Genomic DNA, 144,179 nt, shown 5'->3' with positions numbered 1-144,179 from the left:
GGAACTAGGACTTGTAGACCTGGTTGCCTTGAACTCAAAGAGATCTGCCTGCCTCTGCCTCCCAAGTGCTGGGATTAAAGGCGTGCGCCACCACCGCCCAGCTGACTACCTAGGTCTAAACAGTCCTTCAAACTCATCACACAGAGCAACTCTTCTAAGCCTCAGTTTTTATGAAGTAAAACAGATAAAGAACTTAATATTAGAGAAATTTATCATCTGGGTTATTACTATTCTCATGCCCAGGGTTACCATAAGAACGGCCGTAGGAACAGTGTGGCTCCCATACATACATCAAGCTGTTAGGCCTGTTCACTATTGGGGGCAGAAAGTAATCATGTGGGTATGTGACTTGTCCATATAATCTAGAAATATGAGCAGTCTGAACTGACTCTAACAGCCCCCTAGATGTCTAGAGATATGTTTCAATACTACAGGGGATGTCCAAGACTTTAGAGCTATCTCCAAACTCCGTATGTATAAGCTATATAAATACATGCTTTTATCCCACATAGGCTAAGGTTTTATTTATACATTAGGCCCAGTAAGAGATTAAGAGTATTAACCAAAAAAAATAAATAAATAAAGCATAACAATATAGCGTATGTAATAAGCAGCATTATATTATACTGTAACCTGCGGGGAATGTGTTTTCCCTCTTTCAGCTTATCACACTGTGCTATATTTTACCTCTCTTCATGTGTGAGATGCTCTGACGCAATGAGACGAAGCGCGAAGTGTCCCAAGTTCTAGGTGGAGGACAGTGGTATGATAACAGCTCTTTGTACTAGTGTCAATGGTATTTATTTGAAACTTAAGATATGTCTATCTCTGGAATTTTCCTTTGAATATTTTTTTGGATCATAGTTAATGGTGGGTGACTACACCCTCAGAAATGAAACTGTGGCCAAGGCGGGGGACCGCTACCTATCTGTACAGTTCTTAGAGTGTTCAGGCACCGACCAATCCCAGGTGTTCCTTCTGTGCCTGTTGTATGAACCCACGCTAGTCTTTTTATATTTTCAAAGTTCCCTATCAAGTTTGGATGCCTGCCTCAACAGTTCTACAGGAGTTGCCAGTCTGATGCCTCCAGCTGCCCCCGGGAAGCAGCAACACCAGTGATTGCTAGCCAGGTGTGAGTCGGTTCTAACCCCAGGGACATCAGACTTCAGATAGACTACATTGGGGAAGCAACTCTACTGAGTAATTCTGCGTCTCAATCTCTCCTTCACAGAGCGGGACTGGAGGGGATAATATTGCACATAGACACGATTAATTCTCCACAGTCCCATTCATGGAATGTCCGGTTATTTATTTTGCCAGATCTAGCATGCTTTGAGGAGCCAGGTAGATGCTTATTCATTTGGTCTAAGCGTTTGCTGAAGACCAGAGCTGTTTGACTTACGTTCTGTCCTTAGCCCCCAGCAAGCAGAAAACATACAACATGAGCCAGAGAGAGCCCCAGCTCTATAGGAATACAGTGTCAGAATGGCAGGCAGAAAGATGGGGCCAAATTGAGTGTTGCTCGTTGGAGAATGGTAGCGATTTGGGGTCTGGCGCAGGCAGGAGCAGCATCTTGCAGAGGGTGGGCTTTGAACCAAGCGTTGTACCTGGTAGTTACTGACAGCGGTTATGTCACACGCATAACACAGTTTCTAAGGTGGAAGCACAGTACAATATGGACTGTACATGCAAGTTGTGTTCTGTGCTGTTTCTCACTGGACAGGCATTGTGTTTGAGCCATCGTTCATGGCCATTTGCCTGGCGCGACCTAGCGTGGAGATGTCAGTGCATTTGAAATGGATAATTTCCATAGTGAGACTATTATTTTCTTTTTGAAGCTTGGTAATATTAAGATAGTCGGTGACAATCATATTCACAGTCGCTTACAAATGCTAGACGAGTAACGGACATTACATAAAATACGAAAGCTTATCCCAGTTACTCACTCTGTGGGAGGTAGGCCGGCTACTTGGCATGAAAACTTAGCACGTAACCCTCATCGGTTCCCAGAAAAGGAAAAAGATGGTTCTTGAAGCCAGGCAGTTTGGGATCTTCTGTTCCCATTTCTGCCACCATTTTTTTTGGTGTGGCCCTGCATACAGCTGGCCTCCCCTGAGTGCAGACAGAAGTATGAACTCCGTGCTCCCTCGGCTTTCCTGATGTTATGGTATTCTCTGAATTGAGTCTGTTCACACTGCAGTGACAGGCTTCATTGTATTTTAGAGCCAGGAAGGAGCTTGATAGAAGCTCTTCATGTAGAAGACAAGCGAGGGCTTAATTCCATTTTCCAAATTACACCACATACACCAGGAGAGGGTGGGACGTTTACTCTAAAGGAGAAGAGTCATGGCCCACCCTCTGTCTGCAGCACACTCTCCACTTGGGTTGTTGGGCCCCATCTAAACTGAATGAATTTTCCGCATTAGAACACACAATAGAAAAAGAAAAAGGAAAAAAAAGAAAGCAGCTGGTATCATGTGCCCAAAGCTAGGCAGTCCAATTTTAGAGGTACCACACTGTTTTCATCTTTAGTTTTCTTCAAACTGAGCAAAGAATGATTTGTGGAGACAGGCCAGACCAGAGTGAGTCTGGGCCAGCATTGCTTCTCATCAGAGGGAAAAAGTGCCTGTTAAGAACACGGAAGCCAGGCCACTTTCTCATTCTAATAATATGCTTTTGGGGGTCAACATTGTTAGAGACTAGGGTCAGAGGCAGTATAGCCAAGATACTGAGCTGCTCGCAATGACGGTATGACTAGAAAAATCAAACCAACCTCAATCGAGAGTCTCTAGTATACCAAGAGACCTTTGTTTGCTTTGTGGGAGGCAGGCTCTCATGAATCTTAGGCTGTCTTTGAGTTTAATGTGTAGTTGAGCAGGACCTTGAACTTCTAATTCCCCTACCTCCACTTTCTCCTGAGTACTGGGATTGCCAAGTGTGGGCAACCACTCAGTTCATGTTGTGTTGAAGGATCAACCTCAGGGCCTCAAAAATGCTAGGCAAGCCTGCTAGCCATTGAGCTGCATTCCCTGCCCACATGAAGCAAAGATTTAACGGGCATTTCTTTATTTAGAAAATGAATTTGGCCTGGGCATGGTGGCACACTCCTTTAATCTCAGCACTGGGAAGCAGAGGCAAATAAATCTCTGAGTTTGGGGCCAGACTGGTGTACAGAGAGAGTTCCAGGACAGTTAGGGCTACACAGAAAGATCTTGTCTCAAAATAAAACAAAACAAAAACAATAAAATAAAATGAAATTTGTAAAAAGAAGGAAAAGCTCAAGAAATTGTGACTTGCAAAAGAAGCTGTGGAAGGGGGAAAATCTGGAAAGTTTAAAAGAGAAATGGTTTTATAATCTGACTCTGGTGGTGGCCACCTGGGCCACCTTGTGTCCTTAAATCACACACAGGCCACCTGCCTGCGTCTCTTACAATAGATTGTCATAAGAGAAATGATAATTTCTTTTTTTAAAATAATGGGTGTTGGGAGTTTTAGAGGGATTTGCCACTTTCTATTGAGGGTGCCACTTCCCACTGGGGATTGTCACCAAGTCTCTTAAGCGCTGGGAACCTCAGCCTACTCATGCGTACAATGCTGGAATTTTTCAATCTGAAGGTTAGTTATAACACATGAGAAGTTCTTGGAAAAATTCCACTGCACTCTGGGCAGAGTGGAAGGGAGAGAGAGGGAGTGAGAAATAAAAGGAATAAAATAATACATTTACTGTATTTCATTAACGCTGTCACCCAGGACCTTGGCTTGGTGTCCTTCAGCAAATGGTAAAGCTAAGCGTATTTTCCCCCAGATTACATGCTTCGGATGTTTATTTCCTGAGCCTTGCTAATTAAAAAATACCACAAGTGCTCTAATTAGGTCCTTGACATTTCTTTCTAACAATTGCAAAGGGCTGAAGTAACCATGCTAAAGGACAAGTCCTTGTGAAACTAAAGGGTGCTGCTGACTCTGACACCGATATTCTCTTGAACAATGAGTTGCAGAGAGAATAAGCTTCGTGCCTGGGACAAATGGGGGAGTCTGGAGCTCCTTTTCCAAAGTGAGCGTCTATGAGAGCATATAGGAAATGAAGCTAACTAGCAAGGCCATCCAACTTAACACATTTGGTGGCATTTGGAGAGGTGGAGGGGGAAAATGACTCTCTTGTTAATTTCACACTTCCTCTATACATTTCAAAAAAAAAAAAACCAGGTGTGACCAGGCAGCTGGATTTTTTTTTTTAAAAAAGCCCTTCATCACCTTCATCAGGCTAAGTGCCAGCCAGGTACCCCTGCAAATTCCTGACATTAAGGAGTGTTCTGTCATCTGATGGATGTCTGCTTGCTACAGGGATTCCAGTGTGACCATTTAAAGCAAGGATTTTTTTCACTTTGTTTTGTTTGTTTGTTTGTTTGCTTGCTTTTTTCTTCCTTATGCTTCTAGAAGAATATTTCCTGCTCATTAAGACTCCCAGCTTACTAAATGTGCTGGTTTGTCCTTCTATGGATAGGTATTTTTTTTTTAAAATGCGGGGCAGTTAACCTAGAGTGGAGAAAGAAGTGAGCATCAGAATCTTCTGCGTGCTAGCCCGTGGCAGCCCCAGGAAATAGGAGCCATTATTATTGCCTGCATTTGACACAGGAGGGAATCAAAGCTCAGAGGACTTGCTTTGTCCCAGCCCCATACTTCTCCAACAATCACCCCATCTACTCTAAAATATCCCTGAGGTGTATGTGTGTGTGTGTGTGTGTGTGTGTGTGTGTATGGGGGTGCTCCTGGACCAAAGTCCCCCCAGGAGCCCCTCCTTGCTACAGATGCCCAGGTTTGTTTTCTTTGGCTCCCCATTAATGAGTTCCACAGGACGATGCTAAACCTGGTTATGCAGACTTAATTGGTTTAGTTACAACAAGATAATTCCTTTTTTCTTCTCTCAGAGGCCGGTCTGTTTAAAGACATTTTAGCTGGAAGATGCTAATTATCAATGAGAAGAAAGTGACACCTGAGGAGTTCATTTTCCATCTTGGTCCTTGGTTCCTCCTTTGAACTCCCTCTACCAGGGGCCCCTTTGCCACCTTGTTCCTGATCCCCTACCATCATAAAAGAGAGCTGGTCTCTGGCCAGGGCAGCAAAACTTTCCTTCACATTTGCCAAGAAGTCCTTCCCTGCTGCCTCGGGGGTATGGACAACCTGGGAGAGACTTTCCTCAACCTGGAAGATGGCCTGGATTCTTCTGACACCGTCGGCCTGTTGGCTTCCTGGGACTGGAAAAGCGGAGCCAGGCCCTTGGAGCTGCGTCAGGCATCCCCCACTCAGAGCCTCTCCCCAGTTCCTTCTCTGGAGTCCTACTCTGGGGTGGCCCTGCCCTGTGGGCACGGTGGGGCCAGCACTGGAGGCAGCGATGGTTACAGCAGCCACGGGGCTGGTGGCCTGGTAGAGCTGGATTACAGCTTGTTAGCTTTCCAACCTGCCTACCTACAAGCCGCTGGTGGCCACAAAGGCCAGAAAGGCAGCAAAGTCAAGATGTCTGTCCAGCGGAGACGCAAGGCCAGCGAGAGAGAGAAACTCAGGATGCGGACCTTGGCAGATGCCCTCCACACACTCCGGAATTACCTGCCCCCTGTCTACAGCCAGAGAGGCCAGCCGCTCACCAAGATACAGACTCTCAAGTACACCATCAAGTACATCGCAGAACTCACAGACCTCCTCAATGGCGGTGGGAGAGAGCCCAGGCCCCAGAGCGTGTGAGTTCTGCCCATTGGGTAATCCTGCTCATTCTCGATCTATGAACAGTCATAGAGGAATTTTGAAGACTCTGAACTTGTCTTCCAGGACAATAACATAGAGTTATCTCTGGACACTTAGTGTGGCAATCTGGTGATCTAAGTCAAAAGGTACTTCCATCTGACCTGCTGCAGTGGACAGTTAGTCGCCTGCTGGCAAGCAAGACACTTCCAGATAATCTCATTGTGTCTCCAGTGACTTGGCTTTTTACAAAGAGACAGATTATTTTGTCCTGTGTCTTTTAAAGGTATTTTAAAAGGTCAATATAGTTTAAATATACTCCTTTTGATATTGTTAAATACCTACAACTATATTCTCTTACCATTTTGGTGTTGGGAGTTTTCTTTCTTTTGGAACAAAACTTGTATTTTGTACAGGATCTACTGTGACACTTGGATTCTTATTTAGAAGATTGTGCCAAGTAAGAAGCTAGTGCTCTCTCAGTTCTCCCCCCCCCCCCCCCCCGCTGTGTGTGAGTTTAAATGCTTGAAAGCAAAGCATGTTTTTGTTTTTTGTTTTTTGGCTAGGAGTGAAATCATTTCAATGCAGAAGGAATTCATATCACAATAAATAGGAAATTACAAGCAGGCAGGCTGGACTAAGTTAAGATATTGAAGGTCCTAGGACCAGAGTTTCCGCTCTAAGGCCTGGGAAGGAAGGAGGATGGGGCACAGACTGCTGGGGAATGGGAGAAAGGAAAAGAGAGGAAGGGTCCCAGCACCACAAGATGGCCAGAAGCTGTTCTTAGAGAGCAAGAGCCCTTAGTCCTGGGCCTGATGTGCACATGATCTCATTGCTTCAACGAAGAAATATTCATTTCTTCAATGAAGAGATTGGTTTAAAACAAAGTCAATTTGAACTCCCTAGAAAATAAGTGAGAAGTCAGTATTATAACCCAAGCTTTCTCTGATCTCTCTAAAGGAATTTCCTCTATAAGGTCTAGCTGCCCTACCCTAAACTCCCTCCATTCTGTACCCTCCCCTTACCCCATGTCCCTCACTACCCGATATGTCTCCGCACACAGTCACGACCCTCTTCCAGGTGCCTGTCCTGCTGGGTGTCTGTAGCAGCCCGCTTGGTTATTCTGAATACAGAAGGCATCGTATCAAAGGAGCTTCAATTGAAGGAAGTTCTTTCCTGACACTGCCTTTTCCTTGTTGTGGCGATAGCCATGAGCGTTTGTCGTTAGTGACTCAATATTCTGTTCCTGTTTCCTGTTGAATTTCCCCCCTTTGGTCTTTTTCTTGTTTTTAATTGCAAAAATTAAAAAAGTGGTGATTGTGTTTGCAATGTCATGTTTAACTTCTTATTTTTTTCTTCGACGATACAAATAAACTCTGAGGATCATCTTTATTTCTGTACTTCTGATTTTGAGCAAGTGTTGTAAATTTGCATAAGTATATATGTGTCATTAAGTACCCCTATTATTTTGATTTTATAGATGAGAAAATCAAAGCAAGGCTTTCCCAGTCCAACAATACTCTCCAGCATAGGTTATACATAATTTCTTTAACGAAGCACCTTCTGAATGATATTCAGTTGTTTTGGGTTATTTCATCACCAAAAAAAAAAAAGGCCTTGTTAAATAGAGATGAAAGCTCTAATTTTTTGACTGATAATTTTTAACTTCTTTTGAGAAGTCCTCAGAAACAAGTATTTCTAGGTCAGAACGTGTGCATATTTTACATTTTAATAAAACTTGATCACTTTCATTAAAGTTTGTGGTTATTTCTGTTTCCACAAATATCATGGGGTAGACCCACATGATCACTGGCTAGTCACATCCTCTGGAACTGGTATGGGCAGATGCAGTGGCAGCCTGGTGCTAGCTTTAATTTATCCATTTGTTAGTTGAGATGGAACGTTTTTCTTTGATCTTATGAGACTATTATTCATTTGGGTGTCTCTTCTATATGTGGCAGTTTTCATTCTTTGCAAAGTTTCAGTTGGAATATCGTCTTCTTTGAGAAAGTACATTAGAAGGCTTAAAATATTTCCTAATAATTTGGTGGGGTTAGGGTCCTTTTTACATTTGTCTTATGTTGCCTTATATTTATAATTTGGATTAAGTTCTATCTTGCTCTTTAAAGGTTTTCATTTTTATATGATCAAACCCTTTTGTTGTTGTTTTATGCCTTATGTGACTTTTTCCCCTTTGTTTAAACTTTCTTTTTCAATAACTTTTATTGCTGCATTTTATTATTATTTTTTATTTTATTTATTTATTTATTTTTTATTGCTGCATTTTAAACTCATGGATCTTTAAGACAACTGAAATTAATTTTGCTACAAATTGTGTCTAGGTAAATTTAACTTTGCTTGTGACTAGTGGTTTTATAACCTGAGAATGGTATGTTTTATTTTGAAAGGGTAGTGTAGTGTTGGGAGTGGGTCATTAAAATGCCGTCCTCCTTATATGAATCAGCAACAGTTTCTTATGCATTAATTTTTTTGGTGTTTGAAGAAGAAACATAAAAAGTTCGACCTTTATCAAAATTTTTCTCTAGGGACTTTGCCCTCTGCACATGTTCATATGAGATGGCATGTGCATGCATATGTTTGTGTGTGCTTGTATACAAGTGCAAACATGCTGCGCCCTATGTTAGAGAAAAGCAGGTTTTGGAGAGAACCTTTCCCTTTTGATTTAAACAAGTGGGAACCATGTGTCCCTGACTTTCGAGTTTATGACTTCAATATTAAGAATGATTCAATAATTTGGGAAATTTTTCTTGTCCTGGGGATCAAGTAACGCAAATGAATTACAAGGTTCCTGCTTTTACTTTCAAATGTGCCCTGGAGGGGCTGCGGGCACGGCCTAGTCAGTGAAGTGCAAACTTGACGACCTGCATTTAGAACCCCAGTATTCACACAGAAACAAAAGACAAACAAACAAACAAAAACCTGTGTGATTGTTCGAGTCTGTAATCCCAGTGTTGGAGAGGTGAAGACAGAAAGAACTTGCTCTCCATTAGCAAGACAACATGACTGGACGGGTGAGCTCCAGATCTGGACAGGTGAGCTCTGGGCTTTTGTGATAGACTCTAACTTAAAAATAAAAGGGAGAAACAACTGAGGAAGACACTTGACATTCACCTCTTACATCCACACATGTGCATACATCTATGTGCGCATGTTGTGTACACACACACACACACACACACACACACACTAACACACAATCTACACCCTCAGAGAGAGAGACAGAGAGACCCTCAAAGTCCCACTGTCACCTGTTAGCTGGGCTTAAGATCAAGAACTTCTAAGGAAGAGGCATCTGAAAAGCCAGGAGAAGTCGGACTTTCTGGAAGGTTGCCTGTGGCCTTTAGCTTTGCCTTCGATCACCCCACACTGCTGGCTTGCAACACAACTCCATTCCGAAGAGGCAAAGGTCTGGTGGCATTTGATCCTGCTGCAGACCTTCCCAGAGAAGGGGCCTCCCTTGTAGGGAACAGAACTGGAGGAGGTTCCTGATCCCTGTGGGGAGTGGCTCAATACACTTGGCTCAGGCCGAGCTTTAGAAGAGCGCTAAGCTATTTCTGGTGCTCGGGGAAGGAAAGGACTATGGAAACACTATCCATGTGTCTGGCTAGGGTCCATATTTCCGTACTGGCTCTTTGACACGATTCTCCCTAACAGCCCTGGAGGTGGATACTGAGTTTCCTACTTTGAGAGCACGGAAACTGAGGTTTAGGATGGATAAGTGACACAAAGGCCTGTGGTTAGCCAGTAGCACGCTTCATGCTGAGCTCATGGCTCAACTCTGCAGAGTTCAGAGCTCTTGGCCTACCACCCTCCTTCCCAGCTTGCTGGGTGAGCTTGGCTAGGCTCTGGGAGCATTCTCAGCAAAGGCTGAAGTCTCTTGCTTCCTGCCTCTGGCCCCCGCCCCCATCTCTCTCACCATGTGAAGCGTTTCCTCCCCGGCTCTGAATTATTTCTCTTTGAACTTCTGCCCCCTCTCCTTTCATGCTCCCACAGAATCTCCTTTTATTTCCTTTGCTGGAGCTTAGAGTCTTAATCGAAAGCTGAAATCTGCCATCTGCTCACTTGTGCTCAATAAAGTGTTCCACAATCCACAAGAGGCTGAGGTCTTTTGTTCTGCTTGCACTTCTGCTGCCTGAGATGATGAACAGCAGCCCAGAAGCCAAAGCCGGGTGTCAGTGTGTGGGTGGGTGGGTTGGGTGGGGGTGGAATGTGATGGGGGGCGAAGTGTGCAAATCGACAAGTTGGTAGAATTATGCCTGTGTGTGTTATAAAATACCTTAAAAAACAGCGAGAGCTGTATAGATAACTTCACAATCAGATGCTTGCTGGGTTTGATCCTGTGTACTGCAGCAAACACCAGTAAGATTGCAAAAGACACATGCAAAAATGTGTGCCCTTGAGATCCTACTGCAAGGGCTTTGTATACAATCTCCCAGTCCCTGGAGGTGGGAATGGGGGTTCTCTGCTGGTCTTGGGCCTTGACCCCTTTGGGCTCAACCCTTTATGACTTGAAAGGAACAAAAGTCTGGCTAGCTCTTCTCCTTCCTCATCCTTTCTCCTCCTCTCCCCTCTCTTTCTTCCCTCTGTACCCTCCCGCTTCTCTTCCCCCTCCCGCACTGCTGCTGGGAACCCGAGAAGATGTCTGATGGGCCAATGAGATGCAGACACTAGGAACACCTTTCTGTGCCCTTACTAGGAAGGACTTGATCTTGATATTTTGGTGTCACGGCCACCCTCGTCCCGCAAGGATGACGCGACCACCGGAGCTCTTCTCACTGCAGTTTTATTCCAGGACTTTTTACACTTCTCTCTCTCTCTTCCCCTCTCTCTCTTCCTCTCTCTCTCCATTGACCTCTCTCCTCTCTCTTTTTTTCCTCTCTCTTTGGGCAAACCTCTCCCAGCCCTTAAGTAGGCATGGGCTGCCAATCCTGGATTGCCAGGTGGGCACTGCCCATAGGTTCACGCATATGCAGGCAGCTGATAATCATTGCGTGATCATAGCATAGGTCAGGCCTTAGCCATCTCAGGAGTTGATTATACATCTCCATCAGGTGTGACACCACGCAGCTCGCGACATTTTGGTCCCAGACAAAACCTTGAACTCCAAGGAAGAAGAAAGCACAAGGACTTTTGAGATGGATAGGGCAAGAGCAGGGGCATATGGAGAATTATCTTTCTCCTGATATAGAAGTAGAGAGAGAGGCTAGAAGCCCTTCCCTATCGGATTATTGGAGGATGCTATTTAAATGAATTTTATAGGACTTTATGGCCCAAGGCTTTGGGGGGGTCCCATTCTTAGGGGTGTTCTCCCTCTTTTTGTTTGTTTGTTTGTTTGTGTTTTTTTCCTGGAACTCCCTCTGTAGACAAAGCTGTCCTTGAACTCACAAAGATCCACCTGCTTCCACCTTCCTGAGTGCTGGGATTAAAGATGTGCACCACCACTGCCCAGTTATTTTACCATTTTTAATGACGTGTCTCCCTATTTGTAACCAGGCGTCCCTGGTCTAATTCTTTGCTGTGGAACACAAGAGCCTGTGCTGCAGCAGGCTCCCTAGAACTCAGATCTGTGCCTCAGACCCTGGGTATGAAGGCTGCTGACCTTCCCCTCTGCCTGTCATTGTCTTCACGTAAACTCTGCTGACTTCTGTTTCCTTTCATTAAAATGACTGGACTGGACAGACCCAGTAGGGGCGGGGCCAGGGACTTTGCACAAGTGCTTTTGAAAGAACTAAATGGGCTATTATATTCTAGTTCTCAGAGCCGTGTAGATCCATTATCTGAGGTGTCAGGTTGACTGTCCACAAGACTCTATTGATCCTTCCTTTCATCTCCATGGCCAGCGTTAGGAAGCAGTTACCCACAACCCAAGCAAGCTTGCTAAAAGCCACATCGCAGGTGCAGAGCCAAGTTCCACCCAGGTCTGTGTAACCCGTTTTCTCATGAGTACTAGGTATATATGGTCAAACTAGGTAGCAGTGGACAAAACCAGCATAGAAAGATCTCAGCATTTATCCTTCCCAGGTTGTGCCTTCACTTGGTGAAACATTTGAGTTGGTACCCAAAGTTATTAGAGAACATTTTATTTTATTATTATTATTATTTGTGTGTGTCCTATCTTATCTTCCCACAGGCATGTGTCCTGTGTCCCGGTTGGTGTTAGGTCAACTTGATACAAGCTAAAGTTAACTGAAACTCAATCTAGAAGAAGGCATTATCTCAATTAGTGATCTATGAGGGAGGGCTCAGCCCATTGTGGTTGGGGCCATTCCTAGGTGGGTGGTTCTGGGTTCCATAAGAAAGCAAACCATGAGGAGCAAACCAGTAAGCAGCACCCCTCCATGGCCTCTGCATCAGCTCCTGCCTCCAGGTTCTTGCCCTCATTGCTTTGGATGATGAGCTGTTATATGAAGCTGTGAGTGAAATAAACCCTTTCCTTCTCAAGTTGCGTCTGATCATGGTATTTCATCACAGCAATAGTAACCCCAACTAAAACAGTATGCATACAACAACTCTCGACTTTTTACATGGGTGTTGGGACCCAAACTTATGTCTTCATGCTTCAGGAACAAGTGTTCTTACCTACTAAGCTATGTTTCTAGTTTCCAAGGGCACATTTTAATTGTTATCCTTTATTCTCTCTGTCCAAACATTGTGGAAGGGGAGTATTCTTTCACTTGTTCTAGTTATCTCTTTATACCTGGTGTGCTTCTATTGCCTTACCTGTCACGAAGTGCTTGACACACACAATCCAGTTTCATTCTTACCTAAACCTTTCTTTGCTTGAGGTTGAGTGGGGAGTGTTCTGTTCATTCTCATGGCTTAGGGTGAGAAATGTCACGCCTATTCCTAGTGACAGAGCTGGCTCCAGCGTGTAAGTTTTTAAACTCTGAATCATATCATATCCACCCTCCCAGATAAACTAGATAATCTCTTGAGAAAATCCAGCCTACTGGCTAGTTTGATGTCAAGTTGACACAAGCTAGAGGATCTCAATTAAGAAAATGCCTCCATCAATCCAAGCTAGAGGCAAGCCTGTAGGGAATTCTCTCATTTTGTGGTTGATGGGGTAGGGCCCAGTTCATTGTGGTTGGGGCCATCCCTGGGCAGTGGACCTGGCTTCTATCAGAAAGCAGACTGAGCAAGCCATGGGGAGCGTGTCAGGAAATAACACCCCTCCATGGCCTCTTCATTAGTTCCTTCCTCCAGGTTCCTGTCCTGTTTGAATTCCTGTCCTGACTTTCTTTGAGGGTGAGCAGTGTGATGTAGAAGTGTAAGCCAAATAAACCCTTTTCTTCCCAACTTGCCTTTTGGGTATGGTGTTTCATCACAGCCATAGAAACCCTATAGACAGTCAATGTGGCCTAAACTGTCCCCAAGGGCATGCTCAGAATGTGTGTCATTGTAGTATGCTTAATAAAAACCCAGAGGCAGATATTGGGGTTCAACCTGAAGGTCAGAAAAGCCAAACAGTCAGCCACTGGCTCTTACCTCTCTGCCAGAAATGACAGTACTGTCTCCAGGATCCTCAGAAGGAGACTGTGTCTGAGAGCTGTTTCCTCTCATTTTATATTCCTCTCTAGGGCTGGGATTAAAGGTGTGCACCACTATTTTTTGGTTTCTATGGCAAACTAGTGTGGCTACTGGGATTAAAGGTGTATGTCACTACTGCCTGGTCTCCAAGGCTGATAAGTAGGGCTATTTTATTCTCTGATCTTCAGGCAAACTTTATTTATTAAAATAAAAATGAAATATCACAACACTCCATGGTGCATTTGTTCAAGGTGGACTTTGTATTTATCCATTCTGAATTTTCAGGTTATTCAATACACACGGACAGGTAGGTCAATCAGCTACTTCTTGTAAGGGATCAATTTTAAATTCTTGAACAGAATTTAATCTTTTCCACAATTTAAGAATGTATACTCCCCAAAGGCTGCTACCTCTCCTTTTACTGTATGTCTTAATTGCTTTCTCGTGGGGAAAGCAAACATGAGAGTAGATGAAGTTCCAAGGATACTGGCAGATACCAAGAGGCCTGTGTTTGGGGAGGGAGTCGAGGATCAGTCGCTGGGTCAGGAAGTGTGGATGCTAATGATGGTAAGAGCCGTGGACTAGGAAAGAGGAAATCAGATGCTGGCTTCCGTTCTGCCACCATGCCCGGATTTGTGCTTCATAAATTGCACTTCATTGTGCATGCAGGGATAGATGCTTACAACTGCCAAAGAGAGAGAGAGAGGGAGGGAGGGAGGGAGGGAGGGAGGGAGGGAGAGAGAGAGAGAGAGAGAGAGAGAGAGAGAGAGAGAGAGAGACTTGACAAGATGCTACCAGGCCAATGTTCCTTGCAGGACACCCAAAAGACTTCACTGTATAGTAGGAAGCTCTTGAGGTTGTGTCTGGACACACAATGGAGCCAAGGGCATCCTCCTCTGGGTAAACTGTGTCTCAAATGCTTAAAGATCTGGAAACATTCCAGCCCTTAGGAATCCCCTGGACCGGTTCAGCTGAGGCACAGAGATTGGAGGAGCAGAGAACAGAGAATGCACACGCGAGCAAGAATGGACTGGGTAAGGCTTGAGCAACCGCAACTGTCAAGCTCTGGGGCAGCTGACCTTTGGCCTGAGAGAAGCCCCACCCACTGGCTAACTCAGGCAGTTACTGATTGATTTCGGTATGGGAACATTTGGCCTAGGATACAACAGTCTGTGTCCACATGGCGCAACCACCAAGTGCTGTTTTTCTAGTTTCACTTTTTGCATCCTTTACGCCTGTCCCTCCTCTTCTTCATCACACCTGGGGTCATAGGCTACTTCTGCTGCTGTGGCAAAATAATGGAGACTGGGGACTGAGTGAATAACAGAAGCTTACTTCTCACCTTTGTGAAGGCTGAGAAGGCCAAGATCGTGACACCGGCATTCGAGAGTCTGCTGAGGGCCTTGCTCCTTCACGTGGTGGAAAGGAGCAAAAGAGAGATGGCTCAGTGGTTAAGAGCATTGCCTGCTCTTTGAAAGGTCCTGAGTTCAATTCCCAGCAACGAGCAAGAGGTCTGGTGCCCTCTTCTGGCTTGCAGGAATACATGTAGATAAAATATTCTATACATAATAAATAAATAAATAAAATAAATAAATAAATAAGTGCTTTTTTTTAAAAAAATAAAGGAGCAAAAGATGTATCTCTTCTGTCTGTCAAGGCCTCACTGCATAGTTCTGCTGTCCTGAACCTCACTGTGTAGACTGTACTGGCTTTGAACTTGCAGAGATCATCCTGCCTCTGCTTCCCAACTGTGAGATTAAAGACACGCGGCAACAAACCCATCTTGAGGATGCAGTTTTCAAAGCATCCTCTTGAAGCAGAGACAGTCCTTCACCATACCCTGATGTGCTGTGCTGTGATCTTGGACATCCCGGCCTTCACAGTTGTGAGCGATCAATTTATGATGCTTCCAGATTGCTCAGTCTGTGGCATTTCTGTAACAGCTGGAACAGATTAAGACAGAGGGAGACAGTTTTGTTTGACAGGCTGTTTGTTGGGTCACAGGCTTCTTGAATGAAATGCCCTTAAACCTAGAAGGGAGTGTGGCCTTCCAGCTGGGGAAGAGTGTTCAGGCCAGATAATAAGGACGAAGGTGCAGTTTCGGGAAACAGCAGGAGGCCTGTTGTGGTGTAGATAAGAGCTGAGGAAGAAGGCCAAGGGTGAGTTCTAATGCAGATGAAAAGGGCTGAGATTCAAGCTGAGAGAGCCATTGTCACTTTGAGGGTCTGTGAAGATGACATATTTATTAACTGAACAAAAATTCATAAACTGATACTTGTCTCAGCCTGCTTAAGTTTGCAGGGGAGAGACAGAGTCCCCGATCCCGGGACATTGCTGCCTTAGCCATGAGGACCTGGATCTATAAGCGAACAGGGTTTTTCTGAGGATGAGTGTGCTCCGGAGGAACATCCTTGGGCTCAGAGCATTGACGGCTCTTCCAGAGGACTGGGGTTCAACCCCCAGCACCTACCTGGCGGCTCACAACTGTCTGTAACTCCAGGATCCAACAGCCTCGTACACACATATGTGCAAAACACCAGTAAAATAATAAAATGTGGCCTTGTAATTAAAAATGAAAAAAGGATAGATTATCTGTACTATCTCTTTATCATGGTTTAAGGTAAACCCACCTTCCTAGAGGTGGTCTCTTAGCTAAAGTGATTGATGTAGCCTGACTGGAATGTGAGCTCTTCCCCAGGCCAGAGTCTATTCTCTTGACCTGGAGTTTTTTCTGCTCTAACAATAGCAGAGAGCAGAGTGACTGAGAGCCAGAGAAGTCGTCAGCAAGGAAGGAGAGATACACCCAGTTTTGAGTGTTCTGGGAAAGCCAGTACAAAAGATATTATGTTACTGTGCTCTGTGATGTTCCCGAAGTTCACTTCGGGGCAAATGGCCACATCCTGACCTTCCACCAAGGCTGGCAGGTGGACACCCTTACCTCCACTGACATACGACTACCCTTTGCCTGGCTGAACTCGTGACCCCATGATGTATGATTGCCTACTGCTGTGTCTAAGGTAGCTGAAGCAAAACAGGGGCCAGACGAACGGCTTTCAGCATTCCTAGAGCGCCTCCTGGAGGCTTCTCTTCTATACACACCTACAGATGTGGAAGACAAGGCAAATCTCAAAACGATTAAGTTGGCCTTTGTAACCCAGTCGGCGCCAGACATATGTAAAGGCTAGACGAATTCTCAGGAAAGAATAGGTCAGAGCTGTTAGAAATAGCCCAGAAGGTATTTGACAACAGAGACAGTAAAGGAGACCAAAGGGCAAAAATGTGAGACAAGCCACAGTGGCAGCACTGTATAATCCAGTCCATCTCAACAGAAATCCTGCTACAAAAAAACCCAGTGTGCCTATTGTAGAGGGTTGGGGCGCTGGAAGGATGAAGCCCTGCAGCAGAAACAAGTGAATTCTGAGGAGCACCGGAGGGGTCGATGCCCGCGGTGGAGGCAGGTAGGGATTTTAGAGAGCAGCCTGACACTGGTTTTTTGAGGTCCCTCTGATGGGGCAAGATTAATGGGAAACAGCTGTAAGCGTGTTTACAGGCGTGAGATAATTGGCTGCTAGAAGAAAAATGTAACGAAAGGGAAGGGTAAAAGCCAGGAGATACATCAAGTGGAAAGGGAGTCATACATTAGCGGCCGGGTAGGGCGGTCCAGATCAAGGTATCCTGAAAACATATTTCGCAAGGCAAGGGGCAATCAGTCATACATCACGAGGTCACGAGTTCAGCAAGGCAAGGGGTAGTCATACATCATGGGGTCACAAGTTCAGTGCGGGTTGCAAACATGCTTTGCAGCTTACGTCAGGTTTAGGAAACAGAAACTTATTCTTAACTAAAAGCGACACCTATTTTTGTGGGGTATGGAGAGTTAACAACAGTGTGACTCCTATTCTAGTTTTACACTTTGACCAAGGCTGAGAGGTAGCCAAGTTACCTCCTCCCCCACTTTACAGATGAGCAAAACCTGTCCCAGCGAGGAGAAGAAAGCTTTCTGGGCTGCCCTTGGCTAGTTAAGAGTCTTACATAAGATCAAGTCAGTCAGAGTTTCAGCAACAACAGCTGAATCTATGAAGCTACTGGCAGTTGATGACTTTGGGGTTGTGGCCATTGGTCTCCCATTCTCCAATGGGTGGCTGTGTGTGTGTGTGTGTGTGTGAGAGAGAGAGAGAGAGAGAGAGAGAGAGAGAGGGGGGGGGGAGTAAGAGGGAGATGGGGTAAGGGGTAAGGAGCTGGAGGGAAATGGCAGTGAATAGCTATGATTAAAATATATCTTATGAACGTATGACGTTTTCAAAGTTTAAGTAAAAAGTATTCTTTTTAAAAAGTAGGACACACATTTTCCTTTAAAAAGCTAAGCAAAGCTGGGCAATGGGGACACAGGCCTTTAATCCCAGCACTGGGTGGGGGGGGGGCGGCAGAGGCAGGAGGATCTTTATGAGTTGGAGGCCAAGAGCTAGTTCCAGGACAGGCTCCAAAGCCACAGAGAAACCCTGTCTCAAAAAAGCAAAAAAAAAAAAAACAAAAAAAACAAAAAAAAAAAAAAAAAAAAAAAAAAAAAACCAAACAACAACAAAAACCCCCAAAATAAAACCCCCAACAAACAAACAAAAAGGCAAAGCAAAAACTAGTTACACAGCTTCTTTATCAGAAGCCCCTAAATTAGATGAAGTCCTCCGAACTTAACGGGGACTCATGAGTAGGCGGGCTGGTAAGCTCAGGTATCTACTGTTGTTAGCCCTGCAATGGGGGAGGAACCCGTGTCTGTGTCCAGCCCTCAGAAGACAGTGTCCACACCTCCCGCATCTCCATGCGTGACCCTTTCCACAGGTTTAAGTATGGATGCCTCAGCAGTTTGCGCCATCTAATAACGCCAGACTTCCCGATTCTCCGCTCTCACAAAGTAGGGCCTTGAAGTCCGTCCTACTGTGCCCACCTTTCTCTGTCATAAGGTCCGAGGTCCCCAGGGTCAGTTTTTCTCCCTATTAAAAAGGCTGGAGGAGCCAAAGGGCGCCTTTGGGGGACCAGAGGGACTGGGGTGGACTCTCTTAAGAAACACAAAGTGCTAGGGAATCCAGCTTAGAGCTGTGTTTTTGTTCATTTGTTTTGTGTTTTAAAAGAGGGAAGGAATAACTGAGGCCCCCACTTCTCAGTCCCAGGTTGATTTGACAAAACCAAGGACCCCTTGCCAGTGAGAGTGTGAGGCATCTGCTCTTTCCTTGGTGCCCTTACCCCGTGTGTTCTTCTTTGGCTGCAGAGCTCCTGGAGGCAGAAGCCTTGACCCCACTTTTTGAAACCTCAGTTCATCGCCTTCGCAGCTGCAGGCATCTAGGCTCACGCGGCTTGCGCGCCCCCTCCTGCACGTCATTGGAACTGCAGTTTAAGCGGCAGAGCGTGAGCTGCCACCACGGTGGTCTGAGTGGGTAGCAAAGCTCAAAGAACCTGTTCAGCAGTTGATTTCTTTCTGGAGGTGGTTGGGTGGGGTGATTAGAATGCATTATTCAAATCTGGTCCAGGAGTATAGCCAGCAACGAGCAGAGTGTGAAGTGCAGCCAGCTTGAGCCTGGCGCTCCTGGGCTCAGATGCGGTGTTAGAGGGACGGGTGGGCTGTATCCTGCCTGTCACTGGGTAAAACGATGTGTATCAGATTAGAGTACCAGCTTTAAGGCCCTCACTGAGAAGCAGAGACCATGGTAACTCGCGTGGTTCAGGGAAGAGTGCAGAGGTGAAGCTACTTAGCGAGTCTCCACAACCCACACGGTTTATAAAACCTAGATACCTTTCTGCAAAAACAGAGAAGCAGAGCTTGCTTTCCCAGTGGCAAGCTCCTTGCTCAGGGATTGCTGGAGTAGGTGAAATTTTCTTCGGTTCAAATTAGGGGCTCTCACAAATGAACATACTTTAGCTTTTCCTCTGAAAGTGTGGTCAGCACTCTTATGGGAGGTTAGTGGGTGGCATATGTTTTCTTGCCCAATGGGATGTGTAGGGAAATGGCTAGATGTCAGAGATGGTTCACTGTAAGATTCACAGCCGAGGCAGAGAAACCCAGGATCAATGCCGATAAGGAGCTGTTGTCCTTTCTCCAATATAGAGATTCTGCAATCATTAAAAATGTAACCGAGAAGTTTCAAACTGTATGGAAAAACAGAAAACAAAACCAAACTTTCCACGGTACACTAATCTCGACAGCAACCATACTTGACTTCTAGAGGCTACTACCTTGGGAGATGGCAGGGGTCTAGGAGTCCAGTTACTTAACAAACCGGTGAATTCTTCACTAAGAGGAAAAGGCGAGAGTTGAGAGTTTATTAGGCTCACTGTGGTACAGCGCCTGTGGGCAAGACGGTGGGAGGAGGGCACACAGTCAGTGCAGAGGCATCCCGGAAGCAGCTTTAATGGGTGTTTTCTTCAGGGCTGTGAGTTCCAGTGTCACTGTGCCCTGGAGCAATTGCAGCTGGGACTTGTCAGGGTTAACTTCCATTCCAAGCAATGGTTCTGATGTGAGGTAACAGTCGCCCTGCTGAGCCCAGCCTGTCATAAGGCAAGAACAGTGTTGTTTGTGAGGCAGAAATAGCTCCAGACATCCCATGAGCTCTAGGCCAGAACTCTTGCAGTCACTGGTGAGTTTTAAATGATGTGGAACAGAAATTTGCATGTATCCCTTTATAAACATTCTGTCTGACCCCCTAGATAATTTCTATCTTCTTAAAAAGTTAAAGAAATAATTAAAAACACATGGCCTTGCATGGGCTAATCTCAAGCTTGCAACACTCCCAATCCCCCAGCCTCCCCATATTGAGACCACAGGTATGTGCTACAATGTCGTATTTTGTTTATAATTATTCTGTTTCCCATCGATTGTTTCTATGGCGTCAAATAGAGGCCACTGTGTTTATTTACTTATTTGCTTATTTTTATTTACTGAGTGTTACCCAGAGCCTGCCACATGCTAAGCAGAGGTTTTGCCGCTGGGGTATTTCCTCAGCCCATGTTGTTGTTGTCTTAACATGCTTGCTCACTTAGGCACCCTCCTTGTATACTACTGGCTGAGCAACACCAGGGTGAGTTACCAGACTGAAATGAGAACGTTTAAGATTAAAGGTGCAGCTTAAAAGGTCCAGGGGTTCTAAATCTTTGGGAGATGGTAACTGCTTAGAAGATGCTACATAGTTTGGTGTGTGTGTGTATGTATATATACGTACACACACACACACATGGTTGTAAAGAAAGGACTTTATATGCTAGGTATACACTACTATAAATTCTTTGAAGGAAAAAGATAATAAATGCAGCTGGAGACCTCTCTCAAGACCTCAGAGGCTAAAAGCACTTGCTGGTCTTCCAGAGGACCCAGAGTTCAGTTCCTAGCACCCCTGTTTAGGGGTGGGGCGGAGGCCCTCTCAGCTGCCACAGAAGACTCTAAACGGGACTGATAAATAGGGTGGCAGATACAAGCTGCTGGGAATAACAAGACCTGCGTTTCAAAGCAAGCCACATTGCTTTCTGGTTGTTACGGTTCTGAATGAGCCGGGCAGCAATGCAGCGCCTCCAAGCCTGAGCTTCCTTGTGACAATAAACTAGTGATGGCTTGAAGAGGGACCGTGAGCTCCACATTTCACTTCATCGCTCTCAGAGCACCGACCGAGCTTCTTCCTAAATGGCAGGATGGACGAGCACTAGAGAAGAGGGCCGGATTGAATGATGTGTCGCTCAGAGGCATGGAGCTGAAGAATTTGTTCCTTGGTGTCACAAGATTAGCTCGGGTAGCCACGACTGTTCCGATACATGCCTTGGAAAGCATTACTTGCGAACCGTACCACATGAGTTTGGAAAAATGAGGGGATGATGCTTGGCTGTGAATCTCATTTCCGGACTTGTAATATGCTTTAGGTTTCCTCCAATAGAGCAGGAAGTCCATACAATAAGAGAAGATGCAAATCAGAAGGTTGGTTCTTCAGGGTCACGTAAGCTGGCTGGAAAAGACTGTGTGCTTTTGTAAGCTTGTGCTCAGGTACCAGACTGAATGGGAGACCTGAGCTAAGCTATTTATTGCGAGACCGGCAGTTGTACTTTGGGTAGGATGATCAATTTCCAAACTGACAGATGGCGGTCATTGTCTGGGATGGTTAATATTGATCATCAACTTAGCAGGATTTCAAATTACTGAAGAGGTGAGCCCCTGGGTTTATCTATAAGGGACCGTGCCGGTTTGATTGGCAGAGGTGGGTGGCACCATTCATGGAACAGGGCCCTAGACAATAAGAGGAGAAAGCCCGTGAAGCACCAGCATCCATCACTTTGTTCTTGACTGCAGATATGATGTGACCGGCCACTTCAAGTCCTTGTCACTCTGACTCCCTGCCTTGATGGGCGGTACCATCAAACTGGGAAGCGAGGTGAACCCTTCCTTATTTATTTATTTATTTATTTATTTAAGATTTCTGTCTCCTCCCCGTCACTGCCTCCCATTTCCCCTCCTCCCCCAATCAACTCCCCCTCTCTCATCAGCCCAAAGAGCAGTCAGGGTTCCCTGCCCTGTGGGGAGTCCAAGGACCTCCCATGACCCTTCCTTCTTTAAGCTGCCTTTGTCAGGTCATTTTTACCGTGACAAGAGGAGAGGGATCCAAGGCAGCATCTAGTATTGAAACGCCATGTGTTATGCCCCACGTATGGATACGCAGAAGACCAATCGTGTGACTAAAATAGGATTTGTCAGTCTGCAGGGAGTGTCTAGGAAACCGGGCCATACATCGTGCCACCTAGAGAAACGCTTGCATGATTCTAGACAGAAAACATAGTCAGCAACCACAGTAGGGCCCAAATTCTGGAAATAGCAGGAGTCATGGCTGAAGACTCAGTTGAGTTCTAGTAGGACACAAAGAGACAACCGTGATCCTCCAAGGAGCAGGGCAGTCATGCCAAGGAATAAGGCACTGCAAGTCTTGCCTTCCCCTCCACCCTCCTCCGGCTCTACCAGGTGTCTGCTGCCTCCCGAGACAGGGTTTCGCTTTGAAACAGCCCTGGTTGTCCCAGAACTCACTCTGTAGACCAGCCTGGCCTCGAACTCACAGAGATCCGCCTGCCTCTACCTCCCGCCTGCTGGGATTAAAGGCGTGCGCCACCACCACCCAGCTGCACATGATTTTTAAAATAGTAAAGTTTTGAGGCTAAAGAGATGGTTCAGTAGTTAGAAGCCCTTGTTGCTCTCGCAGAGGATTCGGTTTGGTTCCTAGCACCCCTTTGGTAGTTCATAACCATCTATAACTCCAGTTCCAGAGGACGTGACTCCCTCTTTTGGCCTCCACGGACACTATGCACACTATGGTGCATGTACATGTGTGCAGGCAAGACACTCGTACACATAAAGGAAAACAAACCTTAAAGGTAATAAACTCTTGGAGAATAATTTCACTATGTAAAAAAAAAATGAGTCTATTGGGACTGGCCTCAAGAAATAACACTTCAACATTTCTTGTGAGTTGCTGCTTTGTAAATCAGAGAAAGAAACCAAATATTTCATAATCTTTAGTGCTGGAGCTGGTACGGGCCAACGTGGTGTCTCAGTATTGTGTCTTGGTCTGTAACTGCCTTTGATCCCAGCACTTGCCATGCAAGGGCAGGCTGGTCTACAGAGTGAATTTTAGGACAGCCAGGGCTACACAGAGAAACCCTGTCTCGAAACAGCAAAAAAAAAAGCTGGTGTTTTCTGCATACTGACTGAGCCGATGCTTACAGAAAGCCTCCTGGAAGCAAACAGGACAGAGCGACAGTGTGACCACTGGTAGCATCAAGAATCAGTTAACAAAATACCGCAATCCCGCGCAGATACCAATGGCAGACTCTGGCCACCAGGTGGAGCGTGTGGCTCTCTAATGGCGTTTAGCAGGCACCTCGCAGAGACTGGAGCACAACTGGTCTGCTCAGGCTACCCGAGTGTGTAAACTTCTGAACAGAAAAGGCCTCAAGGTCAAGTCTATCTTTATAATATGATACGTCTCCTTTAGGATTGCATGTGAATTTTCTCCACCTGTGGTGTGGCCCCAGTGGCAAGCCACCAGGTTTTGGCTTTGAGTGACCTTTTCCTGTGCTGTATGCACTGTAAGAAAGTGAGGGGGCTGGAGAGAGGGCTGAGCAGTTGAGAGCACGGACTGTAATTCCCAGCACCCACATGGCAGCTCATAGCTCATAGTCTGTAAGTCCAGTTCCAGGGAATTCATCAGGCTGACAGACATACATGTAAGTAAAATACCAATGCACCTAAAATAAGAATAAATTATAAAAACAAAATACAGCTGGGTGATGATGATACGTACCTTTAATCCCATGCTTGGGAGGGATCTCTGTGAGTTGGAGACCAGCCTGGTCTATAGAGTGAATTCCAGGACAGCCAGGGCTACGCAGTGAAATCCTGTTTCAAAAAAACCCAAAACCAAAAGCATTATAAAAGAAAAAAGAGAGAGAGAGAGAAAAGAAAAAAATGAAAAGAAAAAAGAAAAAAAAGAATGAAAAGAGTGCATTGAAAAATCTTTAAAAAAGGAAAAAGGAAAAGAAAAGAGAGTGAGAGCAGAAGAAAAATACCTTAGGGCTAATGGAGGAGGTGAGAGGAAGGCGAGCTCGGCATCTGGTGGCGAAAATATGCTGCTGCCAGTTGGTGACTTTGCAGAGCAGTAATCAGAACCCAGTTACTGGAGAAAGTACCAAGAGGTTTGGCGGGGTCTGTCAAAGGGGACGAGGCAGGGGAAGATGCTCCATGTAGACCTTTGGGGTGAGAAGAATGTTGACTTTTCCCGGACATGCTGGCAACGACAGGGGACCCTTGTAGGTAGGTTTTCCCCCAAGGGGACTTGGAGTTTGGGTGTCATGGGGAGGCAGGAAGATACTTAAACAGGCAGGGAGAGATGAAGAGGAGAGAGTAGAGAATCTAGACCTGAAGCTCCCACCACAGTCAAAAGAGAAAAGTAGGGGCAGTTCCTTCCCTGAAGTTTGCAACAGCTAGGAGCCAGTGACTCTCCTACTTCTTCTACCCTTTGTCTCTGTAGAGAAGACACTTGTCACACACCACCTGCTAGTGGTGCCCAGGGACGAGTGACCAATTCAGAACAAAACAACACAATAACAACAACCCCCCCAAACGAACAAAAACAAAAAAAAACAAAGAGAAGTTACCAAGTAAAATACCTCCCACAGTCGCCATAAATGCTTGTGTTTTCTTTCCCTCCTCCCTACAACAGCGAGCTGGAGGCCTGGGTCCTAGAGGGAAAGAACTTGAGGACGGGAAAGCACAAGTCACTTTATTTACCCAGTTACAAAGGTGGTCCATAGGCCAACACCGCACCGGTCTCTCAGCCAGAGAAGCTGCGAGCAGCCATACGTGAAACATGAAACTGTTTACCCGAGAGGTTGCAAAGTTTTCCCAGGGCTCCCCAAAGGACAAAAGGGAATCATTTGACAGGGCAAAGTCAAAGCTGGGGATAGTGACCGTGAGACTCAGTGAGGGCAAAAGTGGTGTCCTGAGGGGACCCACTGTGACATTCACACAGGTTTCACTCGGTTGAGTGAGAAGAATTCATCTGTACGAGTCACCTTGCCACAGAGTAAGACAGTGTGTGTGTGTGCACGCACGTGTGTGTGTGTGTATGTGTGTGTGTGTATGTGTGTGTGAGATCCACACAGGCTTCATGCTGTGGAGTGAGAAGAACTCATCTGAACCAATCACCTTGCTACAGAGTACGATGGTGTGTGTGTGTGTGTGTGTGTGTGTGTGTGCGCGCGCGCGCGCGCGCACATATGCGCGTGTGACTCTGCCTGTGTGTGTGTGTGTGGGGGGGTGTAAGGCAATCATTAGCCAAGACAATGCAAAGGCCCAGGAGGAGCCAGGCAAGGACTACGGTTGGAATGGTGGAATCAAATGTGCTTTCATGAGCCCCTGGCTTAGCTTCCTGCCAGGTCCTGCTGGGGAGACAGGACACAGCCCAAGGCTCCTACTCACCTTGTGGAACAGGGATGCTCTTTATAGCAGTCGACCTTAGCTGGAACACAGTCAGTTCCTGCTCTGTAGCCATGCAGATCTCGTTCATTTATTCAAATCAGCTCAACTAGGCTGTGTATAATGCCAACCTCATATGTGATCCAGAACTGATCTTAGTCACCCACACTCCAAGCGCTTAGAGAGCGGACTCTGCACCCCGTCTCTGTCTCCTCCTCTGCTTGCTTTCCTGAGTACAGCTTTTCCTCTGACAGAGTCGGGTACAGGTATACTGGTAAATAGTCAACAACACAAGTGTACCTGGGTCAGCTAAAGGGTTTGTGTCTTCCCCAAACTCGTTGGTTGAAATCCTTACCAATGGGACATTAGTGAGCGAAGCCGTGGAGAGTAGCCAAGTTATGAATGTTATTAGTGACTTAGGAAAGGGCTGGGCGAGCTGCTTTGCTCTTTCTGCCCCAAATGAAAAGTGAGACAGAGTCCTCTATGAAAGAAGAAGTGGGTCTTCACCCAACACTGAATCTTCCAGGACCTTAATTTCGGACTTCCCGGCCTCTGGAGCCACGAGAAATGAGTTTCTCTTGTTTATGAACTGTTCAGTTCATGGTAGTTTGTCATAGCAGCCATTGGACTGTAAGACACGCCTTCTCCTCATTCCTGTATTCTTCAGCCTCTCTAGATAAGCCCAGGAATACGTCAATAAATCTGGCATGTCAGTGGAAGCCAAGCCAGGGAATAAGCTACGGTTCTGTTTCTTGGAGGTGCTCCTGAGTAAGGGAAGAGTGGGTGAGGATGGGGGGTGAAGGGGTGCTGGTGGAGGTGGAGCTTATTGAGAATAGTGTCTGCCTAGCACATAGGAAGCCCTGGGTTCTAGCCCCAGTATTAGGAATGGTGGCATGAGTCTGTAATCCCAGCTCTTGGAAGATGGAGGCAGAGGTCCATGGCCATCCTTTCCTACACTTCGAATTCAAGGTCAGTCTAGGCTGGATACCTAGAATTCCAAAAGGGGAGTGGTGGTTGGACAACCAGAGTTACCCGTGGAGAAACTGCTTGCTTGGTTTTTTCATCCTAGGAGCAGCCCTGAGCCCTTCTTTGTTCTCTGTGTTGCCTGAGGCCATGATGGTGCCTAATATCTATCAGACACTGGAAAAAAAATCTTAGCTTAGTAAACACTCCATAAGGTTAGTTACTATTAGTATTCCAACACCCGCTTTGGGTTATCCCAAGTCTAAGTGTGTGTGGCCTTTCCCCAGGAGGAATTGTTCCAATAGCCCATCTCAAGAAGAGTGCCTGGGAAGAGAGAAGTCACTCATCTTGCATATTGAAAAGATATTTGTTTTCCTGTAACAACCAGGAGCACAACAAGGGTAGAAACTGTCTTACCCATCTTTGTATTCTTGCTTCTTCTTGCTTTTCTCAGTAGCCTGCCTCCTTGATTTATTGGCGGTATTTTTCTCTTTATGCTGAACTGTAAAAGGCCTTTCAAAAGCTAAATGCCCACATTACAGGAGCTTAAGGGCAACTGCTGAAAGCCTGGCAGTGTCCCCAAATCTCTGATTCCGAGGGTACTGTACAAAGGGAGTATGGAGTGTCTCACAGAGGCAGCCTCTAGCAAGGTGATGCCCAGAAGGCTGAAAAGCGAGACTCTCACCCCGAGAAAGGCTCACATAGCAGCACCAGAGCCTTGTTGAGAATGGATGTTTCAATTAGGATCCTGGACTTTGGGTTTTCCTGCGTGAATTATCTGGCAGCTACCTGCACACAATCTCCTATGGGGGCAGTGACTCACACAGATGCTTTTAGAAGTGGGCACCCTTCCATATGGAATCTTTAGAGAAAGTGAGATTTGTTGAGGAGAGATGAGAGATCTTTGGCAACGTGGCAGAATTGGTGGAAGGATGTGTATGAGCTGCCCTGAGATTCACTAATGTAGTCATCTAAGACTATGTATTTGTATGCATATGGTGATGATGTATCCATATTATGTGCATATAAATATATGCACAGACAGGAGATAAATTGTCATATATACACACACATAAATATATGTGCATAAAATGTAGAATGTGTGTATGTGTATACTTATTTGCCTGTATATACGATGCACAGTTAAAATTTTTAGTGTAAGGATATCCAATGAAATGTTTGGAGAACACTTTTGAAAGAATCATTCTGTCAGAGCAATGATTAAAGGGGAAACAGTGGAGCTGGATATATGGCTCAGCACAGTCTGCTTTTCCAGAGATCCTAGTTCAGTTCCCAGTACCTATGTCAGGTGGTTCACAATGTCTTGTAACTCTAGTTCTGGGGGATCTGAACCTCTGGTCTCCATGGGTGACTGCAGGCTTATGCAGAGACGCACAATACAGATACACACATGTAAAAATGATTAAGAAAATTCTTGTAAGGATAGTAATAACAAATAACTATATATGTGAACAAATATATTTATGAAATTTACTTCCCCACATAAACTTGGATGCAAAAGATATGAAAAATTAAAATACTTGTCAATTAGCAAATGAACACTAGATGGACACAAACTGATCCGCTCAGCACTGACTCATTGGTTCTCAGGTGACTTCTAGACACCTTACTAGATGACTCTGTGGCCGAAGAAGAAAGGAGACTCTGTAACTTCTTGTGGGCAGCGTTATTTTGGTCTCCTATGGAGCGCCAGCTTTGGTCAAGCTTCTGGCGGAGGGGAATCTTGAGAACAGGAAATGTTTGTGTATTTTATTTTATGGAGAAGAAGTTAGAGGGCTATTTGAAATCGTTTTCTGCATGCTAGTCCTCTCAGGAGGACAGACTGGCGCTCTCTGACAAGTGACAATTCCACAGTCTCCCAGGAAATCAGTGGCAGACACCTTTAGGCTACGAGGGAGTCTCGATCTGAAAGGTTTTCTCCCTTAGCAGTGAACAGGAATCACGTCCCGGTGAATATTGAAATAAACTTGCATTTATAGATTCATCTCTAGTTCACGCAGGTCGGATGTTGAGAGGTAAGGTGGGCGGGTGGCTGGGTTGGGTGAGTGGAAGCATGAACCTTTGGACTCACTTTGGAGAGAGACTAACTCAGACAGACCTGCAAGAAGTAGCCGGGACTTTACTTATTTTGAGAAAGAGTCTCACTGCACAGTCCTGGCTGACCTGGCACTCACTATGTAGACCAGGCTCAAACTCACAGAAATTTTCCTGCCTTTGCTTCTCTATTGTTATTAAAAATAACCTACCAACCATGCTCAGTTATTTTTATCTTTTAAAATCAGTTTTTATTTTATGTGTATACGTGCATGCTTGCATGCACTCGCGTGCACTATGTGTGTACCTACTGCTCATAGAAGCCAGGATAGGGCATTGCATCCCCTGGACCTGGAGTTACAGATGGTTGTGAGGGTCTGTGAAGGTGCTGGGCACAGAATCTAGTTCCTCTGCAGGAGCAGCGAGGGTTTGTATCAGCAGAGCCCTCTCTCTAGACCCAGCAATATGAACCTTGACAGAATGACCAGGAAAGGAGTCTACCTTAGTATTAGGTGGCTTTAAAAGCCTTTCATATGATATGATACACTAGTACCGATTTCAGAGGCCTGGGCCTGGCATTCTGTCCAGAGAAAGACATGGGAAAGTATTTGGGGGACAGTGGTCTGCTGACTAGTTTTTGTTGACTTGGCACAAACCCGAGCCACCTGGGTAGAGGGAACCTCAATTGAGAAATATTCTCCATCACATTGGTCTGTGGGGCATTTTCTTTTTTTTTAATTTATTTTTTTAAATAACCGTCTCTCATTTTATATACCTATCCAAGTTCCCACTCCCTGCCCTCCTCCCACACCCCTCACTTTCCTCACACCCCACATCTACTCACTCCTCAGAGAGGATAAGGTTTCCCATGGAGAGTCAACAAAGTCTAGTACTTCACTTTGAGGCACGGCCAAAGCTCTTCTACCTGTATCTAGGCTGAGCAAGGTATCCCTTCAAAAAGGATGGGCTCCAAAATGCCAGTTCAAGTACTAGGGAAAAATCCTGGTCCCACTGCCAGCGGCCCCACAGATGGTGCAAGCCACACAATTGTCACCCATATTCAGAGGCCTGGTTTGGTCTATGCAGATTCCCTCACTATTAGCTTAGAGTCAGTGAGCTATCACTAGCTCAGGTCAGCTGTTTCTGTGGGTAACCCATCATGGTCTTGACCCTTTCGCTCATCTATCGCTCCTCCCTCTTTTCTACCGGTCTCCCAAAGCTGGCTCAGTGCATAGCTGTGGACCTCTGCATCTTCTTCCATCCGTTGCTGGATAAAGTTTCTATGATGACAATTAAGGTAGTCACCAATCTGATTACAGGGAAGGTCAGTTCAGGCACCCTCTCCACTATTGCTTAGAATCTTAGCTGGGGTCATCCTTGTAGATTCCCAGGAATTTCCCTGGTGTCAGGTTTCACGTTAGTTTTTTTTAATTTTCAAAATTAATTAGTTAATTAATTTATAGACAAGGTATCTCTGTGTAGTCCTGTTGGTCTAGAATTCACTGTATAGACCAGGCTGGCCTCTAACTCACAGAGATCTGCCTGCCTCTGCCTCCCATCTGCTGGGATAAAAGGCATGCACAACCACTTTGTGGGGCATTTTTTTTTCGAGACAGGGTTTCTCTGTGGCTTTGGAGCCTGTCCTGGAACTAGCTCTGTAGACCAGGCTGGTCTCGAACTCACAGAGATCCGCCTGCCTCTGCCTCCCGAGTGCTGGGATTAAAGGCGTGCGCCACCATCGCCTGGCTTTTGTGGGGCATTTTTTAAATTGCTAATCGATACAGCAAAGCTCAACCCACTGTGGGTAGTGCCATCCCTAGGCATTTGGGTCAAGATTACATATAAGAAAAAGTAGCTGAGTGAATTAGAGAAGGGAGCTCGTAAGTATTCCTCTGTGGTTCCTGCTTGGTTTCTGCTTCCAGGTTCCTGGTTAAGTTCTTGCCAAGACTTCCCTTTATGATGGACTCTCTATAACCTGTAAAATGCCCTTTCCTCCCTGAATTGATTTCCCATGGTGATTATCACAGCAATAGAAAACAAATCAGTATAGAAGTGGGGTGGGGGGAAAACTCATTTGGGAAAGTGCTTTTCTCAAAGATGTGAGGACTGGGGGGCTGGAGAGATGGCTCAGTGGTTAAGAGCACCACCTGCTCATCTAAAGGTTCTGAGTTCAATTCCCAGCAACCACATGGTGGCTCACAACCATCTGTAAGGAGATCTGGTGCCCTCTTCTGGCCTGCAGGCATGCATGCAGGTAGAATACTGTATATACAATAAATAATAAATAAATAAATGTTTAAAAAAATGTGAGGACCTGATTTTAATCCTCAAACCTGTACGAAAATAATCCAGGCATGGTAGTATGCACTCGGAATCTCATTACTGGGAAAGGAGAGGCAGAGGCAGATGCTGGGGGCTTATGGGCCAGCTAGCCTAGCCTACTTGGTGAGTTCCAGACCAGTGGGAGATACTGTCTCAAGAAACAAAGAGGATGGAATCTGAGGGATGACAGCCAATAGGTTAGGTTTATAATCCTCACATTTGTTCCAGCCTGCGAAGACAGGGAGGATGCAAAGCTTGCCAGAGAGACTGCTAGATGTGGGTAGCTGTACAGAGGAAGAAATGGGTCTCTCTGGTGTCCATTTGATCAATCTTCTGGTCTACAGAGCTAGTTCCAGGACAGGCTCCAAAGCCACAGAGAAACCCTGTCTTGAAACCCCCCCCCCCCCCAAAAAAAAAAGACTGGCTAATTTAATCAAAGGGTAATTTCTTGGGAGCTGACGAAGTTCATGAGAATCAAGGTCGGTCTGGATGGTCACAAAAGACAGATCACAAAGAGCAACTGTGTAGAATCTGTCCCCAGATGTCCACACTGGCCTCCGGAACAGCAGTGACCACCGGGTGCCCGTGTTTGCATCTCATTAGTAACACAAAGGGCTAGGAGAAAACAGAAATGGCTGACAGTCCTAATCTGAGCTTCCATCCTTAGGGGGTAAATGGCTCCCTTTTCATTCTCCAGACTCCACTTTTTTTTTCTTTTTGCTCTGGCCAACGTTATAGACTCAGTGACTATGGAAGTAATTACCGCTTCTCCTCGCTCCCATTTATTTACTGAAGTATGTGAGGGTATGCCATGCCACGCACGTGCATGACAGGGTAGCTTAGAGGAGGTAGGTGGTTCTCTCCTTTCACTGTGCTGATCCCAGGGATGGAACTCAAGTCATCAGACTTGGAGGCAAGTGCAGTCATCTTCACTGGCCCAATTACCATTGCTATTGAAAGTTTGGATAGAGAGAAAAAGAGCTGACGAAACAAGGCAAACACTAGTCCTGCTACTTTATTTCATAAGAGGCATTTAGAAGCTGCTTTTGCTGCGTGGTTCTGACTTCTCCTTTGGGGTCTGTCTGTAGCTAAAAGCAGGATAAAAGGCTGGCATCTCTGCCTTCATTTTCAATCCATATCATTTACTCTGGGTCAGCCACCTGCTTTATTGTGCTTGCAACTATACTAACCATTCGAGGAGCATCTATCTAAAACAAGTATGAGGGATTCCTAGCCCATCTCACTTCCCTTCAAGGCAGAGGGCCACAAACAGAGATGTCCCAACTGCCAGCTTTTCCACAGTTTTCTTGCAGACTACCTCCAAAGGCACAGGATAGCCCAGTCACTATGTTTAACCTCCAGGAACTGCAGGGCTCCATAGACAGATCACCCCACCATGGGATCAGCCCCCAGAAGAAACAATCACCTCCTGGGAGCTAGACTGTCTTCTCAAACAGTCGGGGCTTCTTGAATCACTTCGCAGCGCTGAGACTGAGGTAATAATCAATCAGAGTACAATTTGACCAAGGCTGATGAATGCTGCAAGCTTCTCACTCTCTGAACCAAGTCTTTTCCTTTTTTCCTTTCATTTTTTCTTTTTGGTTTTTCAAGACAGGTTTCTCTGTAGCTTTGGAACTTGTCCTGGAACTAGCTCTTATAGACCAGGCTGGCCTTGAACTCACAGAGATCCACTTGCCTTTACTGCCTGGCTAGAAGGTTTTTATTTTTTTTTTAATGCAATCATTCATTTCTTTAGTCAGAGGTCTACCGTGGCCTTAGAGAGGACTGGGGTTGTTTTTAAAGGAAAATAAGGGGGAAGAAAAGTTCAAGTTTCAGTTTTGACTTGTAAAATAAACTCTTAATATAACCTATGCCCATAAAAAGACTCTAACAGAAAGGATCAGACACAAATGACAATGGGAGAAAGAGTAACCGGGAGTGGCTTTCCCATACAGAGCTCATCAAGCTCAATGCAAAGAAGAGTAGAATTCAGCCCCGAGAAAACTGGTCAGAAGGGGAGGAAGATGGAAATCACAGGTTACGTTGGGAAGACTCCATCGTTATAATCATGTGGAGGTGTCTGCATCTAGCACATTTGAGCTGAAGGGTGGCTGAGTGGTTTTTCTAGAATGAGAGACTGAGGGTATGAGCTAGTTAGATAGCCACAGGCTTGGAGGTTTTTGGGGGTGGACTCCTCTGTCTCTATCGACAAAGTTAAAACCAGAAACTGCGGACTGAAGAGAGGGCACAATGGTGAAGAGCCCCACACCAGAGGACCCAGGTTCAGATCCCAGCACTCACAGGATGGTTCACAATTGTGTTACTCCAGTTCTAGGGGAACTCACTGACATCCTCTTCTGGCCTCTGGAAGCACCAGGCAAGCCAGGGGCACACAGGTCTCAATACCCATACATATAAAAATTAAAAATATTAAAAAATTAAAACAACCATGAACTGAAACCTTCAAGCCTCTGACTCATGCTTAAAAGAATTGGTACCTAAGCCATGAAATGGCAGAGAGGACGGACTGGAGAAAACATATCAATATTAGCATACAGGGCAGTGTATGGAGGTGCATACCTCTCTGAGTTTGAGACCAGCCTGGTCTATAGAGTGAGTTCCAGAACAACTGGGCTGTCTAGAGAAACCCTGTCTCGAAAACCAAACACAAACAAAGGAAATTAACATAAAAAAGAAGTCAGTTGATGGAGACAGACTAGAACCTGTTCTTCACTTGAACTTTGTATAACAAACAGGGCGAGCTTGCAAAAAGCCTGGGACACCCAAATATGGAAAAGGTAGGTGATCCATAAATGCCACATAAGCCATTGCTTGGGGGGGCTTGGTGTTCCTCAGCTCACGAGTCTACAGCCATTCTGCGTTCTTTCCTTTCCTTAATTCACTGCCTCCTTTTTAGTCACTGCGCACATCTCGGTATAGTCCATTAAGAGACACGAGAACCAGGAAAACATCCGCAGGTGTCTGAGGCTCAGAGCTACACCATTAATGACCTCTGTCTCTGGTATTCGGAATTGTTTGGAAGGTCACGAGATGGAAGCCCTGCTGGAGGCTGGTAAAGAACTGGAAGCTACCGTTGTCTTTTTCCTGTGCGAATCAGTTTACATGGGCCTGTCAATCACGGGGAGAAGAAAACAGCAAAGCTGTCTGTTCCAAAGGCTTTAGAAATAATACAAAATAAATCTGAAATGTAGATGTAACTGTCTCTTGGGCTGTTGTTTGCGCTTACCCCTTGAGATTGTGCACGCCTGGTCTGTGGAATAGACTTAGCACTATGCTCCATGTGCCTCGTCTGAATTCTTTTCAAGGAGATCACACGGACTGCAAAGTGGAGGGGAGTCCAGCACTAGACCTGGTGATGAATGTATTTCCCTCATGGCTCACCCTCAAGGCGTGCTTTGCACCCCACACAGTGGCAAGGAAGGAGCTGAGAGTTTCTGAATTCTGTAGTGGCACTCTGGCGCTGTCTGTGAGTTGATAGACCAAGAGCAGAGAAGTCAGAGTTGTAAAGGACCAGAAAATTCCTTCTGCGGGTCCAGAGGGCTTGCGGATATCAGTCTTCAACCATGGTGCAGGAGGACAGTCAAGCCGTGGGAGGTCCATCCCAACAGGCCATAGTGGACACAGAGAGGCCCACTGTGGCCCTTTTACTCCATTCTCCTCTATGCCAGAGTGACAAACATGCTTCTTGGGTCATGCATAGTTCAAAGGAGAAGCAACAGAACGCGGGGAAAGAGAGGAAGGTTATAAGTTCACAGAATTTAACTCTATAATATAATCTTTAGATTTGCCTGGAGTTGTCAAGTTTGCTTTCTGTTGCTCTAAGGCCATTGATGGGTGGGGGGAAGCAATCACAAATTTGTACCTTGAAATTCCCATTCAACAGTCTCAGGCTTTTGCACTGAGCCAGATGTTATGCTAATATCAGAAAGCATTTGTTGACAGGGAGGAAAACTTTAATCAATGTGTAGCGCCTCTGTCTGGGTGGGAAGCCTGTTTGGGCATCTCACAGCTGGTCCTCTTGCCTAGAGGGTTCCTCTCTGTCATCATACGACAGTGCTTGCCAAGTATGCTCCGGAATGGTTTATACACAATGAAAATATAGTTGAGCAAGGCCGCTCAGATCTCAGGACTTCATTACACCAGTGGAAGGGTATGCCTTGAAGTTTATTTCGGATTTATATTGATGATTTTCATTTTCCAAGTCGGAATCTGTTTTGTTTATGAGGAATTACTCTTTATACACAAAGAAAGGAGTTTGGTTACGAAGGGCTCAGAAGGAAAATGGAGGGTAATGCATGTTTATTACTCCCTGTTGTGCTTTGCTGGACACTGAAGCCTCAAGAAAACTTCGTAGGTTAGAATTACCCTTACTCTGTTTTGTCACGACAAAATTGTGGCTTTAATTAGTTTTCTCACTACTCAATAGACCTTCTGATATTGGTTGAATGAATTAATGAATGAAAGCTGAATCATGCAAGCTCCTCAGCTTGTATATGAGAGCTGGGAAATGATCCTGAAATCAATGGATTTCTGCTACTTATGAAGAACAAGCTATAATTGTAAATTAGTTCCTTAATGACTGTTTCAGATTGTTTCTTTCTTTGGATACAACAAAATATACAACTATGATCAATTTATAAACAATACACATTTGCTTTTATAGTTCTAGAAGTCGGAAAGACCAAGGTCCCAATGGGTCCTGTTTCTGTGTCCAAAATGGTGTGTTCCATATAGCATGTTCACGGTAGAAGAGCAGAAGAGAATGAGCCCACCCTTTTAAGCTCTTTTTTAAGGGGTTTGATTCTATTCATGATACAAATTCTTACTAAGTATATCCTTAATATTCCCTTAATGCTACCAAAATAGTACTAGGAATTATCTGCTCATAAGTTCTGAGGATAGAAAGTATTATTTCCAAAGAGTGGGTGAGAAAACTGAGATTTCCCCCATAGTTCTTTTTTGTTTGTTTGCTTGCTTTTTTGTTTTGTTTTTCGAGACAGGGTTTCTCTGTAGCTTTGGAGCTTGTCCTTTAACTCACTCTGTAGACCAGGCTGGCCTCCGAACTCACAGAGATTTGCCTGCCTCTGCCTCCTGAGTGCTGGGATTAAAGGTGTGCACCACCACTGCCCGGCTCCCCCACAGTTCTAACAGGTATCAAGTGGCGTTTTAGATTTGCATCAGCTCTGGTAGTCACCCTTAGCACTTCTTTTGAAAGTTAGCTCTCAATATTTATTCCTCAATAAGTTATTTGCTAGAATGCATGTTTCTCCAAGTTTTTTAGCACACTGTTTAGCTCGAATGCGTTCCCAAAAGGCTGAATTAAAGAGTTAGATGCTGAGCCCAAGGAGGTATCAAAATATAGGAATAGTAACTCAAACCACCCATGAGCTCTCTGAAGGAGAAGACCTGGATAGAGGACAGACTCAAGTAGGAGCTAAATTTACTCTTAAGGAAGTATTCACCATAAAGATGGGTCCTCCACGAGGACCAAACCTTCCCAGGATTCTTCCTTTGATTTTGGAATCTGTGTGTGGGAGGGCAGCATCTTCTTCATGCTTTTCTGCCAGTCCTTCTCTACACATTCACTTCTACAGTCAAAACAGCAACCAAGCTTTCTTTCCAGCTCTCGCTTTTAATGATCGCAGACTTATATACAAAGTTATTGGAAATAATAACTCAGTAGAGCCTAGTGTTCTGATGAAAGAAAAACCTGGGGCCTTTGCCATTATGGGAAATGCCCCAGAACCTTCTCCTGGGTATGGATACTAAGATGTGGCAGTGTGTATGTGTAACCACCTAGGAACACTCTAGGAAAATGACTTTCTTTTTAACTTTATGATAATGCAGAATGCATTTATAGGAACCTGTTTTTCCACCCATTTCTACTGTAGTCCATTACAAGAGCTATTCAAAACTGCCTCATGACTTAGCCAATGTGTTAGACCAGTGCTTTTCAACTTTCCTAATACTGTAGCACTTTACTACAGTTCTTCATGTTGTGGTGACCCACAACAATAAAATTGTTTTCATTGCTACTTCATAACTGCAATTTTTGATATTGTTATGAATCCTAATGTAAATATCTGTGTTTTCCAATGGTCTTAGGCAATCCTTGTAAAAGAAGTCTCAACCCACGGGCTGAGAACCACTGTGTTGGAAGATTTTTGCCCAACTGTAGGCAGTGTAACTGCTCTGACTATGCCTAAATTAAGCTGGGTGAAGCTTTCACATTTGTTAGGCTAGGGGCATTGAATGCATTTTAAAATTTTTATTATTATCATTATCATGTGTGTAGGTACATGCATTCCAATCACCCGTGTGAAAGCCAGACAAGAACTTTCAGGGGCTGGTTTGCTCCTTCATATTGTTTCTGGAACCTGTCAAGACTCCTTGAGACTCATTGGTCTAACACATAACCTAAGTCAGAATGCAGTGTTGAACAGCTCTTGTAACTGATTGATCAGGTCATTAGACTTCTGCAATAAGTGCTTTTCTTCATGGAACCACCTCACTGGCTTGTAAGTGCAGTTTTGACTTATGATATTTTCAATGCACAATGTCTTTATTAGGATTATGGCCCATTATAAGTTGGGGAGCACATGATAGTGTATCCACAAAACTACATATGGACCTAAGTACTATGCAGCTGATTTGCTGTTCTAGAAATTTACCTGCTATTTCAGAGGAAGGTAGAATTTTCCAGATTTCTCTGTCATAAAGCTACTTGAAGCTATTCAATGGATTTGGCTCCCCCAAAGGCTGTTTTGAAAATACCTTCATTGCTTGGCATCCTCACAGCCCTGGACATCTTAGAAGTTCAAAACATTCTTGGAGTCTTAGCTTTAAAAAACAGCCTTTGCACCAGAGAACTTGCTTAGCTGTTAAGAATGTGTACTGGTCTTGAAGAGGACTCTGGTTCAGTTCCTATGTTCCTAACCCCCATGTTTGGGCACTCATAGCAGCCTGTAACTCCACCTTCAGAGGATCTAAAGGATATGCCCACACATACATGCATACACAGACACATAATTAAAAATAAAGTAAATCCTAAAAGTGTCTTTCATTTAAAATTCTTAACATTAGAAGTGAAAAAGGGTGGCTATTTGTAATGCTAATGTTAAATATTATCTGTATTAATTGAGATTGGGATCAATGGCATTTATGCACACACACGCATACACAGACATGCACGGGCACACACATACACACACACACACACAGAGTCACAACTACATCATCAGTTTCTCCTCTATTTAAAGAAGCGTGCATCATGAATGTAATAGTCTTGTAATTGGGGAAGTCTCCAGATTCTGCTAGTTCATACTGTGTCATCTTCGGAGTGTGCCGTTTGTTCTCATTGTCCCCCAGCGGCTGTTAAATGTTAGCTGTCTCACCATATTCTATGCAGGCAGTTTGAGGAAAGTTTATACCTTCTCCTTCAAAAGAGGCTCCTTGGAAGACTTACAAAGCGTAAGCGATTACATCTGACTGTAGGCGCTGATGTGGCTATACCGGTGGCAGGAGAGGTTAGGGGATGTAAGGTATTTACATGTGTCTACCCATAAGCACTGGTGTTCTCTTACTAAGACAGCTGAGAAGAATGGACATTAAGTGGCGTGTGTAGTCCCTGTCACATCACACAATGCCCATATCTCTCAACACTGCAGCCCTGAAGGCCATCTGAGCTCTGTGACTCAGGGTGGTTGCACACAATATCAGCCTATTGAATCCTGAGCTCTTATAGGACTTACAGGAAGGAGTCTGCTATCCGAATCTTCCTTCCTGAGTCTTGAGCTTCCATCTTCAGCTTCGTGTCTGCTATGTTAGTAAGTTCAACACTCACATTTTATAAGTCAAGTGTAGCAAAGAGAGATGAGGTGACTTGCTGTAAAGATTAGGCAGTCACTTCATAATCACGACCCAGCCCCTGACGATTTATCTTCTGAAGCTACCATGGTTTCCTGAGACACTTAGCATCTTCTTCAGGTTGTGGGGGCTGTAAGAGTAGAGAGCAGTCATTTTATTATACTGAGATCTTTCAGGTTCTAGGAATGCAGTAACGTAGTCTGTCTGAGTTGTTACCATTTCAGTTATGAACAACATTTCTCATTGTGCCAAGAAAAAGAAAAATCATTTCCTTTTTTAACATGACAAGAAAGTTATTCAGCTATTTTGTTTGTTTGAGGCAGGATCTCATCTAATCCAGGCTGGCCTCCTGCTGGCTGTACAACCAAGGATGACCTTGAACTCCTGATCTTCCCTTCTCCACATTCTGAGTGCAGATATTAATAGATATGCACCAACACTGGAGGTAGTTTTTTTTTTTCCCTATTAAGAAAGCTCCTGGAAGATTCCCAGCCAGGGTTCAGCACTCCTTCACCCTCTGGCTAACACCCACATTCTGCCTGTGATCCAGTTATTTGTGTTCCCTTTAGTTTGCATGAGCTTCGGTAATGGCTCAGCTCTCTATCTATATTACCCACCTTAACTTTAAAATGCATTGGAGAAAAGCATCTGTATTAGAGATCCCAAGGGCAACAGGGCGATTGTTGGGCATCTACACCACAGGAGGCTGGGTAGTCAGTAGTAACCACCCACCTGCCAGAGAGTCAGAGAGCATGTAGATGCTCCAATCCAAGAAACTGGTCACCCCCAAAGTCCCAGTCTAATGGTGAAGACCTAGAAGTTCTCTGGGGCACGACTAGTGTTGAGTTCACTCTGTGCTGGGTTCTCCAGCAGATAGGGCTGAGGCAGAGCCGATCCCGCCAGTCTCTCCCTGAGGCTGAGCGAGATGGTGAGTGTTGATGACCCAGTCCTCCCTGCTGGCCAACCAGGGAGAAACACACTGATTCAGGAGTCTGTCAAAGCAGGATCTCATTTAATTGTATTAGGCAGGAACTTATATAGGGTTGTGATAGGGGGGTTGGGAGTCTTGGGATGGGGTAAGGTGGAGTAAGGAATAAGGGCCAATACTATTCTGCCACGTTAGCGGTGGTTGGGCAGAGGCGGGTTTAGGTCGGGCTGTGCTGAGTCACTCATAAGCGGAAGTCATGGCCAAAGATAGGTCTCCAAACTGGAGCTAGGCTCAGGAAGTTACACATGGCCTCACGAGGCCCAACAACTCTAAAAAAAGAAGCTAAAGAAGCTGGTGTCTGATAGTTGATGTCTGAGGAAGATGTCGGCAGTGACATCTTCACACTTTTAGGAAGTAAATGGAGGTTGCCATGTGCATGCCAGCTTCTTCCTCCTCTTCCAACTTCCTTCCATTTGGGCCCCCAACCCATTGGAAGGTGTTTCTCTGTTCCTTCTCCTTTAGTCCCTCTCTCACATGCCAATCCATTCTGGAAACACCTGATAGATACATGCAGGTGCACCTCGGCCATACTAAACATCTCTTAATTCAGTCAAATTGACAGCTAAGGCCAACTACGGAAGCATGTGTTCTGATCACTTCCCACCCACTCTACCAGTTATGGCTCCTCTGCCGTCATAGCATGAGATGGATGAGCACAGAACACTGGACTTGGACATATGATATTGACAGCAGTCGGCGAGTCATTTATGCTCACAGTCCTGGAAAGAAGGATGCCACACGTTGCACAGGTCTGCACAGGGTGGTACTCAGGAGCAGACTGGACCCAACAAGGACTTGGGAATCAGGCTTTACAGTGGTAAGGAAGTAAACTACTTTAACTCATCTTTGGCCAAGAGGTGATGGACTTGTTAAGTAGTTCTGTTGTCTGGAAGGGAGGTAAAATCCTTTAGATTTAGGACACGAGGGGGGGGGGTACAGTGCCCCAATTGTCAGAACTAGTCAGGGAGATGGCTTTTCCCACTGGGTGGGAGGCATACATGAGGCAAAGGACCTACAGTTAAGCCTCTGGGTCCCTGTTGGAGCTCAAAGAGGTCCATGTGGCATGTAGAAGTTTAGATGTTAAGTATAACACCATTGTCTCCATTTTACATCAAATGAAAGAAGACAATGAGAGCTCAAGGCCACACTGACGTGATGGGAAGGTTGACATCAAGAGACATTTCTATGGCTCTAAATTTTTCTGCAACACGGTTGTCTTAACTTGAATCTTCATGGAAGAATGTCTGCAGATGAGGAGAGAGTGATGGTCAGGGAGAGAGAGAGAGAGATAGAGAGAGCTAGCAGGGACAGAACTACACTGAACCTCAAGGTGCTTTTCTCCGCATCCTTCACATGCTGGGACATCTGTGTCTAGTGTTGACACAACCAGAAGATCATCAGCCTGCTGACTCCACAGCTGGTGTAGGATGGAACAGAATGCAACTTAATAATATAGACAGACATACCAGTGGAGCTCTATGTTTCTGGGAATTTCTTAAATATAAGACAGCAACCAGACTGAAGTCTTCATGGAGGTTTTCACATCGGGTTGTTGTATGCCAAATTGAAGTCCACAAGGGTCACACTAAGAATATGAATACCCATGGGCGAAGATCAAGATATTAAGCTCAGTACCTTCAGCCTTAGCTGGTGCAGATATTAGCCTTGTGGTTTCTGCATGGTAGAAAATTCAGGAGGATCCTTGAGAGGTGGAAGGACATGGTTATTGATCAATCAATATAGAAATGGTTTACTGTACACATCAACCACACTCTTACCCTATGACTACCAGTCTCCTTTCTGGATATAGATTTCCCTTAAATTCTCACAGGTATACAAGGTAATGTGTTCAGGGCTGTTCCAGGGTTGCTTGTGAAGAAGAATTTAGGGAATTTTCTATATATCTATCACTAGAGAATAGATGCCATGTATGGATAAGGCACATGATAATAATGAGACTGAACGTGTCCCTGGTGGTCTAGTGGCTAGGATTCGGCGCTTTCACCGCCGCGGCCCGGGTTCGATTCCCGGTCAGGGAAAGTCATTTGAGACAGAAATCTTTAATAAATAAATAAATTAAAAAAAAATAATGAGACTGAGTAATTACACATAGAGCACTAGGGATAGAGTTAAAACATCCCAGCGTGTTTAATGGAACCCAAGAGAAGAGTCAGATGAAAGACAGTTTGCTACTTAGATGAATTAAAAGTACACTGTGGAACAATCCTCTTTTACACTATCCATATGTATTACTTTCATTGGTTAATTACAAAGCTGATAGGCTGGTAGCTGGGCAGGAAGTTGGGAGGGAAAGCCAAACTTGAGAATGATGGGAAGAAGGAGGATGGAGTCAGGAAAGATGCCAGCCAACTGCCCAGCAAGCAGGACATGTGAAAAAATGAGGTAACAAATCATGAGCCATGTGGCAAAGCAAAAATAGAAATATGGCTTAATTTAACTGTAAGAGTTAGCAAGTAACAAGTCTGAGCTATTGGCCGAGTATTTATAATTCATATTCAGTCTCTGCATTGGCTATTTGAGACAGGAGAACTCTGTATATAAAAGTGTATGCATTCTTTGGCAGGGGAAAGATAGCTCAGTCTGTACAGTGCTTGTCATATAAGCCTAAGGACCTGAGTTCAAATGCTAACATTTATGTATGACAACCCAGAGACAGCAGGATCCCTGCGGCTCACAGGCCAGCTAGTCTAGCTGAATCAGTGAGCTTGAGGCTTAGTGATAGCATGTCTCAAAAAAAATGAGGTAGTGAGCAATATAGGAAGACACATGATGTTGACCTCTGACCTCCACATAAATGTGAGCACACATGCACATACACCTGTACACACACAAACATGTACACACACTTACAGGAGCACATGGAATTCATCCACGAGTAACATAAAACTCCAAAGAGCAATAATTTAAATATGGTATAAGTTTATTCCCCTTGGTTAAATGAAGGAAGTTCAGGGCTCAGATGACCCAGTTCTTGCCTGTGTTCTTGCACTGCCTTCCTTTCTTACATGGCTTTTACTTGTAGATACAGATAGCAAGTTTATGTCCAGCTGTCTTTTTTGCATTTCAAAGAGACTGAAGTCTGAAGGGAGTAGGGACTTTCCCTACTTCCTCTGAGGATATGTTCAAGAAACTGAACTCACCATTTCCACCAATGTCCCACTGCGAAGACTTCAGTTATATGCCTTCCTGCAGCTCATGGAATGCCAGGATACGAAAATTTTATCTTCCACAGAAATATACCTAGGAAGATGGCCAACTGTCCCGGTTTGCCCTGGACTGATGGTGCCGTTCCTGGGATGTTGGACTTTCAGTTTAAAACTGGAATCTTTCCAGATGAGAGGGGAGAATCAGTCACTCAGGCAGTGACTGTAGATAGTGCTACTGAGAAAGCAGAAAGCCCGCTTGGATGTGTTCCGCAGTCTCTGTCCTAGAGATACCCTTCACTTTTGTAGTTAGAGTAAGAGCTAGACCCTAAGTCCCAGCCCACAAATGAAGGCTATTAAAGGTGCAGAACTCCCTTGGGGGGTAAAATTAGGAAGTTAACATTGGTGGCCTTTGATGCCTTTGGCTTGATTTTTTGCATAATTTTATTTTCTTTTTAAGATTTAGTCTTTTCTTATACAATACATCCTGACCACAGTTTCTTTTCCCTCTACTCCTCTGAGTCCCCCTCTCCTCTCCTCCAGAACCACCCTTCCTCCACTTGCCTCCAGAAAAGAGACAGCTACACAGGGATATCAACTGAACATGGCAGAACAAGATACAATAAGATGGGACTGAGAGATGGCTCAACTGTTAAGAGCACCGACTGTTCTTCCAGAAGACCTGGGTTCAATTCCCAGCACCCACATGACAGTTAACAACTGTCCGTAACTCCAAGATCAGACAAACATACATGCAAAACACCAATGCACCTAAAATAAAAATAAATAAATTATTTTTAAAAAGATACAATAAGATGAGTCACCATCCCTCATATTAAGTCTGTGTGAGACAACCCAGTAGGAGGAAAAGGATCCCAAGAGCAGGTGAAAGAGTCAGAGACACCCCTGCTCCCACTCTCAGGAGTCCCACAAAAACACCAAGCTAACAACCATAACATATGCAATTTTCTGAGTCTTTCTATGCAGTCTCAGAAAGGTCCATGTATCCAACTAGCCATCATCTGCTTCATTCTTAGTGCACTGAGCATCCTTAATGGATTCTGAAGATACTGACATAAATGGCATCACATAGTTCCTGCCCTTAAGGAGCTCACAAGAGACTCCGTCCAAATGAAAAAAAAATGCACAGTAGTACAAGAGGGTAACTTGAATGAGTTTTGCATAAAGTATAATGGGGAGGAGCAGAGAAAACAATTACATTTTTCCCATGAGGACATCAGTTAGTTTTCTCATTGATGGGGCAAAATACTGATACAAATGACACAAGAGGGGAAAGATTTATCTTTAAAAATGTCGTTATTTGTGTGTGTGTGCTTGTGCTTGTATTAGTTTATGTGTATCACATGGGTACAAGTGCCGTTGGAAGTAGAGAGTATTGAATTTTCTGGAACTCGCTCTGTGTCACGTAACCAAGGTGCTGGAAAAAGCAAACAAACCTGGGTCCTCTGCAAGAGCAGTAAGTGCTCTCTTTTGCTGAGTCACTTATTCAGTCCTGGAAAGATTTAGTTTAGCTCATTGTGATGGTTTAAAAAAATAATGGCCCCCAAAGGGAGTGGCACTATGGGAGGTATGGCTTTACTGGAGGAAATATGTCACTGTGGGGGACGTCTTTGAAGTCTCATATATGTTCAAGCCATGCCCAGTGTCGGAGACCACTTCTTGTTGCCTGCAAGTCAAGATGCAGGACGCTCAGCTACTTCTTCAGTACCATGTCTGTCTGCACACCACCATGTCTCACCATGATGATAATGGGGTAAACCTCTGAAAAGGTAAGCCACCCCCATTGAATGTTTTCCTTTATAAAAGTTGTTGTGGTCATGGTGTCTCTTCACAGCAATAGAACACTCACCAAGACACTCATGGTTTCAAAGACTTCAGTCCATAGCCGTTAGCATCTTTGATTCTGAGGCCGTAGTGAGGAGGAATATCATGGTGGCTGGAGCACGTAAAGGAGTAGGTGGTTCATCTCATAGCGAATAGGATGCACAGGGCAAAGAAGGTACCAGGGATCAGACGTAACCGTCAATGCAATACCCACAGTGACTTTCCTTATCTGTCTTAAACATCTTTGATGTTTCCATCGCTTACCAAAATAGCACCATTAGCTGGAGAGCACGTGCTGAAAACATGACCCTCAGGAGGCATTTTGTTCCACCACTGGCCCCCAAAGAATGGTTGCTTTTCATCATGCAAGATGTATTTAGTCCACTTTCTAGAGTCCCCGGAGTCTTAAAAGTTCCAACATTACTCAAAAGGCCAAGTCCAAAGTGTTTGCTGAGACCCAAGGAACCTCTTTAGCTGTGATTCCCTGTAAAGTGAAGGAGAAAGGTTTTATTCCAAGACACACAAACACAGAGTAGTCATGCTCATTTCAAAATGGAGGAATAAGAAAATACCAAAGGGTGAGACCCAACTAAGAACAAAAGCCAATATGGCAAACACTAAATCCTGCAGCTCCATGTCTAGCATCCAGGGTATAAGGAGTCATGACGGGAGCTCCTGAGTATTGTTTTAAAAAGCCCCCTCTATGGCCTTGGTGGCTATAGCCCACATGGTCTTTTTCTAAGCTGACTCCACTTCTTGCCTATGACTTGGCTAGGTGGTTGTTGCATGTACTTGGCATCTCCAATATTCTGGCATTTCTATTGCAGTTTATATATTGTCTTCTCTGTGGGGACTCTGATGCTATCATATAGTGTTTGATCCCTAACTGACCCTTGAAATCTGTGGGGAAACCTCTATGACCTGATGACTGGCATTGCGTGTGTTTACAAAAGCAGCCCCATGTGAGCCCAATCCTTCCACCCACCTTTTATCAGAGTCCTGAAACTCTCAAACCTCCACAAAAGGTCACATTCAAGCTACATTTACAACAGTCTTGAATATTTTTAAGGCTCTGTGTCCAAGTTCTACCAGATTATCCCCTCCCCAAACCATTTATGAAGTCCTAAGAACCACATGGCCAGGCTTAGTCACAGCCCTGACCTTGCTTCTGGAATCAATTTTGCAGTATTAGTTACTTTTGTAATTTCCGTGGGGGGAAAAAACCCTTGTCATAAATGAGTTAGAGGGGACTGATGAGTTTAGCTCACATTTCAGTGTTCTGAGCCACATTGTTTCTGGGCCTGTGGCAAGGTGGAACAACATGGTGGTGGGAAAGTACATGGAAGCAGGAAACAGGGAGAAAGAGAGACAGGGATGGGGGCTCCTTCCTATCCTAAGGTGTAGAACCCATCCTGTAGTTCTTTAACTCTCAGCGGGGTCTTGAGCTACAACATTCAACATAAAAAAGTTTTGGGGGACAGTTCCCATCTACACCATAAGAACGAGTGAGAGAAAGCCATTTCGGATGAGTGACACTGGGCTTTACTTTGCGCATGAAGTATGATTACTTTTTAAGTGCAGAAGGGAAACATTAAAAAGCAAGGCAGAGGCAAGGCCAAGGTTCAGAGGTCAGGATGGCTGACATAGGAAGACCGATGAGGGGCTGAGCAACGCAGACAGAAAGATGTGAAAAGCCTGAGAGGTGGGTATAAGTCAAGTGCAGCCACCTGAAGGGTCACTACCTTAGGGCATTTCATGGCCTGACTGTCAAAGTCTTTGTCTGGCCCAGTGAGCACCCCAGGGAGTGCAGTGTGTATTAACCAAGGCCTTCTGCCAGGGCACTATGCTCTGTAGAACTCACCTTGACTGGTTCTCTGGGGTTCTTGAAGGGCGTCTCCAGGTACCTAAGGGGTATATGCCTTTGTGCCTAGAGACTTGAGCCATATTCTGTCCTGGGGTTCTTTCATTAAGAATTTATAAACTCTCTCTCCTTTTATCTATAGAAGTATAAAGCTTTTAGAGCTGGCAAAGACCATGAATATCATATGGTCCAAATCCAAAGAGCTAGCCAGGGAAGAAATACTGCCGAGCTTGTCAGAGGCAAAGGGGAATTAGAATTCAAGTCCTTGGACCTTTAAGAACATGAAACTTTAAAGTCTGTTAAAACAACAACAACAACAACAATAACATACTACATCAAAAGGCAATAGGTAAGTGTACCATTGTTCCGTAAAGGAGGCGTGCTTATCATTGAAATAATCTGTAGCAAGAACACTTCAGCTAATTAAGAGCTAAATTTAATTTATATAAATTTAGTTCCAAGCTTCCCAGCAACCAAGCAGAATGAGAGTTGTGAAGGCTCATGCTTTCTTTCTACCTGGCAAAAGGCAGCATAGAAACAAAAGACCGAAGTACCCACGAGGAGCAGATGGAATTTGTGGGCCCCGCGACAGAGCCTTCAGTCATTCACTGCACGAACATGAAGATCCTCCAGAAGGTTCCTGAAATGTGGTTACCAAGGAGCTCCTTAACCAGCGGAAGATAGACAGTTAAAAGTCAGCCTGTTAGGGGCTGTGTAGCGGGGAAGCCCAGGGTGCTGAGGTCTGGTAGAGAGGAGATGCATAGCCCACGAGGGAGAAGGAACATCCTAGAGGATCTTAATTGTTAGTGGGGTCCAAGCAGCCATCTGTGCAGGGAAGGACTAGGCAATTGGGAATAGGGTATCACTGATGCAGGCAGACTCCAGTAGCCTGGTGGTTTGAGGGAGGCGTTTTATGCACTCCTGTTGGGTACAGTGACATTCATGCAGCAGGGTACAGTGTGGAGGGGATAAGTAAGGGGCACCAACATGTTGAGCATTGTTACCAGTGTACACTCCCTGTTGCCTGAAATGAGAGCATCTTCATTCCTACCTGTAGACCTGTCCCTATCTAAGAGATGAACTGGTACCGTCTGACCTTCAGGGGTGATGTCGGGTTTGTTTTCTGCTATTTGGACTTTGAGAGAGAAAAATCAAGGACAGTTTTGTGTGGGTGGAGGACGGATGTGAGTGTATGAGTTCGTGGTTACGGGAGAGAGAGAGAGAGAGAGAGAGAGAGAGAGAGAGAGAGAGAGAGAGAGAGAGAGAGAGAGAGAGAGAGAGAGAGAGAGAATGAATTTATCTGTCTGCATGAACTTTCTGGAGCAAACGCACTTTCCTGTTTCTTGCTTCATGTACTTTACTTGGGCCCCAGGTGAGAAGGAATTTCCCTTACAGGTGACAAACCAGAACTGAAGGACTGTGTGGCTTCTTCACATGGGATCCAGGAAGAGGAGAGGGAGAGTGGCAGACCTACCGACTCAAACCGGTGGCCTCCTGCACACTCTGCTCAAGCATGCTCGCCCTTTCTGTACGTGGCTCCTGAAGGGACCGTCCCTGACAATGTCTGATTGTGCAATCTCTTCTCTACACTGGTGCCACCCAGATCTCAGGAGAAGGACCCACTGCCCACTCCGCACTACAGAGGCCTTCCACAGGCCGTGGACTGGTGATTTGTCCTTGTCCTTCTGAGGGGGGGGGCTAAACACTGTTCTTTCAAAAGCTCGGGTAGCTAACTGCTGGGGGAGATCAGGGAGCACTGATCCCATGATGCTGATATAATGCAAACATTTAGAATAATTTAGATCTTAGATTAAAGATGGTGAATTGTTTATGAAAATTACCTTTCACAGACACGTGCAAGAGCAGAGCAGACAAATGCCTTCGGTTTCCTGTGACTCCAGAGGAAGAGGCTTGAGCGGGACCAAATAATGAAGATATTAGGGACAGAAGTCCAAATAAGCTCTGTTGTGGCCTGCATCCTCATTTTGCCTTCTCTGAGCCAGGGTCTCCAGGGTTTTCAGTGTCTTCTGCCAGCTGCTTGGGACCCTCTCCTCTAAGTTAGGGACTCGTGAAACACTTGCCCCCAAGCCTGACCACCTGAGTTCAATCCACAGGAAGCTGGGAACCAATCCCTGAAAGTTGTCCTCCGAGTTTCCCTTCCACATGCTAAGGTGTGAATGCATTCACACATACACATACAGATAAATACAATGTAGGCTTCTCCTGTTTGAAACCTAGTGCTCTTTTCCCTCTGACTCTCAACATGGGTTTTGATAGAGAAGGAACTAACAGAAAGCCCTCAGACACCACAGGGTGCTTCTACGAGGTCAGAAAAGCATCTTTCTTCTTTTGTGTGGATCCCTCTTGTCTCCCCTGTAAAGATGCCAGGTTTGGCTAGGTTCCTGTCTGAGGTGATTGTCATCAAGTCCGGGTTAGGGGCGTTGGGCTCCAGCAGAGCTTGTGATGTCTGGTGGGAACCCTGAGAACACTGGGAGCCTACAACTCCGAGCAGCTGGCTTTGACGAACGGTTGCATGTCTGCACAACTTAAAAAATCTGCAGTTTGGGGGTGGGAGGGGGAGCGCGGGGGTGGGTCCCCACGCGTCCCATTTCTCTTCCGGGCTGTTGGTTGTGTTTTCGCTCAGTGCCAGTGCAGAGCGGCCAGGCGTGTCTTCTGGACCACACGCTGCCCTTGCAGAGGTCCTTGGTTGTTATTTCAACCCTGGCCGGAGCCATCTCCCAGTGACTCCCTTTCCCATTCCTCCCCTTTCCACTCAGTTCCTTTCCTTTCTCCTTATGTTGCTTATACGCTTGGTGCATGTGTCCAGCCATTTCTTCTGACTTGGTAAGTCGAGGAAAGAAACAAATCATCTCATTCCACACTGTGTATGAATCTTCAGGGAGCGGGTGGTGGCAAATAGTGGCAGAAACGGGGTCGTTTCTTCTTTCACACTTTGTTGTAAAACAAGTTGGGACCTCGTAACAGCTCAAGAAAACCCTGGCAATTCTGCAAAGTGTTGCTTTGGCTACGACTTTCGAGATGCATTTTGTTCCTGCCATGGGAGAGGTTATTATTCTTCAGCTGGACTGCGGTTCTCTCAGGCGCGCGCAAGGTGGGTGGCGTGGGACGTGACCTTGACCTCCCTCTGGGGCAGGGCGGGACACTCCCGAGGTGACTCTGCGTTTGGGGCTGAATCGCGGTGCTAGTCTCTCACTGCTGTGTCTGGGTCCAACCATCGGTGCATGGGGCTCGTAGTGGGACCCCCTCAATCCAAATCTGTCCGTGTGCGCGAGCGCCGCACCGCGCCTCGGGCAGGGGGAACCCTGGCTGAGAGCTGGACGCCAGGCGGCGGGAGGAGCACAGAGCAGCGGGGCGTTGACTGAGAGGCTGGCCCCGCCCGGTCCCGCCCGGTCCCGCCCGCCTCTCTAGGCACCCAGCTCCCGCCGGGCGGGATCCGTGGACTCAGCGACCCGCGCGGGCTAACCCGCTCTCCTGCCGCCGCCGCGGCGGGCGCGGGGCCGCGCGGAGAGGCCGGATCCCTGCAGCGCGGGCAGGCGGCGTCGCAGAGCCCAGCCAGCCAGACGCGCCAGGACTCCAGACTCCTGCAGGTACCTGCTCGGGTTCCCACCTCCCCGTGCGTCCGTGTCACTTCTCCATGCGACCCCTCAACTTTATTGTACCTTTCCCTATCTTTTGCTGCTCCAGTCCCTGGTGGCTCAGGTGGCGGGTGCACGACCTCACAGGTCATTGTTGACTAGGGACTTTGCATCCTGCTGGGCGCCTGGCTTGCGTCTTCCTCCCCATCCTCCAGTCCGGGAGCCGGGAGTCTGCCGTCGCTGGAACCTGACTCTGCCTGTTGCGCAAGCTGCAGATTGCCCAAACCGAGTGTGGGTCTCTTTGGACGCCTGAGAAAGGGCGCTAGGATCGGCTTTTGGGATAGGAGGTGAAGTGCAGGACCGACTGGAGGGTAGAGGATGGGTGAGCCAAGGAAAGGCGGCACCTCGCGTGGGGGGCATCCCCGGGGCGTTTCCTAAGCCGGGAAGCCCTTCCTTTCCTTTCTCGGGAGGAGGCGCTTTCCTGGCAAATGTTAGTGTTTCCCGGGCCTCCCGCTCCGCCTTCTCTGCCATCTCTCCCCCTCCCCTCTGCCCTGCAGTGTTACAAGGCGCCCCACGACAGTTGCAGGCGAGAGCGTACCCAGGGCTCTTGCCCTGGTGCAGCGCTGTGCCCGGTAACAGTCAGTGCGCTCTAGGTGGGGCGGCTTGGGGGTCACTGGGCTCATATGGAATGGTATCCACAGTTCCCGCAATTGAATCCGCAGTTGTGGCGAGAGGTGGGCACTCAGGGTCAGGAACTCTAATTTCTTTCATCTTTGCTGGTGGCTCCTATCAGACCTCAAGAGGTGCCTGGAACTAGTCAGACCTGCCGGCAGGGGCCGCGGCGAGCCTGGCTGGGACGCCTTTCGCATTGCAGAGCTTATGTCCCCTTGTGCCCCTCTATTCCCCACCCCATCTCTTCTTGTCTGATTTGGGATAGGAGCACCCTTTGCGTCCTTGGTTTCCCCTTCCGTACACACCTGTCTCATCCAAGGCGATAGCTCAATTCTCCACCCGTAAGAGTGACTTGAGGGGCCCTGGTGTTTAAGGAGAAAGACGGAGGTGTTCCTTCTGGTCCTACTGGGAGAGTGGGTTTGTGGTTCTTCCAAGCTGTTGAGTTTTCTCTTTCGCTTTGTCTACTGAAGGCAGAGAGACAGGTGAGGAGGGAATCTGGAGAGAAACCTTCCCACCCTTTGCATTTATTTGCTTAGACTATTTGCATAACCGTCGGGTTAGGACTGTGGGTTACTCCTCTAGACCTTGCAAATACCTGCCCAGGTAAGCAGGAAGCAAGCATTTGCCCCCTCCTCTTTGCCTCCCGCTAAAGATACTGGTTTGCAAGAATATCTGCCGATTCTGGACTTGAACTATGTCCCCGGGTCCTGAGCTCTTTCAGGAGGCCGATTCATTCAGAGTGCACGCGGCCAGCCCCAGTGAAGGACGCCCCAGTTAGTCCGGCCTCACAGTTGCCTTCCTTGCTTCTCCTCTTACACTGTTTGTCGTTTCAGGACCAGAAGTTGTCAGGGTTGGGATGGAGACAAGGGTGTACTGAAGTGATTAAGATCTCTGCATCTAAAGCCTGTTGTGTGAACATGCTAAGGAAATTAACGGGATTTTGTGTGGGAGCCGACACTGCCTAAACACAGCCACGAGAGAAGGCAGCCTAGGTGTGCGGTTTACCTAGGAAAATAAGTTGGAAAGTCCGAAGCTGTCTTGAATTTGTTCAGCACTGTTAAAATTCTGGGCTTTTCTGATACTCTGATATGTGACTCAGCTTGACAGTGTATATGGCTTATAGCTCTAGCCCGTTGTGGCAGAGAAGTCACAGCAGCCTGTGACTGAGAGAACTTGTCTCCTTATATTTACAGTCAAGCACAAAGAGGGACACATCTACCCGGGCTCTGCTAGCTTTTTGGTTTCTCATTCAGTGCAGGACCCCAAGCCAGGGAATGATGCTGCCCACAGTGGACAGGTCATCCCACATCCATGACTCTGACTGAGACAGTCTTTCACAGACATTCTCAGAGGTCCTTCTTCCAGGTCATTCTAGACTGTGACAAATTGACAGTTAAAAGTAACTCTCACATCTGGGTTTGCCAGCAGAGGCCCAACTAAGGGTCTTCTCTTTTCTCCCCCTCTTCTTCTTGGGAAGGGGAGATAAGGAGATTCCTGGTCTTCTGTCTGAGGAAGTCTTCCTTGGAGAGGAAGTAACCCTCTACAGAAAAAGCATGGCTTCTCTCTCTTCTACAGACTCCAGTCTGCTCTCGGGTGTGTGGCATGTGGTGTTGGGATGTGTGTTAGCTTGGGGAGAGCAGGAAACCCAGGGCTTTCCTCCTCTTCCTTTTAAAATAGGTAACATTTGAAATAGATAACATTTATTGGCTGCCTGATACTCTGCTAAGTGCTTTGCTGGGGATTGTCTCATGTGAAGATGGAGGACTTGTGTGCTTTGTTTTTCTGCAGTCTTGATGTGAGAGCTTGCAGTGCATGGCGGTCCTCTAGGTGTTTTCGGAGTCTGATAGAGGCCAGCCAGATGGTGGCCTGAGGTTTCACTAGGAGGGAACCTATCACTAGCTGTCTAGGATAGGTTCAGGCAGAGAGGAAGATGGGTCATGTTATTTATTATTCTTGCTTCTCAGGCACTGGGATGGTGGAGCCTTAGCGTGTCTCTAGTGAGACATATCCCTTTTAAAAGTTTGAGGCAGGGTCTCCTGTAGTCCAGGTTAGTGTCAAACTCATTATATAGTCAAAGATGACCTTGAACTTATGACTGGCCTCTGAATACTAGAATTCCAGATGCTTGCTACCATGCCTGGTTTATATGGTGCTGGGCAAGCACTCTACCAACTGGGCTACGTCCCGAGCCCTCTTGTGTGAAATATGTATAAGGAGTCAGAGAGAATGGACGTCCAACCCTGGTGAAGGCTTCTTTGTGGCTCCTTGATGGAGGTCACTTGTCCTTTCCGGGTAGCTCCGAAGATTTAGATTGCTAATATTGTTACCAAGGCTTTTTACACGTATTAACTCCTTTCATTCCCAAGGATAGCCACAGGAGGTCAGCTTCTGTCATTGCTCTGTTTTACGTGAGGAGAGTGAGAGACTAAGCCACCCAGCTAGGGAGATGTAAAGCTGGAAGTCTGTCTGCAGCAGTCTTCCTGGAGAGCCACGGGGAGGCTCTGCGCTGTGTGTCTTCCCTCAGTGGGATCTCACACTGAGTCTGGTGGGCTGACTGGCAGAGGAGGTCTGTGGTTATTAAGTGACTTCACGTTCTGCGTCTTAACCTTAAGAGGGACCATGCAGATCAGAATTTAAATGCTCTTGTCTTTCCGAGTCACTTCTCAACTACTGACTGACCCATTTGAATGGAAGGTAAACAGGACCTAAAAATCACCAGCTAGGCAAACATTACCATTGTTTCCAGATAATATATGAGAAACCTAGGAAAAAAAACATAGACTACTTTATCTCTGAATCAAATTCATTAAATTCAGAGCCTCAGGCTTGGAGGGCAGGTGGCATCCGAGATGTGATCTTTGTGGATTTGAAGACTCAAGGTAAATATGCGCATGGCTCAGGATGCTAACTGTGTAATACCTGGTTAGAGTCACGGTGACAGCCACATTCCCTAACTTAGTGTTCGAAGGATCTTTCCACAGGCTTGTCTCATCGCAGTCCTCAGGACCTCTTGATCATGATAAATCACAACAGGGTAGAGATGGTAGGATCGAGGGGACAAGGCTTGCACATGGACATAGCCAAATGTCTCCTCATTCCAAACCTACCTTTCTACCCCACTTTTCCCTCATTTCCAATTGAGAGTCCTTAGAGGTGGCTGAATTTGGATTTTATTCTGAAGTCAACTTTTCTCCCCCACATTTACTTTCCTCTCAATTTTGAGTCAGAGTCTTAAGTATCCCAGGTTGACCTCACACCTATTATGTAGCTGACCCATAGCTTGAAACTCATGGACTTCCTGTCTCCATCTCCCGAGTGCTGGGATGAGAAGCATCTACTATTATGCCCTGGTTATGAAGAGCTGGGGAAGGAAACCCAGATTTTGCCTATGCTAGGCGAGTATTCCACCAGATGAGCAGCCCAGAAAGCTGATTTTTGCATTCTGACCTTGGTCTGGTGCTGAGTGGGGACAATGGGAGGGGAGTAGTAAATAGGAGAGGACCAAGAGAATGTGTTTGTTTGTTTGTTTATTTTCCTTTTCCAAGGCTCTGCTATTATAGGAAGCAGGGCTGGAATAAGAGTTGGGATGAGCACTGTAAAATGCTCAGAATGTGTAAGGCTACACAAAAGCTGACTGGGAACTCCCGCCTGCTTACTCTTCACTACCTTTTGAAACTTTGCAGGATGAGCATATTATAAAAGTAATCTTTAATAACCTAAAAATAGTTACTAGCCTAGATTGTAAGGTTTTTTTCTTCTTTGTTTGGGATGGGGGTTGCCTCACTTTCTTTGGAATCCTGCACAGTCTTAGACCACGGTTTTCTTGGAAGAGATACTGGATAAATATTGCCTTTAATTGCACAAGTGTTGAATGATAAAGGCTTATGGTCTGCTTGCTTTTAGCCAACAGTGCTACAATTAAGCAATCCGTGTTTATAGCAGCTGACTTCAGTGAGCTTGGGGACCTTCCAAATGAATGAAATGTCCTGTTTACCATTAGCAGATCATCTATTGGATGCTCATTAAAACTAATCATTATTGTATGTGGTCAGATCTCTGATCTACAAGAATTTGAGTACCTGGTTGGTGATGTATACTTTGCTAGGATCTGGGTATCCCGTGGTAAAGGTGACAGATACAGAGGTGAAAAGGCAGGTGTGTGCGTGCACGTGCACAGGAAGAGACAGACATTAAGCAATTTGATGAGTCCAGTACACAGTCGATGGCAATTTGCTGCTCGTCTGAATGTTAATCTTAATCAAAACCCCCATGGAAATGCTGACAAAACTGTTTGACTAAATATCTGGGTACCCAGTCAAGTTGACATATATAAACTAACCATCACATCAGGGTTAACAAAGTGTGCTGACCTGAAGGTCAATCATGACTGTCACCATTATCTTGCTGTTCCTTAAAGACAGGGCTCTCAGTGATCCATTTAAGGTTATAGGTAGTGAGAGCGAGCTAGTGCCATAGAATTGAAATAGATACGAAGAACCATTTCATTCATTTGCCGTGTCAACTACCTCTTCCTTCTTGCTCTTCCTCCTGTTCCTCATCCTTCTTCTTCTGTTTTCTTCAGCAAGTTTCTCCATGCAGCCCTGGCTATCCTGGAAATTGATTTCTAAGCCAGGCTGGCCTTAAACTCAGAGATACACCCACCTCTGCCTGGGATTAATGTGAGCCTCCTTGTCCAGTGTGTTAGGACTTTTTTATTTTTGGTCAAGAAGACACAAACCAACAAGTAGTGTTTGCAGATATAAGGTAGCCAGCCGAGTACATCTGGCTGCTTGCATCTTTTTTCCTTTTCTTCTGCTATGGAAAAGTCTGGCTTCCTAAAACTCTGATTCATGTGCCAAGGTAAACATAAAAGCATTCCCTATGATTTATTTGAGGTAAAAATGATAATTGGCCAAAGAAATGGGAGACTTTGTGGTTAAAGGCTGTGGTTTGTGCATTCGGGTTGTGCTCGGGTCTGGCAAGCAGGTTTCCACATTCCGGTCTTTGAGGTCAATAAATAACACACACCAGGCAGGGGTTGTCTTGTGGGTTTTTATGATGCCAGTTTTATAAGTGTGGGGACTGCTTGAGATCACTAAAGAGAAGACATTTTATTCTAAGGGATGAATAGGAATTCATTTAGGAAGGATTGGAGCAAGAGAATCCCAAGCTGAGAATTGAGTGCGAAGCATTGGGAGAAGGTTGTAGAAAAATTTCTGGGAGGAGCCTGGGGAGTGGGGCTGCAGCTAGATCATGCTGTAGCCTCTAAGCCAAGTTCAAGGTGCTGTGACTTATCCAGAGGGCAGGAGGAAGACAGGAATGGACGAACAACGGTCCCTTCTGATCACCTTGGCGATTAGATTTTACCTGGCTAATTAACTGCTGTAAGACTGGGTTCTGGGGTTGAGCCTCTTTGTTTTTTTTTTTTAAATTTATTTCTTCTGGGACAAAAGTATAAAGGAAGATGCCACATAAAATAGCGTCAATTTATCATCTATCATCTCTCTCATTTTGACCTGTCTATTTATCTTTCTGTCTGTCTGTCTAGCTGTCACATACCATCTTTCTGGCAAATACCTAGCATCTGTCCTTCCATTTATCTATCTGACATATATCTACTAATCTACTCATCTTTATATATTTGTGACTCTATCTACCCATCTATCATCTCTTACCTATCTTCCATGTATATATCAATAATATATCTATTTTTAATCATCTATCAATTATCTATCTATATATCAATCTACCCACACATCCATCCATCATCCATCATTTATCACTCATCATCCATCCATCCATCCATCCATCCATCCATCCCCCCAACTTTCATCCATCTATCCATTGGTCCATCCATCTATCCCCTATCATTCATCCATTCATCCATCCATCCCAAACATCCATCCATCCATCCATCTATCCATCCATCCATCCATCATCTATCACCCACCTATTCATCCATCCATCCATCCATCCATCCATCCATCCTCTATTCCTCATCCATCCATCTACCCATCCATGTCTATTAGCTTACCCCCGTCTTTGCCAAAACCATTAAAAGTCACCAATCACCCCCATATCCTCTTACTGTCTCCTCAAATCCCATTATCCTTTGTTACCATCTTCTGAAACTTATAGGGCATGTACAATATAAATACTCTAAGAATAGTTGCTAGACAAGATTACAGTGTTTTTCTTTGTGGGGAGGGAGTATCTTAAGATGGGAAAGAGTTAAGAGCATCAGGAAACTTCCCTTCTGTGCTTTGAGAACTTTGCCCTTCAAGCAGGCTCACAGACATCTTATGTTGGTTTGAGAGTGAATGCCAGTGTGGTGCTGTGTCTTTTTGGCGATGAACACTGAGTTTTTCCTAGCTCTTCTAGACTTACATTCTGGAAGGTGTTCCACATATTGCCTCGTCAGCTAGTTCCTTTCCTATGGGATGGTAAAATGAAGAGGATAAAAGGATGCTGTGCACAGTTTCATTATATGGCTGTAAATGTTAGTGGGACCAATGCATTTTGTCAATTTTTTTTTTTGACAGGGTTTCTCTATGTTACAGCTCTGATTGTCCTGGAACTCCCTTTATAGATTAGGTTCTGGCCTCAAACTCACAGAGCTCCTTCTGTCTCTGCCTTCTGAGTGTGAGTGCTGGGATTAAAGGCATGTGCCACCATGGCCTGACCTTATCAGCCATTTTTATTGAAAGAGTTAAGAGCACTGGAGTACATATTTAGCTTTTGTTTGTTCCTTGAAAACGGCTCAGAACCCATTTTCAGGCAGGCATTAGATCATGGGGCCTAGCTTCGTTCAGCAAATAATCCTCCGCTCTGGGCCTAGGGTACTATGTAGTATAAAAAGGAGGAAGTAACTTTATCTTGTAAGACAAAGTATCAGTTGCTTTTCTTCTGCTGTGATATAACACCATGATCAAGAGCAATTTACAGAAGGAAAAGTTTATTTGGCTTATTGATGGAAGAAGGTCATTGGTTAATAAAGAAACAGCGTGGCCTGATAGGTTAGAACATAGGTGGGTGGAGTAAACAGAACAGAATGCTGGGAGGAAGAGGAAGTGAGTTCAGACGCCATGCCTCTGCTCTTTGGGGCAGACGCGATGAAGCAAGCCGCCAGGTCAGACATGCTGAATCTTTCCCAGTAAGACTGATGCTACACAGATTACTAAATATGGGTTAGGCAAGATAAGTCACCACCTCATGGTGCTACACACATTAATAGAAATGGGCCAAGCAGTGTTTATATGAATACAGTTTGTGTGCTGTTATTTCGGGTAAAGCTAGCTGGTGGCTGGGAGCCGGGCGGCAGGAACGCAGCCTGCAGCTCCTACTACAGCTTAGGGTTCCAGAGGGGGCGTCCATGAGAATGGGGGAAACCATGGATGCAGGCAGGTGGAGCACGAAGCTAACAGATCACACTTACTACCATAAACGTAATGCAAAGAGAGTGAATTGGAAGTGAGGAGAGACTATGAAATCTTAAAGCCCACTCCCAGTAATGTATTTCTTTTAGCAAGGCTGTACAGCTCCTTCAAACAGTGCCACCAACTGTTTACCAAGTGTTCTAACACCCGAGTCTATGGGTGACAGTTCTCATGGGGATCACCGGAAGAGGGATGTGCACTCGTAGACCCGAACCCACAAACACAACAAAGGAGACAGCAGTGCTCACGGTTGTTGACTGGTGAGCTGATTTGACACAAGTAGACAACCTCAGAGAGCATTGTACCATTTTATCCAGATTTGTCTCATGAACATTGCTTTGACCACCCCATCCCCGGGAACTTCTTTAGGAACGACTCCAGCGGGTGAGTGCAGAGCGGTTGTGAATTTTCCTACGTATTTGAAGTAGGAAGCACACAGATGGGAACCTCTGTGCAAATCAGGTTAAGAAAGCCACCACATTTTACTCTGTGGCACCTGCTTTTGTTTGTTCAGCATGCATTTCTGTTTCCTGTGTGGTGAAGATTTTCTTGCATTATGGTGGTACGGGCAGGAAGTGCTTAGGCCTTGAGCCACCAGTGTCCCTGCCGGCTGGCGAGCACAGCACTCCGCAGATTGGTTTTGCCTTCTAGCTCTCTGCTGTCTCATCCTTCCTCATATCAAGAGCTGGGAAACCCAGAGAGGGATAGATGCATATCGGAAATGAGTTGGCAGAGAGGAGGTATGAGAATTCATTTTAATAAGTCAAATTAAAAGAATTTTTTCTTAACTTACACTGCCTGGGGATCTCATTATTTTATAATTTTTTCATATTCATAAAGTGTAGAGTTAGTTGTAGCAGACTGGGCAAAGCATTAAAAGCATCCTTCCAGGATGGTTTGCAACACCTACCTGGATGTGGATGTTTTGAAGCATAAACACATTTCCTCCTCATTTCTTTTTATAATGGTGTGGATACCACACAAACCATCGTATTAATTTTACCGTATCTTTTAAGAAGTTAAGTAAAACTTGTTTTTCACTGCACGGAGTAGTCACCGTGGCAACTCGCTGCAGCAAAAGACACTTGGCCCTCTGAGAATTTTGTTGTAAATATACCGAGGATTTATGGTTTGGCAAACACGCTCTGTTTTCGTTTAGCAGCAATAAACATTTTTCTGAAACCCTCTGGAAATGCCATAACATGTCAGGGCTCAGACTGGGTATGGAGAAACAGGAACTTCTATGATGGTTTGCATATGACTCTCAAAATTCCCGTCTTGCAAAATTGTAATTGTGATGATATTAACTGTGTGGCAAAGCTGACTGGCATTCTCATGTGGAGGGTATTTGGGGGTGTGGGTATCTTTGGAAAGGCATAAGATTAGATGAAGTCATGTGGATGGAACCCCTGTGACGGCATTGGTGCAGAGAAAGAAAGCAATGACTTTGCACACTGGTTCACTCTGTGCAACTCCTGGTGGGCTGTCGTGCAGACAGAGGGCTTTGGCAGATGTTGCACTGTGCTCTTGAACTTCCCAGCCAGAACTACGAGCGAAAGAAACACCCATACTTTATAAAATGACTCAGTCTCAGGTGTTTTATAGCAGCAGAAAGTGTGCGGGCCTAATTTTGACTTTTTTTTCTGGCAGTTTTTTTAAATTGATTTTTATTGAGCTCTACATTTTTCTCTGCTTCCCTCCCTGCCTCTCTCTTCCCCTTCAATCCCCTCCCAAGGTCCCCATGCTCCCAATTTATTCAGGAGATCTTGTATTTTTCTATTTCCCATGTAGATTATATCTAGGTATGTCTCTCTTAGGGTCCTCATTGTCTAGGTTCTCTGAGATTATGGTTTGTGGGCTGGTTTTCTTTGCTTTATGTTTAAAAACCACTTATGAGTGAGTACATGTGATAATTGTCTTTCTGAGTCTGGGTTACCTCACTCAAAATGATGTTTTCTAGCTCCATCCATTTTCCTGAAAAATTCAAGATTCCATCTTACACCTCTAAGAATGGTCAAGACCAGAAACACTGATGACAACTTATGTTGGAGAGAATGTGGGATAAAGGGGAACACTCTTGCATTGCTCGTGGGAATGCAAGCTGGTAGAGCCCCATTGGATGTCAGTGTGGCGATTTCTTAGAAAATTAGGAAACAACCTTCCTCAAGACCCAGTAATACCACTTTTGGGTATATATCTAAAGGATGCTCAATCGTACCACAAGGACATGTACTCAACTATGTTCATAGCAGCTTTGTCATTGCCAGAAACTGGAAACAACCTAAATGCCCCTTGACCAAAGAATGGATAAGGAAAATGTGGTACATTTAGACAATGGGGTACTACACAGCAGAAAAAAATAATTTTGATTTTTTTTTTTTTTGGTTTTTCGAGACAGGGTTTCTCTGTAGCTTTGGAGCCTGTCCTGGAACTAGCTCTTGTAGACCAGGCTGGTCTCGAACTCACAGAGATCCGCCTGCCTCTGCCTCCCGAGTGCTGGGATTAAAGGCGTGTGCCACCATCGCCCGGCTCTAATTTTGACTTTTTACCACACTTGCTGGAGCCCAGGAAAGGTGGTTTTGTGTGAAGTCACTTAGGGAGGAGCCTTCTCTATTCTGCTCCACTTTGACCAGGGAATCTCTTTTTTGAATCTTAATTTTGTTATTATTATTTTTGTGTCTGTGTGTGAATGTGTGTTCGAGTGTGTTGGTTATGTACGTATGTGGACCCAGAGATTGATGGCGGTATTTTCCACCTTGCATTTGGAGGCAGATTTTCTGGCTGAACCTGAAACTCACTGATTCTGCTAGACTTGTTGGCTTCTGAGTTCCAGGGATTCTCCTGTCATTACCTCCCTAGGGTGGTAACTACAGGCACTTACAGCAATGCTCAGCTTTTTATATGTGTGTTAGGATCTGAACCTGGTCCTTTTTTTAATGATTGTATTTCATCAAATAATTTTGTAAATGTTATACCTGTAAAATGTAAAAATAGTTAGACAAAATAATGCCTATAAAACATAAATTAAAAAAAAATCAAATTTTCAGGCATCCCACTCGATTAAAAACCCTCTTGAGTTTCCAGGCATCCAGTGTAAGCATGTCTGGGTGGAGAAAGCTTATGGAGTGGGGCGATAAGCAGGTGAGACTGTGAGACACCCCTGGTGGTAACTCATGGACAATAAATAAGCAGTCTAGCGATGGGAATGAGTTGTCGAGTCACTGAGGGTCCAGTGGTATTAAGTGTGCTTTTATTTCTTCCTCCGTCCTATGTATTCCTTGCAGTAGTTAAAATTCTTCCCAATACACTTTTCCTATTTTACTATTTGAGATTTTTTTGTGCTTTATGTCTAAAAACCACTTATGAGTGAGTACATATGATATTTGTCTTTCTGGGTCTGAGTTACCTCATTCAATATGATGTCGTTATTTTTTTCTGCTGTGAACACTGGTCCTTCTGCTTGAGAGGCAGGCACTTTGCAGACGGAGCCATCTCTCCCACCCCATGGCTTCTTATTTTCTTTTAAAGTAGCACATTACTTTAGTCATGTCTTCCCCAGACTTCTCCCACGTGTCTGTTGTGAATCAGACAGATACCATGAAATGTCAGCAATATTGCTGGGAAATGGGGTTCCGCAGAGGTGGGTTTGTAGGGCTACCTGATGAGTCTGGGATCTGTGTGTGTCAGGGGACGGGAGCAGGGCATGCAGTGACACCACGTGGAAGAGGTGGCATTTCAGCTGATTTCTTTTCATTAATGAAATTTAAAACTTGATGTCTAATTCACTTGTATGTGTGTCTATGTGCACTTGTGTGCCAGAGAAGAGTACCACATTCCCTAGAACTGGGGTTATAGATGTTTGTGAGCCACCTTGTGGGTGCTGGGAATCACACCCAAACTTTACCTACAAAGGAGATTCCCGTTACAGGGAATTGGTTCAACAATTTGGAACCAATGGGAGGATGTTTGTGTCATTGGCAATGGTAAATGGTCTGTTGGGGCTGCAATGGGGGCGGCCATGAAGTAGACTTGTGGGTACTGAGGGCAGATAAGTCAGAAGCAGTTTTGTTTGAACTGTGAGTTCACTCTCTTCCCTGAAGGTGTATACAGGATATGGGCACGTTTTAACTTACGTACAGGGAAGTCCCTCTGGCTACATGCCAGGAGGGTACGGGCATTAGTGAGAACATGATGACTTCATTCACTTTTCTTCTGGTATGATCTGAGAGGCATTGGAAAGGGACCTCTGTTCCTTGATGGCTGAAATCACACACATACACACACACACACACACTCACACACATACATTCACACACTCACGCACACACACACTCACACACACTCATGCACACATACACTCACGCACACACACACTCACACACACTCACGCACACACATACACTCACACACACTCAGATACATACACTCACACACGCACACACTCACACCCACACACACACACACTTGCGTGCGTGCACACACACACTCACACACACACTCACATACACACATATACGCACACTCACACACATACACACACTCTCACACACTCGCATGAGTGCACACATAAACTCACACACACACTCACGCACACACACACACATACCCTCGTCCTTCCACAGCCTTTACTCTTCTTGGAGAGGGTTGAGTGGAGATTTTGCTGCATATCTGCTTCCTCTTGACCCAGTTATTTGTCCTTATTTGGATGTTATCTGGGTGGATAGTAACAGCTGGCGTTCCCTGGAAGTTCCTGCTCTTAGCTTCTTGTTTGTGCTGTAGTACAGCCCTTGGGTGGGCAGGTGTTATGGGCTTATTTAGTTACATGCTCTATCAATGGAGTGATTTCCTGTTCCTTCCTACAGTGAAGCCATTGGGTGGGCAGGTGAATGGCCTTAGTTACATGCTCTATTAACTAAGTGATTTCTGATTTTTTTCTGGAGGGCCTGATTTCTGCTTATTCCAGGTGGGGTCACCTTCTTTGATTTTAGGAGCGTCCTGGAGTCATTTGAAAAAGGAAAAAAAAAGTGATGTTAGTGTTGGTTCGTCTGAACCAGTTCCTGTTATATCTGTCCGTAGATCCCCAGAGGAGGTAAGAGATGCTCAAGGCCTATTTCACAACATTTTAAAAGTCACCTTAGCCTCTCCCACTGAGCTAAAAGGGAGCGGGATGAAGCTCAAGATGGTTCTTTGCAGAAATGGAGCCAGGGATGCCTGGAATGTACTGAGAAAACAGGGTCCCTAAGGACCAACGCTGCTGTTCCCCAGGCTTAGTCTGCAGGGACTTCTCCTGTGTATGCCTGGAGCCTTTCAGATCTGCATCAGGTAAGTGCAGGGAACTTTTAGGTTCTTAGGACTCTAGTTCTTATTTAGATGTTGCTTAGGGTTCTTGTAGTATTTAGGGATAAACATAGTAAACTGTGATGTAGAACTTACAGCACCCCAGATGTTTATATCAATATGATATTCGTTTTAGCCTATGTAGTCATGCTTGATTGTAGGTACTATTATAGTCCCTGTTGTCTATCACCTGTTACCTACCTGTGTATCTGTATTAGAAGGTTTTTATTATTGATCTGTTAATTATCTGTGTACCTATGTACCTACTATCTGTGATGATTAATATTGTCAACTTGACAAGATCTAACACTTGAGTTCTCAATCTTCTAATGCTGTGACCCTCTAAAACAGTTCCTCATGTTGCGATGACCCCCAAACCATAAAATTTATTTCCATTGCTACTGTACAACTATAATTTGGCTATTGTTATGAATCATAATGTAAATACCCATGCTTTCTGATGATGTTCAGTGACCCTGTGGAAGGGTTGTTCGACCTCTGAAAGGGGTTGTGACCCACAGGTTGAGAACCACTGATCTATGAGCAAAGCCTCTGGGAATGTCTTGAGGAATGACCCAGATTAGGGTAATTGAGGTGGCAGGACCTGCCTTAATTGTGAGTGTCACCATTCAGTGGGCTGGGGTCCTGAACTTGAAGACAAGGAGAAAGGGAGCTGAGCACTAGATTCACCACCTTCTGCTTCCTGCCTGAGGACTCAGTTCTCTGTCCCTCACACAAGCCACTGTGTCTTCTCCATCATCATGGACTTCTCCTCACACTGTAAGGCAAAATAACCCTTCTTTCTGTAGGGAGCTTTGTTCAGAAAACTCATTTCAGCAATGAGAGAAGTAACAAGGTCTAGGTCTATTTATCTATCTATCTGTCTGTCTGTCTGTCTGTCTGTCTATTTATCTATCGTCTGTCTGTCTGTCTATCTATCTATCTATCTATCTATCTATCTATCTATCTGTCTGTCTGTCTCTCTGTCTATCTATCTATTTATCTATCGTCTATCTATCTATCTGTCTGTCTGTCTGTCTATCTATCTATCTATCTATCTATCTATCTATCTATCTATCTATCATTATCATCTACCTCTCTGTTATGTGCCGGCTAGTCTTATGCTAACTGGACACAAGCTAGAGCTCTTAGAGAGGAAAGAGCCTCAGTTGAGGAAATGGCTCCATGAGATCCAGCTGTTGTTGTAGGGAGTGTGGGTGCTTGTTTGTTCCTGGATGCTCAGCCCCGAAATAATCACACAAAACCCATATTATTTGTAATACTGTTTGTACAATAGCTCAAGTGTATTTCTGGCTAACTCATATCTTGAATTAACCCATCTCCATTATTCTGTGTATCACCCTGAGGCTGTGGCTTACCAGGTAAAGCTCAGGTATCTATCTCTGGCAGGGTCACATGACTTCTCTCTGACTCTGCCTTCTTTCTCCCAGCATTCAGTTTAGTTTTCCCCGCCTACCTCTATTCTGCCCTGCTCAGGCCCAAGACAGTTTCTTTATTCATTAACCAATAAAAGCAACATGTACACAGAAGGACTTCCTACATCAAGCTGTAAGGCATTTTCTTAATTAGTGATTCATGGGAGAAGGTCCAGTTCATTGTGGGTGGTGCCATCCCTGGGATGGCAGTCCTGGGTTTTATAAGAAAACAGGCTGAGCAAGCATTGGGGAGCAAGCTAGTAAGCAACACCCCTCCAGGGTCTCTGTGTCAGCTCCTGTCTTCAGAGTTTGAGTACCTGTCCTGGCTTCCTTCAGTGATGAACAGGGCTATGGAAATATAAGCTGAATAAACCCTTTATTCCCAATTTGCTTTTCGGTCTTGGCATTTCGTTTCAGCAATAGAAATCCTAACTACGACTCATATGTCTGTCTCTTTATCTGTCTATGGAAACCTCAAGTCACACCGCTAGGAAGCAGCAGAGTGGTATTCACATGGCAGCAGATTGGTTATAGGGCCTGTTCCTCATGGCTTTGAATCAGCTCCCTTCCTCTTCTAGCTAGGGATGCTATTTAACCTCTAGTTCTGGTCTCATTATTCGATGAATGGGGATAACAATAATAACCTTTGTCTTACATTTCTAATGCAGCATCTGAAGAGCAATTCATGCAGGGCTTGGCACAAGGTAAGCAGTGTATACTTAGGCCTTTAAGAAAGACTGTTCAGTGACAGACCCTGCTAGAACAGTTCTCTTAGTTGATCTCTGGTGCTTTGTCGGCATTTTGTAGCTTATCATATGGTGTATGGTGATAGAAAAAAAGTCCTGTATATCATTCCCATTCTCATTTAGGGGGATTAAGTCAGTTTGTTTAGGGACAAGAGACTGGCATATGAGGACAGAGAAGTCATCAGCGAATGGGGCAGAATGATGTCTCCTTCTACTCATTTCCTTAGCTTGGCTTCAGGGGGCTCTTGTCTCACTTACTCCGCTCTCTGTGTGTATGTATGTGTGCATGTCCATTTCTGTGGGTGCACAGTTGTATGTGGGTGCATGTGTACATGTGTGGAGGTTAGCAATCACCCTTGAGTGTCATTCCTCACGCACTTGGTTTTTGACACAGGGTCGCTTACTGGCCTGGAATTCACCAACTGTGTGGCTCACAAGCTACCTCCCAGAGATGGGATCACAAGCACATACCACACCACCACCACCATGCCTGGCATTTTCACCTAGGTTTGGCAAACTAGACTCAGATCCTAATGTTTATATGGTAAACACGTCACACCGAGTGAAGCATTCTCTAGCCCCTGGACTCAACCATTTTGAACCTCAGTTTCCTTACCCATCAGTGAGTGGTGAACCATGAATATGCTCGTCTCTCTGGTATGATCTGGGAATTCAAATGGGTCATTAATTTATTCACGTATTCATTATTTCTTGTTGGGCATTAAGGATACAAAGCTTAAGGAAGATGAGACCCCCTTGCTTTTGTGGGATTTCCAGTGAAGGGGGGCACTGGAAACAGATTAATCTGCTAGAGAGAGTAAATTAAATACCCTGATTGGAAGGAGACAGAGGCTGGTAGTTGTAGGGGGTGAAGCAGGCACAGTTTAGGGAGTAGGGGAGGAACTTGAGATCAGGGAGAACAGGATGGAGTTGAGTCTTGGCGGACACTCTGATGTGGGATTCCCCTCTGTATGCTGTGATTACCATTGGTTAATAAAGGAACTGCTTTGGGCCTATAGAAGAGCTATAGGGGAACAGAGCTAGGCAAGGTGGGGGGGGGAGGGTGAACTAAACTGAATGCTGAGAAAAAGAAGGGCAGAGTCAGAGAGAAGCCATGTAGCCCTGCCATGTAGACAGACGCCAGAACTTTAGCCGGTAAGCCACAGTCACATGACAATACACAGATTAATAGAAATGGGTTAAATTAATATGTAGGAGTTAGCTAATAAGAAGCTAGAGCTAATAGGCCAATTAGTGATCACTGCTGCTGCCCCAGCTGAGAAGCTCTGAGCTCTCTTGCATCTACGCCGTCCTCATCCTCCATGATGAGGTGACGATCATGGATGTAGGGGCTGGTGGGCCTGCTCCATCAGCTGGAGCCACACCAGCAGGCAGTCTTGCCCCCTCCTACAACAGCACTTTGAGCAGCTAAAGCAAGTGTAGAGACCTGGAGTCCTTAGAAGCCAGGGATGTTTTGGTAAATTTCAAGTAATTCTTCATTAGTCCTAGGGTATGAGTTGGGTTGAGGCAAATGAGGACGATGGCTAAGGAGTGATTACAATGTCTATAGAATCGTGTTGATCGTTTATTATGTAAGCACAGGGGGCTCTATGTCTATCACCTCTTTTATCTTCCTAGTTGTTCCATGTGAGATATGATCGGTGTTCAGTACCTGTACTTTAATAATCAAGAACCTGAGGCCAAGACAGCTTAACCAGCTTTTCTAATACCACTTTCTCTCTGAGTGGGGAAGCTGCATTTTCCCTTAAGCATTCTGTATCTAGTGCTTGTCCTGGAGGCTGAAGAGCCTACTGTGTGGGGGTGTAACAAAATCCAACCCCGGTTTTCAATTTGGGGGTGAGGAATGAAGACGGGTAGAAAGCAAGGGACATGGTCAAAATCTACTGTGGTCAACCAGTAGAAAGACACAGGATATCTGAGGGAGGGTCAGAGAAAGGTGGAGGTGTGAGAGAACATGGCTGCGCTTATCCTTGGCATTGGCTTGGTGTCACTGGTGTGGGTGGTAAGGGAAATATCTGCCTCTGGTCGACATGAATTCGGAATGTCTAACTTGCAATTCAGCTGCGGTGGAAGCAGAGAATGAATGGAAGACTGAGATGTGTTTAAGGCCCCAGGAGGTTATTCAGATAGAGAAGTCCAGTAGGGGTAGGTTAGAGGCCCAGAATGTGTGTGTATGTTGTGTGAGAGGGAGTGGGGAGGCAAGAGAAGGGGAGAGAGGGAGGGAGAAAAAAAGAGAGAGAGGGGAGAGAGGAAAAAAAGAGAGGAGAGAGAGAAGGAGGGAGAGAGAGAAGAAAGAGAGGGAGAGAGGGAGGGAGAAAAAAAGAGAGAGAGGGGAGAGAGGGAAAAAAAGAGAGGGGAGAGAGAGAGGGAGAGAGAGGAGGCAGAGAGAGAAAGAGGGAGAGAGGGAGGGAGGGAGAGAGAAAGGGGGGGAGGGAGGGAGGAAAGGAGAGAGAGAGAGAGAGAGAGAGAATCCAGAGGCTGCAAATCAACTCTGTAACACTCTGTCTTTAGATGCGGGTTAGACGAACGTGGCCACGGAGAAGAAGAGGGGGTACAGAACGGGGTCATTAGGAATGACTAGGGTATAGAGAAGACCATGTGCTGGCCTAGGAGTTGTTTCCAGGCCATGCATATCTTTGTTTTGGCTCATGATCTTAAAGCATGAGCAGCAATAGTTTCAAATGTTTAAAAAAATTGTAAAAATAAGATCTGTGAGTGTTCCTGACAAATTGGGCAATGTGGCTTCCTGAGACCCATGGGTGAGAGACAGTAGTGAGCTAGGGTGAGCTCAGCTTGCTTCTCATAGTGGTGAGGGAGCCTCCTCCTCTTATCTTGGGCATCTGCTTGGTCCCTGGAGGTATTTAATTTGTGGCCTTAGATTTAAAGTTTGAGCACAGGAGGTAGAATTCCCTAGGGACTTATAAATGTCATTAGAGAAGAGGGAGGGACAGTTAAGAATGGTGTTAGTGTTAGGCAATGGCAGGATCTGGGGAGTTCCAGAGTGACGGATGCCACTGTCCTGTCAACCATGCAGACTGGGAAGCAGCTTTGGGGTTTGGCTGCTTGGAGACGCCCTCAGCAAAAACTCGCGTGGAGTCGCAGGAGAAGAGTGAAGGTTGAGTATAGAAAATGACTTCAGAAAGCTGTGTTGCAGAGCTACGGGCATGGCTCAGCTGGGAAGGTGTTTGCTGAGCAAGTACGCAAACGGAGGCTCAAACTCCAGAATCCTAGCTAAAAAGACGGGCACAGTGGTGGGCACAGTGGTGCACACACATAATCCCAGCTCTGGGAGGTGGACATAGGCAGATTCTGGGGCTCCCTCACCAACAGGCCTAGCTGAATTGTTGAGTTCCTTGTTTGATAAGAGACCCTGTCACAAAACACAGGATGAGAAGTTACTGAAGAAGATACCCAAAGTTTGCCTCTGACCACATAGGTGCACCCATGTAGACACACGTCTACACAGGTGTATTGCTGTGAGGTTTCAGTGTGTGTGTTTCATATCTGAAGGACCTGAGAACATCTTCATCAGCAGGTCTGTGACTGATGTCATCTAGTACTTTATTTGTCCTTGACTAACAGTTTTTTGGGGGTGTGATAGTCCAGAGGACTGAACCTAGGTCCTTGTGAGTGCTTGGCCAACACTCCATCACCGAGTCACACCCGAAGCCCTTGGCTATGTTTTCTAAGAAAATCGGAGGAGTCCAGACCTAGCAAGGTTTAGTGGAGAATTCCAAGAGAAGTGTTTTTTTTCTTTTCTTTTCTTTTTTGCTATTAAAACAAAACCATTCTGGAGACAGACGAGATAAGGTGCTTTTGTGTTCCTATGCTGCTGGCTTAGATCTTCCCATGGCATCTCTAGTTCACTGTGGTGACTATGAATTTATATGAGCACATGGTGATGGTTTATTACCAGTGCCGCGAATCTAAACACTGCTTGTTTTCATTTATGATGTGCCAGGTAGATTCTGTGTGATGATTTTGTCAACCAGTTTTGCTACAAAATGCCAAGTGTGTTTTTATTGGCTTTATTTCCTATTACTGATTTTTTTACTTGTTTGAATTTGACAATACACTTGATGCAATGATGCGTGTGTATGTGTGTGTGTTTGTGTGTATGTATGTGTGTGTATGTGTGTGTATGTGTGTATGTGTATATGTGTGAGTGCATTACAGTTGACTTGCCTTTGATGAAGGGAAAATGTGTTTCCCATCTGCAGTACCTGATAAATAAGCTGTTTTTCTATTTGAAGTTGTGACTATAATTTCAAAAGCACATTGGTGGTGGGTTTTTTTTCCTTCTTTTCTCTCATTTAACTTAAGGGGCAAGAGAACTTTAAAAGTTAACATGAAATGGCAGTAGCTTATGACCAAGCTGTGTGAAAAGTTCACCAAAAATTTTTGTCAATTGATTCAGCAAATAATTTTTAAGAGCCTATTCTGTTTCAGATGGGGGTGCAGGCACCTGCTGTGTTGTGATGTCTACAGGAAACTAAGAATTCTAATGAACAAGATAAACAAGTAGAAAGCATGCGTTTCTTAGTGTATGTATATAGACTGTAGTTTTTGTTTCATTGCATTTTTAGTTTAGTGTGTGTGTGTGTGTGTGTGTGTGTGTGTGTGTATGTGCGCGCGTGCGTTTGACACACACCCATACATGTGTGCCATGGCTTGCATATGGAGATCAGAGGGTTTGTGAGAATTGTTTTTTTTTTCCACAACATGGGTTCTAGGAATCAAATTCAGGGTTTTAGGTTTGGCTTCAGGCCCCTTTACTTATTGAGCCACCTAGCCAGCCCGATTTCTAAGTATATTCTAAGGACTGACAAATATTAATGAGTAAAATAAGTCAAGGAGGGCCATCATAGAAGCGATGGATCATTCTTTGGAACAGTGTTTTAAAATGCAAAACAAGATGCAAAACAGAAAAGCCACAGGATATAAAGGACTCTCAACCTATTGAAACACATTCATCAAAATACTAAAACCAATTTATGATTGAGCAATATTTGTGCTTCTTTATGAAGTCATTATAGAAGACTTAGGAGTAGGTATGTGATGGCTGTGAATTCAGAATAATTATGAGCCTGAGTGGTGTTTCTTGGAGCCTGCAGCAACCTTTATGAGCTGGGGTTTATCTAGAATGTCTATTGTTGCAGGAGCCATATTGTTAATACTACGGCAAGCCTGTTTTAATGGAATCACTCATTTTCAGTTAGAGTTAGTAAAAGTCAAGGTATACCCCGTCTAAGATCCCTGTGCTGCCTTTTGTGGACAGAGGAGGCTATGAGAAGAGGGTTGGATTATCGAAACTAGTTCATGGTTTTGTTCCTGCATGCGTTTTTTGATGGCTGTCCTGGAATTAGTCATTGACCCTCTCAGATCCCAGGAATTCCTGAGGACTGAGGTACCCAAGGGCACTTTCTATTCTAGATATCCAAGGAACAGCACTTATGCCTGGAGAATTTTTTTTTTTGTGTGTGTATGCCATTTCTGACATTTTTCTTATGGATAGGCATTTCTGGAGGTCGGCAGTATGGACTCCTTGTTTCAGGGGAGTCTGTATGGCTTCAAGTAAGCCAGTTTTCTCTCCCTGGGACATCCCTCATCCTAGCTCAGGAAAGCGGTGACACACACAGGTGGAGTTCCTTGGACATTTTAAGAAGAGAAACTGTGTCAGGGTCTTGAGTTCATGGCTCCCTTGCGGCTGAACTCCGTGCTTACCTGCGCTTCATACCCACCCGAGGCTTTCCTCTTCCTTGATTTGGCAGGAGCTTCCTCTCCCATTTGGACTTGCCTTTCATGCTGTGTCTTTTGATCACACCTGCTGTGCTCAGCGAGGTTTGGCCCCAATGTTCCCACCCTCCTCTAGCAGGGATGATCCCCCTTCTGAACTGACAGGCCTCTGCATTCTGCGGCAGTTCCTTATTTACCTGATTGCTTTGTGATTGACTCCTGTAAGCTCTGAGGGTGAGCTCCACACTGCCTTTCGTCCTCTGTTTCTCCAGGCAGCCCATGGGGTAAAGCAGCTTTCAATGAATTAAAGCAGCTGGCGATTCTACTCAGGACACAGGGACACCCTGGTGGAGGAGCCTACCACTGGCACATCTCTAAGTTACCCTCATGCCGTAAATCTCCCCCAGTTTATGTCTCGTTCCCTTCCTGTTCAACTCCTGGCCCAGGCTTCTTGTGCCCTTTTAAATTTCCATGTTGATGTAACCATTTCCCAAGTATTTTATAAGCCTTAACACTCTTCAAGACATTTACACAATATTGACAAATGCAGAGTCAAAGGCAAGAATCGTGCCAAATTCTATCATCCAGAAAAAATGCACACATCGTTTTGGTGTGTGTTATCACAGATTTTTTTTGTCACTCTATTGTCAACTCAGGCATTGTTCACAAAGCAGGACCACGCCATACAGGGTATCTCAGTTGTCTTTTCTGACAGGACCGATTGTAGTAGTGGTTAGGAGAATGACTTTGGAACACGGCTTGAGCTCAGATCATGGAGCCATGATGCAGTAGTTGTTGCTGCCTCTTGGGTGGGTTTGCAGCTCATTTAGTAGGGGGAGTGACTTTGCTGCCAGCACAGACTCTGGGTTTGTGATGAGCCGGGTAAGGCGGTGCCTGTCTGGAGGATCAGCACCTTAGTGCAGGCAGGAGGATCAGAAGCTGAAGCTGGACAGTGAGTTTGATGTCAGCCTTTGTCTTCATGAGATTCTTTTTGTTTTTCTTTTTCTTTTTTTTTTTTTTAAAGTAGTCACTGACTCAGGAGAGTTAGGAACTTCCTTGTTCACTGCTTTCCTCACCTGTAAAATGAATGCAAAAGCCCCATTTACTCACAGGCTGTGTGTCTTTGTGCCTATATACCTTCAATGCCAGTATTTAGGAGGTGGAGTAGGAACATTACAAGGACAAGGCCAGATTGGAACTCATAGTGGCCTAACGACCAGACAGGGTTAGATACTGAGATCCTGTCTTCGGAAACAAAGAAACTAAAACTCAAAACCAAGACAGGAGAGCGATGGAGAGTAAGTGAGCCTAGAATGGAAACCCACAGAGCAGGGCCCACCTGATCCCAGAGGTTACTACTATCCTTCTCTCAGCGAGTTTGACTAGCGCAGAGGGCTCTACTCCACGGCTGTCTCCAGGCTATAGGGTCTGCCTATTGATGGATATCTAGGTGGCTCTTGGCATAAGCTTATGAATAATAAATGGCGCGCTGGACATCTTCCTACACGCATCTTTAACACTGTGATGATTTATTTGCACAGGATGCTACTGGAAATGTGAGCGGTGGGCCTTCTGGCTACACTGCCCCCAGGCAAAGCCTCCCTACAGTAAACACACACTGCTATTACCGTCATGTTACACTGTTCCCCTGCACCCTGCAGAACTGTTGGCTCTCCCTTCCTCTGTTCTTCAGTGATTCAGCACCGTGGTTTGTCATTCATAGCACGGAAAGGGAGCGAGACCAGGCTAAGATTAGGATGTGTAAGATCTCAGGCCTCCAATCTGGCTGTTTTCCCTTCCTGCCTGCAGTGGGAACCTCTTTCTTCAGCCACCCCGGGCAAGGTTGGTTACATGAAGCCAAAAGAGCTCCTTCCTGAGGCCAGTAGAAGGGTGGCAGCCACACAGACCACTATCAGAGTGACTTAAGAGCCCTGTTAATACCCAGGGGTGACTGAGTAGGGTCAGTGTCTGTGTGATGATCTATCTATGTGGGAACACCTCCCCAGGCAGCTTCTGGCCTGGTGGTCTGGGCTTTTCTGTCCCTGGTTGTCATGGGGAGGTGACTCAGCTGTGTGCCTGCTGCTCCTCTGTCCCACAGGGGAGGTTGTCTGGAAACAGAACCCGAGGAGAGAAGGCGGTGTTTAGTTACGCATGCTCCAGGCCTTAGGGACTGCTGGAGATGCTTTCTCCTTCACTCATTCCACATGCTCAAGAGAGAAACAGAACTTAGACTCATCTCTCAAGCAGAATTTAGAGACTTCGCTTTAGGAAGCATTCAATAGGCTACTCACTGAAAACCAGAATGTCTATGAATTTATTATTAGTCCTTGAATATATTAGACCCTGAGAAGCTTTCATTTTCCTTCTGGGGCTGATCAGAGTTTTTTTTTTTTATCATGTGAATTTAAGAGTTTTTCTTATTAAAATACTTGTTGAGATTTGATGATTTGAAGGAAGATCATAGTTCAGGGATATTAGTGGTGACCCACTGTCAGCATGGATTGGAAGGTGTGTTCTTCTGATGGCTTTGGATTAGCGGATTTAAATAGCAGTCCAATTCTCCGAGCCCACTAAATCCAATTATGGAAGCCTGATTGTGATATTTTAATATTATTGGAGCAAAGCACTGGATGAAAATTCTCATTAGTTAAGCAAGACACAGGCAGGATGGAATTTCATCTTCCATTATTATTCCTATAATTTTGTTACCCTCAGGTTTTATTAAAAATAGGTATGTGATTGATGGTGGCGGCAAGGCCACAAAACTGACATGTGTTTGAACTTTCTTCCTCTCCAAGATATTCACTGAGTTTCTACAAGGTGAGAGCTTTGTCCAGGAGTGGGTGTATTCAGTAGGAGCACTGTTATTGCAGAAAGCGGGCTATATACTCGAAGCCATATGAGTATATGGGCATGGGATGTCGTCCTAGGAAACACAAGGCAGGTTCTCACAGAGATAAACCTCTATTCTTATACTTAAGTCACATATACTTAGAGAGTTAATGGAAGCTTAGATTTGCTTTGTGCATGTGTGTGTTTATGTGTGTGTTCATTTGTGTGTGCATGTGTGTACACATGTGTGCATACATGTTTGAGTGTGTGGGTACATGAACACTTGTGTGATTGTGTGATAGAGGGTAGAAGTCAATGTTAGATGCTATCCTTAGCAATTTACCATTTCATTATTTCTTTTAAGTGTAATTTCTTTCAGTTGATTCTTTGGGAATTTCATATCATGCACTTCCATATCATGCACTTCCACATCTGCTCCTTACCCCATAGTGTGCCCCGAAAAGAAAATTAAAAGAACTACCTAAAAACAACAAAACAAAACAAAGCAAGCAAGCAAACAAACAAAACCACACTTTGCTCCTCCATCTTTACTGCCTCTTCCACACCTCTTCACTGTCCCCGTGTCATTGGAAGCTGCAGTGTGTCACACAGGACACCCCCTGGACAGTCAGCGTTACTTGCAGATGTTCACTGTAATGTATGGTTGGTCAGGTTCAAGGCTTTTGGCTTCCAGTACACTGTCAGTGCTGGACGTCCCCCGAAACTCCTCTCGGATATCCTGCTGTTTCCCTGAGTCATGGAGATCCTGTGACTGTAGTTCCACAGGGCCAGTCCCTTCGTGTGCTCCCACAGGCCGTAGTCATAGATGGGGTAGATGTTGGGGTGTGCCAACTCAAAGCCCCGGATGTGGGTCTGGGTGTATCTGATTTGGTCATTCTGGCCACTGCGACTGCCTTCCCACTCAGGCGAGAGGCAGAGCCAGCTCTTCTACACCCAAGCCATCAAGGCTAGCTCTCCCATTCTTGTGGTGAGGGGTGGGGACAACTTTTCAGCTGCAGTGGCCAGTGAGGGACAGGGTCAGCTTTTCCAGGACCATCGAAGGGCAATACTGGCTTAGTACAGCCCTCGGATTTTAACATGCATGGTTCCTATAGTCTCCTGTGGTAACATGGGCTACAGATATCAATACAGACCTCAGCTGCAGCAGGTCCACAGACCTACATATGGCCCTTGGCTGCACCTCAGGCCTGGATGTCACCATGGCCCTGGTGGCAGTGCTGGCCACCCATATCAGTATGGCCCCGGCAGCAGAATGATTCTAGGACACCGGCATGACCTCAGGTGGCTGATCAGACACGCGTATCCACATGATTCTCCAAGGTAACAGGAACCACGGACATCAACTCAGACCCTGACTTGATGGAGGAAGGTCATTGGTTAATTAAATAAAGAAACTGCTTGTCCTGATAAATTAGAACATAGGTGGGTGGAGTAAACAGAACAGAATGCTGGGAGGAAGAGGAAGTGAGCTCAGAGACGCCATACTCCCCTCTCCCGGGTAGACGTGATAGCTCTGCTCTCTGAGGCACTCGTGATGAAGCGCCAACCCAGGATGGACGTAGGCCAGAATCTTCCCGGTAAGCGCACCTTGGGGTGCTACACAGATGATTAGAAATGGGCTAGTCCAGGTGCGAGAGTTAGCCGAGAAGAGGCTAGATATAATGGACCAAGCAGTGTTTAAAAGAATACAGTTTGTGTGTTGTTATTTTGAGGCATAAGCTAGCAGGCGGCCGGCGGGGCTGGGGACGCAGCCCCGCCGTCCCTATTACAGCACTGGCTGGTGTCACCACCTGATTTTCTGAGATTGGGTCTCTCACTGAACCTGGGGCTCAGCTACTTGGCTAGGCTGACTGGCCAGTGACCTCCAGGAGCCTGCCTGTTTCTGCTCCCCATGGCTGCGTTTACAGGTATACGTCATTCATGACTGGCTTTTCTGTGTGTGTTTGGGATCCAAACGCAGGCGCTCATGCTTGTGTGGCAAGAACCTTACCTACTAAGCCATCTTCCCTGCCTTTATCTCTTATCTTTCCTTATTTTTAAAGTTTCTGTTGACTGACATCATGGCATGAAACGACATGACTGACTCTAAAGAAATAGGTGTTGGAGGACAGTCCCTGGGTCCTGTCCTTAGGGAAGGTCACTGCATGCTGAGTTGCAAACAGGGGTCTGAACCTTTAGCTCATTTCTAGAGTTCTGGTCTCAACTGGAGATAATTTGATTCCTAAGCAGAGCACTTGACAGGGACTGGAGACATTTAAAAGCATGTCTTATTGGGCTTTATCTATTTGTGTGTGTGTGTGTGTGTGTGTGTGTGTGTGTGTGTGTGTGTGTGTGTGCATACACATGCATATGCCATGGCCTGCTTGTAGTAGGTAGAGGACAACTTGTGGGAGCTGGTTCTCTCCTTCTTGTGTGAGTCCCGGGAACTGAACTCACATCACTGGCCTCCATGACAAGTACCTTTAGCTGCTACGATATCTTGCCAACTCGGGAGAGATTCCACACTGTCCTAACCTTGGTATTATATACAGTAGGTGGTATCAGTACCATGACATATCCTACAATCTGTGGGGCGCTATCCCGAGAAACAATCACCCCACTCTCTAGAAGCAGCAGTTCCAAGGTGGAGACGTCTACTGCGGAAGTTTGTAAGATCAAGATGTTGTCTGGATCAGGAGTAGGACACTTGTCACAGATCAAGGCCAGCTGTGTAACTTCAGAAACTCATTTTCTGGAATCAAAAACCTGATCAAACCCTGCTGGCTAGTTTTATGTTAACTTGACACAAGCAAGAGTCACCTGAAAGGAGGGAAAATAAAAAGGCCACCATAAGATCCAGCTGTAGGGCATTTAATTAATTAGTGATTGATGGGGGAAGGCCCAGTGTGTGGTGCCACCCCTGGGCTGGTGGTCCTGGCTTTTATAAGAAAGCAGGCGAGCAAGCCATGGGGAGCAAGCCAGTAAGCAGCACCCCTCCATGGCCTCTGCTCAGCTCCTGCTCCAGGTTCCTGCCTGGTTTGAGTTCCTGTCCTGACTTCCTTCAGTGATAAATTACAATGTGGAGGTGTAAGCCAAATAAACCCTTTCCTCCCCAAATTGTTCACTGTCAGGGGAACACAGCAGCGACAGAAACCCTGACGAAGACACAGACTTACATGAAAACTTACTTAAATAAGCCTCCTTCCGCTTTACTAAATTCTATGCGTTGGTAAATACCAAGGGTAGAGATTATATTGTCTGCGTAGCTCATATGTTACCTGTTGGCAAGGTGCACGGGTCTCTGTTTTCCAGGAAGTGCCTCTTGGAGCCTAGTGTCAGTGCAAGGGAGTTTTTGGGAGTATTTAAGAATACCAAACCTGGGGCTGGAGAGATGGCTCAGTGGTTAAGAGCATTGCCTGCTCTTCCGAAAGTCCTGAGTTCAATTCCCAGCAACCACATGGTGGCTCACAACCATCTGTAATGAGGTCTGGTGCCCTCTTCTGGCCTGCAGACATACACACAGACAGAATATTGTATGCATATTAAATAAATAAATAAGTAAGAATACCGAACCTCTGAGAGTTTGACTTTTGACCTTTGATCTTGCCTTGAGATGCTCCTTTGTGGGGGCAGAATGGGCTGAGCACCCAGGATGGGATGATTTCATTTGCATTTACTGTGTGTGTGTGTGTGTGTGTGTGTGTGTGTGTGTGTGTGTGTGTGGATAGTATTGGCAGTCATATTGTCCTGCCCAGTTACCTCCTCTGCCTCTGCCTAGTGGCTTTTTGTTATCTGTATTGATTTTTTTCCCTTCTAATTTACTCTAATTTTGTTGGCTTGGGAGAGGGGGATCGGTTTGAACAAAATGTGTGAAGCAAAGCTGTATGACAGGGATAATTAGCATGAAGCTCGCTCGTGGGCTGCTATACCTCACTGGCGGCTTTCTCAGTCTAGATAACAGTTCAGAAGAATGTGGTGTAGCAGGGATGGGGACATACGGAGTCCTGCATGGGTACAGAGGACACAGGCCAGTACTGCAGTGCCACGAGGAGTTTCTTCTTTATTTACCAGGTCAATTTTGCATATCTACGGTGAGGGCCAGGGAATCCGTAGAGCCCTTTGTGTGTCCCTGTTCGCAATCCATTTCCATTTCTCTGGCCTTGGCTCTAAGATTGGATGTTAGGGGTCTGGATGAGGGACGCGTCTACTATGTCTCTTGCTCTTCACCTTTCCCCTCAATAATGGAGTTTGCCGTTGTGTACATTTTTGAATGCTGTAGCGAACTCATCAGGAAAAATAGCCAGGCTGGAGGAAATGGCAAAGATAATTCAGTTATTGTGAAAAGAGACATTCTGCAGAGAGAATAGGGCCTTGAGGGAGTGTGATGGTTTTTGCCAGGATCGGACTGTATTGCAAAGTCAGAAGCCTGTTCTGTGCTAAATCACAACCTATGACACCTTTGTTCGAACTTATCAACCCTGATGACCTTGGTAGGCACAACTAATGTGGGGTGGGGTTGTGAAACAGGAAGGGGAGAGTAAGTGAGTCCACACTTCCTTCCCCCAAGTCTGATGCTTTGGGTTATGTTTGGCGCACTTCCCTCAATCCTTCGTCAGCCTTCCCTGACCATAACTAGAGGAGCTTCGATTTTTACAGTGAGATGAACCTGGGTCCTGTCATTTCTTGTGTGAACTGCGGGCAGGTAGCATCTTTGGGTCTGGATGTCCCACCTCTACATTGAGAATAATACTTGGCATATGCCGTGGTTGAAGGTTGCGGAGACGTTTGTAAAAGCCTTACAAATGTACCTGATGTCGTGTGGGGGACTCTGAAATGCGAGCTATCATTTCTTGATGGGTTCATGTAGAACACAAATGATCTTAGGATGGTATGGATTGGTACAAATGCAGACAACTTCCTTTGAGGCAGAGGCTCTTATTGACCGGGAGCTGCCCAGGGATCTTCCCATCTCAGCCTGCTGGGATTATAAAGATAGGATACCACATCCTGCGTTTTTACATGGCCTCTAGGGATCAAACTCAAGTCTTCATGCTTAAGATGGAAGTGGCTTTACCAGCTGAGCCATCTCCCCAGTTTCCATCATTCGACAGTGATTAGGGTGATAGAAAAATCTAGGAAGGCACACAAATTTCGAGTTTAGGTGGCAGGGAGGAAGTTGCTGTTTGGGATGTCATTTATTTATGACATATCAACTGTAAGGCCTCCCTGGGTACAGGTTTCTGTTTAGAGGATAGGCTTGGATGACCTCCCCATGTGTCCCTGGGTCAGACCCGAGAGTTCCGTACTGGGCCAAAGCAATGGACTTCTAGCCAAGAGCCCATGTACTCCTGATTGTCTTCCTTTGGTAATGAGTATAGAGTATGAAAGCTATTCAGGGTTAATTTTCCTTTCTCTTACAGGATGTTGAAGTTGGAAAGGTATCCGAGTAGAAAGATTAGGCACTGTAGCATTTTTGCCTTTGCTTGGGAGGCGAATGTCTAAGGTACTGCCAGGAGGCAGGGAAGAGAAGGGGGGAGAGGAAGAAGTGTAGGCTAAAGGGCAGGAGGAGGACAAGGAGCCTTTAACTTCTCAAGCCCTCTTCTCCATCCTCATAAAGAGATTTCTCTGCTTTCCTATCAGGAGATCCGCCTGAGGCGTTCACCTGACGTGGATCTGCATTTCACTTCGGATTTGTTCTCATGACTATCTCTTACAAGGGGAAATTTAGCCCCGTAGAGTGTCAGGGTGCGCTGTGTCCCCGTTGGGGCCAGCTTGTAAACTGTGTTCCTCCCTGGCTCATCCTGCACTGTCCCCAGGATCTTGTTCAGACATGTTTGTTTTCACATGTTTACTTGGTCTAGGGCCTGTGAGCTCTTGGGGGTGTTGCAGTGGTTGCCCTGTGTGAGATCCCAGGGCCTTAGAAGGTCTTCAACCACACTGAGCGTTTGTTTAATGCCTGATGTAGCCGCAGACACTTCTTGCCTGTCTTCTGCTCTACATCAATAGTTTCTTCTCCATGACTACCCGCTCCCCCTTTAGAACTGATGTTGACTGGAAAGCATGAAAAAAATCAAGGGATAGATGCTTGATAGCCAGCATAGACCTATGGGAGAATGTCACCATGAGGCAAGGCTTACTTGGTTGGGAATTTTTATTTTTGCATTCTTTAACTGAGAGAGACCAGTTCCTCCACAGAAGTTCCATGGGGCTTGAAGGTTTGCATCTAAGCAGTAAAACATGCCCAGAGCACTGTGTTGGTGATCAAATGGCTTGGTTTTGTTTCCACTTTGAGTGACAGCTTGATTGATGCTTTCCTCTGCAGGTGAACTTGACTTCACAGCATCTGCTTTGGCGTGTACAACCTGAGGACCACACGCTTCTCTTCTCTGAGCCGCTCAATGCCTGTGTGCACCCCAGACTCCAGCAAGGGAAGAAGGGAGAAGGTTCTCGGATGACAATGGATGTTCCACTGTGCAGGATGAGGGCAGAGTGTGTGACATCACCACCACGAGGGTAAGCGCTGTCTTTCTGCATCAGTTTCTCTGACAGTCGGTCATTGTCATCAGAGGAAGGGAAAGTATTTTACAGCGTAGCAAAAAAGAGGAAGTTATTTTTCCTCGCAGATGGGGAAGTTCTTCTCATTGTCACATCTCATGGACAGATGAAATAAACAGGGGTCTGGAAAGGTTACACCAGCTTGTGATCATACCAAAAGCCAGATTTAGAAAGTTCTGGCAATGGTTCAAGGTGCTCGCCTGTCATACACGAAGCCCTGGGTTGGATCTCTAGCACAGCATACAGGTCCGGCATGGCGTCACACTCCTGTACTCCTAGCACTTGAGAGCAGAGGCAAGAAGATGAGAAGTTCAGTTTTCCTTGGTGTTTAGTGAGTCAGAAGTCAGCCTGACCTACATGAGGCCCTACCTTAGTATCTTAAATCAGAAAAACAAAACAACAGCAAGAAAGCAACTTAGTGTGTTACACATATTCCTTCCCCCATGCGCCACTTTTTTTTCTTAACATTTGCAGTTTTGGACTTGAAGAAAGATCACTATTACTCTTGCAGTAAGGGTCCTATTATGTCTAACTTAACACGGATGTCACAGAACTGGAATTGTCAGGAGACTGGCTCAGGTCACAGTGTGCCCAGAAACACAGTTCTTTTAGAGTTGTATAGTGTTTAAAGCCTAGTGGGTCAGCTCAGCTATCCTACATACAAATCAGAGTTTTGTTTCTCCACGAACACTGGTAAGTCTATCCTTGAATCCCCCCAAAGTACTGAGGTGCTGTGCAGTGTCTCCCTGTGTAACTGTGAAGAATGCCTTATAGTCCCCCAACTGTCCGTTTATTTGCTTGGCTTCACTGGTTGGCCATTGGAGTCTCCGAATTTTGCCAGGCCTGATCTAGATCTTTCTGCTATTGCTCTTCCTGAGAGCAGAAATAGCTCTTGTGAATTCTTTCAAATAAAAATGAGTGTCTTTTTCCAGACAAGGACAGGTCATTAACAAAAGAGGCTATAGTGTAGAGAGGATAGCCGAGTGCTGCGGATGGGCTAGACGTTCAGCGTTTGTGCAGAGCAAGGCGTGGGTACAGAAGGCGTGACACTACCGTGTGATAAACGCTCATATAAAGTGGACACAAAGGACTGTTAAAGTTGAACAGAGCAAGAGAGTCCAGGAGGAAGGAACTGGGAGCTTGACCCAGTCCATTCAAATTCTCTAAAACTCTTTCCCTGGAGTATCAACTGTTACAAACATCTGTATGAGTGTCCCTCCATGCAAGATGGCTCAGGTGGAGAAGTGATTCTCATATGCAGAATCTAGGCAATAATGTATGTACAAATTACTTTTATGTATAATTCTGTTTTTACTATATTCATAAGGTTGGATGGCTCTCTTATCCAAAATATTTTTATCACTCCTAAAAGAAATCCATACCCATTAACAATCCCAATTCTCCCTTCTTCCAGCTCCAAGTGACTAGCAATGCACTTCCTGTTTGTATGTGTTATTTGTCGGGGATGTTTCATATTTGATGATGCAATGTATTATGGCATTTCTATGGACAATGGACTATATACAGGACAGTATGTTTTAATATCCTGACTGATTTACATATAAAAATTAGCCATGCATTCAGCTAAACCTGAATGGTCAAAGTGTAGAATCCTTTTTATATGTTGTGCTGATTAGCTTTTATGTTAACGTGACATAAGCTAGGGTCCTCATAGAGAAGGGACCCTTACTTGAGAAAATTACTCTATAAGATCGGATGGTAAGCACATCTGTATGGTGCTAGTGATTGACATGGGAGGGTCCAGCCCATTGTGGGTGGTGCCATCCTGGGCTGGTGGTCCTGGGTTCTACAGAAAAGCATGCTGAGTAAGCCACAAGGAGCAAGACAGTAAGCAGCACCCCTCCATGGTCTCTGCATCAGATCCTGCCTCTGGGTTCCTATACTCACGCTGCTTTTTACATGCACTGTTAGAAGCCATGTTTCTTTTGACCATAGTGTTTCATCACAGCAATGGAACCCTACCAGGACATGCTACTGGATTTGGTTTGCTAGTGATTTATTGATTATGTTTGCATCCGTATGCACAGAGACAAGGGTCTTGAGTTTCCTTCTAGTGTCTGTGTGTTAGTCTTGGTAAGACAGGAGTACTGACTTTATAGAGTTGGGGAGGGCATCTTCTTCTTCTTGGTTTTGGAAAAGTTTGCTCAAAAATCCATGCGAAGGAGGGATGGGACTCAACAGAGCTGTTGATGCTCAGCTTTTCTACCCAGAGTTGTAAAGTTGCCAATTAAGTATCTTACAAGCTCATTAAGATTTGCTTTCTCATCTTGAGTTATATTCTGGAAGTTGTCTATTTCTAGCAATTTACTTTTTCTAGAACATAGGTTATCTAATGTGTGGCAATAAATTTGTTCACGGAATGCTCTCACAGTTCTTCCTACCTCTAGGAGGCCAACAGTGAGCGGCATACCCTCTTCCACCGCTGGTTCTGCTAATTGGGGTTTTCCTCCTTTCCTTCTTGGTTAGTGTGGCTACAGATTGGTCAGTTCTATTGATTTGGGAAAAAATGTCCAGTGTTTGGCCTTCTGAATCTTCTGTATTCCTATTCTTATTTTGTTTCATTCATTTCAAGTGTAGTCATCATTTTCTTATTTGTACTAAATTTGGCCTTAACGTTCCTCTTTTCCTGTGGTTTTCAGGGGAGAGTTCTTAATATAAGTTCTTTCTTTCTTTAAATATAGGTATATAAATCTGTATGCTCTTCCTAGTCACTGTTTTATAGCACCCTGTAATTTTGTTGATTTTTTGTTTTTGTTTATTGCATTTTTTTTAAAAAAAATCCCCTTTAACTCATTGGTCCTTAAGGAGTGTTATTTCCACATTGAAAAATCATTATCAGATTTTCTTTTGTTATTGATGTATAATTGTATCCCATTGTGGTTGGTGTACTTTTCTATCTGTCCGTTTATCCATCCATCTGTACATCTATCTATCTATCTATCTATCTATCTATCTATCTATCTATCTATCTATCTATCTATCTATCATCTATGCTGTAATTTGAATCTTGAATGTCTTCAAACGACCATGTATATGTCAGATAGAGGCTGGGTCCTTGGTTATGGAACTATTGAGAGGTAATGTCATCATCAGGAAGTGAGACGGTGGTAGGAAGGCAGTACACTGGAGTTGTGCTATTGATGAGGATATTATATTAACACCCCCCTCAGTTTTACTGGCTTTGTTTTCTGGTTGCCTTGAGGCTGACCTATGTCACCCCACTATGCTGTGCTGTTTGTCTTTCCATAGGTCCAAGACACCAGGGCCAAGTGATGATGTACTGAAATGTTTGAAATGGTGAGCTAGACAAACCTGTTCTCTTTTTTAAGTTGATTACTTTCAATAGTTTGTCAGAGTGATGAGAGACGGCTAGTGCCCTTTAAAATCTATCCAGGCTGTTCTATGACTTAGCTGCTGTGGTCTGCACTAGAGAGTGATCTATGTCCATGAGAGAGAGAGAGACAGAGAATGAACTCTTCCTAGCTGGAGTGCTCAGTCTCTGTCAGATCTTGTTGGCTTACCATCATGTTTGAATCATCTTTATTTCCCTGCGGATATTGGTATAATTGTTCCATATGTTATTGAAGGTGGGATATAGAAATTCCAATGATTTCTCCCCCACGTTCTGCCATTATTTTTTACATCATATTTTTTTCTCTATTGCTAAGTATGTTTATAGTACTTGTGCCTTCCTTTTGATGGATTGGCATTTTTATTACTAGAAATGTTCTTTGACTGTGGTAACAATTTTTATCTTAAATTTTATTTTTTGTGACATTCAGTATAGTCACACCAACTTCTTTTCAGTTGTTACTGTCAACTTTTAAAATCTCAACTTATTTTTAAATATAAATAATTACTTTTTATTATGCCATTAGGTTATTTCCACTGCTGTGTTTTCAAATTATTGGGATTTTTTTTATGAAGAAAAATTTTCCTCATTAACTCTTGTATTATTTTTCTAAAGTATAATCCTCACAGGAAGGCGGGATAAAGTTTTAGATTTTCCTCTTTACTTTCACAAAATAGTGAGTTGGTTCTTGAGTCGGGTCCAAAAGTAACCTAGGTACTGTGCTCCTTTTAAAAATTATTACTATGGGGGCTGAGGAGATTATCAGCAAAGGGCGTGCTATGCCAGCAGGAGGAGCCAAGTTCAGTCCCTAGAACCGATTTTAAAAGGTCAGACGTGGTGGTGTGTGTTTGTAATCTCAGCATTGGGAACGCAGACACAGACAGATCCTCGAGGCTCTGGCCAGTTAGCCTGACCGAGTTTGTGAGTTCCAGGCACAAGCCACAGAGCCTGTCTCAAAAGACATTGGTTGATGCTCAGTAATGACAGTAAGGTCATCTTCTGTCTTTCACACTCTTGTGCATGCATACAGCTAGCTGTGTATACACAAAACACGCCTACGTGCACTGGCATGTGAACTTAAGAATTTTATCCTATTTGATATGCTATAATCTGTCGAAGATCTTTGCTTTTCCTTGTGAGACTCATGCTTCTTCTCTTCAGCAGGTGGAAGTATCTCTAGATTTTTTTTTTTTTAATCTTTTTGACTTTCCCTTGTCTTTGACAACCTCCCTTGTTTCTTGGTATAGAAAAAAATTCCAGGCTCATCTTGTATATTTCCATTCCCAGACTGGGAGTTGGTTGTTCATCCAAGGAACCCTTGGATGTTTTCTAGTGTTTCTAGATGGACTTTCTAAAAACAGACAGACGCAGATGTATACAAGAATTTGTTAGGCGTCTTTGGGATCAGCATCTGTGAAGAAGTGAGGAAGGGAGGCTTCAGTAAAGCGAGGTGTCGAACTTTGGCGGGATTTAAACACGAACCTCACTTAGTAATCACAGAGCTCTGGACCTGGGTGGACCGCCTTTATATAATAAGATGCTAGGTTACTACCCTCTTCTAGACAAGTCACTGGCTGTGTTTCTGGCTTTGGGAAGCAGCTCTCTTTTGGCTGAGGGTGATTACCAAGCGCCAAGCGGGGACTGACTTAGCTGAGAACTCTCAACTTTTAGAACACCTGCAGAGGTGAGACCATGTACCTCACTTTTAAGGAGAGAGAGATGAGCCCCCAAGTAGCATCCATCATACGGTCATCTGTTTCAGGTTGTTTTCTTATTTGTTTTTTTTTGTTGTTGTTTGTTCATTTTGTTGTTGTTGTTTTGTTTTGGTAGACAGAGCTAGAAATAAGACTCTATGTACAAAAAGTAAATCGTGTATTTATGCTGTCATTTCCAATTCAAACTCAGGAGCAGAGAGCTTTTATTTAATTTCTTTGATCCTTATATTCATATTTATTTTTATTTTTGTACCTAAAATCTTGGGGTTCTTAAGGACATTAACAGAACACTTCCTGTGCTTGATCCTATGAATATATAATATTTAAGAATAAGTATATAGGGCTGGAAAGATGGCTCTGTGATTAAGAGTTAAGAGCACTGGGAATTCTTCCAGAGTACCTGGGTTCAATTCCCAGCACCCACAAAAATCCAGTTCCAAGAACCTTCTGGCTGCTGGGAGTACCAGGTATACACTGGGTACACAGACATACATGCAAGCAAAACACCTGTATACATAAAATAATAATAAAATAATTTTGAAAAAATAAGTATTTAACTGTGCTTGCTACAAACATTTTAATATTTGTGTTTACTTTGGTCCTAGACTACACACCCACAGGATGTACAGTCAGTCCATTGAAGTAACTCATCTATGTGAGGTTAAGCTACCAATTTGATATACAGTAATCTTTGATTTTTTAAAAATGTCTGTTTCATTTAAAATTAATTTTGTCTCATAATTTGGTAGACATTAACATGGTTCTTGAGTTTACTTTCTCACATTATGTCCTATAGACATTTTAGTTTTTTTTATATTACTATTGTTTCCTTTTTATAAGTACATACATATGTAAATACACACATGCATGTATGTATATAATTGCACTACTTTCTCTTGATTTCTTTATTAAAATATAGATTTATCTGTCGTCTATCTATCTATCTATCTATCTATCTATCATCTATCTATCATTTATCTATCTATCTATCTATCTATCTATCTATCTATCTATCTATCTACAAAAGTCAGGTTGTAAGACTTGGTGATAGGTTGCTCCCCTGGCTGAGCCATCTCTCAGGCCCAGTTTTACCTTCTTTCTTAGATAAATTGCTGCATACTACTGACAGTTTTCCAAGCTTTGCTTTCTCCCTCCCACCTAAAACATCTAAACTGCGTGTGTGTCTGTGTGTGCACGCGCACGGGTGTGTAGAAGTAGACCATAATTTATTTTCTGTCATTCCTCTATTCATGGACATTTGGACCGTTTCCAGTTACACACAAGTGCTTTGCTTGTCTCACTTCAGGAAGAGAGTTCTAGAAGCAAGATTACCAGGTCAGAGGGTAAAAGCCTACACCAGTCCGTCAAATATTGAAGAGTTCCCCTCCCTGGGGGCTCCCCTTCATTTTGCATTCCCAGCACAACATGAAGAGGCTTGCTTCACAGACTGGCCCACACTCCATGGAGAACATGCTTCTGGATCTTGCTCCAGTTTGGTGCATTAGATGTGATGTGTCAGTGTGGGTTTTTTTGTTGTTGTTGTTTTTTGTTTGTTTGTTTTAAGATTTATTATGTAGACAACATCCTGCCTCCCATATATACCTGCACGCCAGAAGAGGGCGTCAGATCTCATTACAGATGGTTGTGAGCCACCATGTGGTTGCTGGGAATCGAACTCAGGACCTCTGGAAGAGCAGCCAGTGCTCTTAATCACTGAGCCATCTCTCCAGCCCTCAGTGTGGTTTTCACATGCACTCCTGAGGAAGGTTGAACTTGCATTTTCCTGACTTCAGTCTCACGTGTGGTTTTCGTCTATGAACTGTCTGTTCCCATCTCCTGTCCATTTCCCACATTGTCATAGTTCATTTTCTTCTTAAAAAGTAAGCCCTCTTCATATATTAAGCACATTACATTTCTTCCGTGTGAGGTATGTGGCATTCTTTCCTATAATTCATTTTTATGTTGCTGTGGTTCCCCATACAAAATTACTTTCACATAACTAGAATTTTTGAATCAGAAAAAATTTACCTATTTATGGCTCATAAATTAGTTGGTCCATATTTGTATTTAGTGGATGTATGATTCACTATATATCTACGTGTGCATATACACGCTGTATAACGACATCATTGGTTTCTAGGACTCCTCCGGGTACCCAAATCCTCGGGTGCTCACCAATGGTGTAGTATTTGCATAGAGCCCATGCATGCTCTCCTGAATGCCTTGCATGGTCTTTAAGGGATGATTGACAGCTCCTATGCTGTGAGTGCTGTGTCAATCATTGTTCTGCTCTATTGCTTAGAGAACAGTGGCAGGAGAAAGCTGTGCACATAGCCAGTACACGCAGTTTTAAGTTTCTTAGTCTTAATTCCCAACCATACATCAAAATTCACACTTCCCTAATTATAAGATATTATAACTCTTAAATGAAAAAAAAAATTACGTTCTGGGCCAGGCCTTTTATCTCAGCACTCAGGAGGCAGGGGCAGGTGGATCTCTATGAGTTCAAGGCTAGTTTGGTCTATGTGAGTTCAGGCCAGCCGAGGCTACATAGGAAGACCTTGTCTCAAAAACCAACAGAACCAAAAACACTGAACTGCTTCCTTCCCTCCTTCTTTCCCTCCCTCCCTCCCTTCCTCCTTCCTTCCTTCTTCTGCATATATTTTTATGTGTGTGTATGTTTGTGCGAGTGTATATACTTGTTTATGTGTGTGGTCCATATATGCAGGTACATGTGCACTTGTGTGTGCATGGAGGCCAAAAGCTGATGCCAAGTGTCCTCCTCTATGAAATTTCACCTTTATATGTTGAGTCAGGATCTCGTGTTGAGCCCCGAGATCACGGTTTCACATAGTCTGGCTAGCCAGCTTGCTCTGGGGAATTCCCCATGTTTGCTTCTCTTGCAGTTGGGGTTACAGATGGTTTGCCATACTCACTTGGCTTTTGTTTGGCTGCTGGGATCTGAACCTGAGTACACGTGCTTTTCAGGCAGGTGCGTTACCTGCTGAGCCATCTCCTCAATCTCGAAACCCAGCACCTTGATGACATTGTCATGGTTAAGAAAGCAGATGTTGGCCGGGCAGTGGTGGCGCATGCCTTTAATCCTAGCACTCAGGAGGCAAAGGCAGGCGGATCTCTGTGAGTTCGAGGCGAACCTGCTCTGTAAGAGCTAGTTCCAGGACAGGCTCCAAAGCTACAGAGAAACCTTGTCTCGAACCCCTCCAACCCCCAAAACAACAAACAAACAAACAAACAAACAAACAAAAAAGAAAAATAAGAAGAAAAAAAAAGAAAGAAGAAAGCAGATGTTACTAGTGGGGCATAAAATCCAAATCTTTTTTTTTTTTTTTTTTTTTTTTTTTTTAAAATCCAAATCTTACATGATTAAACATTTCTTGACATTTTACTGTGCCAATGTAAAAAAAATGGAAATGTGTTCAAGTTGATATATTTGAATTGAGTTTTATATTTATATAATTTATATTTACCTTAAATTTAAATTATCTTTCATTGTGTATAGCACTGTAATACATGCATTTTTCTTAATTAAAAAGGGCTTATTTATTTAGTGTGTGCACACAAACATGCCATCATTTGTGGATGGAGGTCGGCAGACAACTTGTGGGAGCTGATTCTCTTTTCTATGTGGGTCCCAAGGATTAAATAACATCGCCAGTCTTAGCAGCAAGTACTTTCACCCACTGATTGTACTTGGTAGAATTCTCCAGTGTGGAACTTTATAGATGTGGAGAGCCAAGTGTATGTAACTGCCTATGTATATAAACATAAGCTGTATCACGTAGTACAGAGGTAAACCTTTGATTCACTAAATGTTTTCTGAAAGGAGCAAATGAATGGATTTTAACAAATGCTAGCTGAAATAATGAAGAGTGCCCAAAGAGAGATGCATCGGTTTCCCTGGGAAGGGGAAATAGAAGAGATCTCTTGGGTAAACTGGGGGTAGGGGTGGGAGCGTGGGAACTTGAGGGAGCAGGTTGGGCAGGCTGGGAATAAGAGGCAGTTTGGGGGTGGGACAGAGGGTAGGGAGAAACCTGGTATCAGGAAAGCTTCCAGGAATCCACAAAAATTACCCCAGCTAAGATCCCCTAGCAGTAGTGGAGAGGGTACCTGAACTGGCCATCTACTGCAATCAGATTGGTGATTACCCTAATTCTCATCACGGAGCCTTTATCCAGTGACTGATGGAAGCAGATGCAGAGATCCACAGCCAAGCCCTGGACTGGGCTCTGGGAGTCCTCCTGAAGAAAGGGAGGAGGGATTATACCAAGCAGGGAGTTCAAGGTCACAACAGAGGAACCCACAGAGACAGCTGACTTAAACTCATGGGAGACCATGGACTCTGGACCAACAGTTAGGGAGACTGCATAGGACCAACCTAGGCCCTCTGCATGTGTGTGACAGTTGTATAGCTTGGTATATTTGTATGACTACTAGCAGTGAGATCAAGACCTGTCCCTGGTGGTTAGCTGGCTTTTGGGAACCTGCTTCCCATTCTTGCCCAGCCTTTATACAGGGGGAGGAGCTCAGTCTTACCTCAAATTTGATGTATCATGTTATAGTCAAACCCATGGGAGGCCTGCCCAGTTTTGAATAGAGACACAGGGTGGATGGGGAGGAGGGAAATAGGAGTTGGGGGAAGAAACAGGAAGAGAGGAGGGAGGGGAAACTGTGGTTGGTATGTAAAATAAAGAAAAAAAGTTAATTAAAATAATAAATGCTAGCCTGACTACAGCATCCTTGGAAGTGATGCTGTACAGTAGCATGCTTTATCCACGTGATCCTGAGCTGGAACATGGAAGCACGGAGAGTACCAAGCTCCCTGTTTAGGCCTCTGCTTCTCAACTCAGTTTGTTTCCTTATCTGCTAATTCCTAGGATGAGAAAAAAAAAGCATTTAAAGATGTACCATAATTGGAAGAAAGACTGTGTGCACACACAGACTCTAACTATGTGCAATTTTTTTTTAATTTTATTTTTTTCCATTCAAAAATTTACACTTCCTCCCCTCCTCCCATTCCCTTCCCGCTCCCCCCTCCCCCTCCTCTCTACCCCTCCCTCCTTAAGAGAGGGCAGGGAACTCTGCCCTGTGGGAAGTCCAAGGCCCCCCCTGCCCCCATCCAAGCCTAGGAAGCTTTGCATCCAAATAGACTAGGGTCCCAAAAAGCCAGTAAGTGCAGTAGAAACAAGTCCCAGTGCCTTTAGCAATGGCTTCTCAGTTTGTAAAGGTAGAAACTTCATCTTCCCTGCTCCAAGTGGGCTGCTGTGGGTCCAATTGCAGTCCAGGAATCCAGTCCTAACTCTGCACATCCGAACTTGCCTTTGGAGCTGCCGTGTTAGAGCTGTTTCGGCAATGCTTCTGTCTCTTTTTTGAAAGCCCCTTTCTCCGCAGTGAGATCTTTGGTTTTATGACGTGTCTAGCTCTTAATGATGAGACTCTTTGGAGCGGATGGATGGACTTCCTGATGAGCTTTCCTTCACCAGTGTGGACTAAAGGTGTCCTTCACCAGGGAGGACAAAGCAGAAGGACATGGTGGGAATATGGGCATCATGGATGATCATGTTCTTTAGACAAGTCACTAGGGAGAGACTAGAGAGGTGAATCACAGGCCCTGATTAAGGGACCCTGATATGCCCGTAGTGTCATGAAACGATATGTCACTGAGGGATTCCAGCACAGCTAAGATGAAAAGGAATCTGCCAGAAGACAGCTTCCATTAAAGTCTTGGTGTCAGCTTAGCTGAACTAGCTCCTAGGAACATTTTCCAACTCTATGTGCCATTAGCCTGCCCTGGCCAGCGGAGACCTAATATTACATAAATATTTGGACCAAGGCAACAGCCCTGACTTAGGCCTTTCAAAGAAGATCCCTAATTAAAAACAGCAAGCCGAGGAAGGCAAATTGAATTTTTGGAAGGGGTCAGCAGATCTATTAAAGATACATTAGCCATGCCCTGGTCTTTGGCTTCATGAAGCGCTGGTGTCTTGGAGGCAAACACCTGAGTATTTTTTATGACTGTAGACTTTCTCCTGGACTGGATGGCAGAGGCCCTGTTTCAAGGCTGTGACATGACCTGTGCTGAATCCCTCTCTCTTTCAGATCAGGAGCCTTTCCTCTTGCTGGCAGCTTTTGTTGACTGTAGGAGACATTCCTTCCCGACCTTTGTCTCCTTGAATAACACTACTGTCCCCAAGTGGAAGCAAATTAGCGAGTATATTCTCCTTTGCCCTGCCTATGCATTTCTCTCTTCTCTTCCACCAATTGCTGTGTCCTGTCAGTTTTGTTTTGTAGACTCCAGAACTTGATGCTTTCTCTTTTCAGTGTCCCCAGCACATCCATTTCACGCCCCCACTTTACCCTGGTGCTGTGCACCCCTTTCTCATGTACGTCACCTTTTCCTGTCGAGATCTTCCAATTTTCCCCCAGTGGAACCCATATTTTATTACTGGCTTTCAAGTTTTAAAGAAAGCTGTTTTTACTTATGGATCTGGTGTCCAAGGAGCATGGTGAGGGCTGTGTACAGTGTCATGGACTGTTCTCGGAAGGCTGAGTCTGAGTGGGTGTAAGTCACGGTCACAAGCACACTTGTCAAGCAAGACCCTTTACTTGTAGGCATGTCCAACCTGCAGCCTGTTGGCTGCACACAATTCAAGACAGCTATGAGTGGCTCCGATACCAACACTGATATATATATATATATATATATATATATATATATATATATATATATGTATGTATATTTTTTTTCCCTTGTAACTCAGTTCCATGGTTCTTGAGCATAAACTTTGTAGGTGACAGTGTCAGGTTGTAATGGGAACTCAGTTCATTATAGTCTTGCCAACAGAATAAAATCCTAGCTCTCCTGCTGCCCACCTCTAATAATCCTCTGCTGAGAGCTCTCTTTCCCATTCTGTTTAATCAGCTGTGCTGCTCTTGTTGAGGACCTGGGTTCAGTTCACAGCATTCATAGAAGGCAGTGCACAACTGCCTGACGTTCTAGCTCCAGGCCATCCATGCCGTCTTCTGGCTCCCAAGGGGACCTGTGCACTTGTGGCACATATACATATTCATAAAATTAAAAGCAGATCTTTACTCCTCTAGTCCCTCCCCATATTTTCTCTCTGAGGAATGGATCTGATATACTTTGCTGTTAGAACTAGAAGCGGGTCATTTGCCCAACCAGTGTAGACCGTCGATGGAGCGATAGTTCTGGATGATGCTGTGCAGGTAACTATGAGAAGAGGGCAGAGATGGGAGAAGAAGCTGTGTGTGTCAGGAAACAGAGCATGTTTAACTTGAAAAGGTCTTCCCCAGCCAGTTTCTTTCCACACTGATAGCCCCGAAACCCCATCCTGGAAAGTGTAATGATATCTGCAAGATATAAGGTGCTTAATTACGGGGAGATAATTATATCCTCTTGAGTGTCAGTGTCCAAACATAAATAATGGGATCTCCTAAAACAGCACATTGCTGGAGCATAAAGTGAAACTCACAGTCTCTGTAAGAGCTGATCTCTGTCTCCCATGGATCAAGTGTGGAGAAGAGGAGTGCGCTCTCTGGGTGGGCAGCTAAGTTTAGGATGGACAGATGTAGGCTACAAGGCCTACAGCAACTGACTTATCAAGAACGTCAGGGTCGAGATTGTAGATGTGTTTATATTGTGCAAGTAAGTGATCAAAATTACATTGCTGTTTAGTGTCTCTCTCTCTTTTCCTGTGTGTGTGTGTGTGTGTGTGTGAGAGAGAGAGAGAGAGAGAGAGAGAGAGAGAGAGAGATTGAGAATGAGCTCATGAGAAAGAGACAGAAGATGAAATTTGAGTGTTTAATAGAGAAAAGGGAATTAGGCTTCATGTAATGATGCTGCAGGCTTTCTTTTATAAAACTAGATTTCTAAGCTCAAGTTTTTGAAGCCCTTCCAGAGACCCCCAGAATGTGCTTTTCTTCTTCTCAATGCACTTCCTGTTTTGCCTTCAGTCGGCTCATCATTCTGGAAAGGGCAGATTAAAAATAAGTCCCGATGGCGCAGGGCTGGGCACAGGCTAATACTGTCTTGTGCTCCTTCCAGGTGCAATGTGATCTCGGGCATCTCCCTTCCTGGCCAGCACTCTGCCTCCTCTATCCATCATGGTGTTTGGTGAGTTTTTCCATCGCCCTGGACAAGACGAGGAACTTGTCAACCTGAACGTGGGGGGCTTTAAGCAGTCTGTGGACCAGAGTACCCTCCTGCGGTTCCCTCACACAAGGCTGGGGAAGCTGCTGACCTGCCATTCTGAGGAGGCCATACTGGAGCTGTGTGATGACTACAGCGTGGCCGACAAAGAGTACTATTTTGATCGGAACCCCTCCCTGTTCAGATACGTCTTGAACTTTTACTACACGGGGAAGCTGCACGTCATGGAGGAGCTGTGCGTGTTCTCCTTTTGCCAGGAGATCGAGTACTGGGGTATCAACGAGCTCTTCATTGACTCCTGCTGCAGCAGCCGGTACCAGGAGAGGAAGGAAGAAAGCCATGACAAAGACTGGGACCAGAAAAGCAACGATGTGAGCACGGACTCCTCCTTCGAAGAATCCTCTCTCTTTGAGAAAGAGCTGGAGAAGTTTGATGAGCTGAGATTTGGTCAGCTCCGAAAGAAAATCTGGATTCGAATGGAAAACCCAGCTTCTTGCCTGTCCGCCAAGCTCATCGCCATCTCCTCCTTGAGTGTGGTGCTGGCGTCTATTGTGGCCATGTGCGTGCACAGCATGTCCGAATTCCAGAATGAGGATGGAGAAGTGGATGACCCTGTGCTGGAGGGAGTGGAGATTGCATGCATTGCCTGGTTCACTGGTGAGCTGGCCATCCGGCTGGTCGCTGCCCCTTCTCAAAAGAAGTTCTGGAAAAACCCTCTGAACATCATCGACTTTGTGTCCATTATTCCCTTCTATGCTACGTTGGCTGTGGACACCAAGGAAGAAGAGAGTGAGGACATTGAGAACATGGGCAAGGTGGTCCAAATCCTCCGACTCATGAGGATTTTTCGAATTCTGAAGCTTGCCCGGCATTCGGTAGGGCTTCGGTCTCTTGGGGCCACGCTGAGGCACAGTTACCATGAGGTGGGGCTACTGCTTCTCTTCCTTTCGGTGGGTATTTCCATTTTCTCCGTGCTCATCTACTCTGTGGAGAAGGATGAACTTGCATCCAGTCTCACCAGCATCCCTATCTGCTGGTGGTGGGCTACTATCAGTATGACCACGGTGGGCTATGGAGACACCCATCCGATCACCTTAGCCGGGAAGATCATTGCAAGCACGTGTATTATTTGTGGCATCTTGGTGGTGGCCCTTCCCATCACCATCATCTTCAACAAGTTTTCCAAGTACTACCAGAAGCAGAAGGACATGGATGTGGACCAGTGCAGTGAGGACCCACCGGAGAAGTGCCCCGAGCTACCTTACTTTAACATCAGGGACGTTTATGCACAGCAAGTCCATGCCTTCATTACCAGTCTGTCTTCCATTGGCATCGTGGTCAGCGAGCCTGACTCCACAGACGCTTCTAGCATCGAAGACAATGAGGATGTTTACAATACCGCATCCCTGGAGAACTCTACCGCAAAGTGAGCAGGGGCATTTGCACAGATATCTTGTGTCCCTTCCTGACATTAGGTTAACACAGCTTTATAAACCTTAAAGGGTTTGTTCAAATAAATCATTTAATTCTCAGGGTGTACCTTTTAGCCATAGTTGGACATTCATTGCTGAATTCTGAACTGATAGAAATTATCTTTATTTTTCTCAAGTGAGGTCAATTAAATGCCTTGTTCTGAAATTTATTTTTTACAAGAGAGAGTTGTAATATGGTTTTTTGGGGGGAAAAAGTAAATGATATTGGGAAGGATTTATTGCTACGGCTTATGCATCATTCTGTACTTACCATTCACTCACATTGAGCTAACTCTAAATTACTGACGATAGAGCAGAGGCCCAGCTGACTGAAGACGACATGCATGTGAGATCTACAACATGAGACAATGCATGTAAATCCATGTTCATGTTCCAGACATGGGAATTGGGAGCTCAATAAACTTCTAATTCAGTATGGAGAATGCTGTGTTTGTATGTTTTATGTCAAGTAAATATATTCTATTATCCCATAAATATCGGAATAAAATATCCTATTATCCCAGTAAATATCAGAAGGTGTCTCAGGGTGTCTATGGCTGTGAAGACACAACCATGACTATGGTTGTCTTAAAAAGGAAAACATTTAATTGGGTACGGCTTACAGTTCAGAGATTTAGGCCCAGAATCATCATGGCGAGAAGCATGGTGGCATGCAGGCAGACGTGGTGGTGGAGAAGGAGCTGAGAGTTCTATATCTTGATCTGCAGGCAGAAGGAGGCTAAAACACACAGGCAAGACCTGAGCTTCTTTGATCTTAAAGCCCGCTCCAGTAGTAGCCCACTTCCTTTAACAAAGCCACGCCTACTCCAGCAAGGCCACACCTCCCACTCCCTGTGAGCCTATGGGGCCATTTTCATTCTGACCACCACAGAAGGGAAATGCTCCTGTTGCGAGATCAAGAATGTTTTCATGGCAGCTGAGATGATAGCTCGGTAACGTGCTCTCATGGGGACCCGCGTTCTAGCCTCAGAACCTACTGTTGAAAAAAAAAGTCTGGCATGGTATTACATGTGTGTGATTGCAGAGTTAGGCTCATTGACTGGGCAGCCTAGCTTACTTGAGGAACCACAGAACAGTGAAAGACCTTGTGTCAAAAAGACAGATGGCATTGAAGAATGAAACCCCAGATTGTCGTCTGACTTTTACATACATATGGACCCATGTGTACCCCCCACGTGTGTATCTGCATGTGCATGTGTGCTTTGTTTTGAATATACCCAATGATATGCTAGTTTTTTGTTCCAGATGCTTGTGTTAGGCAGGTAGAAAAAACGCATTAATAATCAAATTGTTCTGCCACATGTACAGTAATTAAAATGATTAAACACGTAGGTGCTTGAGTTATATAAATGAACGATATACCTTATCTAGGTGTATTTCCAGTGCAGTTTGAATTCCATAATAATTTTCAGGATAAAACTTGAAATTAGAGGGACCTGGGGGAAGGGAGGAGTACACAAACATACAGATAGGCATCATGCACAGTAGTGAGCCCGGGTCTCTAAGGCAGAGGTGCCCGCAGCCGAAAATGAGCCAGCATTTTCAAAGGGCCATAGACCGCTTTTATACCGAAACTCCACACCACAGAAGGAGGCACACTAACCATTGCCAGACCAATAGCATAGTTCCATCCCACGCAGAGGGAATGGAACCTCAGACTCCATTTTGGAGATGTAACAAGAAGCTAACTGGTCCTGGCAGGCTGGCTGAAATCTTTCGAATGGGGAAGCCACAGGGGTTTATTGGGCAGCATTTTATGCGTGGAGATGCATCTCATTGAAAGCCTATCTATAGTCTGTCAGAACCTATAGAACTCCTTGTTCTACTTACTATGTCTGTGGCGTCTGAGATAGACACAAAGAAATAGTTTGCTTCGGAACTTGATGTTTATTACAAGAGTGTGTTGTCAGAATTCTACTCATTTGGGAAAACCTTTTCAACCAAAATGCCTTTTTGATGTCATAAATACAGTTTTATAGCATAAAAGTAGGAGTTGGGATCCTATTTTATGAAAAATTTTCTGACTAATTGTGAAGTAACCGAAGCCTGTTTATATGGCCATTGTTACAGTAATAGTAGGCGCAGCAGCATCAGCAGCAAAAACAAGAGACCTGAGTGAGTATTTTGCTGAAGTAATCTCATTTTATCTTCTTGCAATTTTGCCAGCACCTAGAGTTTATTTCTGCCTTCGTTTCAAGATGCAGAAGCTGAGGTTGGCTTGGTAAGTTTTTATGGTGGGTAACGTAGTTGGGCTTGGACTCAGATTTCAAAGCTGGCTTCTGAACTGCCACGCCCCCCACCCCCACCCCCACCCCCGGGGGTGGGGTGGGGTAGCGCATTTGCTGTAACCACAGAACGGTTGGTTGATCCACTCCGGAAGAGGGAAGAAGGAAGAGCAGAGGAGCAGCAAGTGCCCACAGAGTTTGATTTTTTCCAGGGCCTGAGTCAAAGGCGCATCCTGGCCTGTGCACCTTTCCGTTGCTTATCCTGAAACCAGACAGAGTTATTTACAGGCATTTCTAGAATAACTGTGATGCTACAACAGGCCCTGAGGGGCATCGAGCAGGAGACACAGTGAAAAAGACTGGTTCTCTGGGAATTTGAGTAGATTTCAACTGGCGGGAGCCGAGGGGAGGTTCTGAGTCTCTGTGAAGTTGAACTGCTCATGCCTGTGCTCCCCAGGCATCCTGCAGTGGTTACCCCGTGGCCTGAGTGTCTGCTGGACTCCCCTATGGTCCTCTCTCCAGCTCCCCTGTACTCCCTCACCTCATTCATTCCCTTCTTCCCACATCACTCAGAGATCTCCCTGTTCCCATAGAGAGAGACAGAGGCCTGTTCTCTCTGGAAGGGTGGACTTGGTGGTTAAACACCCATCTCACAGCATGACCAAGGGCCTGAGCTAGCAGCAAAGGAAACCAGACAAACTCCATGCTGTTTCTGTGTCGATGACCCCGAGGTTCATTTGAGCCGATGGTTTCAGGGAGTGTTTGTGACCTTATAACTCACTCAGTTTTTTTTTGTTGTTGTTGTTTGTTTGTTCTTACTCTATGAACTCTTTCTGCTTGGTTTGGTTTGTTTTATCATCAGCACTAAGGATGTGAATGGCCATGAAGGGCCCATCTCCTCCCCAGTTCTTCACCCTGGGGGCAGAGTAAAAAAAGGATGAGTAGGGTGAGAGAGGAGGAAGGAGGGAGGGGGCAGCTTCCTGGAGGAGTTGATACGCCAGAACTGTTTGGGGTGTCTGTCCTGAGCCTGGCTGAGTTGGATTGGCAACCAAACCCTTACTGGTGTCATCAAAGGTCCCTGTTCCCTTGTAGGCTGCCTCCCACTGCATACATGGCTTGCTAATTTCTACCTTCATTTTTCTCTTTCTCCCCTTTTTCTGAACCCCCGGTTTTGTGGCAGTATCTTTCACCTTGCGGTGTTCCTACCTCCCACTCCTTTTTGTCTGGTGGAGGATTGGTTGTGCAGTTGTAGGTAGATCTTTGATTGCTCGGCCTTCTGGTTTTGCTTGCTTTTGTTTCCTCACAACTGTTTAGTCTCTTGCATGCTATGTACATGTCGGTTCTCCATCTTGTGTTAATTTCATATTTAACTCTACCGATTTGGGGGAGCACTTGCCGTTGTCCCCATCTGGACTATGCTAGTGATTGCCTTGGGGCTTGGAGACTTCTGCTGTTATTTTTTTAAGGGTTGATTCACGGCACTGTTAAGCAATGTTGGCCACCATCCAGAAAAGGGTGGTTTGTACCTTATGGGATTGTCAATATCTATTATTTCTGATATAGGATAGCAGCAGTTTCAATATGGTTCAATTTAGTGTTGTGAATTTGCCTTCTATTAGGAAAAAAAGGCATTTCTTAAGTTCTCAGACAAAGTGTGGGTGCTAACATAGTAAGCCTGGAGTCTCCTATTTACCCCACTGCTCGTAGCTGTGCTATCTATCAGGAGGTGAGGAACACTCAGGGCTTGTGTTCTTATCTGGAGGGGAGTTCTTATCTGTGCACTTGATGATTTACATTCTCTCCAAGCTGGCTTTGTTCTTTCCAACTTTGTTTACATTATAGATTTGCATAATAAGAATCAGTTTTAATCTTTTGCTCTCGGCTAGTGGATTCCTAGCCTTTGAGGTCTGTCCTCTGTCGTTGGGGCCCTGGGAGTTGGCTACCTTAAGGCTTCAGCTGTCAAATGCATTTGCCGAAGGTTGCCCACCTCTGCGTCTGGCGGCAGGAGTGACGGCTTCTGGAGTTCTGGGAGCCAGGCTGGGTGAAAGGTTTCGTGAGAAACCATGGGTGCATGACTTTGATTTGTTCTCGCATCACTGGTAGCTTGACCTTGGTCATTTGCAGCATCTGCTAACTTTGTCCTTCGCAGGCAGGGTGCCAGAGCATCTAGGGGAGTAGGAGAGAGGAGGGCTGAGCTGGGAGAAAAAAGGTCTTAGATGGTTAAGCGCTGCTTAAGGCCATGGGACTTGACTACTTGGGGCAGTTTGGAGGGGGTCAGATGTCACACCACCCTTAATTTTATAGTGATGAGCAGGAATGAATTGCTCAAGATCATATAACAACATAAAGACCAAATCCATACTAGAACATAGTCACACCTCTGGCTCCTGCCTTTTCCCGTCCTTTCCTACTGTTAATTGATAGCATTGCAATTTTGTTCACACACAAAATTGTATCACATACACACTTTAGTTGATTTTTTTTAACTCTTTGGGGGCCTACCACCTAGCTCCCAAATAAATACACTGAGACTTATTTTTATTTATGAATGCCCAGCCTTAGCTTGGCTTGTTTCTACTCTGCTTTTCTTAAATGACCTCATCCACCTTTTGCCTCTGGGCTTTTACCTTTCTCTGTTCTCTATACTTTCTTTGCTTTTTACTCCATGGCTGCTTGTGTGGCTGGGTGGTTGGTCAGTGGTATCTTCCTCTCCTTTTTTTTTTCACTCCTCCCCTTCTTTCTTTTCCTTGTCCTATTTATTCTTGCCTGCTAGCCCTGCCTATTTCTCTCTCCTGCCTAGCTTTGGCCATTCAGCTCTTTATTAGAAAGAATCAGGTGTTTTAGACAGGTAAAGTAACACAACTTCACAGAGTTAAACAAATGCAAAATAAAGGAATGCAATACATCTTTGTATCATTAAACATATTCTACAGCATAAACGAACATAACACATCTTAAGTTAATATTCCACATAGGTATATATATGGTATAAGTGTGTGCATGTTCTTGTGTGTGTGTGTGCGCATATATTGTATATATGTGTGGTCTCAGAGTTGACATCCAGTGTCTTTTCAGTTATCCTCTTTCTTGAGGCAGATGTCTCACTGAACTCAGAACTCACCAGTTCTGGCTAGTCCAGCTAGCCAGATTTCCCAAGGGTCCCTTGTCTTTGCTTCCTGAGTGTAAGATTATAGGGGCCTACCATACTTTCTCTGCTTATAGAGATCCAATTTCTAGCCCTCATGATTGTACAGCAAGTGCCTTTTCCATCGAGCTATAGCTCCACCCCACCTTTTTTCGTTCTGTTACGAAAATTTCGTATGTTTTGATGTATCAAGAATGACATGAAATGCTTCCTCATGCCTGTTATCCAACTTCAGCAATCACGTCAGTTCATTAGAAACTTATTTCATATGGAATATATACATATTAGAGTACTACTCAGCAGTAAAAAACAATGACTTCTTGAATTTTGCATACAAATGGACGGAAATAGAAAACATTATCCTGAGTGAGGTAAGCCAGACCCAAAAAGAGGAACATGGGATGTACTCATTCATATTTGGTTTCTAGCCATAAATAAAGGACATTGAGCCTATAATTCATGATCCTAGAGAAGCTAAATAAGAAGGTGAACCCAAAGAAAAACATATAGGCATCCTCCTGAATATTAACCTTCATCAGGCAATGAAAGGAGACAGAGACAGAGACCCACATTGGAGCACCAGACTGAAATCTCAAGGTCCAAATCAGGAACAGAAGGAGAGAGAGCATGAGCAAGGAACTCAGGACTGGGAGGGGTGCACCCACACACTGAGACAATGGGGATGTTCTATCGGGAACTCACCAAGGCCAGCTGGCCTGGGTCTGAAAAAGCCTGGGATAAAACCGGACTCGCTGAACATAGCTGACAATGAGGACTACTGAGAACTCAAGAACAATGGCAATGGGTTTTTGATCATACTGCACGTACTGGCTTTGTGGGAGCCTAGGCAGTTTGGATGCTCACCTTACTAGACCTGGATGGAGGTGGGTGGTCCTTGGACTTTTCACAGGGTAGGGACCCTGATCACTCTTCTGGCTGACGAGGGAGGGGGACTTGATTGGGGGAGGGGAAGGGAAATGGGAGGTGGTGGCGGGGAGGAGGCAGAAATCTTTAATAAATAAATAAATAAATAAAATAAACTAAACTTATTTCATACCTCCCATGGTACGAAATAAACACTTCTTCCTTCCCGTGTTTATTTTGAAGCAAGAATCCTTTGATCCATAACCATTTCAGTGAACTTCTTGTAAAGAATTCTTTTCTTTTGGTCTGAACAAAATTGCAATGCTATCAATAAAACAGAAAACTGTAATAATTCCTCAGTGGTATTGTGACTACTAGTCTTAGGTAGTGTATGACACTTACTATCTAGTTATTTCATAGACACAGCTCTAGTTCCTGTCTTTCCTCTTCTTTCTTATTTAAAAAACACACACACACATTATACACTGATGTGTTCATGTTCTTGTGTGTGTGCACATATTTGCACACATGTGTCGTGCCTCACAGTTGATGTCCAGTATTTTCATTCTTTTTTCAAAAAGAAGGGTGAAAGTATCAAGCTCCCCCAGTTTTCTGAACACTCAAATGCAGTCAGTGCTTCAGCTGACCTCCCAATTTCCCCAAGCCTATGTGTTTTCTATTACAGCTATAATAAGTTACCACTTACTGGGTGATTTGAAGCAATGGAGATTTGTTTTGTGATTCTGAACTTGAGATGTAGGAATTAAAACTAAGGTGCTGTTCTGCTGGAGACTTTAGGAGGACAATTTGCTTCTTGCCTCTGCCAGCCTCCAGCAGCTGCTGGCATCCTTGGCCTGCTGCCATGTGACACGAGTCTGTTTCTCCGTGGCTGCATTGCCTCCACATCTCTGTGTCACGCCCCCTTGCTACTTCTCCTACCTAAAATCCTTAACCCCATCTGCAGTTTCTTCGAGATTTAGGGTGACAGTCACAGCTACTAGAGACTGGGACCTGGGTGTCTTTAAAGGCTCCTACATCCGGAGTTGAGGACAACTCATGGTAGATGTGCAACCACTAAGCAGCTTGCATTCTAGGGGTGCGCTAGCATCTCTGCATCTTAATTATTAGAACGACAAACAGTGGGAACAGTGATAATTAGAACACAGGTTTTTGTATCGCACAATCTGTGTTTGAATATTTGCTCTCTCTTTGATCATGGGCAAATTCTCCTTAAAACTTTGCTATTATTTATTTAGTAAGATTGATTAGGATCATATTCACCCCCATTACCCTTACCCCTCTCCACTCTGACTCCTGTCTTCCCCACCAGTTTCTCCTCTTCCCCTGTGTCTTTTTGTGTGTGCAGGTTTTGTGCAGGTAAGGACCTCTGCGTGCTCCCTATTGTAATGGTTCTTTCCTGTCCAGAAGGCAGCATTTCATAGGGCTCATATCCATTCTCTGGCTCTTGAAGTCTTTCTAACCCATTTTCTGTGATGCCCTCTGGGCATGTCTTGTAGGGGGTAATACAGATGTCTTGTTTAGGGCCGAGCACTCAGTCTCACCTGTCCTCAGCATCTGAGCACTTGTGAGTCTTTCCATCAGCGATTGCCCCCTGCAGAAAGAAGCTTCTCCGGTCCAGGCCGACAGTGGCAGCGGCACTAGTCTGTGGGTTGAGTGTGCGTGTTAAGTTAAGGAGGCAGTTAGGCTGCTTGTCTATTAGGAAAGCATGAGCCGCATGCCTGCGACATCCTCAACCATAGGCTTTTGACCAGGTGTGTGTGCACTCCTGTGAAGCAGAACTCACAGTTGGTTAACCCCATAATAGTCATGCCTCTGTTACACCAGTGGGCACAGTGATGGGCGAGTTCTTCAGCCTCTATGAGCCGGTATTTTTGGTTTGTATATAGGGATAATACCAATCATCTTATAAGAGTGAGAAAAAAATTAAAGGGGTAGCCTGTTTACAGTACCAGTGTAGTGTTTGGCATACAGTATATATCCAGAAATGGCTTTACATGATATAATACATAGCTTCAGTTAGCTTATCTCAGATGGTGCTCATGAAGGCTCAGGACCTGTTGAAACTATTACAGGCATCAAGACAAAGATAACTGAATAGGGTTAACTGTATGAAAAACCACTGATGCAGGTTTTAAATTACAAAATATAAAACCCCAGAGAGCAGAATCACAAATACATTTAGAGAAATATAAACTGTAGAGAGAATTGGAAAGATTTAAAAGGCAAACCAACCAACCAAAAACCGCTAGAAATGCAATTGACTTAAAGATGGGAAAGATCACTCAAGCAAGGGTCAGAGCATCTTTTGATCTTTTATTTCTGTTCTAGACGGAGTAGGCTCTGTGTAGCCCCTTCACCTCTCTAAGCTTCAGTGTCTTAATATATATAACGGATCATAGTTGTGAAGATATATGCTTCTAGTGTATTCCTGTAAACAGTATTACTCCATCAGAGACATTTTTTTTGCTTATAAGAAAGACAAAGAAGAGAAACAGCTATATGTTGGGTTCCCAGTGGACTTCAGTGCATCACTGAAAACAAATAAACAAAACTTATCAATAAACAGAACATGTGGTTCCTGCAACATGTGTAGCATCGGAGCCCAACTTTCCTTTCAAGAGCATCCTGCCAGCCACCAGCGTGAGCGTGCATTGTATTGAGAAGTTCATGGTACTGTACAGCCAGATGTACAAGAGCATGCACAGAGCTGCTGCTCCGGTAGCAATTAGCTGATGAAATTGTGCTTCGTCTGCAGTGGGCAAACGGGCTCTATTCCCACTGGAGTGGGAACATGTGCTCTGGTATTTATAAACTGAGAAAGATGCTTGTCAGCATGTGTGGTGCACACATTCATTGCTGAGAATCGGTAAGAAATAACCTCCTCATTTCTGAAGAGCTAATGATGGATTCATAAGTTCTGTCAGCAGCTCCACCGTTGCTGGGAAGTCTCTCTGTAGATGACAATTCCAGCATGTGCATTTTTAATCTTAGGCTAGGCAGAAAGCAAGACCCTGGGTCGGATACTTGCTCCATCCTTCTTTGGGCCAACTTGGCTGATTCTAGATGCAAAGGGTCCTGGTGCGAGAAGCCTGGTGTCACAGAGAAAAGGATCCATGAGAGTCAGAGTACTCAGAATCCTCATCTTTATCTTTTCTTGCCTAGTACCTGGATCTCAAAGAGACAGTACAGGCACAGCATCCCCTCATGGCTGGGAGTCTGTAGGATTTCTAAACCCTTCCCAGGTTCTCAAGGGTGTTAGCTTTGGTAGGAAGGGGCTCATGTTTTCCCATACCCTTAGTCTCTGGGCCTGCTTCATAGTTTTGCAGCACAATGAAAAAAGAACTGCAAGCTCTCCACAAGTTTCACAGAATGAAGCCAAGCTCTCCTCACAGGCCCCTTTCTGTGTCCATTTCATCTGGGTATGATCTGGAGTCCAACTTTCATCCATCATTCGCCCTTGGGTCGTGGGCAAATCATCTGTTTCTCACTCCAGTTCCCACTCATTCCCTCAGTCTACAGTCTACCTGTGGCCCCATTTTAGATCACTGTCTATGTGACTCCACCCTTAGGAGTGTTGATCCCAGGTTCTCCAACTGGCAGGGGTTGAGCTCAATCTGCTACAGCCCCATAGAAAGGGGCTTGAGCATCTCCTTTGCTCAACAGAAACATGATACAGGCAGCCTATACTCTATGCCGCTGTGTTGCTCTGACGATAGCGCAAAGGAAACAGTGCCTGTGGATGAGAAACTTAGAATATGATAGAGTGGTTATAAGGTTGATGTGTGTGAGTCAAATAAAACCAGCACGGGCCTTGGGAGTCAGGCGGTTCAGGGTCGGGTTTTCCCACCCTCTCAATAGATAGCTGAGATTAGGTTAGCTAATTTCTCTGAAGTCTCCCTTTCCTCAACTTTAGGAAAGAGGCTATCAAGGTCCAGTTCTCAAGGTTAAGGTAATTCATATACCAAGTACTTAGTAGGCACTAATTACATATGAATGTAAAATGTCTCCTGACAGCTAAAGACTTGACTGGGACTGATTGGCAAGAGGGATTTCTGATGATATTCATGCATTGCTCCATTAATATGTTCATAATTGAATGGATTAGGGGAGGACATGGAAACTGTCAGGTGTAGGAACTACTTGGAGGATGTAGACCATAGAGTGCATGACCTTGAAGTGCATATCTTGTGTCTACTCTCTCTCTCTCTCTCTCTCTCTCTCTCTCTCTCTCTCTCTCTCTCTCTCCATTCCTCACTCCCTGCCTCTGTCCCTCCCTCTCTCCACCTCCCCCACCAGCTCTCTTTTACCTTCCTGACTGCTACAAGGTGAGTCACTCAGTTTCACCAAATGGTCCCTGGTATAGTGTTCTGCCTCACCAAGGTCCAAAGTGATAGCACCAAGCAACTATCTTCTGAAGTCACTGAAATTCAGCCAAAATAATCAGCTATTTTGTCTAAGTGAGAGAAATCTGACTGATGGAGTTGAACACATGCTACTTTCTCCCCATGATTTTATTAATTACTTATACTCCTGCAGGTAAGGCTTCATGACATAAGCTGAACTTAAATCCTTGACATCTGGTGGTGCATCTGAAGACAGTTTTAGGGGTCTCTAGGGACGTTGGATCTTTTGCAGTGTGCCACATATGGAATGGCAGCTGTACTACAATAATATTATTATATGCATATCTGACTTTAGCTAAATTTACACAAGGATGCCCACTATCCCCACCCTTAGTCAATACACTCCTTAAAGTCTTAGCTAGAGTAGTAAGCCAAGGAAAAGAGATAAAATGGATTCAAGCAGGAAAGAAAGACAGCAAATTATTCCTATTTGCAGATGACATGATCCTGTATTTAACAAACCAGAAAGAATAACTGGAGATGGGGGTTTGTGTTGTTATGTGGAGGCTGGGAACCAAACCTGGGCCCTCTGCAGATGCTCTTTACTGTAGAGCCAGCTCTTCAGACTTCTCACCTCCTAAAGGCATCATCATCTCCTCATAGTGTTAAACAGGAAACCAAACCTTTAATTTAAGCCTAGAGTGGGAGGGGTGGTCTCGAGCCAAACTACAGCACTCAGTGTATCTCAGAGCTAGATCCTGCACCTTTGTCTGTTCATGTTTACCTTACCTTACCCTACCTCATCTCATCTCATCTCATCTCATCTCATCTCATCTCATCTCACCTATCATTCATTCATTCATTCATTCATTCATTCATTCTCTACTGACCAAGTGCTTGGTGACCAGACAGTCTTCCAGGCCTTGAAGAATAGTTGCCTCTTGTTTGGTACTAGCCACCTGCCTTCCCTTCGGCATTTCCATCACACATTTACTTCTCCCCTTTCCTCTTACCGATGTGCCCTCTCTCTCTACTTCTGGTATATTCAAATCAGCTATAAAATGTCCGTCTCGTCTATCCCTATCACTTTTTCTTTCCTGTGCTAACCCAAACTTCCCAAAGATGGGAAGCAGTGAAAACCTTCCCTTCCTCTCTGCATGGTCCCTTCTAGTCCTCATGGCTGAGCCTCTCACCTCTGCCACTCTCCTGAAGTCTCACTCCTGAATACATCTGAATACATCTGTGCCCATACTCTTAGAAACTTGTGCAATAATGGTACTCTCTCCTTATAATCGTCTGGTCATTGTCTTTCATGTGTGTATGCAGTTGCATGTGTTGTGTATGTATCTAGGTATGCGTGTGCACATACTTGTGGATACTAGAAGATGATTTCAGGTGACATTAGGTGTCACAATCCCTTTTATTTTTTGAAACAAGATCTCTTATTAGCTTGATTCAGGTAGGCTGTCCAGCTAGCCAGCCTGTGGGAGTCACCTGTCTCTATCTCCCAGTACTAGAATTCTAGTACATGTTCTCAGACCCAGCTTTTGACATAGGTCTTTAGGCTTACACAGGTCCTCATGTTTGCATAGAAAGCACTTAATGGCCAACTCATCTCCCCCGCCTTGCCAGTTCTTTCTGTGCTTTGGTCATTCACGTTCTATACCTTGATTCACAGTGGTCTCTTCCAGCTTCCATCTGCTGGCTGCTCTTGTTTCCTTGTTCACTTTTCCTTACACAATTGCATCCTCTTACATCACTGTATCAGCCATCAACATTCCAGTCTTCCCTTCCCGTCTTTCGTATTTATTACACTTTGTGCTAGAGAGCGGGATAACAGAGTGAAGCAACAAAACAAAGTACCAACCTCTGCTCTTCTGTGGCAAAGATGGGCTGCAATCAAGGGGCCGTAAATATAAATGAAGCAGTTCATTTATGACCGCTGTTGGCACAAGAACATGCAGAAACAATTCTTCCCACAAGAAGTGAGGTGCACAACCAGATTGGAGGAAGACTATGAGTTAAGAGGTAGCTAACGGTAGTTAAAGGGGAATGTTCTTGGCAGAGGCAACAGCACATACAGAGGGCCTGGGCAGGAGAAGTCAGACTGGGGTGGCTGCCTGGGAATAGGAATGAGTGAGGTTGAGAGGTGGCCGGGCAGACTGGACATGGTCTGATGAGTTAGCATCCTGATCTTTATCCTGTGAGCATTTGGGAAGTCACACGACAGAATTTTAGTTTCTCCTTCAAGTGTGGAGAACAGTGAAAGGCAGAGATCAGGTGGATATGTAGATGGGATGGTCCTTTAGCAGGACAGTCACCAAGAACAGAGACTGAAGGTCACTTGAGCACCTGGCAGTGTGGGGAGTACTGTGCCGTCCCAAACTCGGGCTTCATCTCAGAACAGGGGACTTCATGGAATTCCTGAGGATAAAAAGCTGCTTCTCTCGTTATTTCCTTACCACCTATGGCACGCGTCAGACTGCATGAGCCAGTGACTGATGTCAGTCACTAACCTGCTTCTGGAGAGGATCAGAAGAACCCCACTACCCCTTCCCCCTCCAAAAAATTACCCTGAATAGCATCAGTATTTGGAGACCCTCTTTGACCTTGTCAAGATGAGTAGCTGTCCCTTTTGCATCCATACAATGACACCACTGGTACAGCTAGGGAGTCACAGGCAGTCTGGGTAATTGGAGATCACCTTTAACTTCAAGCCTAGGGGGTATGACATGCTTGATGAGTGCATGCATTTATAATCATCGAACTCTGTAACTGAAGTGTGGTTTCTCACACTTTCCCAGTGGTACCCTCTCTCCCCTGGTCATATGGATAAGGGAAAAAAGAGCTCAGCGTCTTTGCTTTGCTTCCATTGCTGTGATAAAATAGTCTGACACAGAGTAACTCAGGAGAGAGAGAGAGTTTATTTTACCTCCCTTTTCTAGGGCATGGCCCACCGCAGCAGGGAGGTCAAAGTTGCGGGAACTGAAAACAGTTATTCACATCGTTTCCACAGCCGAGAGCAGAGATAGAAATGAACGCATGTGTTTTTGCCTGCTGTTCAGTTTGTCTTCTCTGTATACAGTTCAGGACTCAAATCCTTGAGAAAGGCACTGGCCACTCCAGGCTGTGTCCTCCCCCATCAGTTAGCTTGATCAAAACATTGCTCTTCACCCCTGCAGCCCAACATGATCTACATAGTTCCTTACTGGGACTCTTCTCATATTATTCTACCTTGGGTCAAGTTGACAAAGTGAACCATTACTCTTGGTAAATTTTGGTTGAATTAGTATGTCATTTATTTCAGGAAACCTTGCAGAACGTATGCGGAACCAGCAAGTAGAGGACAAATGGACTCAGAGCCCACTGGGGAAACCTTAAATCTAAAGAAGGACTTGGTGGGCACTGCTTAGGTGTGGTACACAGAGAAGGAACAATGTTAGGAGCTCCTTTGCAAGCACAGTGGGAAATGAGTAGACACCTTTGCTTCCAAATATGGGGAGAGACAGAGCAATTCAATAAAAAAGATGTCAGGGGCGTCTTTCCCTATGTCCTGTGGAGCAATTCTGCTTTGAGTTTGCAAATGTTCTCCGCTGATGTTCAAGGTCCTGCCTATGCAGTTAGGTCGCTTCATGTATTACAGGGATGGAGAGGCAGAAGCATGGCTCGAGGAAGCCCAGACACCCTGCTTTCCAAACCTATGCCGATGTCTGGATTGTTTCTTTGCTCCATTTCTGGCTGGATCGTAGGGGTTGGCACCGAGCTTCATAGGATTGCAGGGTACGAGTGGAACATGAGCAGAGCAATTTTAAATAAACACATCCATCAGCCCTTTCTGAGCTCAAAATAAAATTATAAGCTGTCAGCATCGGAAAGCCTTGCAGAATCATTTAGCATTTCACAGACGAGGAACCCGAGATACACTGAGTGGTATCATATGGCGTCACACTGTTTCTCAGGAAAAAGCGAGAACTAGATTATCCTTCATCCCTAGGACAAAGGACTCTTTCCTTTGCCGCTTCTCCCGAGTTCTGCTCACATTCTTAGGTCTAGGAGCCTTAGTGGATACGAAGAAGAAGCATCCTGTATCCAGTGAGATTCCTCTGGTTCTAAGGGAAACAAAAGCTCCCAGCTGACAAAAAAAAGGAAATGGGGGTGGGCAATGCATAGATGAAGGGGCTGAGCCCCAGCTGTATGTGAACAGGAAGATATTATGTCTGAGAGACCAATGTGCTGATTGCCTCCAGTTGGAGGGGTTTCGATGATCCATATTGTACATGGGGTTCTCTTTCTTGCTCCTATTTGAAAATCAACTATAAGCATGCTAAAGAATAGAAACACTGTGATGGGGTTGGGCACATGAGTCAGGAGGTAAAGTGTTTGCTAAAAACTATTCAGACCTGAGTTCGAATCCCCAGGAGCTGGGAACAATGTATCAGCATCTTCAGGGCACCTGTAGAAAGATGGGAAGTGGAGAAAAGACAGTTTTCAGAAACTCATAGGTTACCTAGCCTGTCCTAGGCAACAGCTGCAAGCAACAAAAAAATATCCTGTCTCAAACAAGGCTAAAGGCAAGGATCGCCACCCAAGGTTGTCTTCTGAACTCCACAAGCATATGCAGGTTTGGGATTGCAAACACTACACACACACACACACACACACACACACACACAGCGTGAATAATCATTACAATGATTCTTATCTATTAAAGATTAAGTCAGGACTTTCATGGATAATGAGTACTTCTGCCACCTTGTGAATTAAAATTATTATTTATAGTGGGGTAGTGTTAGTGGCATGCCTTTAATCCCAGCACTCGGGAGGCAGAGGCAAGCAGCCAGTTCCAGGACATCCAGGGATAGTCAGAGAAACCTTGCCTCGAAAAACCAATATGTGTGTGTGTGTGTGTATATATATATGTGTGTGTGTGTGTAGCCATATATATAACCATATATATGTATATATATGCATACATATACATACACATATTGTTTATAGACACAATATTTGTGTCTTACAAAAATTCTCATGTTGAAACCCTAACTCACAATGCTGTGGTCACTGTTGACAGGGTCTTCTGGAGTCAGTCAGGGCTTGTGGAGCTCAGGAGAGTAGGATCTTCACGGTAGAATTTAGTGTCTCTGTAAGTAGAGCCAGAGAACTTTGCATCTCCATCTGTCGTGAGAGGACACATAATAAAGTGGCCGTATGATTTCTCCCAGCACCTAGATCTTGGATCACTCTTTATAACCATGATAGATAATGTTTGAAATTTACCACATGAAAGGGTCACTTGCTGTCTTCATGACTGGTTGATTTGCAAACCCACAGAGGACAAGGATATTATGGTGTCATAGCATGCATGCCCGTGGGACTTGCCAATACTGGGATCTGAACTCCGGCTCATTCCTGCTCAATCTGCAGAGCCAGTTTGCAGGTAGGGAGTGGTTAACTGTCTATTCTTACTTTGGTTGCCTTTTTGGCATTTGTGACTGAGAGTGCCACGAGCCTACATGGCTGGTACAAATGGTTCAGGGAAGGTTTTGGGAGGGGAATCTCTACAGAACCCCTGTGATCATCTCTCACTTTAAAGACTTGCATCTTTCTTTGATGCTACCACGATTCTGCTTCCATTTCCTTTAAATGCAACTCCATGCAGAGACTTGCCCATGTAGGGCTCCTCAGAACTTATGAACAGCTTTGCTGAGGTACCTGGGGATGTGGTTTCACCCACTTTTCCCTTTATTGAACTTCATAACCATTACTATGCTCCTGGTTATAAAGTGCATCTCCTACATTCTATCTTTCTGAGCAGTTGGGGTCAGGAACTTGGGACAACTCTTGCCTTCTGTTTGATTTCATATACCCTAAACACTACTATAGAGAAAGAGTTCTCAGCAATAGAGAAGCAAAGGAGACCTGAGCTTCTAGACCCAGGGTGATTCAGGAGTTCCTGTGCTTGCTCTGTGCACCATGGCTTTGCTCTGTGCGAAGCTCTTTACTGATGACCCTCTGGGTACTTTCCTTACTTCTTCTAGAGGGATATCTGTGCATCAGACGTGCATAATCGCCTGCCCGGGTTCTGCTGTCCGTTCCCATCAATCTTTCCTTCGAGAGGCATGACTCCCTTCTCTCCATCCTAGCGTCTATGTCCTGCCATCATTTTAAGCTTTTTGTTTGCTTTCAGGGCTGACTGGTCTCCGGAAATGTTTTTTTCTTCCCCCATTAAAGCAAGTAATTTTAGGCTTGCAGCATTTATTAATTATAGAATTCTTCCATTCAGACTGGACAAATCTCCAAAGGATATGACTGTTAAGTTAGAAGACCACTTTAGAAAAACCGGACATCTGTAGAGTACATGTCTATGAAAGCAAGGGTATCTTGAAGAGTTCAGACACATACTTGCTTTCTTTCTTGGAGTTTTACAGACTTCAGTCACCTCCTTCAATATGATAATACCTTTGTGTTTTGGTTATTGGCACTAATAGAATCTTAAGATAATTTTGTTTTCTGTTAATGTCCAGCAAATTATAAAGATATTGTCCTACATAGTTGTTTTGGGAAGACAGAATAAGGGGTTATTAGACTTTATCTTATTTCCTCGGCCTGGTGCAAGGTCGGGTTGCTATATTTTGAAGATTATAGTTCAATCACGACTGAGTCATCATATCTCTGTGTTGATTCTTTCCGTCTGTTATTCTTGGCTCATTAACAATGAGAATCTCTCTTGTACTGGAGGAGTGACTAAGTAACAAACTTTGATTAAATAAGACAGAGAAAAGCACAGCTAGGAGATGGAGGAAAAGCAAATCTTATTTGGTGTTGGTTTTTAGAGACAAATTTTCATGTAGTCCCAGGCTGGCCTCAGGCTTGCCATGTAGCTGAGGGTAGTTTTGAACTCCGAATCCTCCTGTATCCACTTTCCTAGTGCTGAGATTATAGATGAATATCACTACACCAATGGCTCTTAATGACATCATTAAACCACTTTGTTTGACACATCTAAGCCAAATGTAGCTCCTGGACTTTCAGCTTGTTATCTTGGATAACATAGACCATGCTTGGGTTAAATTTCACTGTTTATGTCTGAAAGAGTCTGCCTAGTACAATTGCTAAGCCTTCATCATGGCAGCATCTCTTTATTTGGTACAGTTCCCTATATAATTCACTTCTCTCTTGCCTTGGCGTATCAGGTACTGTAATAGTCTATGCAGAGTCTACACAGATTGGGACATCTACCTTCTGTGTAAGGAAACAGGCAGGTGATTTTCAGGAAAGATGGAAAGGCCTGCTGCTCAAGTCTCTAGATAAAACATAAGTCAGTTAAATTTGAACTTCAGATAGCTGAATATGTAGGCTATGTTTAGTACCCTCAGCTAATTGTTCACCCCAAAACGCAAATTAAAGGGTTAAGTATTTCACCTGGGAAACTTAGTCTCATTGAATGGCTGTCTTTTGTGAGCATGCTTATTGTGGCTTGGGTGTGAAATGTTCCCTTAGGGGCTCATGTATCTGAACATATGCTCTCCAACCGCTGGCCACTATTGGGGAAGTTTGTGGACCCTTTAGGAGGTGGAGTCTTGCTGGAGGAAGTACGTCACGGGGGCGGGCCTTCATCTTTTTGTAGCCAGGCTTTACTTCCTGTTTATTCTACTTCGGGCTAGATATAGAATATAACCGCCATCTGCTCCTGCTGCTATACCTTCCTCATTGTGATGGACCATGTCAACTTGGGACCGTGAGGCAACATGCAACGTTAACTAGTTTAATGCTTAAGATTTCTAATGCTTGAGATTTCTAAGGTTAGGAAACCATTATATCCCAGTGTCTTTCTTAACAAGATATCTTTGATTTTTATTGGTTGAATCTGGCTATCTTAGCCACCACCCACCACGATTATTTGCTTGCTCCAGATGACACAGTGCCTACATTTTGGTTCCCAAGAATCCATCCTATCTACTTGCTCCATAATCAAGAAATACCTGTTATTAAAAGCTTCTTTCATGAGTGTTTGCACAAGAAGGTGTCAGGGTCCATGATGGGCTGTTTGGTAGCCTGTGTGGGTGGGGAAGGCAATCCTGGAGAGCTAGCAGTTTAGGAGGCTCTCTTGCTTGTTGGGTACTGAGAAGTTTCACATGCCTTTGTCTAAGTCATTCTTGTATGGAACAGAGAGACTCAATTTTTCTCATGTTAGAAATAAGGAAACTGAGAGTCCCAAAGGTGATTTGCTTTAAAGACTCCAGGTTAATTTGATTTCTGAGCCTGTGATTAGAGTTTCCTGAGGGAGAAGATGGGGCCTGGCGTCTGGTAGCAGAGTGCACTCCAGGGCTCTGAGACAGAGGGCCAGAAGAACAGGGCTACCTTTGGGGCAGAGAACCTGTGATCCTTACTTTCTGCCTACGTGCAGCTGGGGTGAGTGGATGTTTTGACCAAGTGTCTTTGTGCCATTCCTTAGGATGTTAACTAAAGCGGGACAGATGGTTCTCAAGCGATGAAAAATGTACAAACTCATTCGTGATTAGAGAAATGGAAATGAAACCCCACAATACTTCTTCTCCTGTATCAGAGGAATGAAGATTCAGAAGTGTAGCAACATATCCCCTTAACAAGAAGGATGGGGCAGGTACAATGTGCCGCTGGTGGGAAGCAGCTCGGACAGGTCACTAGGCTAGAAGCTGGCAGCACCACACAGTAAGACCTAGCTGTACATTTACTGTGTGTGTGCGCATGTGAATGTGTACGCATATGTGAGACTGTGCGCATGTGTCTGATTGTCCCTGTGTGCCTGTATGGAGGCCAAAGGTAAATGTTCAGTGTCTTACTCTATCATATTCCACTTTAGTTTTTAAGGGAGGTGCTCATACTAAACCTAGAGCTCCCTATCTTTCATAGACAGGGAGTCTCCTCATGTTTGCACAGCAAGCCCACTTCCCATAGAGTTGTCTTCCTAACCCTTGTCCTTTTCTTTTTGGATCATGCACACTCACCTGCGGATGCAGCTGCTAAGTGTGGAATCACCTGTGAAATGAGTTGTTCATTGCAATATGGTTTTCAGCTTTAAGACACTGACCTTGGGTTTAATTAATAATATTTAATCCATGTAAATTTCCCACATACATAATACTTATTATTTTTTTGTGTGTTAGTAAGAAGCTAACATTCAGGCAAGCAGGGTGAAGGAAACTTTTCTTATTGTCTAAGAAATGCTTTTTGTTTCTGCAAATTTAGTCATATTCAAACTAAAAAGTTAAATAACAAAAGCAAAGCACATTTGCCCTCATCTGATGTGGGGTCCAATCATGGTCAATTGCTGCGGGAGCTCCTTCAGCCAATAGCCTTTGAGATACCAGCCCACTGGGGCGTGGTCTCGTTCTCTTTAAAAAGCAGCGGCAGCCCTCCTCTCCCTCTCTTGCTTCGGACTCTGGTTCCCGTGGCTAGACTCCTTTCCTGGTCATGTAGGACGGCGTTCTATAAGTTTTTTCCCTTCAAATAACCCTTTTAATAATAAGTCCAAACTGGTGTGGGATTTTTCGCTCTTTAGTCAATGTTGGTATAGCCATGAATGGAATAGCTACCCCAATTCCATTTAACTGGGTGCAGTGCATCCTGGAGGGAGGTGTGAAGCTGACCAGAGACTGCAGTTTGGGGCAGTATATGGGCTGGTTATATGTGTCAACTTGACTGTAAGCTTTAGAGTCATCAGAGGAAAGAACCTCAGCCAAGAAAATGCCTCCTTGAGGTCCAGCTGTAAGGCATTTTCTCATTTAGTGATCAAGAGGGGAGGGCCCGTGGGTGGGTGGTGCATCGTGTGGGCTGCTGGCTCTGCGTTCTGTAAAGAGGTGGTGGCCCGAGCAAACCAGGGGAGGCAAAGGCATAAGCAGCTCCTGCCTCCATGTTCCTGCCCTGTTTGAATTCCTGCTGTGCTTCCTTCAGTGATGCTCAGCAATGCAGTAAGACAAATAAACCACCCCCCCACTTGCTTTCTGGTCATGGTGTTTCATTGCAGCAATGGAAACCCCAACTACAATGGGGGCGTCTCTCAATGGGAAAAGAGAGTGGAGGGGCAGACAGTTATCAGCCGCGATGTTGCCGAAGCTCTAAGCAGCTGTAGCTTATGGCAGGGCAAACCTGTCCAGACAGCAGCTGCCTAAGAGTCAAAAATCAAGTCTGTGATGGATGTACTTAGAAGCAGCTCCGTTGCTCCACAGTCTCATCTCGTGTGCGAGAGAGTTCCTGTCCTTTTTCAAGTCCCAGGTTATTTGTGTCATATATTCAAATACCCCGAGCCGTCAAAACCATGCACAGTCTCTCTCATTCTCTGGCATTTGCCGTACTACAACTAACAGAAAAACTAGGAAATACTTAAGTTGAAGAATGCTTTTATTTCTTCTTCTCCCAGATGATTTGCTCAAAATGCAATGCTCCTGGTTTGAAATGTGTAGGGTTGATAGATGGGTCAAAGTGTCCTTAGTCAGGGTGACTTAGGTGATCCCTCACTTTTTAAATCATTCCTAACTTATACTTTAATGGAAAAGCCAGATTAGTTGTCTTTTATTTGCCATTCCAAATTATTTTGTCAGTGCTGCGCTTTGGATTTCAGTGATAACTCACCAAAATATTAAATTCCTTGTCCTGTGGTGACAGAATGAATTAATGAGTGTCTGGGGACTCTTTAAGACTGGGTAGAGTCCTTACGTTCATGCTGTGCCCTTGCTGCTAGCTTTTGAGAGTCAGCTACGACATGGGTGGGCTTGGGTAAGATGTCCTTCCCTGTGGGGTGGATATATCTCACAAGCCCTCTTTCTCCGGACCTCGTTTGGAGCTAGATGATATATTAGCTACGTTGATCAGTTGATCGTTCCCGTAGCCCTGGTAAGACTCAAGAAAGTTAAATGCCATGCCCAAGGTCATGTGGCTAATAGACAGTGGAGCTGAGGTCTGTCTGTCTGCCTTCATGTCGGGGGACATTTCCTAAGCTTACCACTTAATAGAGACAGAGGAACATACTCAACATTGCCACTTAGCTGGTTTGCTAGGATTGCATTGGTTTGTAAAGAAGTCGTTCTGAAAGATGCCTCATCTGCTAGCTCTTACAGATTGGTCCATGTAGGGAGCCCTAAAGCAAGCCCTGCCTGACCATCTGTGAAGTTTAGACACCCATGGCCTGGCACACTGCAGTGGGGAATGCCACCCAAGTCTTCTCCCCTTTCTTGCTAGGAGAAGGTTTTCTGTGTGTTTGGGGTGTGTGTGGGATATGGGGCAGCTTGGGATCACAGCAACCTATGAGTTCTGTGTCATTATCGTATTCCTTGAATACATGAATTCATCCCCTCATGCATCTGTGATTTATTTTATTTTTATAGAAGTGGGGATGGCAATAATACCTAGCTCAAAGGATTACTGGAGGATTGAATGATATAATGAAGGAAATGCACCCAGCACACAGTAGGCATTGCATAAATGTTGTAATTATTGTGACAAGCATGGCTGATTCTCAGCCTCCCATGGCACTATCTGTTCCTCCACAGGGCTCAGGGTATTTCCAACAAAGGACAAAGTTTGAAAGCTATCTCTCAAAATAAATTTTACTTCTCGAAGACAGGAACTCTACCAAGGAGAAAAATGGAAGCTAGCCCAGGCTTTTGTGCAGGTTTTATTTGTATGCAAAAGCAAGGCAGTCTTCTTTGTTCGAAAGATGAATTTCATTCTAATGGTGCCAATGGATCTTTCAGAATCTCATAATTGCCATTCCTCACATGCTCCACACAGAGACAATGAAAGAATGCAGTGGCTAGTCCAGACTGGATGAGGAGAGGGGAAGTGCATTTAAAAACATCTCAACTTAACCGAGTCATCCTGGTCCACACAGACGTGCAGATGCATTTATAGTGCAGAGTCAGCAACACCAGCTGCTGGTACTGTAGACAATCGGATGGTTCAAGTCAGGCTTGAGGGGACACTGAGCTTCTGGAGCTCTGCTGGTTTCCTGGCCTTGTTTGATATCTATTACTGTAGGGTAGTGTGTGCCCCACGGACGCATCTTGTTATCTATTGCTGTAGGATAGCTTGTGCCCCAAGGATTCATCTTGCTGTTATCTATGGCTATAGGATAGTGTGTGTGTCCCCAGGGTCCATGTTGTTGTTATCTACTGCTGAGGATAATATGTGTCCCAAGGATTCATGCTGTTAACTATTGTTGTGGGAGAGTGTGTGTGTCCCAAGGACTCATTTTGGAAAGTTTGATCTTCCAGGCAGCAATGTCAATAAATGCTGGCAAGGATGAGAGAGCAAAGGGAACCTTATACACTGATATTAGGAAGGTCAATTAGTATGAAAGACTCTCAAAAATATGAAGCTAGAATTATCCTATGGACCAGCAATACTGTTTCTGGGTGTCATAGTTAGGGACACTATAGCTATGCTGAAACACCCTGACTAAAGCAAGTTGGGGAGGAAAAGGTTTATTTGCCTTACACTTCTACACCATGTGCCATTACTGAAGGAAGTCAGGAAAGGGCCACAATCAGGGCTGTAACCTGGTGGCAAGAGCTGATGCAGAGGTTATGGAGGAATCGGGCTTATTGACTTGTTCTCCATGGCTTGCTTGGCATGCGTTCTTATAGAACTGCAATAGCACCAGCCTAAGGATGGACTGGATTCACAATGGACTGGGTTCTTCCATATCAGTTAATCAACTAAGAAAATGCCTGAAGGTTTGCCTACAGTCCAATCTTGACGAGGCATTTTCTCAACTGAGGATCCCTCTTCTCTGATGATTCTAACTTGTGTTAAGTTGACATAAAAGTAGTACCTAACAGACTCTTTAACCAATGTAGAACAGAGGTTCTTGCTCACTAATGTTTATTGCTACATTGTTTACAATAACCAAGTTATGGTATAAGTCTAGGTATACATTAATGGATGGAGAAAAAATCTGGTCACTCTCCATAATGGAATTTTATTTAGATAAAGAATAAAATTATGTTTTCTGCAGGAAAATATGTGTAACTAGAGAGGATTATATTAACAAAATTGAGACTCAGAAAGACAAATATGTCATGTTCTATCTTGTTTTGGAGTCCAAGATTATATATATATATATATATATATATATATATATATATATATATATATGCAATCATACGTGTGATATTTAGGACACAAAAGTAGAAGCAGAACCCTCTGGGGGAATGACTATGAATAAAGATAGTGGGCATGTGAACATGGTTAAATTGCAAATTCAAGCATGAAAATATTTCCATGAAACCCACCACTATGGATAGTGAATATGTGGTAATTAGATCATCGTGGGCATGCCCTTGGTAAAAGAGTAAGGCAGTTTTCATGAGACCCTAAATTAGATTTTAAAAATCAATAGATTAATACTTGCCCCTCCAATTTCTAGCTTCTTGCTTCATGCATTCTCCCCCCCTCCGCTCTCTCCCTACCCTCTCTCCCTCTCTCCTTTCATTCCTCCCTTCTCCCCCCCATGCTCCCACTATGTTGTATTATCACTGTGATATATTATGTTCTGATATCACTTTTGTGTGGTCAGTGTTTTACCACTGAGACATCTCCCAAGCCACTAAAGAATCATGTGGGGACATGGAAATTCCTAGCGTTGTAGTTTATACCATGGTACTTGGCCATGGTAAAATCTTGGCTAAGTGTTTCTATCACTACAGGCAGTAGAAGCGTTGGTAAGTGGGACAGAATGTTGTGGAGTTCCTCTTCCTCCTCTTCCTTCTTCTTTTTCCTGTTTCCCCTCTCTTCTTTTTCTTCCTTTTTATTTGCCATCTCCTGATAGAGAAATTAAGACTATGGTGGGCAAATTCTTAATAATGCACTTGAAGGTTTAGAAGATTAACTTAAGTAAATGTCCTGGGAACTGGATCAGAAGGTTGAAAAACAGAAAACAAAAGACATGAATGGGTGTAAGACCTCTAAAGCATCAGCTGAATCTATTAGCCAGCCAGGAAAGAAGAGGGGAGAAAACAGAACATGCTAACAAACGAAACAAAACAAAACAAACAAAAAAACCAAAACAATCAACCAACCAACCAACCAAACAAAAACCCCCAAATTCGGGAAAACTGATCAGAAATGATGAACCAAATTTGCTCTCTTATTTAAAAAGCCATAGACCAGTCTGGCAAATTTCAAGGACAGAAGTTTTCAGAGAGGCAAAACCCATCTCAGGTGCTGGGAATTTCTTTCCAAGGAAAAGAACAGTTTATTTTAAAAAGGAATAAGAATTAAAACATTCTATTTTGGTGTGTGTGTATATGTATCTGTACACGTGTGTATCATGCCTCTCTCTCTCTCTCTCTCTCTCTCTCTCTGTGTGTGTGTGTGTGTGTGTGTGTGTGTGTGTGTGTGTGTGTGTGTGAGCAAGTGACCGAGTGAGCGAGCACACTGTGGAGGACAGAAGTTGGCATCAGATGTTTTTCTGAATTACCACACCATATTGAGAACTTGAACCCAGAGTTTGCTGAGCTGGCTGGTTTAGGCTTGGTTTCTTTGCTTCTCTACTATGGGAATTACACTCAACCAGCATTTGCATACATGCTGAGCTCTAAACTCAGGTCTTCACACTTTTAGGGACAATTGCTTTGCAGACTAGGCCCATCTTTCTAGGCCTAAAAACTTACTTTTTCAGTATTTGTGGGAAATCACAAGGTGACATGGGGTAACGTCCACATTTTGAGAAAAAGTGATTTCGACTTCACCACTATACAACTAGCTAAAATGCCAGTTCATCATAAAGATAAATAAAGGCAAATTGAAATCCAAAATAAATTCTGGTTTTAGTGTATTCTTTTTGTAGGGAACTTCAAAAAGATAGGCCCCTTAAGATAAATGCATAAATCACAAGGAAGATAGAAATAAATGAGATACAGGAGCCAGAGTGGCACAGCAAGAACACAGAGCGTGATTCCAGTAATGCTTTGCTGGGGAAAACTCAGAGAGTGATTCAGGTTATAGGGCAGCCAAGCCAGGACAGAGCAAGAAGCAGGCACCTCAGAGGTGATGCCAAGGAGTATAGAAACACTTATGTGTTCTAGTGCATGCATTTCCCAGCTTCTTCATCGCTGCGCTAAAATACAAAAGAAAATCGACATAAGTAAGGTTTGTTTAACTTAGAAGTTTTAGTCCATGATGATCATCTCCATGGCTGTTAGGCTTGTGGTGAAATGGAACATCATGGCTGGGAGGGTAAGGAAGCTGCTTGCCTCATGGTGTGAGGGTAGCAGATCAGAAACATGAGACACTCGATAGGATCCAAGGTATTGCCATCAATGGCAAGGATCTTCTGACTCGTTTCCTCTAAGTCCCAGCTCAGGAGTGTATTCAACTATGAATTCATCAAGAGAGCAAGCCATTGATGAGGTAATCACCTTTATGATGGAGCTACCTCCCAATAGAACCTCAACCTGGGAACCAAATCTTAAACAGCCAGTACCTTTTTGGGGGTGCCACTTACCTGTTTAAACTACAGTGTGAAATATCTGGAAAAAAAGTAGAGACTACTGGAGGCATCTGATATTGAGAAGAACACTTCCTCATGATTGGAGCATCTGGGGAAAGCTATGACAGACACATGTAGAAAACCTAAACTAATTATTTTTTTTCAGGAATTATGCAGATTTCTCAGGGAACGGGGTCAGGATCATGGTGTCCTCCCTCTCTCATTTGTGAATAACAGTCTCATATTTTTTATAATGTGAACACTGAATAATGACTTAACTGGCAATGTGGCAATGTGTATTTGAAAAAACTGGACATTGTGTGTGCACAAACCTGGTGCTGGTCTCTCTATTCTCATTCGGATAAGGCATCAGGTAATATTTAAATACCACAATAATCAGGATCTAGTGAGCACGGTCTTTAGACGTATGGATTAGAATGCATTTAAATGGCTTAACACAGCAAATAGTGGTCTTTGGGATGAGGGCACAGGGCAGGAAGACCCACGCAGAGGACCGAGTTTCTTCATATGCCTTCATTTTCTTTATGGTACTTCTAAATATTCTAAAATCGAAAACTCCTGCCGCAGGATTTTATTGTAAAATTCCAGAATGAAAAGACAGTCATTAACTCTGTGATGCTGCCACCAAAAATGGCTGACTTTCCCCTCAGCTATTCTTACTAGGCTCCAAAAGAATCATGCCTTCGAGGGGGTCAAGCACTCTCCCTCAAGCAAAAATCAGAAATCAGTTCTGAACAGAAGAACCCAAAAGGAGCCATTAGCTGGCCATGAAGAAGTCCTTGGTGCAAAGTGACCTACCCATGGAAAATCTCCAGAGGCGACAGGCCACGCTTATTATGGAAGAATGCTGGCTGTGTTATGGCAACCCTTCAAGAAGTTTATGTGTCTCTATGCTTTTAGAAAGAGAATCCTGATTGGACACACTCCTGTTAGCTCAGTGAGTAGAGGTAGATGGATAACCGAGTGGAAGGTTTTCTCTGCTCTGGGGATAGAAGCCAGGAGGGCTCTAAAGCAGTGTGGTGTTTTGTTGACAGTTGCTTTTTTGTATGACTTCTCCGCCTTTGTTAACCCACTGGTGAACTAACATTCCCTGGGGAATGAGGGATCAATAGATTTGTTCCTTGGGATCGATATATTTGTTTTCTTTCTAACTCTCTCTGACTTCCTGGACCCCTTCTGCACCCCAATATGATTTTTACCTCCAATAAACTCTCCCCTGTCTCTGTTCTTTGTGACTCAGACTCTGAATCCTGGTATCAGCAGCCCAGGGTGAGGGAAGGACACTGTCTTAGTCAGTATTCAATTGCTATGAGGAAACACCATGACCAAAGCAACAGGTATAAAAAAATTCAGGGTTTAATTGGGGGCTTGCTTATAGTTTCAGAGGATTAGTCCGTTTCAGAGAAGAGCATGCTGGCATGCAGGCAGACATGGTGCTGGTACAGTAGCTGTGGGCCTTGCAGCTTTATATACAGGTCTGCTAGCAGCAGCAGCAGCAGCAGCAGCAGCAGCAGCAGCAGAGAGACAGACAGAGATACATAGAGAGAGACAGGGAGACAGAGATATACACAGGGAGAGAGAGAGAGAGAGAGAGAGAGAGAGAGAGACAGACAGACAGACAGACAGACAGACAGACAGACAGACAATGACTGGACCTGGTACAGTGCAGGCTTTTGAAACCTCCGAGCCCATCCACAGTGGCACACCCTCCACCCACAAGGCCCAACCTCCTAATTCTAACAGGCGGTTCACCTGGGGACTAAGGATGCAAATACATGAGCCTATAGGGGTGGGCATTCTCATTCAAATCAGTGCAGACACTTTCACGCTTTCGCCCACATGGATGTGGCTTCATCAATACAGAGTAGCTTTCACTCCAAACAGGCTTTGCGGAGGGACATCTTGCCCATCATGCAAACCTTATTTACTTCTGAGTGATGATCACTGAGGGCGCAGGCATGGCTTGTGCCATCGGCTAATTGAAAACTACTTCCTCTGTTGTTTCTCACCGCAGACAAATGAAGATGCATCTGACAGACTCCTTGTTGTGGGTTTTGTGTCTTAGCTCAGCTGTAAATATTTAAAGCGGCCCACTCTTCCTGAGATGCCCTTGAGTGAGCCTCTCAGTGCCCAATGCCTGGCTCTCTCTAGTAAAACTCCCTGAGCATTTCTAAGTGGCTGAAGAAAAGAAGAGATACACGTAAGTCTGGGCTGTGGCTGGATGTTGGAACCGCTAGGATTATTTTTCCTACAAGTCTTCAGAGGAGCAGCCAGTATGCGTATCACCCATGTCATCTCTTTTCCACCAGAATTATTGTGCAAAGTTTTACAAGGCTACAGAATCCCCCTTTCCTGCTTGTGTGCACGTGTGTAAAATGTGTATGTTTGGAAATGGAGATGTGCAGACGTGTGCACGTGGAGGCAGGAGATCAAGCTTGGGCGCCATTCTCCAGGAGCTGTGCACCAGGGTTTCTTACTGGGACCTGGCACCATTTAGGCTGTATTGACTGACTGGAGAGCCTTAGGGAGTTAGGTCTTGTCACTTCCCCAGCACGAGGGTTCCACGTTCACACAGCAGTGCTTTGGCATTTTAGCTGCTGTGGATTGAATTCAGGTCCTCAGGCATAGATAGCAAGTGCTTTAGCAGCTGAGTCATCTTCACACCCACAACTCGGCATTTCTTGTTTTTGGTTGAAAACAAAAATCTATTTACAAAGACCCTCAGTATCATTGAGACAGAAGCCAAATGGGTGATTTGAGAGCACTGGTGTAATGAATCTAAACCCAGTGTCCTGGTCTCCTTTGAGGGAAGATGTCCTTGGTACTCTACAGATGCTCAAGTCATGGGGCTGGTACTTAATGAACATTTTTCTGATGTATGAATCAAAATTAGATGGATGGTCAGAGATAGTTGACCCAAGTCCATGGGCATTCACAGACTCTGGACTGGAGCTTGCATGGGATCCAACAAGGCCCCCTGCATATGGGTGATAGCTGTGTGACTTGGTTTGTTTGTGGGGCCCCTGGCAGTGGAATCAGGATCCATCCCTGGTGCCTGAGCTGGCTTTTCGGAGCCCATTCCCTATGGTGGATGCTTTGCTCAGCCTTGGTGCAGTGGTGAAGCACTTGGTTCTTCTTCAGCTGGACATGCCAGGTGTTGGTGATTCCGCAGGAGAGGCCTTGCCTTTCTGAGGAGTGGATGGGAGGTGGGGGGATCAGGAGAAGGAAATGGAGGGGGAACTGTGGTTGATATATAAAATGAATAAAAAATTTAAAATAAAGAAAAGAGAGTAGGATTTAAAGAAAATGTACCAACTGGTGACATTTTCATAAAGCAAGCAACATACAAAAAATATCAGTTTCAGGTTTTTTAAGGAAAATAAAACATGTTTCAATAATAATAATAATGTTAGTGTTAACTTCTGTAAGTCCCATTATTTTTAGTTTATAACCATGATCTCATTTACTTTATTTTATTGAGACTGAATTGTATAGATAATCAAATGGTGACTTTTCATTTTGAGGTAAGGGCACTGAAACCCATTGCCTTGCCCTAAAGTGTAAAAATAATTTGAAGTGGTTAAATTAAAAAAATTCTTAACAATAAAAACAAAAACGAACTAAGTGGGTAGTATAGAGAAAGCTGTATCTAAAAGCGATGAGTCCTCAAAGCTGAATGTATTGGTTAGTTTTACATCAACTTGACACAAACTAGAATCACTTGGGAAGACTTTAAATTTTTTTTTTTATTTAAAAGTTTTTTTTTTCATTTTACATACCAACTACAGTTCCCCCTCCCTCCCCTTCTCCTGTTCCCCCTACTTTCCCATCTATTCCCTTCCTCACCCACTCCTCAGAAAGGGAAGACCTCCCACAGGGAGTCAACAAAGCCTGGCATTTGTTGAGGCAGGACCAAGCCTTTCCCCTCTGTATGGAGGCTGAGCAAGGTCTTCCTCCACAGGGAAAGGTATCCCTCCATAGGGAATGGACTCCAAAAATCCAATTAATGCACTGGGCGTAAATTCTGGTCTCACTGCCAGTGACCGCATAGACTACCCAAGCCACAGAACTTTCACCCACATTCAGAGGGCATAGTTCAGTCCTATGCAGGTCCCCCAACTGTCAGTCCAGAGTCAGTGAGCTCCCACTAACTCGGGTCAGCTGTTTCTGTGGGTATCTGCATCATGGTCTTGATCCCTTTGCTCATATAATCCCTCCTCCCTCTGGGAAGAGAGACTCTTAACTGAGAAAATGGCTCTCTTTAAGCAAATCTGGTGTGCATTTTCTTGATTGAAGATTGATGTGGGTGGGTCCAGTTCATTAGAGGAGGTACCGCTCCTGAGCAGGTAGGTGGTCCTAGATGATAGAAGAAACGCAAACTAAGCAAGCCAGAAACCAGTACTGGTACATAGCTTCTGCTTCAGGTCCTGGCTTGAGTTTCTTTCCTGACTTCCTTTGATAATAGACTTTGACGTGAATGTGTACGCAAGAGAAATCCTTTCATTCCTAACTTGTTTATGGTCATGGTGTTTTTATAGAAACCGCAACCAGAACACTGAAGATAAGGGACGGGGAGACTAGGTGGCTGGTCTATAGCTCTGCTGCTTTTCTGGTTCTCTGACAGTGACCTAGGCAGGGAGTAGCCAACCAATACCTGACACTGTCCAGGTGTCCACACTAGGTGTCTGTCCAGCAGATGGGAACAAGTACAGAGACCCACACCCAGACAATGTACAGACAGTGAGAGAACTTGGAACATTCAGTCCTGGATGGGATATCTCCATAAAATCCCTCCTCTCAGGGATCAGGGAACTCTGTGGAAGAGGAGGCAGAAAGAACATACAAGCCAGCGGGGATGGAGGGCACCAAAGAAACAAGGCCTTCCAAACACAGGAGGACCAGTGCACATATGAACTCTCAGAGACTGTGGTGGCACGCACAGGGCCTGTGTCTGGGTCCACACCAGGTGGGGTCTCAGAGCAGAGAGAAGAGGACATGAGCCCCTATCTCTTACTCGGAAACTATTTCCAGTTGATAACCACTTCTCAAAAAAAAATGGGTTTTCTCCAATGCAGTCTAACTGGGGATACAAACCACCAGTAGGCAGTCAACACAGAACAAATTCAATGGCATCTTTGGATTCTTTATCTCATAAGAGTTTGTCAGGGCTTCCCTTCCCCTACCTGGCCGATCCTTTGTGAATATAGTATGGCTTCTGGTTTGTGTTTTTATGGGGTTCCTGTGTGTGCAAAAGTGTGCCTTTCTGCATCTATATATCTCTTGTCTGTCTCTCTGACTTCTTTTCTTTGTTTATTTGTTTAGTTTGTTCTCATTGCTGCAGGAGGAAGTGTCTCTGATGACGGCTGAGCAAGGCGCTGACCTATGAGCATAGCAGAATATCATTAGGAGTCTTTTTTTTTTGTGATGTTTTTTTTCTTTCCTTTTTCTTTTCTCCTTCCTTCCCTCCCTCCCTCCCTCCCTCCCTCCCTCCCTCCCTCCCTCCCTCCCTCCCTCCTTCCTTCCTTCCTTTCTTTCTTTACCAGAACAATAGTATTTGGTTTTCCCTTAAGTCTATGGCCTCTCCGAGACTAGGCAGACACCTATACTGGACACATGAACAGTGTCAGGTATGGGTTTCATCTCTGGAGTAGGCCTTAAGTAAAATCAGGTATTGGTTGGTTATCCCCTCAAACTTTGTGTCGCCAGTGTATCCGCCTATCCTGCAGGCAGGTCACCATTGTAGCTTGAAGTGTCTGGAGCTGGGTTGGTGTTTACCTTTGTCCTTCGGCAGCATACAGAGTGCCTTCCAATACCATGAACACTGGGCTGCAGATGTGAAGGCCCTAGGTAGCTAGGCACTGGCTTGACTTTTCCACATTCAATGAGTTGTATAAGTGTTTTCTCCAGCAATAGGTCCTTGCCATAAATTTGTGGAGAGCAAGCAATAACCTAGGCAATATCTTGGATTGTTTAGGGATTCCTATGGGACCTCTTTGACCAACAACTTAATTAGATGTAATTCATTCTTGGTACCAGAAGCTTTGTTTGTTGACGAGAGTTGTCCAGTTGCTGCCCTATTCTTTGGTGATTTCGTTTAGATCACCTTCACGTATGTGTGTATTTTAGGAACCTTCTACAGTATTAGGTTTCTGTAGGACCCTGAAAGTGGCCCTTAGTTTTACTAGTTGGGAAAATTTTGACTGAAGTAGGACTAGCACAAGTCGCTGAGCATTTTCAGTTCCATTGATATTCCCAGGGCACTTACTCTTCCGCGATTCAGTTGGCATGTAATTAAGGAAGGATGGGAAAGGCTAGAAATGATTAACTGGGGAGTGTTCAGACCTCTTCCTTGCAGATGAAATCTGCTGTTGGCTCTGAGTGTGACACCCACCTTCCAATCTGCTGCCTAGAAGTTTTCCTTCGCACTAAAGTCTACGGTGGAGAATGGAGAGAGGTGGCAGGAAGAGGAGGGGATGAGGAGAGATGGGAGAGACATTTCTTTAAGTAATTTGCAAATGAGAGAGGGAGAGAAAGGGATGGGGTGAGAGAGGGAAGAAGAAAGAGAGAGAGATGGAGAGAGAGAGAGAGAGAGAGAGAGAGAGAGAGAGAGAGAGAATTAGTTTGTCTAGCATATACAAGAGTTTAGGTTCAGTCCCCAGTATATAACAGAGAAATAAATTGGAATCATTCGAAATGGTTTTCAGATGTCCCCCTGGTTCTTCATGGGCTGTGGACACCATAGTCACAGTTTTCAGAGGATCATGGGTATAAACCACTGTAGGATACTGGCTTATTTAATTCATTTAATATTTAATCCATACAACAGTTATTTTCCTCTTCCTTCACTTCGTCTCCTACCTACCCATTCCCGTGCAGTGGAGGGTCCCTTTCCAACCAACAGGATGAGTGCTGTGGCTCACACTGTGGTCAGACTGATCCATGTTTAATCTCTCCTTCCCCCAGTGATTCAAGGCCCTTAGCTTCTAGCATTTCACTTTGGTATACACAAGGAGGAAACATGCAAAAGCAGCTTGCCCTCCTGAATGCTTGGAGTGCCCCTTGATGTTTTTGAACACATCTTCTGAAACCAGAGAATGGTGTGGAGTCTTTCTCGAGTTCAGAAGGACACTGCTCAGAAGACAGTGGCCAGCACTGCTTTCTGATAATTGTCTGATTGGTAACACTAACCAAAGTGACAAAGGCAGAGGAGTTAAATCCCACTGAAACCTAGCCATCAGCTGGACACCCCAGTGACACTCAAGGGACAGGGCTACAGTAGAAGTGTTCTGCCAGACTAGAGAGCTAGAGCTAGATTTTGTCTGTAATTATTTAAAAAAATCAGCATAACGGATGATTTTTTTAATTGTTGTTTTTAATGTTCTATTTTTTTTCCTGCTTGGATCATGTCCAGACTCTTCCTGTGTGGCAAACTGGCTCCTTCTCTCCTCTCTGGTCCACCATAGGATAACATGGTGGCCATTCACTAAATTTCCTTTTGTTCAAGATAAAAGAGTAAATAAAATACAAGGTTGATTAGGCTGATATGTGGCTACTTGGTGATCTGTGAGTAGCAGCCCCTAACTCCATATGTGGGAATTTCAATATAAAGCCAACAAAGAGAGGGGTTGGGTGTACACATTGGGCACAGAAGATAGTGCCTTATGCCCAGCAAGACCAGGGAACAATTCCATATGGTGTTTTCTGGACAAGGGGAGCCAGGCCTAGAATGACAAGAATCCCACGGTAGAAACAGAGGATCTAGAGTGTGTCAGCTGCTTGTATTGTCTCTATCTAAAACTCGGACTTGCTTTTCTAAAGTGCTTATAGCCAAACACTGCGACCCTTGTCTTTATCGTTGGCTTCATCTTACCGTTTCTCTCTTCTTCAGCCTCCTTTCCTCTCTCTCTCTCTCTCTCTCTCTCTCTCTCGCTCTCGCTCTCGCTCTCGCTCTTTCTTTGGTTTTTCGAGACAGGGTTTCTCTGTAGCTTTGGAGCCAGTCCTGTAACTCACTCTGTAGACCAGATTGGCCTCAAACTCACAGGGATCCACCTGCCTCTGCCTCCTGAGTACTGGGATTAAAGGCCTGCCACCGCCCGACTCCATCCTCTTTTCAGTAAATGCAATTCCTATCTGGAGACCCCATCCCATAATTGAGGTTTTAACTTTATTTTACCTTAAGCTTTGTAAAGTGTGGTGATTGTCTAGGTGCAGCTGTTTTTGTTATTTTAAGCTCCGATGAATTTTAATCAATACCACGACCTCTCAACTCACGTTGAAGGGGGCAAATATTTGAGATTGTAACCATTTCCAACAAACTCTTAAAGAACGAAAGGGCAGCAAGAGGAGTTTATTAGTTGAATGAAAAATGTCACTAGCAGCTGAATGGAAATGGGAAGTGGGTAGAGCCAGAGTTTTGAGGGGAGACCGGTGTTTAACAACAATGGCAGCAATGAACAGTTGGCTGGAACCCCACAATGGACGTCACTTCACATCCTCTGCAAGCAAATGTCCACACTCCCCAGGGCAGTCCAAACAGATTCAGAGCCCTGTCCACATCTTTTCTGTGTATCTTTTTACTCTCTCCCTTGTATTCACCATGCTCTGAACTCCAGCGTCCAACATTTTAGCCTGAAAGCTACACACCCTCCCATTCCTCATTGCCTTTGCCCATGCTGTGTCTCTTCTTAGAAAATGCTGGACTTCTCTTTCCTCTGCAATCCTTTACTCTTCTGAAAGAGCTAGCAGTACCATCTCTTCTGCAGATGCTTTCCTGGTTCCATATTGTTCATACACCCAAATGTTTGTAACCTACTGGATTTTGTCCCTACTACTTGATGCAAGTGACCTTGGATAAGTTACTTGATCTCTCTGAAGTAGTTTTCTCAATTGCATAATGAAGATAATCATACTATCATTTATATAATTGTTATGGAGATAAAGTAATTAATGTTTGCTATAAAGCATACAACTACCCAAAAAGTGCTTTTATACTTTTGTTATAATGTATTACCCCTCCTGCAAATATTATTACCACATCTATGCCCCAAAGTGCTTTATTCATACAGATTATATTCACATATTTTTGTGGTGGATAGTTTTATGTCAGCTTGATACAAGATAAAGTCATCTGAGTGGAGGAGCATCAATTAACACAATGCTTCCATAAGATCTGACAAGGCATCTTCTTAGCTACTGACTGCTGGGGAAGGGCCCAGCCCATGGTGGGTGGTGCCATCCCTCAGCTGGAGGTCCTGGATTCTATAAGAAAGCAGACAGAGCAAGTCAGTAAGCAGCACCCCTCCACAGGCTCTGAATCAGCTCCTGCCTCTGGGATCTTGCCTGGTTTGAGTTCTTATCTTGACTTCTTTCAATGAAGAAACCACAAGCCAAATAAACCCCTTCCTCCCCAAGTTGCTTTGGTCATGGCATTTCATCACAGTGATAGTAAGTCTAACTAAGACACCTTATTTCATATACCTTAATCCTTAGGCTAAATGCAATAAATATTTTTTGAGGTTTATTTTTTAATCAACTTATCAGTGTCTTGAGTATATTTTTTACTTTATAGCAGCCAACAAGAATGCAGGCCAGTGCCCTGAGTATTATAGAGCATCAATGACAAGTGCACAGAAAGCACTACTTGGGGCCGGGCGGTGGTGGTGCACGCTTTTAATCCCAGCACACGAGAGGCAGAGGCAGGAGGATCTCTGTGAGTTTGAGGCCAGCCTGGTCTATAGGAACTAGTTCCAGGACAGGTTCCAATGCTACAGAGAAACCCTGTCTCAAAAAAAAAAATTAAATAAAAAGAAAGAAAGCAGGCAAGGAAGCAGGCAAGCACTACTTGAATTCTGGTTAAAAGAAGACAGGTCAGACTACAGGTGTGAGGAAAAATCCACTACCTACATGTCATCAGTGATAGGCTGGAGGGTAAGGGCAAACCTGGGTATGATCCTTGGCTTCATAAATACCACTGTGTTGTCATTAAAAAGCAGATGAAGCATGGTAAGCTTGTCTTCTGAGCCTGCTTCTGGTATGTGGACTGAGGACGTGGTGAAGGGAAGATTGGTGCCTTCTTGGGAAAGGTTACAGCAGTCTGCTCAGCTCCTGTTTCCTTCTGAAGACGAGGATGCTGAGTCCTCTCAGCTGGAGTCTGTATCCCATGAAGTTGAGAGCTCACCATTGCTAATTGAAGACGAGGATGCTGAGTCCTCTCATGGAGTCTGTATCCCATGAAGTTGAGAGCTTACCATTGCTAATTGAAGACGAGGATGCTGAGTCCTCTCATGGAGTCTGTATCCCATGAAGTTGAGAGCTCACCATTGCTAACTGCATGCTCCCACAACTCATCTGTTGTAGGTCATTTGATTATCTGTTTTATCATGTTACACTTAGTAGGTAACAAAGATGGAATAGTTATCTTCAACCAGGAAACAAACAAAGGAGTGGTTCAATCCCATTCCTAAAAGTGGGTCGTGGGTATTTCTAACATTTAAAATGGACCGTTTCACACCCTAGCGGTGTGATATGTTTTTGGTGAATCTCATACCATCTTCTATTAATACCATCTGAACTTGGATTATGCAATTGGTCGTATTATTAAATACTCTTCCTTTAAAGGGATGTTTGTTAAGCCATGTGAGCTCTGAATTTACATTTTGTTTAGAGGGTGCCATAAAAGTTGAAATCAAGGGATTACGGGGGAATGGTTTCAGTTAAAAAATGAGAAAGTTATTTGGGTTTAATGAGAACATTTAAAGATTTTTCTAGGGATCTGAAATATATGGGAAAATGTAACGTCATTAGAAATGGAATGTAAGACTTTTTATTGCTCATCTTTAAGCTTGTGGAAACGAAACCTATAAATTAAAGGATGAATGAGGGAGGGGCCTTAGATTTTTTTTTTTCATATATAAAGTAGTCAACTTGTCTCAGATCCCAGGGAGGTTAGATGGAGGCCTCATGAAGAACAGAGGTGGGCTTACCTTACAAAGAATGAGCCTCGCTTCCAGCCCCACCCCCTCTGTGTTTCCCTATCTGTCTTCCTGTGTCTGTCTTGGCCTTTGATAGCACTCGCTGAAGGCCTCTCTCCTCCACATGTTCATGCCACCAGTCACTCTCCTTGCTCTCTCGCAGACCTGGTGTACAATAAAGTAACAACTGCTTAAACCCAAGAGGCCAGCTGTTTACTCACTAAGGAAGTCGGTCCCGAGAACCACTGGTAATGCATCAGGTCCAGGGATGGTGTGGGGAGGGCTCTGCTTGGTGCTTAGGAAGTGGTTTCTTCCCCACCTCCAACCCCAGGCGAGTAGCTAGTCTCCTTTTTGAGTTCAGGTGAGACTGCGTGGCTGACTTCCCGTTAAGGGGTGTAGCCTACTTCGTTCCCGCCTCCTGAAATGAGCTTGCATTTTCTCCCTCTGTCATCATCAGGGGAAAACCAAACCTCCAAATGAGGAATTCCAGGCGCTAGGTACCAGGGCCATCTAAAAATGGTAGAATCTGGTCCATGCCTTAGAGCTGCTGGAGACAGTTACCTGTTCCTTATGCTCAGGGCCTCCCTTGAGCAGGAAATGAACTTCAGTGTTGTCAAGTGACTGAGATTTGAGAGTTTATTTACCCCTGGAGCAGCTGTTTTGTGCATGGCATGGTGACTTTGTCAACAGGACACAAATGAGGGTCACCTGGCAGGAGTCTCAGTGAGGGGTTGTTTTTATTGGGTTGGCCTATGGTTGTAACTGTGGAGAATTCTCTTAATTAAATTAATTGACATCATAAGTTCCAGTTCTGGCCTGTGTCAGAGTGGAGAGACCACGCTGAACACAAGGAAATGAACACGGATGCAGACAGTACTCTTTGCTCTCGACGGTGGATGCGCTGAGACTAGCGGTTGGAAGTTCCAGCCTCTACTTCTACACCATGATGGACTATGACCTGGAACTGTAAGCTAAAAACAGCAAACGAGAAGAAAAAAAAACAAACAAACCCCAAAACAAACAACAAACCCAACCAAACCAAAAGAAAAAAAAATATACTTTCTTCTCTCATTTGCTTTTCTTGAAGTAGTCTCCAAGAAATAGCGGCAGAAGTAAGACTAGAACAGCGCAGATCCCCTGTCTTCCAGGAGTCAGCATTTTTCCTTCGAGACCTGTGATCGCATGAATCTGAAACATGAGCAGAAGAATGTCAGGCTCCTTTGTAATGTGCGTGTGGTGAGATGTGATGATGGGCAGGGCACACGGAGGTAACAGTGGTGTGACCGCAGGAAGGACGAAAACGCATCACTGTGTACTTCCCATCATGTGGTTTGTACAGACAGAGAGGACCAGTCACAGATCTGGACTGATGAGACAGAAAAGATGGAGCTTATCATAGTGACAGGTGGGACTAGCGAGAAAAGGAGGCCCTACAGAGGGTGTTTTACGGCACCTCCTGGGGCTTGAGGCTTTTAGAAATGGAGGACCACTCCAAACGCGAATCACAGTGCTGCAAGAAACGAATGCTGGTTGTCAGTGCTCTGCCTGTCTCGTCAAGTAAATGCTTCTATTTTCAAAGGTCAGCTGAGTGAGAAGCAAGCTTAGCGACGCGGTTGAGTCGCCTTTTGGCCCAGTCTCCTTGCTTTGTCATGTTTAGAAAACAGGCCGTTGGTCTGAGGGTCACTCTTGGAGTAGCCTTCTCGCTGACCGTTTATTCTGCTTGTGTGAAGGCTGCGTCTTCAGAGACTGGGAGACTTCACAGGTGAATGGGGAAGTGATTCTCAGGGCTTGCGATGAAGATCTAAGCTGGGACATGGTGGTGTTATATTGATGCACAACGCAGACTGATTCTAGATGTACGAAGTGCAGGGGTGGAGTCTGGGGGAAACCAGGCTTAGCACACAAATCCTGCTTATTTGTTGTGTGTCTGGGTAGATGGTAATTCTACCCACAGGAAGGGTAATGGGCAAACTTAGCATAGAGTTCACAGAATCAAGATTTGGGCTGGGGATGGAAGATGAGACAGCCGAGGGGCATCCAGGCAGGAAAGACTAGAGCTGTCTGTCTAGTTTGAGAGGTTCAAATCTGGGAATGGTTGTAACTATACAATGGAAGGGAAAATGGCCTGGGGAAATATTCTGGGTACAGTAACATTAAGGAGGCAAACAAGGTCTTATGAGCCGGACCTGGTGCTGTGAGAGAGTAAGGGATCCTGGGAGTATAGAGGGTGGGAAGTCTTAGAAATACTGAGCCTACGAAGTCTGTAGGAGGCCCAGGAAGCTAGCCATCAAAACGCCTTCCCTGGAGTTATTAATTAGGATGTCTTTGATAAAATCTGGGACAGAGGAGTAAGTGGTGGGGGCCAGAGCACCACAAAAGCAGAATTCAAAAGCTTCTAAGGCCAACCCTTTCTTCTCTTAGTAGTTCCTTCTCTGTAAGACATTAGCCCGAGGTCACTATGATGCTTTCATTCCTAACCATCTGATAAGGTGTCACTGAATATGTGGTGGGTATACTAGTCTCATAAAAATCCCATAGGGTACCGATACCCTGCTTTTCCCAAGACCGAGAATGCTGAAGTGTCGTGCTAAGTTAAGATTCATAGAGCCGATGGGTTTCTGAACTGGAAATTAAAAACTGGGTTTGCCTTGCGACAGAGCTCATATCTATCCTTTATCTTATTCTGTGCCGTGCGGTGCTTTTAAGAAGGATAGGTACAGGGCTGCATGCGAATTGAATTCCAGTAGTAGATCACTTATAAGAGCCACCCTTGTTGTATTTTCATAGGCAATCTCCCTTAATAAAAAGCAGAATGTCCCTTTAGAGGAACATAAACAAAATTCGATGTGAAGCCCTTGAACTGCTCTCACATTTGGTACAGAAAAAAAGGACCAGGTTGATCCGCGAGTGATAGAGAAATATGGAACTTCTATACAAACAGAAAAAAAAGATCAATAATAGCATAACATTTTATGGAGGCCATGTATTTTTCTGTTAAATGTCTCTGAAGATGAGCGCAGCAGTCAATAGACAAAGGAACTCCGGGGCATGTAATTCTCGTTTAGCACAGATAAGCTCATCTCTGCAGCCAATTATCTGATATAACCAGCAAGAGCATGTGTTTCCTCAAGGTGTCCTCCTTTGGGTGTGTGGCAGGAATAGATGTTTTCACAGTCAGTCAGCTTATGATGTGTGTGCGTGGGAGAGAATATTTTTCATTTTGGGGGTATTTCCTATAGCTAACATTTTAAAAAGAACCAGTGGTGTTATTTGGCTTCGGAGATATTTCAGATTTTTGCATAATGTTAGCATGTGCCCGCTTTGTTCAACAGTCCTATAATTTCTTTACATGTGTGCATATGCATATGTGTGTGTGTTATGTGGTATGGCACATGAATGTGACTATGTATGTGCCCCTGTATATACATATGAAGGCCAGATCATGATTCCGGGTGTTTTCTCCGTCATTCTTCACCTATTGACTTGAGACAGGCCTTCATGGAATGGCTGCTCACTGCTTCAGCTAGGCTACCTAGCCAGTGAACTCTCCAGATCCCCCTGTCTCCAGGTTGGGACACAGGTATGCATAACTATGCCCAGCTTTAAAAAATAATGCCAAGTTTGAGATTATAATACAATCACAGCAGTTCACACTTTTCCTCCCTCCAAACCCATAGTCTCACCAACATGGCTGCCTATGCCCAACTTTTTCCGTGTGGCCTGGCTATCCCATGTAGATCCTCATGTTTCCAGAGCAAATGCCGGTCTGCACCAAGTAATCTCCCCAACCCCTACCCTTTAATTAATTTATTTTAATGTTAGCAAATAGTCTTTTCAAAGGAAACCTAGTTTGTGAAGTGTTTTGGAGTCTTCAAACTCAGACGTTGGATTTGAAGCCGTGGACCACATGGACAACTTGCTAGTGCACAGCGTGTCTGGGATGCCAGTTCAAGGCAGAGTGGAATACTTACGGTTTGGATAGAAAATATTCTCTGCAGGATCATTTGTCTGAACACTTAGTCCCCAGATGGTGGCTCTATTTTGGAAGGGAAGAAAGGGCCTAACTAGAGGAAGTGGGTCTCTAGAGGGTAGGCTTTTGAGCTTTATAGTCTTATACAACTTCCTATCCTCTGTTTCCTGATTTGATGGGATGTTAGCAGGCACCCATACACCCCTGCCTGCAGAACTTTTAATCACACCTGCTGTTCTGCCTTCCCTGCTATGTGTGTATGTATGTATGCATGCATGCATGATATCCCTGCTATATATGTATCATAGTTCAGACCATAAGCCAAAATAGACCATTCCTGTTTGTTTATTTATTTATTTTTGTTTTTTTCATTCCTGTTGTATATTGCTTCTTGTGGCATATTTGGTTATAGCCCTACAAAAGTAAGGTGGATTTACCTTAGGAATGCTTTTTTTTCTATTTTTTTAATTGAACTATATATTTTCCTCTAATCTCCTCCCCTCTTCCCCTCTACCCTCTCCCATGACACCCATAGCATAGGTACTCTTACATCTACCAGAAGTGTGTGGCTCTCAGAGTTCTTGGTACTGGACAAAGGGACAGTGTTTGGGCACTCAGGGTAGCAAGTGGTACACAGAAAAGCCTACTCTGAAACTTGGTGCAGTTCTGATTTTTCCTGCTCCACTTTCACCGCAGTCCCAAGTCTATGGGCTGCTTAGCACCCTCCAAGCTAGCTCGCCCCTATCCTGAACCATGGGAGAAAGCCTGTAGTGAAGTGAGACTCTGCACACAGGAAGCTGGCTTCGGGCCTACTCTGCTCTGGCTTTAATTCTTCCTCAGTTCTTGTTCAACCACTGACTCAGTGAAGAAATCTATTTTGTAAGCACACAGGCCCAAGTCTCTGATTTGATTTCTTGCTTGTTATCTCTGTTAGTCAGGATAATCTAGGCTTTAGCGTGGTAACAAGCAAATCCCTAAGCCTCAGTAGCTTAATGCATAAACATCCATTTCTCACTTGTGATTTGGGCAGTCGCTGAGGGCAGTTCCCTGTCAAGCCATCATTTAAAGATCTCAGTCTCTTGACTCATGCATCTCTGCCATTTGAAAAATATGAAGTGCCAATCCCCACAAAGAAGACAAGTGAGCTGCAGGGTCGAGCACCATCTCTTGAATGCTTTGGAGATAACGCATGCCACATCTTCTTAAGATCCATTGACCTGGACTAATATATATTTTGTCTATTAACTGTAGGAGTATTAGAGAATTTAGGTACATGGATAGATTTAGCTGGCACTAAACTTTGCTGGTATAGTATGTAACTAATATAGACTGCACACTTGTATCCCCTAAATCCACATGTTGAAATCCAAAGTAAGGTATGATGGTTTAGAAACTGTAAACTCAGCCCTGGGGAAAGCTTCTGATGATTTTGTTATTAGCCTGGATAAATGATATGTAGAGTAAAAACTCAGTCTCAAAAAAGACCAAAAAAAAAAATCAACCAACGAGTCAACCATCCAACCAACCAAACAAACCCAACCTAACCCAAACAAAATAAAACCAACTCAAGCACTCAAGGAAACCCAAGTATGGCCTTTGAAAATGAAGGTTTTGACTTTTTGCCTCTTTGAGACTTTCATGTCTCTCTGGTGTGTTCATCTGTCCCATTGTTGCTGCTCTTGAACATCCCTCCTTGATTCCAGAATCCAGCTTCTTGAGGTTTCCAATGTAAACTGAAGACCAGTGGCTCTCTAGAATCTCCGAGTCCTTCAGTACCAGACTGTGACTGCTGAGACAGGCAGCCTCATGGTGTGAGCAGCTACTGGCTCCTTAGCTTTTCCACTGTGAAAACAGCCACTGTCGCACTACACAGACCAAATAGTGAAAGCTGATCTGCGGGATTTCCTTTTAATATTAAAAAAAACCCCAGAGATTCGAATAAGTCAATGAATTAGCTGATTCATCCATTAATTTAAGACCTGATGGTGGCCAAGGCCTGGTGAGTCACACCTGTTATTCTAGCACTAGGGAGGTGGAGGTAGGAGAATTGCCAGGAGTTTGAGGTCAGTCTGGTGATCAGAGATCCTTTCTCCAAAAAAACCCAAAAATGCAAAACAAACTCCTAAATCTTACTTCCAGCAACAACAATTAACAAAATAACAACAACAAAATAGAAAACAGAATGAAAACTCAACCAGCAACAAAGGCAAGGTTAGGCTGACAAGACCTGAGGCGTTTGCAGAGGGAGAGCCTTCTCGGGAGAAGGTGTCCTTTTGAGATGGGACAGGAGAGCACCTACTTCTTTCCCATTCCCTATTCCATACCAGGAGAACACAGCAAGGACATTGGCATCCTCACACCCACGAGAGCTCTTTCATCAGGATCCACCAAGCTTCCTCTCTGGTCTAGGTCTTTTAGGTCCCCAGAACTATAGAAACATAACTTCCTACTGTTTAGACTACTTACTATGCAGTAGTTTTCCCATAGCAACCTGAAGTGAAACACTACAGGGCTTTGAGACTGGTTCGCACTTAGTTTTGATTGGTTCAGCTTCTCATTTGCAAGGCCTCCATTGAACTCAGTCTTGACTTTTTTGCCTCGTGAACAACACCCAAAGTTGCAAACAGATCTCGCCCCTTTTAGGACCCAGCCTCATCCAATCACATCTCTGGCCGATGCATATGTTTAGATCCGTCCCTTTGCCCTTCCCACCGTACATAAAAATAGACATTAAATCAACATTTATCACTGACTTAGACATCAGAGATTCCCCAAAATGGGTAAGGGCTGTGACTACAGCCTTTTTTTTTATGGGGATTGGAGAAAGAAGCTGGAACGAGCTTTCAAGATGAGTGTGTTGATTCCCCACTGGGAACAGGTCCCAAGTGTGGAAGTTAATAATGACTTCCAAGTTTGTATGGTGATGCAACTCTTTAATCCCAGCACTTGGGAGGTGGATCCTTGTGAGTCTGAGGCCAGCCTGGTCTACCTAGTGAAAACTTTGTGAAATTCTATGAAAAGTGAGATTATATGAAAGAATTAAGTGTTTCTAAAAATCTTGCCTTCGTTGAATCATGAAAATATGCACCTCAGTGTTATCTCAGGGAGCAACAAGTGAGCGAGATTTGGGGGAGAAACTAGCATAACTGATTGTTTTATTTGTAAACCCTCATGGTGTCACCGTTACTTAGAGATGGTGTGGTAGCTGTCACAGTGTTCCCTCATTGTCACAGCATTGTGCCATACTGTCCTCGAAGCCACCTTCATGAGTTCAGCAATACCGACTTGTAAAAGATCACCAGATCATGGTTTACTGACACTTGACCTTCTCTCATAGAAAGGAGGGGGTGGGGACAGTCATGGCGCCATCACTAAGGTATCTCAACTGGGTGTATTCAATTCTGCTGTAATGACATGTGGCCTCAGAAAGGGGCTTGAAGTATATAAGCTGGGAAGGGTTGCAGGAGGGCTCCATCCATGCGGCCATGGGGGAGTCATCATTCATGCTGGGTGACTTTCAGAGTGACTGATTTAAGGTTACCTCCATTGTTCTGTAAGTCAGTCTAGTAAACTTACTGGATTCTCAGAGTGAACTCTGCTGTGATCTTATCTCATCATGAAGTTGGGAGTCTTGGAAGAGGGGTAGATGTTGTTTATGTCTTCCCCCAGGGAAGGGATTTAGCAACACATCCTCAGAACCCATGTTTTCAGGGACCACTAGGCCAGCACACAGGACATTGCCTCCTCCATCTGTATCACAATAGAGTTGGTATCTTTCTGTTTTCCTTCCTTTAAAAAACCAAAGCCAGCCTTTTAAACAAGCTAACTTTATAGAGTAGAATTCTTCTGGTGGGTTAGCAAGACATAAGTGGTGTAGGGTCTTGAGACTATCTACAACGGGGCTGTGGGCTCTCGAGGACTTTTCTGGTTCCAGGGACAGCTCAGAGATAAGGTCACATGAGTTGTCTCGCTGAGTAATGAAGGGTGGGGTGGCCTGACCCCAGCTGGCTGTTACTCAGTCCAGACAAAGCTAAAGAAAAACAGTTGCCCACTGGCCTTTCAACTCTGCTCCTTTCACATTATTTCTCCAGCCATTTATGGTCTAGTGTCTGGAAAGTACTAGGCTCAAGCTTGGCAGGACTCGAAACTGATAAATCATCTGTAGACCAGCGAAAGCCTCAGAGAAATGACTGGGAAAGGGAGCATGGACTGGGTGGACTCATGTCTCATTTATTGGTTGAGAGGGCTTTCATTTTAACCCCAGCTGGGACTCAATACCAGAATTGCATTCTGCACCTTCTGTTTGCATCTATTCTCCCAAGTGCTTGGTGGGTATGGCATAAGGATGCCAGGAGGAAAGAGAACATGCACCGGACTCAATACGGGGCATGACAGTGGCACAGGTGGTTCTATAACACCCTTCTCAGCGTTATCCCCCGGCTTCTGCTCTCGGCTAGGTTGTTTATTGAAAGAGACCTTATTTAGGCTAAACCCAACAAGGTGAGAGAAACATTTGTCACTGGTTCCTTTTTCCCTTTGCCACCCCACATTGAGTCACCCCTCACAACCCCCTTCCCCCAATATAGCTTTTGAGCATCTCCCTCTCCCTGATTGCCTTTGCCTTAGGAGAAGCCTCCAGTGCTTCCTCACCTAAAACAGTTAGGGTAACATCCTGTTTGATCTTGCTACTTCCAGTTTTAATTTACCAAATTCACATTTTAATCCTTCTAATGGAGTAATATTTCTAAACACAAACACGAGCACGTCAAAGGCCCGTGCCAGATTTCCCTAACGGCTTCGATAATCTGTGGAACAAATCCCAATCTCCCTTTAGCTCAGCAATGCTTGTATGGTAGCTCTCACGTTCCCATGCAATCTCTTTCCACTCCTTGCAGCGCTTTGTATAGCAACATGCATTTTACCCAACCGTCTTGTGCCCGTTTGTGCCTCTTCTCTTGCCCATATGTTGCTCCCCAGAATGCGGCTGTCTCACCCTGTCTTCTGGCAAATTCAATCGCTCTTTCATTCAGCTATTCTAGTGAAACTTCCCAGGTTCTTTCTGTTGTGTAAGAGGCTCCCTATCTGGCTTCTGGTAGCATTTATTACACTACATTATCGTTTTTAGGTCATTCATAATCTCTAGTAGACTTAAAACCTTTTGAAAGCGGACACTGAGTCTTACATAACTTTGTCTTTGTCATGTATGGCTTTTTATGGACCTTCCGTTATGTTCTGTTGCTATGCTTGTGCCAATATCCCAATCCCTAACAATTGTGGCATTAGAGTAAGTCTTTTGTTTTTGTGTTTTTGTTTTTTGAGACTGGGTTTCTCTGTAGCTTTGGAGCCTGTCCTGGAACTAGCTCTTGTAGACCAGGCTGGCCTCAAATTCAAAGAAATCTGTCTTTCTCTGCCTCCCGAGTGCTGGGATTAAAAGTGTGTGCCACCATCGCCCAGCTCCAGTAAGTCTTAAGATCAGTTCAGGTAGAGCATCTCCCTCTCCCTGATTGCCTTTGCCTTGGGAGAAGCCTCCAGTGCTTCCTCACCTCCTAAAACAGTTAGGGTAACATCCTGTTTGGTCTTGCTACCTCCAGTTTTAATTTACCAAATTCACGTTTTAATCCTTCTAATGGAGTAATATTTCTAAACACAAACACGAGCACGTCAAAGGCTTAATTTTCTCCAAAACTCTTACTTCAGTGCATATAACCTTTATGTTACTCAATTTATTGGAGCTAGCTTTGCAGTATAGACAAATAAAACCTCTTCTGAGATTCTCTTTTGCTTTGTTTTGAGTCAGGGTGTCATGTAGCCCAGACTGGCCTTGATGTTGCTGTGTAGCCTAGGAAGACAACAACCTTCTGATTTTTTTTTTTTTTTTTAGCTTTTACTTCCCAAGTGCTAAGGTTACTGATATATGCTGCCGTATCTGGCTTCTCCTTGGGCTTCTGAATTGGAATTATATTTAGTATATAGATGAATACAGGAAACTGCATAATCTTAAAAGTATCGATCCTTCTTCTGATTCAAGAATATGGGAGCTATATGTTCATTCATTTGGGTCACCTTTTGGTCTTAAGAGTGCTTCGTAGTTCACAGTATATAGTCCTTGTCCATCTTCTGCCACTTAAAAGGAAAATCCTGACACAGAAGAATTCAAACTTTTGAAATAAGTCGTGAGAGAATTGTTTGCTTCCAGATGGATTCACAAAAGGCTGCTTAAATACTCCCACCTCCCTCATGTGAGAGGATGGGTTGCTACCCAGAGAGTGGGTCCCACACTTGTAACAAACAAATCCTGATGGATGCAGAGAACTTGCATCTATAAGCAACTTTCCCCAAGCCCAAGGACTATGGAAGGTAAGGATGCTTGCATTCCTCTTACCTCACTTCTTAGGGAATTGTTTGTTTACGAGAGTTGCTTGAGTTCATTCTTCAAACCCAGTAGTTGGCGTTTCAAACAGTCAGCCCCTGGGAGGAACAAGGCTAGAGCCTATCATCCTGACTAAGGGCTGGGCTTTGCCAGGCCTGTGAACCATCAACCGAGGGGTGACTTGTAGAAGTGACTCTCCTCTGGGACAGAGCCAGACTTCATGTGTGGGAAGAGGCTGGCTCTACTGAATGTGACTCATGAGTAGCTGTAGCAAATCTCCAGATCATCGTGCAAGTGCAGAGAGGGCCAAGCATCCTTTTCAGGGCTCTGCCAATACCCACGAGGCTGTGAGACGTTCAGAGTCGGCTTCAAATCGAAGTTTCCTAAAGTCAGTTGGCGAAGGATCTCTATTAGCTCTGGATTACATGCTGAGTTGTCCAAGGGTCTTATTATGGCATGGGAATTCCTCTGTAGTTAGCTTCCAAATGCTAGCAGACCTTATGTCCTATATCCCTTAGATTCCTTTGTACCTTATGTCTGATGTGCTCATCCAGCTGTGTAATACCCCAAATGCATGTGGCTCTCATCAAAATGACAGAATTTTATCTCACCTTTGCTGCTGCAGTTCTCCCTGCATGGTGTCAGCTCACTCTCCTACGCAAGTTAAATTAAACAGCAACCAAAACCAAACTAAAATATTTTCAGAAAATCTTTAGTAATTTTATTTACCAAGTATTTCTTCGATATGTTAGTTTTTATTATTTATCCAAAGGCTCTGACTGCTGGAATAGAATTTCTTTTAAGAGTTGAATTTGTAATTATGTGCATCTGTGTCTGTCTCTGTGTGGGTTTGTACACATGAGTACAGGTGCCCCATACAGACCAGAAGAGAACATTGGTTCCCTTGGATCCGCAGTTACAAATGATTGCAAACATCAGATGGGTGCTGGAAACCCAACTCAGGTCCTCTGGAAGAATGATTCTTTTCCACTGAGCCCTGTTGACAACACCCCCCCCCCCCCCAAATAACAGAGTCCCACCATGGGGTTGCTATTCATTTGCTTTCTTTAGTCCTTATCTGTTATTCTCATTTGTACATCATGTTCTGTTGCTTCCCCCATCTCTCTCTCTCTCTCTGTGTGTGTGTGTGAGAGTGAGGGGAGGCAGAGAGGCTATGCCTACCTTGCTCTCTGTCTGTATATGTATGAGGCTGAGTCCCCTGGCTAGCACCTTTTTGTTCATGTAGGTTCTTTAGGACTGAGCATCTTTCCTTGGGCCTTA

At 44.6% G+C, this 144,179-nt stretch overlaps 2 protein-coding genes and 1 non-coding gene across 4 annotated transcripts; all 3 read left to right on the top strand.

Moving 5' to 3' along the window:
- Positions 1-5,172: 5,172 nt before the first annotated feature.
- Msgn1 (mesogenin 1) lies at positions 5,173-5,739 on the top strand. Its single transcript, XM_075982080.1, has one exon. It carries the CDS (start codon positions 5,173-5,175, stop codon positions 5,737-5,739), a length of 567 nt encoding a protein of 188 aa, XP_075838195.1.
- Positions 5,740-41,461: 35,722 nt separating this feature from the next.
- On the top strand, positions 41,462-41,533 carry Trnae-uuc (transfer RNA glutamic acid (anticodon UUC)). The gene has a single exon. It is a non-coding gene; the product is annotated as a tRNA-Glu (tRNA).
- Positions 41,534-49,006: 7,473 nt separating this feature from the next.
- Kcns3 (potassium voltage-gated channel modifier subfamily S member 3) lies at positions 49,007-95,922 on the top strand. Of its 2 annotated transcripts, none has more exons than XM_075984018.1 (3): positions 49,007-49,208; positions 80,499-80,689; positions 93,903-95,922. In XM_075984018.1, exon 3 carries the CDS (start codon positions 93,962-93,964, stop codon positions 95,435-95,437), a length of 1,476 nt encoding a protein of 491 aa, XP_075840133.1. In that variant the 5' UTR covers positions 49,007-49,208; positions 80,499-80,689; positions 93,903-93,961; the 3' UTR covers positions 95,438-95,922. The 2 variants fall into 2 exon arrangements, with proteins under 2 accessions (XP_075840133.1, XP_075840132.1); XM_075984017.1 differs by lacking the exon at positions 49,007-49,208 and adding an exon at positions 49,662-49,972.
- Positions 95,923-144,179: the final 48,257 nt, after the last annotated feature.

Source organism: Microtus pennsylvanicus, chromosome 8 (genome assembly GCF_037038515.1).
Source record: "Microtus pennsylvanicus isolate mMicPen1 chromosome 8, mMicPen1.hap1, whole genome shotgun sequence".
Classification (NCBI taxonomy): domain Eukaryota; kingdom Metazoa; phylum Chordata; class Mammalia; order Rodentia; family Cricetidae; genus Microtus; species Microtus pennsylvanicus.
This window is presented reverse-complemented; position numbering and strand designations above follow the sequence as displayed.

Bases quoted from the DNA above. Each gene is read 5' to 3' on its own strand.
- Msgn1 (XM_075982080.1), top strand. From the start codon at position 5,173: ATGGACAACCTGGGAGAGACTTTCCTCAACCTGGAAGATGGCCTGGAT.
- Kcns3 (XM_075984018.1), top strand. From the start codon at position 93,962: ATGGTGTTTGGTGAGTTTTTCCATCGCCCTGGACAAGACGAGGAACTT.